Here is a 144,179-nt window from a genome sequence, read left to right on the forward strand (position 1 = left end):
TTCTCATGCATTTTTTTTTGTTCTTTGATCACACACACACACCAGCACTGTGTGCCCTGTTAGTACAAGATGTGGATTTCTGGCAGTATATCAAGTAAACATATAATGGAATCAGCTGTTTGCTGGTCAACTGATAATACCCATACTTCCCACAAACCAAGAAGCAAATAAGCATTTTTACAGAATTTTGGTGGAAAACCCTGAGATAGCCTTTAAAACCAATATTTTTTTTTGTTTTAGCTTATTCACAGGTTTCTTGCCTTAGCATACTTACTTGCACCTCAGAAATATTGCCTGCAAACTAGGTAAAAGCAGAATGGTTTGTCAAAAATGTGGAGGCACTGAAATGTGGATTTTTTTCATTCCAGAGAGAGTTAGAGAAGTTTAAACTACAGCCACCCACTGAACAGCTGAGTTAAGGTGTGTTCAGCAGTTTGAAGGGATGTATTCTCCTGGATGTCATAACATCTTTGTGTGGCAACTGTTCATGCTTATGTTTTGTGCACAGGCAAGGGCACCTGGCAGGTGCAGTACTGTACAGTATGAGTGGCAAAGCCCTTAAAGTTAAATCAAAAAATGAAGATGTGTTATTTTCAGTTGTGACATTTATCGATACTTGTTTAAACAGAGGCTTTTCAGAGAAGATCCGGTTGTTTGGCACAAATAGCTCTTACAGCCTTCAGGTGGAGTCTGCAAGGCAGAACAGTAATTTAGGAGCATTTAACATGACATTTTTCTTAGCATTGTTCTTAAAAGTAGCCTTTGCTCAGTACCCTCTGGGACCATAGGTATGGGCAAGGTGCTTAGAAGGAAGAGTTGTTTGGCAAGAGCATGAAGTAAAATTAGTGAGCCAATTTTTTTCGAGAATTGCCCCAGGAAGATCAGATAATAAAGAAAAAGCTGCTTGCTTTTTTTTTTTTTTTGGAATGGACTATTTATTATTGCACTGTATTGTGACCTACTGAGACCATAGTGTGTTTCTACATAGCTGGCCCTCTTTGGTGGCTAAGTAGAAATGCTAATTTTCTACTGTGTACACACATACTGTCTCTCACAAAATGCCGCTATGGTTATTTGTACATCAAAGACACCAGTCTGACCATCTTTTCTGCTGAGTGGTTGGGTGTAGAAGTGTCTGGAAGTGGATTGCTGTGGAATGTATGTAAAGAGAATGATGATTTCTCTATGATGATTAAAAAAACCCCTCCAGCTAACTGTCTGTTCCTGCTTTGTGTATTCCCAATACAAAGCAAAGAAGACATTTTTCTTTAAAGGCCTTGTAAAAGCATTCGCCTCTCTTCTGCACCAACCCCTGTTGGCTTACCCTTCACTTACTCAATTGTTTGGGTTATGTTTATAGTCATTATTGACCCCTTTGTTAACATAGCTACTGTTGACATCATTCCTTATCCAACAGAGATAAGGCCTTGTGTTCTGTTGCATCGTTACAGGGCAGCTCTCCAAGTCCAAATTGTTCATCTATATTTGAAATATTTGTCTTTTGAGCTTTGTAATGAGGCTTGTTTACATGGGGGAGGGAAGGAGAAAAATCCCTGTAAATGAATGCAGTAGTTTCAGTGTAAAAACAAGAATTCAGTGAAAGAATAAGGAGAATGTGTTTTCCAGCTGCTGTTTGTAGATTCCAGTTGCTAGGGTGCTTGATATCACAGCATATAACCTTGTCCCGTGGTTACGGTTTGCATATCTTTGCTTTTCTTGACAACGAGGTTAAAGACTCATACCCTCATTACTTATCTGATTAGAACTTGCTCATAAAATTAATGGTAAGAGAAAAAAAATCTTATGCAGCCCATGTAACCATCAGAATGTTGGATTTAATTAACGAACTGTTAAACCTGTGAATGACTCATTGGAGGGGCAGACATAAAAACCTGCCTTGCTTGCATTCATTTTATTGACTCTAATTAAGGGAAACGTCCTTCAATGTGATAACATGCTGCTGTAGGCACAATGTCTTTGCAGGAAGGGGAAGCTTTTACTCTTTAGAATGAGCTGGCTGCTTGTTTCTTGCATTAAAAGAAACAGCCGTTTAACAATTTAACAAGCAAGCTGGATCATACATCTCATTGCCCTCATGTGTGCCTGCAGATTGTAAAAAACCTCCCCTTCCCAGTTAGCTCAAACACCTCTTTGGTACCAGTTAGCCAGTGTCAAAATGTGTTCTAGGAGCTGCATAAAGAAACGTAGCAAGAGATTTGTCTTGAAAAATCCCTGTGCTCTGTGCTTGAAACAAGACTAAAACAACATAAAACAACAAAAAAGGAAGAAGGTAACAGACTAACAGCTGTGGCTGGAGGAAAAGAAAGCAAAGACTGGAAGAGATGGCAAAAGTTTATTAGTGTTCATGAGCTGCCAAAATGCGCTGTTGGGCTTTTACTTTTCTGTCTTCAACAGTAGATCTTGTTTGTGACCTGAATTGGTCCTCCCTAGCCTCATTAGCCTGGCTGTGTCCTAAGCTGAGCGGCTGCCTGATGGCACTGGACACACTGGACACACGCCAGCCATCAGGACCAGAACAACTCACGGGGCTTTGAACTCCCAGCGAGACCCAACTGTTGTTTGTCTGGGGCACGAACCTGCGCAGTACTTGAAATCTTGAATGTCAAGACTGTTTTTTATAAAACTGAGAAATATACACGTAATAGGCCTTTTAAAATAAGCTAGATAGGATATTTTGATTAAAAATGCTTTAGTGTTTCTCAATTTTTCATTGCATTAATGCACTGGCATTAAGACAGCGAATTTTTCATCAATAAATTAGCCTTCTTTGAAAGATACTGTCTTAAAAAGGAGAGTCTGGCCAGCACCTTTCCGTTCCTTTGCCATGGCTCCCCAGTCCTGGGAGGCATATTGGCCTCAGGTTCCTGGTTTGTGATAAAGTAATCTCGGGCTTACTCTTGGTTTTGCATGAGTAGTGAGTGTTCTAGACACGGCTGTTGAGAATCATTTTGTCACCATATCTCCCTGGCTGTGATTTCTCTTTTTCTTGCTTATGTCTTAAGTGTGAGGGCAGGAATGAAAAACTAAGATGCAGCTGGTCACCTGCTCTGCTTTCAGGAAGCGACATTCTTCGCTTGAGGTAAGGGAGCTCAGCTGCTTCATATGGTTGGTGTAAAGGGCACCTAGTAGCAAACTGTTAATAACGTTTGCAGTTGTGGATCTGTCATACTGAGCACATTTCAGTTAGAAAGCACCACTGATCCTTATTAATTTATCTGTTACATTTGCTTAGGCTACTAACCATTTGCAAAGAAGAATTGCAGCTAGAGTCATAATGTGACCTATGTCTGAGTGACCGAACAGCATGGTCCCCTTTTCAGTGGGGACTTGGGAGGAAAGCTGTTCAATGGACGAGCACAGGGTCCAGCTTCCACTGCTCTCAGTAACTTATCAGCCTCCTTTTTTAGAGAAACATAAAATGTCTGTAAATGAGCTTCAGACATTCACTTAGCTGTACATGAATAATAACAGTATTGCAATATGAAGGTAAATTTAAAATGTAAATGACCAGTGCTAAGGAGGCAGCATATTAGTCCAGGAGAATTATTGTCTGGTTTGACAGGAATTAATCAACAGGTATCAAGGTCACCAAACTGAGCATTCTACCAGAAAGATGCTCTAACTGCTCCTAATGTTCCAATGTTCATGACTCTCTTAAAAATACTGACAAAGTAGAGATTGGAAGAACTACCATCAGAGACCAAGCAGTTCTGCAGGAAGGGTACTGAAGATTCAAGTTCCTTAAAATCCTTCACCTTAAAATGGTCCAGTTCCTTAAGAGCCGTCCTGTGGTAACAGAAGTGTTAAACTACCAAGTTCAATTCCAAAAGAGCTCCTGTCTGTACGGATGTGGCTGAAAATAGCTGACCTTACCAGACCTTAGTCTTATCAGGAACTTGTTTGTCAAATAATTGAATGCTAGATGTGAGAGAATCCGTATCTGTTCCTGCAGGTTCATGGGTGCCAACATGATAATTCTGTGAAATTCCTTTGTTAGCCAGCTGGATTTTCTTGCCCCATGCCTGTACTGTAAGTTTATTCCTCACTTTGTTGTTGTTTGTAAGGTTTTCCTGTTTACACAGAAGTACTGGGTCCCTGGAGGCTGGCCAGCCTGGCCGCTGTGGTCGGGTGCAGCATCACTTAGCCGAGTCCTGACCACTTCCAGGGCTGGAGATACCTAACCTCTGCGGCAACCTGTTCCAGGGGTACACAACCCCTCCTAGGGGAAGTCTGTCCTGATGTTTTTCCTAACTCCTAGCAAGAAAATTATAAACCAGGGTCTGTGTACTTCACCATGCAAGAAATCCACAATCTAAAGCAGCATACAAACAAGGAAGACACCTTTCTTAAGTGATGTCCAATCTGTATTTTAAAGGGGAAGAAGTGGGACTTAGTTCACACTGACATTTATCCAACTAAACAAGGTGAGAATTTGTATCAGGTTGAAAAGTGAACGTATCATGTTAATTATTTTTTTTTTTTTCCTGAGGTGCAAATCTGGCAATCCCGAAAATGGAAATTCACTTTCTTTTCTCTTACCCCTGACCTACTGCCTTTTCTTTAAGGGTTTTCCGGACACATTCATGGCCACCCTTCTCAAACCGGTTGGGGAGAGCCTGCAGACCTCTGTAAGAACTACTTCATTATTAATGCCCACTAATAAAAGGATGCTCTATATGGAACTGTATAAATTATGTACAGGCTTCCCCTAAAGTGGGCCTAACTGAAGAAACACCTTTGTGCAAAAGCACACTCAATTTTTATTCTGCATGTGAGATACTTCTTCCCTTCCCCACCTCCCCTTTTCACTTGTGCTCACACTGCCTTTACCAGGCGTGCCGAGAGCCTGTGCCACACTGCGCGTTCTTTTGCTTGGAAAAGGCAGAACCCCCCTGCTGAGCTGTCAGCCCCCTTCAGAGCATCACGCGGGAAAGAAGTATTGCCTGTCTTTTGCAGTCAATGTTGTCTTTGTGGGTTCAAGTTTTTTTTCCCATCAGTATTTTATCTTGAAATTAGTTCTGTGGGGAAGTAATAAATGTGCATTTGTACATTAATTTTATTACTCACCATTAGTATGCTGAGGGCACGATGAAGCAGATCATATTCTCTGCTTTGTTGCCTTTGGGAAGGACTCAGGCTGTCACGGACTGGCAGCCAAACAATTTGTTGGAACAGCAGCTTTACAGTATGACATAATGTGCTTTCGAATCACTTCTAAGTTGGGTCAAAGGAAAAACCCGAAGGATTGACCACAGCGAACCTGGGGCAAGGGGCTCTGCCCGCTGGTCGGGGTGCCGCAGGGCTCTGGCCATGTACAAGCAGGACTGTGGCTTTTCCTTTCCAGTTAGTGCAAAAACACTGGGAGAGAGCTTTCCACTTCCACTCCAAAGTGCGCTTTGGCACGGGTTCTAGGACAAGCCCTGTAACTCTGTCCTCACCTAAAACTTCATTTCGCTTTATAAGCTTAATCTCATGAATAATTTTAGTGTGGGTGAGCAACTGTGCTAGAAATGTTGTGATTCCTCTGCAAGTAACGCAGCAGCTCTTCACAGCCTCTGAAAATGGATTCCTTGTGGCTTTAGACGGGAAACAGCTGTGGAAGCTAAGCTCCGGTGGGTGCTTTGCGTTTTGCCGATTCTTCTGCAAAATAGCTTTCAACTTTATTGCTAACTTTTGACTGTATATTTTAACCTTTTGTTTGATTAGCTAAATATAACCTCCTAGGACAAAGTAGCATTGATTTTCTAAAGGCAGATAGTACTGTGTTGGGAGCAGAGTTTTCAGGAACTAAGTTCTTACTCATTCTGTGTTCTCACATGAAGCTAAAAAGCTCTTGGAGAAGTGCTACTCGCTGACATTTTCCATTCCCATTTCAGGCCGTGATTTCGGTACTCCATGGCTTTGGAGGGATGACTGCAGCTTCCATTTCCCGTGAAGTTCAGCTCCAAGCCATGGTGCTGCTCTGTGCCCTACCATATTCCCATTCAACCCAAAGGAGGGAGGTGGGGGGGAGGCTGGCCTGGCATAGCAATGAATGAAATTCAGTAGTAGATGATATGAGGGAGTCAATTCGGTCATACACACCAGGCAGGCTCTGGTCTCACATAAATACAGCTCTTCCTTGTTACCTTCGTGGGGTGGGGAGTGGTTATGCATTTAAAAAAAGAAGTAAATTTGAAATGGCTCAAAGAGAACATTAGGCTGTGTGTTCACACAGAGCTGTGCGGGCACTGCAGGTGCTACCGTGCAAGAATTGCTGGGGATTTCCCATCTGATCCTGCTCACCAGAACTGCCAGGTGGGCATGCCTGGCTGGCAGGGAATGGCTAGGCATCACTGCTGTCTTCTGGTCACTGTTCAGGGTTCTCCATAGGTGAAATTTCATCCTGACCTTCCTTTAAAGTTTGTCATTGTTTGACAGAGTACTAGTTGTAATTACATTTAACTTTATTAGTGTCATTTTTTTATTCCAGTAACCTATCCTGTGGGCTTCAGCCTGGACACAATGCTCCAGGAGCGCTGTGGCTGCCTGCGTGTGGCTAGGTGTGTTTCAGTTCCAGGAACGCACACTTTGGCATTCCAGGTCCTGAATGTAAAGCTGTATAGACAACCTTCCAAACTGAATGATTTCCCAGAGAAATTAGAGAGAGTAGTTGAGCCCTGCAACCGGTTCCAGAGGGAGATCTGTCTGTAGAGACAGCGGAGAACTGGCCTGAAGCCCAAGCACTGAACTTAGTCCTGCCTTCGCCCTGAAGTATGGAATGAGACGACCTCGGCAAGTCCCTTCCAGCCCAACTTATTTACAATTGATCTAGATACACCCTACAATGTTTCTCAAGGGAAATTTAATTTGTATTATTGGTAATAACTTTTTTAGCAGGTTTCTCTACTGACCTCAGAGAAAGTTACCATTTAAAGATGCAAAGAATTAAAATGAACAGACCAGTACTGATTGCAAAGTGAGCCAGTGGTGAAAATGAATTTCCTTTACCACTGCTCAGATGTCTTCTTTAATTTTCAAAATGTTTGTTAGTATGTAAGAGTGAGTGAGCTGATCAAATTTATTTTAAACCTTTTTCGTTTTCCTACCAGTTCTAATGAGCTTGGGTATATGAAATAGAATACTGGAATTTTATATTATTAAGAATTCCATTTGGTAATTAGTAGCAGTACTTATCACTCTTGTACCAGTTATCTGCTTCATTTGATCTTGCATAATATTTCAATATACTATTTTATATATTTTTAACACTCTGATTAAGGCATATATTTTAAATAGCCTTCATGGTAATGAAAGCTATACTTGGGGAGATTTTAGGTATTATCCTTATTGCTGTACTCCAGCGCATGTCTTCTGTTGCTTAATAAAGGTATGTGTTTATTTTATTAACTAGCTTTCTGAACAAAGTGGAGATGGTAAGGACCCGTATCATGGAAAATGCACGCTTCAGCTTTCTGATGGCTTATAGTCAATGGTTGGGTTTCTTTTAGTCTTTAATAATGCCTGAAATGTGTATGCATCTGGAAAATGTTTTCTATTACTTTTACATGTTAACAGTTGTGTGTGTTGAGATTATATCTGGAGAAGTTTAATCTATCTTCTTTGAACAGCACAGCTTTTGTTAGCTGTGTTTCCACAAACATGTAGAAAATGTTTCGGCTTTTTTGTGTGAATACGATACAATCTGGAGGAGAAGAACAAGTTAGGCAATGTAATACTGAGAGGGTACTGTTGAAAAGGTGCGTAACCAAACAATTACTTAGTGGTTGGAACTATTTGGCAAGATGAATGGTTTGCGGTTAGTGATCTTCCTGACTGAAATGTAATACTTATCAAAACTGAGTACAGATTTTCTCCCCAGAACCATTAAATAACGTCTCCAAACACATTCATCCACCTTACCATTTCTGCATTAGTTCTGTTCAGATTTTAAAGTCCATCTTCTAGGGTCAGGTTTTGATATTCTGCAGTGTGTTCTAGATGCAATGGGTTTTGTTGCCAGTATTTATAATTGCCTTTTTGTTTGGTATTTAATGAAAAAATGCAAGTAGAATAAATTTTAACTTTAAAATTAATCATAATTTAAATACAATTATTCTTGTTGTAAAGCTTTCCTTAATCCAACTTCCTCCAGTTTTAGCATGTAGTCTTGTGGGAAACTGGACAATTGTAACAAAGGCTGTAAAAACTACTTAAAAGAACTAGGTAAGTAAACTGGAAGTTTTGCACTGGTTTTAATTTGTGCTACTCTGCTGAAGAATCAAAAGGCTAGTCAGAGAAAACTAGAAAGAGGGAAAATGCAGTAATTCAGAGTTTCTTCCAAGCAACTGAGTTTCCTGGAGAGTGTACGACCTATTGCTGTTCTGTGTGCTCAGGGCTGGCTTATCTACATCTGGTAATTTTTCCATAGCCTTTGGCCGGTTTTTATCAGTGTTTGGTTTTAATCTTTTAATACCTAACTGGGTGGCCAGAGCTGTACAGGATGGTGAATGAATTCTCCTGTGGCAAGGTGGTCAAAAGCCCGCGATGCTCTGGCTCCCTGGCTCGCAGGGGGAAGGGCCAGGCAGAGGGTGGCTGTGCCAGCTCTGCGTGGGCACAGGCAAAGCGGGTGCTTCCTCAGCACATCACCAGGGTGTCAAGGTGTATCTCTCTCTGCTATGCATATCGTGTACTATGATATTATTTCTCAAGTAATGCAATTTAACCTCTAGACATTTCCTCACCTTTTTTTGCTTTTGTTTCTTTGCTTGGTATTCTTTCTTTGCAAGAAGTTACCGGCCAGGCTTTGCAGGGTGAAGGCTTTGAGCCTCCCACGTAGCGTCTTTGCCTCGCAGGAGTGCGTGAACTGGGACGGAGGCAGCGAGAGGCAGACCCCCCCAGCTCGTCCCGTCTTCACTGTGAACACCCAGCGGAAGAACCTGCGTTTATATGGTATGAAGAAAAACGTAAGTGCGCTGCCTGTGTGTGGACTGCTAAGGGAATCCGGAGGGGAGGATTAGCTAATCTTGCACTGCTAATTAGAAAATCTTGCTTTTGACCACATCCTTACCTTCCCTTTCATGGGTCCGCTCCCCGTGCCGCTTTGTGACTGCGGAGGAACTGCACGCGCCTCAGCTGTAACAAGCCGCAACCGCGAGCTGCGCGGTGCTCCCCGCAACGGGAGCGGGGGCTCCGCAGCCGGTCACCAGCAGCTCCAGGGCAGCCCCGCCGGGGCAGCCCGCTCTCCGCTCTCGCCCCACACCCCGCTCCCGCTCCACGCTCCACGCTCCCCGCTCCCGCTCCCCGCGCCTCCTGCCGCACGGTGACCCGCCGCTCGGCGACGGACGGGCGGTGAGTGGCGCGTGCCTGGGCCCCCGCAAAGCCTTTGCCGCCGCCCCCCATCCCCCGGCAAAACGGGCCGCGGGTGGCCGGGGCTCGGCCGCGGCGGGGAGCGGCGGGGCCGCGGGGGCGCTGGGGGGCCGCGGCGAGGGACCGCGTGGGGCCCGCCCCGCTCCCGCCCAGCGGCCGGCGGACCCGAACGCACCTCGCTGCGCCGCACGGGTTTGCCCGGCCCCCAGCCCCTGCCCCGCCGCCTGTGCTAGCGGGGGCGAGGCCGCCCCCCGGCCCGCCGGCGGCACGCTGCCGCACGCGGGCACCGCTCTGCTCCGCCCGGGGATGCCGCCGGTCCCCGCCTCCGGTCCCCGCCGCCCGCCTGGCAGCCGCCTTCCGACAGCTGCCGGGGTCCCCCGGCCACCCGCGTACCTGGGCCGCCGGGTGCCGCCCCGAAGATCTGCCCCGTCCCCGTCCTGTTGCGGGGGTAGGCTGCCGGCCGCTGCGCGAGAGGGCGCGGTGTTCGGGGAGGGGGCGCCGCGCGGGGGCGTCGCTCAGGCCCAGCCGCCTCCGCGCACCCCCGGCCAGACCAGCTGCCCCCCGCCGCGCAGCGGCAGCCCCTCGGTCGCGCTGCTGCTTGAATCCACCGTTTATTTCACTAAGAAGCCGGAGCGGCCATGGATTCCTTCCAGCCTTACTGGAAAAGGCTGTTTAACACAATGTTAGAACGTGTTTGCCTTTCAGTAACCTCATATTTTTGGTTTACTGGTAGCTAATACGTGTCCTTATGTTTACTTTCCAATTTTGGATTTTCTTCAGCTAATGCCCAAGGTTCAGTGTTTTATACTGTCCACTTGTAAGGTATTGCTGCAGTTCCGAGTCACCTGGTTTTATTGCTCAGTATCCTCCTGCTCTGAACTGGCCATGTCGCCCAGTGGTGTTGCTTTGTATGGGTGTTCCCTTTTCTTGGGCCTTAGTTAAGGAACCTGTTAAACCAAAGGCCCAGGTGCGAAACTAAATACCCAGCCCTTTAAGGAACACAACCTTTAACATCCTTCTGGTTCTGCCACGGAGAAGGAAGGTGCAATGTTTTGTTTTGTACAGATGTGAAGAAACAATTTTATCTCTCTTTTTTTCTTTCTGTCTTTATGCTGTATCTCTAACATAAGACCTATCCTCTTCTTTTAATGTGCTTTGATGGCTAAGAAATAATAAAAAAAAAAAAAAAAGGCAAGAACAACTAAAAGAAAGCTATGGGTGTATGGAAAAGTTCAGGCAGAGATTACTGTATCCTGGGAGGCTGGCATCATTTCAGTGATGGTACCCATTGCTGCAACGACCTGGATTTGACTGTTCAGATATTCTTGGCCACGCAAGGTTCCCCGCACTGGGCATGACTGTCAAGGTTTCGGTAGTGGCTGGGCTGCAGGGTGACCCATGTGGGAGGTGGCCAGGCATGGCCCTGTGCCCATCACAGCCCCTCAGCAACAGCCAAGAAGCCGGTTCATGGCACCTCTGCAGAGCCCTGTTTAAGAAAGGGTGGTAACAGCTAGGAGAGGTAGGGGAGAGATGCCAAGCAGGAGGGGTGCTGAAGAAAGAGAGAGGCACGGGACTGGCGAGGGACAGAACAGGGCTGGGCAACATGGGTGCATAAGGAGAGGTGCCAGGGCAGTGCTGGAGCATGTCGCTGCCTGGGCAGGGGCTGGAGCAAAGAGCTGCCCCAGAAAGGCCTGGTGCACAGAGCCACTGACAGAGGACGGAGGGGAGACCCAGGGCTGGGTACCACTCCAGAAGTCCTGGGGCCAGTGGAGGGACCTGTGATGGAGTAAAAAACAAAAAAGCAGCAAAAGAAAGGGAATGGCGGCACAGCGACCCCCGCCCCCTGCACCAACTGTGCTCATGGCTGGACTGGGTGGAACTTGTGGCACAGAGGCTGGGTGTGGGAAGGGGGGTCAGGGTGGGAGCTGAGGTGTTCTAGCTGAGTGTTTGTCATTATTGCTCAATATTGGAATCAATAATGAACTTTTTTAATTACCAGTTAACTATATTAGCAATGTTCCATGACTTGAAACTTCTTTTTAACTGCGATGCTCCCACACGTGTAGTACAGTGAGACCTGCTTTCCTATGTTAAACCAGAGCAGGAAAGGGTGCAGACACCTGGCTGGGGATATATGCTACTCTTTATTATAGACTATTGTTTCTCTAAATTAGCGAAGTTCAGTAATGGCAATGCATGCCATTGATGTGGCATCTAATGTAAGCAAACTCGATGCAAGACCATACAGGAAGGGATGGCAATTTTTATTTTAAAGCTCATCTTACCTATGCTCACTCTCTTACATGTCACCCATTCTTTAGACCTCTTCTTGTGTACTCACATATTCAGAAGCACTAAGGTGTGTGTATCTGAGTGGTCTGGCCAGGATTACTTCTGGTGACAGAGCAAGGAGCGCTGGTTTCTAAATCCTCATCACACCTCCTGGATTACTGTTGACCAGTAACCACATCCTGGTTCTCTGGGCATACCTTTTGTACCTTTGTAAGTTCACAGTTTGGTCATCTTTTGTTTTTTTCATCATGTCCTACCTCTGAAAGTCATTAGGTAACATTACTAACTTACTAATTATCCTTTTGCCACCGCTTTGGAAAACAGTCTGTCCTTTGTCTCACTAAAGTGGGCATGTCAGTAAGTTGTGCATTCCTGTGCCGAGCCATGCCAGCCTGCTGTGCACCAGGGTCTGGGCTGTGCGAGGGGTGAGAGGGACAGTGCAGGGCTCCTCCTGCCACTTGCATGTCCGCATGCACCATCGGATGGACCCTGGATAGATTTTGCCAGGGCACACCGTACGGGTGCCATCTGCCGAGGGAATCCTCCTTTTTGGTCCTTAGAGATAGTGAGTAATTTTCTTACAAGAAAGCAGCTCCTGACGGTTGCTGATGTGCGAGCCCATCGTGGTGCGGCTGGGCTCAGACAGGGCGTGCAGGTGGCACAGTGCAGAGCGGGAGCTGCCCACGGGCTCTCAGCTGCAGCCGGGGTCTGAGGTGGCCGCACGCAGCCCCAGCACAGCACAGCCCGTGGGGACGCGCAGCGCAGCCCTGGGCCTGCTCGCACCAGCCGCACTGGCAGCCCAGTCACCATCAATACACCAGCTGATCCGGGTGTTGCTAGCACTTGCAGTTTATTTTCCCCCTCTGCTTTCACACTTAAATGTTTCCTGCTTGATTCATACCAGCCTTGATGCTTCTGTTTCTCTGCAGTGCTGTGTCCATGTACTGTTCCAGGGAGCACTGTGCAAAGGTCTGCCTCCCTCTGTGCTTCTCTTCCCATCAGCTAGAAAGATATGAGATAATGAGTTTAGTCTCTGAAAGGTTTTACCTGGGAAAAAACCCCAATCTCTTTGTGAAACTAGATCTCTCTTAAATTAAAATCCACTAAATTCCAAAATACAGAGTTGCATCAGCCAGTGTGCACCATCTTCCCCTCCTGCCACCAGAAGAAGAGTGCACATGGATTATCAGACCAGTGGCCATGAAACATAGCGCTCTGCTTCATTATAAAAAACACTATTCTGGACATGAATAACTGGTGGAAGTGTTCTGAGACGGTCATTTTGTAAACTGATTTTTTTTAGATGCATCTGGGTGTAGTTTGGTATATAAAGAATGCCAGTGCAACATTTAGTGGCTTTATTGCTGACTTACTTTGTTGGGAAAAAAGTAGTCCACAATTGCATTTTGTAAAACCTTGCCAAAGATTTTATATCTATAACACACAATGCTTTTTTTTTAACCCTTATATTTCATCTTGGATTTTTTGCTTAGCACTTTTCTGCTAGACTAATAGTGCTTTTAAAAAATAAAACTTGCACTTAATAAAGCAAAGTAATATTATTTTAAGCCAATTATTTATGAATCATTGGCTTATAGGGGAATGTAACAATTCACAGAGCCAAGGCTTTTGAAATTGAGCTATACAGCTCAGTTGAGATGGTAGCTGCTAAATCACAGCTTTGAGTACATTGCAGCCAACTGCCATAAGGACTTTGCTTTCCTTACAAATCTGAAGAAGTTGCCCCTCTGATTCCAGTTATTGTCAAATCTCTCTGTCTTATGAGACAAATGCATCTTTCTGGCTCACATTACTGGTTCTGCTGCTGTAATAAAAGAGTATGGGAGCATATTAAACAAATTTCCAATGTTGAAACATTTTTTGTTTGATAATTTAGTACTAATGGAGTGGGGTTTTTTGTTGATTTTGGGTTTTGTTTGTGGAGGTTTTTTTCCCCAAGCCCATCAAGTATTATCCCTCTGTGATGCAATCAGAGCACTAGTTATTGTTGTTCCTCTAAATAGGATGTATATCCAACACAAAAGCACAAAGCTGACAAACTATGTACTGTTTGTTCTGGGTCACTCTGCTGGTGTGATTTAGTGATCATTTAACCATGATCATGTAAATGCGATCTGAGACTATTCTAGGAGAAGCCTGATCCCATGCTTGAGTCTGGTAATGCAAACAACATAGCCTTGCTGTTTGTCAGACATGACTTGTATGGCTACTTGATGTGCATGCGCACACACACGCACACAAAATGGGGGAGGGGGGGGGGGGGAAGAGCAAGGACATAGCAAACCTCCAGATTTGAGGCTTAGAATGTCCTTTAGCAATTCATGCCTCATTACACCTCAGTATAATGTCTCATTTCTTTTCTTCCTTATACTTAGCTGTTTGTGTTCACTGCAGGGCAGGAGTTTTACAGTCCTAGAGCAGAAGCAGCAGAGCATCTTTCCATGGTGCAGGTATCCCCATTCACAGTCTGACACAGAGTAACCTGCCTGTAGCAGTACCTGGACATGTGAGAGCATGAAATTGCCTGTTTGAGATGTGGACAAGTACTGCGTTTGGACATTCTGCCACAATGGGGTAAAAGTGGAAGAGGTCTAACCTAAAACCCTTAAGACCAGGATTTCTTGATCAGCTTCAGCCAAAATTTGACAGAATGTGTCTGTGCCTTTCACTGTGAAAAGAACAGTCTTCACTTCCATTGGGTAGGAAAAAGGATTCTTGTATTAGCTGTCATTATTGACTGGAAAATACTCTGGTTTTACTCTAGTTGACTGCATGCTTTGTATTTTGTCATTGTTTGGCTTTTGTTTGTAGTAGATGAAGGCCTAAATTAAGAGTGGGATTCAGGTATTCAAATACTTCTAGGGAGTAAGCACTAAGTGGCCAAATATAACGTTAGACCTAAATCAAACAATACAGAATATGAGCACCTTTGTTATGTTTGGCCCTTTACTTGTCATGTTGAACCACGTGCTCCCTAAGAAGTACAGAACAGACTCTGTTTTAGTCTGGGTTTGGCTTGGTTTGGTTTTAAACTGACTTTTCTATGGCTTTATTGAGTAACAGTAGGTGAGAAAGCAAGGGAATTGCAAACGAAATGCTAACTGCTTTCATGTTAATGGTAAAACTCTCAGTTTTAGTGGAGCTATAACTTCACATCTTGATTCTAGGCTGAATTGCGTAAGTCCACATACGGTATCTGGGTTTATTCGCACTGATGGGATGCGCTCTGACAAAGCTGTTTTTCTTACCACTACTAGAAAAAGAAGGTGTCACAACTAAGAGTGTTGGATAGGCTTATATTATTGTCTCTAGCCAAGAAAAAAGATGAGTGGTAGCTGCTTGGATAACTATTGCTTATTTTTAACACAAATCTACATCTCTTATCACTTCATTTCCTAATCAATGAATGCTTGTTAACAGTAGTCTGTTATACAATGTAACAGTAAAAGAATTCTTACTTTTACACAAAGAAAACAGTTGTGGAATTTAGTGCCAGGGGCAGTCAGCAACATTTGAGATGAACAAATGGGTGAGTTTAAGACACGCTTTGTATGTTTTCATATCTGCTGACACGAAGTAATTTAAGCTAAACTGAACAAAAAAGTACCCAGCTTCTCAGATTCTAGCAGCTTATTGCCGGGAGGACCTGAAGGGCTGCTTTTGTTCTGTGGGCAGACTTGGTAAAGTTTTTATTTTTCATTTTGGCTTCCCTACTTCTCCTTGAAGCATTCCAGAATGTAGGTCACCAGAGGCAGAACAGTGCTGAAAAAGTCTTGCACTAAGGAAATAGCTTGGCGTGGCCATTTCCATATAAATGTCATCAGGTTTTGTTTACTGTCTTAACTGCATTGCTGAATCTTTGTTATTGGACATCACTGATGCTTACCCTCTCTGCACTTCTAAGGTTCACTTCCTAACCATCACCCTTCCTGTCAAAAGTGCAATTTATATCTCCTCCCACAGAGTATTTTAGGGCTTTGAATAAATGCTGAGTTAAGAAAGATAGAGTGAAGTTGCGACTATATGTGATAAATTGAATAAACTACCCAAAAAGGGACAAAAAATGTTTTTCAGCAGTTAACTGAGGGGAAAAGAAATCAGAAAACCAATAAGGCTGCAGCAACTACTTCAGTCTTTGTGATGCAGAAAACAGGTATTTAGAAGGAGAAGCGGCTGTGGGCTTTTGAATGTGCCGTCTTTAAACTCAAAGTCAGTGGCTTTAACTACAAAGTCACTTCATATAGAGCAAAGATACTCAGTGCATGAAGGACCTGCTTTAAAAAGCTTCCTCCCCCCACACACACACACCAAGAACTGCCTCTGGTCATAACCTTCACATCACTGAATGCTTCCCTAAGAAAGACTTTTTTCCTTTTAAGTAATGGCTTTGTGCTACAATATTTCTATGCCTCTCATATATCCTTACTGTAAAATGGATTTATCCTTACTGTAAAATGGATTGTCCCCAATTTATGTCCGCAAAACAGATGCAGATAGAAACTGAGCATGTTGCTAGCTGCTCCATGGAAAGCCTGTACAAAATACACTGCTGGAATCCAGTTTTCTTAAATCTGGTCCAAATTATTGGATCTGCTGCAGAAGTTTATTCTTTTCTAGAGTTGTTATGCATTGTCCTATTTTTTGTTCCTTTTCACTTTTTGGTAGGTGATTGGGGAAAAGAATAGACTAGGGGTTAGAATAGCATTCCATCTGAAAGAGCGAGCATGTGATAAGGTACTCCCCAAAAGGGTCTGTGTGCAACAGAGATGAGTGAAGAACATAGGCCATTTCTTTAACTTTATAGCTTCTGAAGCTCTGTGTGCTCTGATTCAAGTTCAGCTTTTCATTAACATTGTTTGTGACGAGACCTTTGGCAAATGCAAATAAATAAGGAATTCTATCATAGTCAGACATTTGCAGGACTGTGTGATCAAGTATTTTCAATAATACATGCACACATCTCCTGAACTCTGGCTTGTATATTTGCATGATTTTATTATTAATTTATATTCTAGTAAAATTGATGAGCAGCACAGATTCCATAAACATAATTGGATTAGTTTCTCTACAAAGTTACTGGACAGAACATTGCAAAATACAGAATGTTCTATGTCATACTTCCTGTGCACAAGAATGGCCCTTTATGCTTGTCTACCTATTTGAAATTCTGCCACGTTGTTTATACAATTAAATATTCCTTGTAATTTTATATCTAAAAAATGTATTTGCACTGCTAGTGGGGGTCTGGCAGGTAGCTAGGTTTTGCCCTCCTTAAATGATCGAGACTGTACATATAGCTGTACATAAATCAACTATGTGTAACATAGTATGACATATTGACAATACATACATTGCACATACTTATACAAATGACAATATATTTATGACTGTTAGTATAACATAATATAACTTGGGAAATGGTACTTGATTTTCACCAAATGAAAGACTGGAATAAACTTGATTGCTTTTTAGTTTCTGTAACTCTTCCAAGAAGTGGCTAAAAAAAGCAACAACAGAAAAAACCTGGTTTTCTAAATGGAGTGACTACCGGCATTTAAAAATTATTCCATCATTTTGATGGAAGTTTCAACCAAATTAATACTTTTTGTTACACACAAGTATTCTGATTAAAACTTACAATGTTTGAAAATTACAAGTGAACTAAAGTGACCTTTTATAACGATAATAAGGTCTTGATGTTACATTTTACTACCCAGGCGTGATGACTTGAAAAATCTTTTTATTTACTGTTTAATAGTTCTGGCTCAAGGTATGATGTCACTGCTGATTCACTGAACACCCACTGTTTATGTAATCCATCACTTTGTCAGTGCTGCAGTCCATCTCTCTCAGTCCAGGAACTACTGTTGGGCACAAAGTTTTCCAACTCCAGTCAAACTAGTTCAGTGTATTAGCAAAGGAGCTGCCTAAGCAGAGAAGAATTCTCCATCTCATAGAGAACTAGGGAAGGAAGGAGGAAAAAGCTAAAACATATTTAAAATAACAAAACTTTTAAACAGAATTCATATGATAAACATCATATCAATAACAAGGATGGGCAATAACTATAGGATCTTGAAAAGAAGCTGTCCCAACTGCAGGAAGCTGATCTACCTCCCTCCCAAAAGACTTTGCCTTGAAAGAACTGGCATGTTACTTGACAGGGAGAATGAGGTAGGGGAATAGGTACAGTTTTATTTTTAATAGATCTGTATACTTCTCGTAGTGTTAATTAAAATCAGTAATATTCTGGAATTCAGCAAGAAGTATGGTTGTGCTTTTCTTATTGTGAAATGGGTAGTTTTAAAAAGCTTCCCCCCCCCACCCCCCCCCCTGCAAGAAATGCCTCTGGTCATAACCTTCACATCACTGAATGCTTCAAGAAAGACTTTTTTCCTTTTAAGTAATGGCTTTGTGCTACAATATTTAGAGGGAGTTTTCCCTCTGAAAAGAAAAAATGTAGGGTCAGTTTTTCTACTCTCTGTTGCCATTAGCCCAGAAGAAAGCCAGTTCATTCTCAAACTGCAGCTTGTAGGAATTTTGCATTCTGAAAGTCTCTGCGGGATCCAGGATACAGCCAGTGCCTGCACTCTGCTCCATTCCTGCACTCTAAGGAAATGTTCTCCAGCTGCAGTGGTTTGGGAATGTCTAACAAGAATCCATCAGAGAGAATGACATTTATCAATCATATTTTCAAATGTTTATTTCAAAGAGCGAAAGAGAAGTTACAATGCTAGCTCACACTGAGAAATCATCGGGTCACGCTGCATGTGGACTTACGCAGTGGCCTGTGCCTAGGAGAAAAGATGGTATCCTTCAGCCACAGCCTGCAAGCACAGCTGTGCTAGCCCCCTGGGGAAAGGCAGCCAATCTTAGGATAAGATAGCGAGGTCTCAAGGTTGTGGTCAAGGGTCTTGTTTCCTTGAGAGGGAATGGACTTCCAGAGGAGAGCGAGCTAATCAAGGGCTGGACTACTCTGGATTTGCTGCAAGGCCCTGTTCTGTGGCAGAGCACTACTGTCTTACCAGTGTACAACTGAATAGATTGTTTTCTGCACTGAGAAAAATCATTCTTTTTGCAGGGATGAGAGAAGGCTTCTGGGAGCTCTAGGGAATTAATTGTAACAGTGTAATTGCATCATGCAAAGTAAGCATAGAGAGTGGCAGAAATCCACAATATAGATGCATGTTGGCAGTCACGTGATTTTATTTTTGAATAAATGTCAAGGCACACATAGCACTCAATGATAGCATTCTCGCATTAAAAATGAAAATAAACGCAAACAAAGAACTGGCCAGGCTCCTGCTTTAAAATATAAAAGTTCATTTACACACAGGATTAAAATGAATCCAAAGTTACATTGCTTTATTTAGTGTGATAATATGGTGGGTTGGCCTTGGCTAGCTGCCAGGTTCCCACCAAGTCACTCTATTCCTCCCCTTCCTCAAGAGGAATTATGACAAAAGCCTCATCAATCAAGATAAAGATTGGGAGATCACTCAGCAATTACCATCGTTACCAAGGCAGACTCGACTCAGGGAAATTAATTTAATTTCTTACCAATTAAACAGAGTAGGGTAGTGAGAAATCGGAACAAACCCAAACCCATCTCCTCTCCACCCCTCCCTTCCCAGGCTCAACTTCACTCCTGACTTCTCTGCCTCCTCCCCTCAAGCAGCGCAGAGGGATGGGGAATGGGGGCTGTGGTCGGTTCATAACGCTTTGCCTCTGTCACTTCTTCCTCCTTTTGCTCTTCCCCTGCTCCAGCCTGGAGTCCTTCCATGGGAGACGGTCCTTCACAAACTTCTCCAGTGTGGGTCCTTCCCATGGGGTGCAGCTCTTCATGAACTGCTCCAGCGTGGGTCTCTTCCACAGGGTGCAGTCCAGGAACAGCCTGCTCCAGCATGGGACCTCCAGTGCGGTCACAGATCCTACCAGCAAACCTGCTGCAGCCTGGGCTTCTCTCCACAGGGCTGCAGGTCCTGCCAGGAGCCTGCTCCAGCACAGGCTTCCCATGGGGTCACAGCTTCCTTCAGGGATCATCCACCTGCTCCGGCGTGGGGTCCTCCCCAGGCTTTAGGTAAGTATCTGCGCCACCCTTAACCTCCACGGGCTGCAGGGGGACAGCCTGCCTCACCATGGGCTCCCACCACAGGCTGATGAGGAACATCTGCTCTGGTGCCTGGCGCACCTCCTGCCCTCCTTCTGCACTGACTTTGGTGTATGCAGGGCTGTTTCTCTCGCATATTCTCACTCCTGTCTCCTGGCTGCTGCTGCTGCTGTTGTGCAGTGGTTTTCCCTCATTCTTCCATATGCTATCAGAGCGCACTACCACTGGGCTCAGCCTTGGCCAACAGTGGGTCCGTCTTGGAGCCAGCTGGAACTGGCTCTGTCCAACACAGGGGCAGCTTCTGTCAGCTTCTCACAGAAGCCTCCACTGTAGCCCCCAGCTACCAAAACCTTGCCACGTAAACCCAATACAGACAACCCTAAAATGGGATTTTGTGATTTTATACTACATTTCTCTAAAAATTAGTTTGGGAGGTGTAAGAGATAAATGTCTTGAACAACAAACATCAGTTGAAGAAAGAAATAAAGAAACTAACCTTTTTTCTCATCCCCACCCTGGCCCCTGGAGGGTGAGCTACCTGGCAAACTGTGAACTGAAAGATGGAATGGAAGCCAGTGAGGATTAGGTTGGCAGAACGTGCTTGCCCTTGAGGTATCCTTGATTTCTTTTAGTGACTCATTTATCTTTACCAAAACTGGATGATGGCAGATTTTCAACAGTATGCACTCAGGACTAGGAACGAAATACATAAATTTAGTTAAATTGCTAAATTAAACCTCTAAATCCCTGTCTATTTGAGAATATGGGGTCTTCAAAGTGCAACCAGAAATTGTTGTTAGGTTATTGGATAAAAAGTTCATCTCCACACACTAAATATAGCACAGAACAACAATGGAAAGCAGGATGGGTCAGGATGGGTCGGGTGAAAAGTAAAGTCAGAACTCTGAATTTTAGGAAAGCAAACTTCAAGGAGTTAGTCAATAGGACTACCTGGGAAACTGCTCTTAGGGACAGGGGAGCAGAACAGAGCTGACAGATCTTTAAGGATGCTGTAGGGTGCAAGAACTCTCGATCACCAGCTGTAAGAAAACAGGAAAGGAAGGCAAGAGACAAGCATGGGTAAGTCAAGACCTGCTGGTCAAACTAAAGAGCAAGAAGGAAATGCACAGGCAGTGGAAGCAGGGACCAGGACCAGGTATCCTGAGAATAGTATAGGGACGCTGCCCTGTTATGCAGAGGTGGGATCAGGAAGGCCAAGGTGCAGCTGGAGCTGAACTTAGCAAGAGATGCAAAAAAGATTAGCAAGAGCTTCTACAGATATGTCAGCCAGAAAAACAAGGTCAAAGAAAGTGTACTCCCCTGATGAACATGACTGGCAAACTGGTAACAATGGACAAGGAGAAGGCTGAGATACTCAACAAATTTTTTGCCTCAGTCTTCACTGGCAGTCTCTCTTCTCACACCTCTCGAGTGGATGGACCTCAAGGCAGGGACTGGGGGAGAAAAGTCCCTCCCACTGTAAGAGAAGAACAGGTTTGAGACCACCTGAGGGACCTGAACGTACATAAGTCTATGGGACCTGAAAAGATGCATCCCAGAGTCCTAAGGGAATTGGCTGATGTAGTTGCCAAGCCACCTGAAAAGTCATGGCAGTCAGTTGAAGACCTGGTGACTGGAAAAAGGGAAACATTGCACCCATTTTTAAAAACAGTCGAAAGGAGGGCCCTGGGAACTACCGACCTGTCAGCCTCACCTCTGTGCCTGGGAAGGTGGTGGAACAGATCCTCCCATGCCAAGGCACATGGAGGACGAGTAGGTGATTCGAGACAGCCAGCATGACTTCACCAAGGGCAGGTCTTTCCTGGCCAGCCTAGTGGCCTTCTGCAGTGGAGTGACTACATCAATGGACAAGGGATGTAGTCTATGGATGTTGTCTATCTGGACTTCTGTAAGGTCTTTGACATGGTCCCCCACAACATCCTTCTCTCTGAACTGGAGATACGGATTTGATGGGCAGACTGTTTGGTGGATAAGGAATTGGCTGGATAGACACATCCAGGGAGTAGTGGTCAAACACTCCATGTCCAAATGGAGATCAGTGATGAGTAATGTCCCTCAGGGATCCACATTGGGACCAGTATTGTTTAGTATCTTCATCGGTGATGTAGATGGTGGGATTGAGTGCACCCTCACCAAATTTGCAGATGACACCAAGCTGAGTGATGTGGTTGACATGCCTGAGGGACAGGATGCCATGCAGGGGGACCTGGACAACCTCAAGAAGTGGACCCATGTGAACCTCATGAGGTTCAACAAGGCCAAGTGCAAACTCCTGCACCAGCACTGGGGCAAGCCCCGGTATCGATGCAAGCTGGGGGATGAAAGGATTGAGAGCAGCCCTGTGGAGAAGGACTTGGGGATGCTGGTGGATGAAAAATTGGGTATAAGCTGACAATGTGCACTTGCAGCCCAGAAAGCCAACCATACCCCGGTGGCATCACTAGCAGCATGGCTGGCAGGTGGAGGGAGCTGATTCTGCCCCTCTGCTCTGTTCTTGTGAGACCCCATCTGGAGTACTGCATCCAGCTCTGGAGTCCTCAGTACAGGAAAGACATGGACCTGTTGGAGTATGTCCAGAGGAGGCCACAACAATGCTCAGAGGGATGGAGCAGCTCTCCTGTGAGGGAAGGCTGAGAGAGTTGGGGTGGCTCAGCCTGGGGAAGAGAAGGCTCTGCGGAAACCTGTCTGCAGCCTTTAAATACTGAAGGGGAGGTTATAAGAAAGATGGGGACAGATTTTTAGGATGACCAGTAGCGATAGGACAAGGGCGAATGGCTTTAAACTAGAAGACAGCAGATGCAGACTAGATGTGAGGAAGAAAGTTTTTGCGATGAGGGTGGTGGGGCACTGGCACAGGTTGCCCAGAGAGGCTGTGGGTGCTCCATCCCTGGCAACATCCAAGGCCAGCCTGGCCGGGGCTCTGAGCATCCCGATCCAGCTGAAGGTGTTCCTGCCCGTGGCAGGGGGGCTGGGCTAGATGGCCTTGGAAGGTCCCTTCCTACACAAACCATTCTAACAATCTATGATTCTGTGAATTTTGCTTCCTCCTGTTTTTATTTTTTTAAATGAAGCTCAAATAAATAGTGAAATTTGTCTGAATTCTATCACAGAATAAAATTTGGGTGATTCTGATTCTGCATATTTTGTAAGATTGATGGTATGGCTTGTGACAGAAAATTCTGTCACAGAAACAGATAGTTGTATTCTAAACTGTGTAGGATAGGTGAGAGAATTGAAAATAATGTAGGACTAGCCCCATATTAAACATTAGCAGAATAGTCTCTACTATCATACCTTGTTTCATGTTAATCCATATTGCATTCATTTTTGCCCTTGAGAGCATGTTCTGATTTAAAGCTGTACCTGTCCTAATCTGTGCCTCAGCTGTATGGCAGGCACTCCTCTGGTGTCTCAGGCCAGCTTAGGCCTCACAAAGGGTGCGTTTGTGCCTGTGTGATGAAGGAGAAAACTTGGGGGGGAAAAAAACCAACGTGATTTTGGTTTGTGCTCTCTTGAGAGATCGCAAGTCCAGTTGCCACGCTGTACCACAAACCCCCGGTCGGTAGTGCAGCCAAACTCCACCCCAGCATGACATGGTCTTAGAGCATTTATGACATTCTGGGTCATCCCAATGGTTGCCATAAGATACTGAACTAAGGGTTTATAAGGTAGTTTTAGAATAGCTCATAAATTATTATTGTGCTTCTTAAGGCAAGTGTAGGTGTATGACTGTTTTAGAGGTTCACCCTGCACCCCTGCTGCCTCCGAGGCACTGAGGCTCCGCGGCGCCGGGGCTGGGCCACCCTGCTCCCCCCTCATGGCTGCAGGTGGGCGCCTCAACCCGACTCCCGCGCAGCAGCCGCCGAGTCGCGGCCCGCCGCCCCTGTGGGCCCCGGGCGCCTGGCTGGGGGGCTCCTGGCTGCGGGGCGGGCCGGGGGTCGCGCAGCCGGTGCCCCAGGGTAGGGGGGCTGCGGGCCGGCGGCGGGCCCGGGGAGCGCCAGGCCGTAGGATGCGGCCGCCGCACCGCGCACCCGCTCTTTTGCACGGCGTTTACTTGCTTTGTCAACAACCGCAGCCTAAAGCACAGCCGAACGGCACCCCGGGCCCAGGCGAGCCAGGGCCCGGCATGACGCTGGGGGCCGCCCTTCGGCCCCGGAGAGGGGGCGCGGGATGCGCGGAGCCGGCCGGGCGAGGTCTCACCTGGCCCGCCACGCCACGCCGCCAGCTGCTGGCGAGGGAAGCGGCCCAGTGGCTGCCGCCCGCCGGCCTCACCTGCCGCCGGCACCGGGCAGCGAGCGGGGCGGAGCGGAGCGAGCAGGGCAGCGCCAGCCACCGCAGCCATGTAAGGAGCGGAGGCGGCTGCGGCCCCGCGCTGAGCCATTACCTCAGGCTCCGCGGGGGGCGGGAGCGGCCGGAGCGGCGGCCAATGCCCGGGCGACGGGGGCGGTGCCTGCCGGGGCGGCCGCGCCGGCTTGACAGGGGCTGCGGAGCGCGGCGGAGCCGAGCGAGCGGCGGTTAGGCTGCGGGACCTGCCGCCCCCGGAGCCGGCGGTGAGCGGGCGCCTGTGGCAGGGAGCGCGGGGGTGGCGGCGCGCCGGTAGCTGATCCCAGCTGAGGAGGGTACGGGGGCTCTCGGTGCCGGGGGAGCGCCCGGGGGGGGAGGGTGGCGCCCGGCGGGGGCGCGCCGCCCGGCCCGGCCGCGCCGCCGTTGTGTAACGCGGGCGGGGGGCTGCGGGCGAGGCGGCGGCTTGCCTCCGCTGGATTAACCCCCTGCTACCCTCCCCCAGGAAGGGCCGGCGGGGAGGGAGGCCCGGTACGGAGCCGCTTCTCTCCGCCTGCCCGTCGGTTCTCGCACCTCCACGGCAGCGGAACGGTGCCGGGGCGGCCCCGCGCTCCTGCGGCCGCGCCCGGGGCGGCGAGGGAGGCCGCGCCGCCGTTGGCTATCGGCCGGAGGCGGCGGAGGAGCCGCCGCTGCGTGCCGCCGGGCGGAGCGGGTGGCCCGTCTCCCGGAGGCTGACAGGCGCAGCCGTTCGGTGCCAGACGCGCAGGTGTCAGCTGGAGGCTGCGGGCTCCGCCGCCCCCCGGCGCCCTGCGTGAGGCGGCCCCGGGCGCGGGGCTGCGGGGGGCGCGGGGCGAGGCGGAGCCCCCGGGCCGGCCCGGACTCGCCGGCGGCCCAGAGCGGCGGCGCCCCCCAGGTCCGCGTGGCGCCCCCGAGGGCCGAGCGCGTGCCGCGGGGCCAGTGAGCTGCGTGCGGCGCCGCGTGCCCGCGTGCCGGGCGGGGGTCGTCGCGCGCAGCGGGTGGCGCAGCTGCCGGGGCTGCCCGGGAGCGCGGAGGAGGGGCGGTGTCGCCCCCGGCGTGGAGCCGGGCGGCGGCGCGGGGCTGCGCTCACCGGCGCTGCGCGGTGGCGCCGTGCCCGGCCGTGCCCCGCAGCACCGCGCCTCGGGGGCCGCCCGGCCTCAGCCCGGCCGTGGAGCGCGGGGGCTGGGGGCTTCTCCCACCCATACTGCGAGCGGGCGGAGGAAGAGCGGAGCGGCGCGTACGCGCTCCCGGAGTCTCGGGCTTAAAATACCACGGGTGGCTATTTGGACGCGCGCGCTGTATTTACTTTGAGATGTCGGTGCTCGTTTTGCTAATCGTTTAGTGATGAGCTGCTGCTTTTTCGAATTATGTTTTTCACACCGGCTCAACCTCGCTCCTCCCAGAGCCAAAATAAAAATAAAATGCTGTTTCGATTGCTCTTGTGCCTCTGTGGGTGACAGTCATAGGCCTTTAAATAGCCGGGCCCCGGTGATTGCTGCAGCGCGTGCCCGGCTCGGGAGCGGCCGCGCGGCTCCGGTGCAGATAAAGTTCCCACAGGAGCCTCCTGCAGTGCTCGCGCTCGGCCCTCGTGAATGTAGGAACAGATCTTTATAGAGGGAAGTACACATCCAGCAATTCTGTGCCCCATTTAAACTGTGGCTTGAATGTGGTGAAAAATAACATCTTTTAATTTAGTTTTCGTGGTAGGTATATTTATGCCAGCTACTTTCCCTAGGCAGCTGTATGATGCAAGTTATTTTTATTTATTGTACCTTGCAAAAAGAAGGCTCTTAAAGAGTGAGGCAGGCAGTTAATTTATGTTTAGTGTATTCTCATTATAGGCAGAGGCAATTAATTGTTTTTCGTGTATCTCGGAATGCTTTAAAGAATAAACCATATTTAAGCTTGGTAACTTGCTCTGAGATGATAAGCTTAATATGTAAATTAAAATAATATCAATATATTTTTCTTGCTTGGCACACTTTGATTGTGTAAAAGTCTTTGAGTGTGAGAATGTGACTGTATTCACAATCCTGTATCACTGTATGAAGAAAAATTTATAACAAGAACAGTCTTTCCTGTAGTCACTCAGTGATGTCATGTCCTTTCTATTTGTATGTGCATACTGCTTGCAGCCCTTGCATAAATGATACTCTTTTTCAGCAAGCAACAAACAGGGGTTTGGGGTTTTTTCTCCCTCTAAAAAAACATTTTTATGCCATGTGTAACTGAAATTAAATGCAGGTGTATAATTTTAACCCCTAGTGTTTCTCTGCCATAGTGGCATGACTACTACTAATGGCATAAAAGCATTATGTGGGCATAAATGCTTTTAGGTGCCTCTGCCAGTGGAAGAGAAATTAGTGGAAAAGAAACATTTTGCCCACTGTTTATATTGCCATAGTGTCTAGGAGTTGTGGTCAGGGACCTTAACTATATCTGTTGGGTACAAAAACTTGGGCCTGGCCCTCAAAATATTGTGATCCAAAATACAGAACAAGATACTGTTAAATGATATAAAAAAGGGAATGCAGCTGCTATTAAGAAGGATACATTGGTACATGTGTGCATTATCCGGCTAGGTATTTTCTTTTTCTCATATGTTGGAGCAAAGGAAGTTGTAGAACTTCATGTAAGACTTGCACGGTTCTCTGAGGGAAGTTCTGATATCAAAGGGTGATCTTGGGATATGTAAATGGTTTGGGGGAATTTTTAAGTGTATTTAGCTTCACTAAATGCTGAAACAAATTAAATTTAAAATAAACCAAACACCTACATTGACCCAATATAAAACATTTTATCTTCAAGCTACTTATTTTTTACCGTAGTTTAAATTTAACACCATTTAAAAACATTTTGAAATGGAATTTTTGTTTAGAAAAATCAAAGTTATACAGGAAAAATCACATTGCTTTGCCTTTTCCCCAGTGTTATCTATAAATTGTTTTAGTTCTTTCTTCTTCTCATCTTCTTTATGTGCCCAAACCCACAAAAAATACATGGTAACAAATACAGCTTCAACAGAAAGAAATTTCTTGGTGAATACATCTTTCTGCCCATCCCAAATTGCCATACACAGAGGTACTGCAAGAATTTCCCATCACAATGTAGTCTGGTTATTGGAATATTTTGAAATAGTAGTGAAAGTAACTGTGCATTGAGAGGGTGTTATTGGTAAAATACTCCAATATAAATATGGTATTTACGTTCACAGGGCCCGTACATGTGATACAGGATGAGTATGCGTAGCCTGGCTGGGTTTCAGGGAGCTTCTTCTGACTGGATGTTCACCTTAAACGCTGATGGAGCAGAACAGACTGACTGTGCTGGTTGTTTCTTGCCTCACAGTGGTGTGTCCATCAAAGGAGAGGGAGATTTTTACTCTGTTGTTAGTTGTTATGTGTAGTGGGTGGGCAATTAAGATTCCCTTGTAGCAGAAGAAAACTGAACTGTGTCAGGACCCTAAGGCAGACGTGGAGAAGCCCAGGTTCTTACTCTTGCCAGTTGTCTTAAGATTCCCTCTTCCTTTTCTTTTCCTCCTGGTCTTTCCCCTGCCTCATAGTGTTCTGAGTGCGTGATATAAACTTACCTTCTCCGTGTTAGAAAACCAGAAGCATACAGACCAAAGTTTCAATGTGTTATGGGGCAAGTGAAAAGAAAAATGAATCTGCAGTAGAACCATCTTAGATAATTTTATGAGGTTAATTCTTGCCTGGTTTGGCTGATCTCAAGAATATGCTTGTGTGTCAGTGTCCATGTATTGGAGTATTTGGCAAAGTGAGCACAGAAAAACTTCTTTTAAAAAAAAGAGAAGTCAAGGATGTAACAGGTTTTGGTTGAATCTCTTAGGGATGCAGTCTTAGTTCAAACAAGTTCTTAAATGCACAGTTGAGGAGCGCTGTTCTGTTGGATCAGTGCTAAGGAGTTTTTTGCGATGGAAATTCAAATGCTAAGAGGTCTTGCTCCCAAAAGTGTTCCTTCGTTGTTGATGAGACTATTTTTAGATTAAAAACAAATCTGTGTCTGCCTGTCTCATGTCATTTCACAATCAGAAGGACCAGTACCCAAACAGTTCATCTTAGTGAAGCTTATAGATGTGAAATAATTATTGATGATTTAGCAAGGGAAGTATTCCCCTCCTATTTTGTACTGAGCTGTGGGTGGTTGAAAAAAATCTGTACTTAAAGGTTAGTTTTGGGGGTTTTTTGATTCAGACAAAACTGAAGCACCAGACTTTTAAGAACATATAAGAGATCTTCAGGCAGTCTAATCTGACTCAAGTAGTATTTGCTTGACGTTAATTACCTGAGACCAATAACATACACTTAGTCAAACGTCTCTGAAAGACAGGTTTTTATCAACGTTCTTCTGCATTAAAGGAACTCTAATGTGCAGACATCAGGTTATGAGCAGCAATTCTTGGAAGTTACCTGTAGTATTTCCCATGGTTGATTGTCCCTCCCTAAGAAAGTCTTATTTCTAATTTGCGTTGGCATAGCCTGAATTTTCAGCTGTTGAGGTTTTTGAGATCTTTTGACAGTTAAGAGCCATTTAGTATGTGATGTTTGAATACCTTGTGGAAGTGACTTTAATTGCCTAACAGATCACATTGGTGGCATTCTTTAAGTCTTACAGGTAAAACATCTCATCTCATGATTTTATAGCTCTTATACCATCTCCAGTTCTTTGATCAGAGGTGATGCTTCATGACTATTAAATCTTACTTTCAAGGCCTATAAGTCTCAATTAGCTCATTTTTTCTTGAATCCAGTTCCATCCCTGTCAATAGTATTGCCATAGTTCTCTTGATATTTTTGCATATAGGTGGTTACAAAGCTCGCTGGCATTCAAAGTCATCTCCTTGCTGTATGGTCTCTGACCTCCTTTCATGGAGTGGTTCTTTATTGCTCGTGGCTTTTGCAGAAATATTTTGGAAAGGTTCTATGGAAGTTCAGATTAGTGGTCTGCTGTGGATGCGGGTGGCAGGGAGGGTACAGTGTGTAGTGATGAAGAAACGAGGCTAAGCAAACTCTACAATTGTAATGGTACAAGCCAGGGAACCTGTACTCAGCTAATCTCTGAAGTGATGATGATAGGCCTGGCATGTTATTTGGAGCTATAAATTAATTGTAAGACTAACTGCTGCAGAGAGCAGCTGTTGTCTACCAGTCTTTTTGGATCTGTGGTTCCCAAGTCTTTTTCTGATACACCGTGAAAAAGTACCTCGTCGAAATAGTTGAGGCTCCTCTTTTGTTGTGCTCTAATCAGTGTCATATTCACTTTATTCTGTGAAGGCTGTTCTAGGCACTGGCTTATATCCTTGCCTGTGTGTGTAATTGCAGAGCAATTGTGTCCAGATTATTTCTTCATCTAACAATGATAGCAGCCTAGTGGAGCTCAGGATGAATACTTAGTAAGTGGAATCCTCAAGTGGGATAGTTGCATAATGAGGAAAAAAAAGTGTGATAGGAGTTCACCAGTACATAAATGTGTGGTGGATAGCTGTATTTATGATTCTGCCTTCACAGTTGAAACCTGGTATGACGCAGTGGTATTACAGTATGTTGTAGAGTTAGTCAAGAGTTATTTCGTTAAAGAGTTTTTGTGTAGCTTTAAGTGTTGTCAAGTGAACGCATGCCTTTTGAAACAAAAAAGTTCTAATACAACTATTGCTGATAAAGGTGTGTATATGTTTGTGTATAGGTGCTTCATTTATGGGTATATAAAGAGGTGGTATTTTATGAAGTAGTTCTTTGGAATGGAGGAATGTAATTTACTAACAGCTAAACTTATATTTGTATATAAATGATACAGTACCAGTAACTGTGTAGGCAGGTAGCAATAGTTTTTAGAAATAGAACAGTAGAAGCCATTTGCCAGCACTCAAAATTATTGTGTTTGGTAATGTGTTTTCTAAGGTTGTTCTTTTAATGACACACGTAACTTCATCACAGTTTGAAATAGTGTTTTGCTGAGGAGAGAAACTGGACAGCTAGACTAACCACCTTTTTTGTTACTCTGTGTGTCCTGCTGAAGGTCTTAATGTAGCTCTGTATGATCTAGCCAGCTTTGTCTGTGTCCATAATGCTGGGTGCATGTATATCGGTCAAGAGAACTCAAGGTTCAGCCATGCAGTTCCTCATAAAGCCTGTGAAAAGATTTAATTTTCTTTAAATAAGGGTTGGTTTAAATGTAAATAGAGTTGTTAGCTTTGCTTGGTCTGCAGTGTTCCCTGCTCATTTTCCTTCTGCTATATGCTAGGGAAAATGGATGGCACTCATGCACTTGAGCACCACACGTGGAGAAATACATTCAAAGTACAACTCAAAAGAAAAATGCCTTAACTCTGGTTCCTACAGATAGCTCTGAAGGAGGCTTTAGGACCATTATCTAAAGCATTGCATCTTATTAGGAGGATGTTGCATTTCTCCAGTTGTATATCACTTCCTTCAGCTTGAATGTTTATCCAAAAATGTGGGAAAAAGATTCCATCTTCTGTGCTTTGTCCCTGCTGTTGTTATTTTGTATAAATAATTACAGACAAAATAAATGAGAATTCCTTTTAACTGCAATTCTGTAACATTTCTAAAAGAAGGGGAAGATAGTTCGGGTACTAAAATAAAACAGATGCAGTCAGACAAATTTCAAATGCCTTGCACAGTTTGACAGTGTTATGCATCCAGTTCACTCATAAAAATAGCACCTCTCGTGCTCGTTGAAGAGGTGCTTTCTTTTTTTGCTCAGATTGGCTAGAAGGTCTTAAGAAATCTTGGATGACAGCTATTTGTGGTGTAGTGAATAAGTTTTACCGACAGCACACCAACAGTGCAGAAACAGATTCTGATAAAGGTTACATGTTAAGTACTTGCATGCTTACTAACACTTGATGCGCAGGAATGATTAGCAGGAGAATGGAAGGTAAAACCGGGTAACAATTAACGTAAAACTACTAGGTTGTGTACCTGTGGGCAGAATTCTTTGTAGCATGCCTATTTTCTAAAAGCCAATAAATGAGCTTTCAGGTTTAAGACCATCTAAGAAATATCATTAGGAAGGCTGTTAGTTTGTCTGGGTTGAGGAGCTGAGAATGTAAGTACAGAGAGGCTGAGGCTAATGCATTTATAAGAGAATGGCACAGAAATATTACTGCTTATTGTGACATAAAACAGAAGTAAAATTGTTAATGTTAACAATGTATGGTTCTTCAAATCTTTATGGAATACCAGATGTACCTCACCTTGCTGGCAGTGTTAACCGCATTGCAAGGGTCCACCATCTTTCTCCTTTCCCCCTACTCTGTTTCTGGTTCTCCATAAAATTGGTAGATATCTGACTGCTGCTTTCTTGAGCGTTCATTCACATATCTGATGTGATCACATACATGAGAGATACTGTCTGACAATGTAGAATCATATTTTCCTTGGCCAACTAAACAGATGCATAGATGCTTTTGCAGATGAATCTGTTATATTTTCCCACCCTTTGGAAGGTGAGGATGCCAGGAAGATCAGTTGGGTGCCATTTGCCCATGAACTGGGGAATTTTTTGATCTGAGTATCCGTTACAAAGAGCAAGAGTATTGGAAAGCCTGCATACTCGGCTTAAGGCCAGCAAGAAATGGAATAGAGTGCTTGAAAGAATACTTTTACTGTTTTTTTTAACCTGCTGGTGACATTTTGCAGATAGTAGAACAGTATCTTTGCTTATAAGTCTAGGGTTTGTGCTGTGGAGTACCTACTTGCCCTTCTCACTTAAGAGCTCATGGAGACAAAAGGTACAACAGAATTGCTGGGTGGCAAGGAGGTTGCAGAAAGACTGTCTGGGCAATCTCTGGTTTGGATTATATCTTGGTGGATATTTAGGGCACAGTTAGCGTATCACCTCCACTCTGCCTTGTGGCCAAAGCTCTATGGTGTGACTGTAAGCAAAGCAGAACCTTGGACTCTGCATAAAAAGAACAGCAAAAAGCATTGCAAAATCAAGAATTCGTAGATTTTTGCTGCTTAGTTGCCTGGGGCATATGGTGGAAAGGGTTAAGAATTTAGGGAGGGGATCAGGACTAAGATTGAGAACTTGAGCAGATACTCCATTTTAGGGCTATTTTATCCAAGTTACTGTCTTTGGGCTCAAGATGAGGAATCTGGACTGCAGACTTTGGATTTTAGCTAGAGGATGACCCCGATGCTCAGTGTAAACATAACTTTGGGGTCTTTTGGGGGTTGTGTCGCAAATTGCAATGGAGCTAGGTTGCACCTGAGAAATAAGGCTGGCATATGCAAAGGTGAGCATTACAGGGAAGGGCAGATGTTACTGCATTGCAGTTGTGCCATGGTGCTATTGAATGGTTTCTTGAAATTTGTCAGTCTCGGCAGTTTCCTAAACAGAGGTCTGCTTGATGCTTGAATGCTTTCTGCCATTATAAAATTTGAACTGAAAGTGTTCCTTAGTTCACAGGACTTTCAGTATAGTTTTAGTCAATTCTTGGTTGGTAAATATGCTGAAGAATGAACAGTTTTAAAATAAGCTGCCTTTTCCATTACCTGAATTGTATCTGAGGCTGCTGTAAGTATCAACTGTAGTGTTCTAGTCTTTTGGACAAATAGACTGTTATTAATTTCCATGCCAGTTAGTGCTGCAAGAATACTTCCACTAAAACCTGGTTTTGTAATACTTGCAAATGAAAGCAATTTAATGTACATTGGGACAGAATATTCCTAGCATTCTAGGGGCAAGCTAAACAAAGCAGATGAGAAAGTACATGGTATAGTTCAAAAAGTTAGCTATTCACACTTTTGATAGTTTTCTGTTAATTTTTTTAAAGCATTTTTTGATGTGGAGATCATAAACTGGGTTAATACATTTGCAGCTGGTGAGACTATATTTCCTTCATAGAGCCAGAGAACACTGGTTCTTCTGAGCGCTCCATACAGTCATGTACCTGCTTTGTGTGGCCCAATAATTAAAGCAGTGTGGAGTACGGGTCCTAGGGCCCTCATTATGCTCTGAACTCTGGCAGCAGAACAGACATGTTTCTCTGTCCTTCTGCTTTGGCTTCCCTGTCTGTGACATGGCAGTGAGGCTAACTTCTGTTACAATCTGTGCTTCCTGAGCAGATTAGCCATGCACTAGTTCTCAGGGACAGGGAAGATGCTGCAGTGAATTCTGACCAGGTAGGACACATGGATATTCTGTAGAGTTGCATAAGCTGCAGAAGTTGTTGGCAAAAATACTCTGGGTTTTAGTAAGACTTCAGGTCTTCCTTGTTGGTGCTGAGAGATGGATTGCTTCTAAGAGCAATTCCCCCAAATCTAAATCAAAGCTGTACCAGAAATTTCTGCACTGCATTATATTGATACCTGGAGAGGATTTGGGTAAGTGAAAGAGTGTGAATTTGTAGAAATCTTTCAGTAGAGCTGACAGTTGGTCGGTACTGAGGCTTTGGGTTTGTTTACATGTACCTGGTGTTCATGCAACTATAGAGAATCAGCAAGTGGAATTCACAGGAACAATAGCTGCTTGTCTCCCTCATTTTTGGAAGAATCCAGATTAATAGGTGGCTTTATCTGGGAGAGCTCTCCCAGCTGTCTGTCAGCAGATGAGTATGTTTTGTAGTTGCTGGCTGAAAGGAAGTTCGATGATATGAGAAAACTTTTTCTAATGGGTTAGGCATACGCTGAGAACACAGATCTACACTTCCAGTCTATTTTAGCATGGGCTAGCCGTGACCTCAGTCAGTTTGATCCCTAGCTTAATCTCTGTCTGCATAGATATCTCTCTGTGATGTGCTGTGTTATTTACCTGTTGCAGAGTGGGAGAAGGGACAAGAACTGCTTTTTCATTATGCTAAAGGAGTATTACATGACACAGACTATAGCAGATCATAACACCTGGTTGCCTAAATATTTTGTGGATTTCTGGAACTCCATTTTTTGGGAACAGTTCTTTCACAAAGCCTTCTGAATTCTGGCATCTGCTTATACCTCTTTCTTAATTTTTGTGATGTGGACCTGCTAGGTTGGAGCCAGAAGTACTTGGAGAGGATGCGATGGGTGGCTAGTCCCACCTCCCTTCCCTCTGCCAGCTCTGGAAATGTAATATTATCTAATTGTGTGCATACTAGACTTTTTGGGTGGTGATGAAAGGTGTTTCTTTGGTTAACTGCAGTTGTTATAGTTGGTATCCTCACAGTTAAGGCTTTTGAACAGTCGCTTAATTTTATGTTACTGAATTTCAGAATTGGTACTTTAGAGTAGTCACTTTCTTTTGTCACTTCCATCTATCACCCTGCTGTGGCCCCTCCACAAGTAACTGCTAATCTTTCCTTCTGGCAGAAGCCAGCAAGTGCCTGCTGATCCCTTTGTCTAAGGGAGAAAGGGTAAGGAAGACTCAAACCAGCATTTGATCTTGAATTTTTAGCAAACAAGTTATTCTGTACTTCTCTTTTAGAGATCATTTCTTTAACGTGGCATGATCTCCTTCCTCATCTCTAATAGCTAAAAAAAGTTAAAGGAGCTGACGTCATTAAAAATCTGATGTCATATCCTGTGTTGTACAATTCTTTTCCTTCTGATATAGTATATTAATGAATATTCTCTTCAGAGTGTGTTCTTTCTAATGTTAAGAAACAAAAAATTAAGTTGAGGCTAGGTCAGTATTTTCATAAACAAGGTAGCTTCTTTTAGTAAATTTCACGCTATTACATGGGATTTTTAATAAGTAAACTGTAATTACGGTTCAACAAGAAAAAGAGTATCCATGACAATTTTTGGCAACCACAGCAGAACCCTTAGTTTAATCTATCCTTGACCTTTAGTTGGTGAGGATTGCTTTGAAATTAGTCCACTTTGTGTACCAGATTTCATCATTCAAAACTGAAACCTTTTCTGTAGAGTGTATCCTATTCCCCCTGGCCCAGAAAAACTCAAAACAGCCCAATACAAAGTTCATTTATTGATGTCTGAGGGAACTAAGTCTGGAATTGAAGTGTCTTTCTCAAGGCCAAATATGTTCCTTTAAGAATTTTTCTTATGCCAAGTTTATAAACTTTTAACGTATTAGCAACTGAAAGTAAGCAAAAAATATTTTCAATCACTACAGCTATCATATTAAAGACAGTATAAGACAGCAGTACAGACGAAAAATGATGTAGTCCTTTTAAAAATCACACCGTTCAGAAACTCGGAACCCTTTCAAGTGTGGGTTTCAGCTCATCGTTTGAAATCATGACTTGCTTTTTAAAACCCAGTTCTGCTGTGCTGTGTGAAGTTGAGTTGTGGTTATGGGTGATGTGGGACTGGACAGAGTTGGCCAGCAAGGTGCTGATACTGGCTAAAGAAAGATTTTGTTCAGGGGAGACTTAAAGGTGTAGACATGTAGTTATTTTTTCTAATTTCAGATGAGACAGAGTGGCACAGTCATTTTCTTACTTACAGTTTGTAAGCTGTGCAAGTGTCTCAAGGATGTTCACACGGAGCATAGCTTCTTGACAGAATTGCTAAGAGCAGGCGGGGGCTATCCCCAAAAATCTTGTGGAAGGTTTATTTGGCACAAGCTAAAATGGCAATGTGGTATGAGCTGCACACATCTCAGTATAACAGATCTTCACCTTTTGTCCTGTTACTTCTTCTGGAGGTAACTTCAGGTTTTAATGTCCTATACAGACATTATTCTTTTTGCTGATGTGTACTCTCCCTGCTTTCCCTTTCCACCAGTTAGTGTTAGCTTGGTAGATCTCTGGTTCTAATTTCCAGTTCTAGTAGATTTGAAATGGTGGAAGCTTGGAAGAGACTTCTGCTTTTGGAAGTCAGGCTGCCTCACAGACGGAGGTGGATCATAGATCTTCATGATCTGATTTTTTTAATGTAATTCTTTTTTGCATAGATTGTGTCAGCAGTGTTTTTGTTTTCTTCTTACATTTGCTCGTCACTGTTTTGTTAGCAAAAGAATGTGCGTAGCCTGGTGAATCAGACATTTCAGACTGATGTAGGCACTATTTTGGTAAACATGTATGCATCTGCAATACTTGTAAATCTTAAGCTACTATTGTGGGTACTTATAGTATGGAGTTTCAGTGTTGGCAGACTATCAGAAAAGTTTGTTGAGGTAAAATTGCTGTTCTTTGGAGAGAGGCAGGGTGCAAAGGAAATGGAAATGGGAATTGGTGAGTTTTTAAACTTTTTAATGAACTTCTGCATTTTCAAACTTTTTATCTCCCTCTGTGCTTTTCTTTTAATTTCAGGGTGCATCTAGAACTCTCAGGCAACAGTCAGTAAATTCCTGACATGTTAACTTTAATTTAGCGTTTTGGTTATTTGGCCGGAATTTGTGCTGGCATTGTAAACAAAACGGAAGGATCTCCAGGCTTAAGATATAACAGAGTTTTTAGGCATTTACTTGAATGTTTTCAAAATAGACAGTAGTGATTTGGCCATGCTGCATTTGCTCAAGTGTAAAGGATAAAGGTCCTTTAGTATAATTTTTATTAAAAGGTTGTTTCTAATCATGAAGCTTAGCAGTAACTGCTGCAGAGAAGGTAATTACAGTTAGTTCTGTTGCAGCTTGCAGGAAAGGGTATGCCTTGGCTACTCAAGTGACAGAGCTTAATCAATATCAGAAGAGGCAGAATTCTAGAATTGTTTCCATTGCTGAGGAGTTTGTATTGAAGTACAGTATATAAGCTAAAAGAGCTTTCTGTCTGATGCAGAACTAAAACCTTAACTAGAAATACGTATCAACCTTTGCATGTTAGTTGCATACCATGTGTAGCTGTGACTTCAGAAGAGTGGATGAGGCAAGTATAGTGGGCTTTCCAGCCCTTACCTAGTATTTGCCCAACTTCTGATACCTTAAGCACCTCTTTATGGGTTAAAATTTCTAGCAGCACCACAGATGTGCGTCTGGGCCACAGTCTGTGTGTAGCTGTTGGGACAGGCACACAGAGCACCCTATCCCTAAGCTTTTCAGTGCCTCTTGCTTCTGCCAAGCTGAGTGGGTGAGCAAAAAGCAAAGGCTTCTGTGAGATGCTTCTGGCATGATAGGTTTTTACTCTTTATGAAGACACCTGAAAATGACTTGGTGTTCTGTTTCTCAGTTTATGGTTTCTTTTAAGAGGCAAACCTGTCCTACGTGAACATGGTAATCTGAAAGTTGTTCTCTGCAGTAATGACATCCCTTCTCAGTGCTCCTGCATCATGAATGTATTCATTCCAAATTAATTCCACAGCTACAGTTCTTTGGGCATAAACTTGAGAAATGGTTTTGTTAACAAGAGACACTTGTCTAAGCATTTCTGAGGCTTCCTTACTTACTAGCCCTTACATTATATAACACAAGGGTTATAACATTAATATTTTTTGCTGCACTTTAAAAATACTTAATTTGTCAATGAATAAAAAAAATATTTAAACCCCACAGTCCAGAAAATAGTGCTGCTTATTTTTCCATCAGAAATAAAAGTAGGTAGTAATGCCTACAATGTAAAGGGAATACTTATATTCAAATCAGTAAAGTGACCATGGTGATTGCCATTGGAAAAAAAAAAAGATCACACACCCCCACAAATACCTACATGCTCTCTTCTCTTGTTGGCTGATAATGGTGAAATTAGGTTTGTGCCCCATTTTGGAATGTTCTTTCCCTGTCCTTTTTTTTTTTTTTTTTTTTAAATATGCTAGAATTTTTTTCTAGATGGGCAGAGTTCCATAGTTCTGTGTGTAGACTGTTGTTTGATGGTAGAGGGCACTGAGTTCTTGATAGCTGTATAAACCACTTACTCTTCATAAGTTGTGAAATGAATGTAGCCTGTAACTTAACAGAAAGTGAACCTAGTGCAAATTAATGTACTGAGTTTACCCTCTTCTTTGCAGCACAAAAATGGCTGACAGTAAAGGAAAGATGACCAAACCTGCGAATAAGACTCCTCCAAAGTCTCCTTCGGACCCAGCAAAGGACCGAGCAGCAAAACGATTATCCTGTGATTCAAACAGCTCCCATGAGGGGGCTATGGCAGGAGAAATAAGTGCTCTGGAAGAGGCCTTTAGAAAATTTGCCATCCATGGTGATACAAGAGCCACAGGAAAAGAAATGCATGGGAAGAACTGGTCAAAGCTATGTAAGGACTGTCATGTGATAGATGGGAAAAACGTGACAATCACAGATGTTGACATTGTCTTCAGTAAAATCAAGTAAGTTCCTTTCTGCCATCATTTCCCTGTTTCCCCAACATGTTCTGTAGATATCATCTAAACTTACCTTCTGTTGCTTACAGATGTTGCAAGGCACTGTTTGTATTTGTCACAATTGGTCTCTTGTGTTCTTCTATGAAATTGTGCTGCTTTGTCTGAAAATACAGCTTTCAGCTTCTGTCATGCTGTCTTAAATGGACTTCAGTGTCACAGGTGTTACGCTGTATGAAGAGGTATGATGTGATTGGGACAAATGCAGGCTATTTCATGAAAAGTAATTTTTTTTTTACTGCAGTAAATAATGTGAATGTTTCCTGAAGGATATCTGGATGAAGTCAGGATGTAGTTTCACATCTTGCCAAAACTTAGCCTCAGAAGAATGAGGCTAAGCTGGGACATGTACTAAAAGCCATTATTCTAATAGTCCTGGTGTCCAGCACACCACCTACTCATGTTTAAAGTGTTGTAGGGCCATGCCATACTGATGGTGAATTTGTGATGGAGACTGATGGCTGTGATTAATTGGTTAGGATTATCTCAGTGGACCTAGCTTATTCTTGTGAGCAGACTGGAGCTTTAGTTGAACTTTCTCCCCAGATTGAAAACCTAGGCAAGCGTGATCCAGAAAGTCATCAAATCCAAGGAAAGGCATTCAGCTGTTCCAGCATATTCTGTATGAAGCCCCAAATAATTGTTTTTGTTCTTGCTTGATGTGCTGAACTGGATCGTTCTCACCTGCCGCAGTATCTGATCTGATAGCCCTGTCCTCCCACCCCCACCACACCACTGTTCGATACCACAGTAACTGTTTAAAATGTCCCTCAACACAACCAGGAGTCAGACAAGCTTTAAGGAAGGTCCCTTAATTGTACTTGCAGCTCGTAGGAACATCTGTTTGGCTTGTGTTTTCAACTGCTCTGCTATAATGCTGGGGAGGACAAGCAAACCTAGCTGCTGACAAGGGTAGTTTGGAAAACTGGCTACAAGCACTGACTCTTCAAGAGTGCATCAAAGCATAGAAAGGCAGAGGAGAAAAGGCCCTTGATCTCCAAAGACTGTCCAGTGTAACATGCGCAGTTAGGATGACATTATGTATTTTATTTCTTTCTTTGTTACTTTTCTCCTTGGGGATTTTACTAGGCAATTTAAAACACTACATATGCGTGCTCCAGCCCACTTGATCTTGTAATAATAATATTAATAAATATATTTAAAAATAATAACAAATAAAAATAAAATAACTTTCTCTTTGAGTCCCTACTTTTACGTTTTGGAAGCTGTGTTGCCAGAGTCAGGTATGCTGTCAGTGAACTAGTCATTTGAAATGGATGTTTAGGCGGTAGGGTTGTTTGTTTCTTTTTTGATCTATGATAGGCAATGCTGGCATTTATTTTCAATTTTTCTTCGGCTTTCATTGACTTAAAATTTTCTCTGTATCTGTCATCTGAGAAAAAATCTTAGCGCTGCTTTCTCATGTTGGTATCTGGGCAAGTTAGTGGTAGGCCAGCGCAGTGGTACGGCATAAGCAGCTATGCAGCATTGGCAGGTACAAAGGAGTGTCAGTTCTGGTGCCTGAGGGGCAGGAGGAGTCCTGTCCTCTTCTCCGGAGGAGCTGTGAGGGGTGGGTACCCGTGGCCCCAGGGGAAGGGGAGGTGTCCCCTTGCAGCTGCTCAGCAGCCCCTCCTCAGCCCCGAGGTTCCGTCTCTGCCTCTGGGGAGGTGCCTGTTCAGCAGTTTCTCAGACCTTTCTCCCATGACCACTGTGAAGCGTTGCCATTTCTCTTGAAAGAACGTGCCATCTTTTCCTCTCTTTATCTGGTATTTAATAGTTCAGAAGAGAACTGCGTTAAATGCAAAAGCATCTTTATCTTAATTGTTTATTAATTACTTGCTTATTCCTCACCTGTGCGTGTACATATAACGTGTTTTATCCATTCTTATCTTTTAAAATTATTATGTTTTTAAATTAATACCGCTTAAAAGGCAAGTGGGGAAACTTACAGTAGCTGAGACTTGCTGTCTTTATTAGGAAGGTCTGGTTTTCATGTGCGTGTTTTCGGTAGGTATACTTCCATGTTTCCTGACGTGTTGGGTTTTTTTTACATTTTTATTCTTGAGAGCATGTGTCAACAATTCCTTTTAGTCTCAATCACATTTATTTCACATCTAGTATTTTAAGTCTTAACAAAGGAAGATTTTAATGGCTGTAGTTACTCAAGTGTTAGTAATATGCTGTAACATAGGAGGTTTATGCATAGGCTGAGTATACAGGGTTTCTCAAGCATGTTCAGACAACTGCTTTTCCTTGCTTTCTCTTTTGCCTCACATTTAACCCTAAGCTAAAGGATAATGATAGATTTGATGATGCTTCAAAACAGGCATACTTGCAAAATAAACTTTTGCTCATTTCCATTTTGCAGGCAACTTCCTCCCAGCAGAGCACAAAGGTTTTTTGACAACCCAAGTTTTTCCCCATTTGTTGAAACTCTTAACTCCCCATAATGCACAAGAGTACTGCTTCCATGCCTAATACACCCATAAGCATAATAGGGGTTATGCTTATGTGTGTCAGAAGACTCTGTACTTTGGCTTTAGGTTCTTCAGCCAGTCGGCATCTCTCGAGATGGACTCTGGGACAGCCACAGTGGTTCAGTGAGGTGGGGCTGGTGGGTCTTGGCCATTGTAGTCTGGCCAGGGAGCTGGCCAAAGGTAAGAAGAGACATCTGTCAGATCCAACTACAGTTGCTATCTAGCATTGCAGTAGACTTGGGTTTTCTCTTGGGTCTGTTACTGGAAAGCCACTGTGTTTAGCAAGTTTTGCTTTCTAGCCAGCTCTGCCTACAGTTTATGACAATGGCACATGTTGTCCGAATGTTAGAAAATAATTAATCTAATAGAATTGTTCTTTGGATTATGAATTACTACGTCTGTGTATAAAGCCCATGTTTGTCATCTTGCTAAATTTCCCAGCCTTCATTTATTGTTCTGCGATAGATACTTGCAAAATAGGTAGGAACACAGCATTGCTGACAGTCAGGGTAAAGTAAGAGGGAAGTTAGTAACAGATATGTTTACCTAAGAGCTACTTAAAGATAGTGTTTTATTTTCTTGGATTGGTGACTTTCTCTACTGCAGGAGAGATTTTATCTGTTCTATCCTGAGAAGTAATGAACATTTTTGTAGATTCAACACCCCCGTCCCCACCTCTGCCAAACCAGGTGAACAAAACTTCTGAAAGTTTTGAATAGTCCATGATAACTTCTTCAAAGCTGGAACTGTGTCAGTCTTCCAGAGATTAGTTTGTATAAGGTTATGTTATAAAAGTTGAGGAAATTCTGATGAACCTTTGTTACAAATAAGACAGTAAGTGTAGAATGCTGTTGTCCTTCTGCACGAGGATGTCAGGACAGACTGAAGTGTAATTTGTCTATTTATCTTGCATAAAAAGTCCATTAAAGGCTTTCATATAAGTGCATTTGTATGTACTTCAGGACAAGAAGAATGAATGGTCTAATGCAGAAAATGCACAGTAGCAGGCATGAAAGAAGAACTGCTAGAATTGCATTCTTTGGTAAGAAAAGATAAAAATTGAGTGATCTCCCCCTTCTCCCCAACAAGTATTTTTGTTTGACAGCAATTTGTAGGTTCTTAAGGGTCTTGCAAATCCTTCCAGTTTGGCAGATTGAAATGTAAGCTGTGTTAAGAAATGATTTAATAGATGTCTTTTTCTTCTTTTTTTTTTTTTCTTTTCTATTGTAAGAACTTCATATTTTCAGCTCGGAAAATCCAAGAAATTAAGCAGCATTGAATCTTGCAATGGAATTGCTTGAAATGAAAAGCCAAAGTCCACTTGTGAGAGTAGTCACATGTATGCATATTTATAATTTGCACCACTACAGATCAGAGGAAAACCACTTACACTTTTGCCAAATATTTGGATTGCATTAATATAGTTGGGATAGACTGCCATTTCTGTAATAAGCAGAAAAGTAATTTTTAAATTTTTTGGTTATAAAAACATACAACAAAGATATCTCATACGATATCATTATCTTTTTGTGCATGTTGCAGCTGTAAAAGCAAGACGTGAAGAGGGAATTACAAAGTTTTGCAATATCTTATGGGATTAAATCTATGAAAAAAGCAGCAAAACCAATAGAAGTGTACATAACTAAATGCAATTATGTAGTAGACTTTCCCTGCTATATTTTGTAGTTTCACAGTCAAAACTTGTGATGTTGGACTCTTCTTCATATGTTCATTGGACTGCATACAACAGTAACTATGGTTGCAGGGTAAATTTTTATTTCAAAGCTAGCTCCTTGCTTAAGGTAATGTAAAAATCTCTTTTGCTGATTGGTATCAGGATAGCTTTCTCTTTTTAAATGGCAAGAATGAAGCAACTCTTTCTCTGAAAAACCTGCTGATAAAATTGTTTTTTAAAAAAAGCCTGAAAATACTTTGTAGGAAGCAGTTTTTTTCAACTGGTCCCTAAATTCTCTGCCATACTTGAAGACAAAGTCACAGTCATGTTCTATGAGAAGGAGAGTTTTTATGAATGACTGACATTTTCATGACAGGACCAAAACCAGTATTTCACCACTTTTGTAATGATAACAACTTCAGTTTCCCTGTAGTTCAGGCTTCTGCTAAAATACCACATTTTCATATAAATAGCTTAGTAATATTTGATTGTTCCAAGGATTAATTTTTCACATACTATCTGAACTTTATATAGATATCTTTCTTTTATATTTTGTAAATTAAGAGTGGTAATGCAATCTGGGTCTACTGAATTTAGAGACCTACGATTTGCAGACATAGCAGTAGCATTTGAAAATGGATGGATTTCATGAAGAATGAGATTTTCGTGTGTGTCTTTTTAATAGCTGAAACAATTGCCTGCCTTCTTGGAAATTTTCCTCATTAATGACAATTTCTTTTATGTTACTCTTCCAGAGTTGCAGGAGTTGGTAGGCTGTGTGTCTCATATTGTGCTTGCAGAGTGCAAATATGGGTTTAGTGAATCTTGTTGCCTCGGAGAAAGCAAGCTCATTGGTGATACAGGAGAAGGGCATAGAAATGTTGTGTGTTTGGTATGAAAAGCAACATGTGGCTGCATTCTTTTTAATCCAGCAAGACAGTGAGACACAGCAGTCTAAGAACTTCAGGGTTTTTGTATTAAGGAAAGCAGAATACCCAAGAAGAATAGATGTTACTGATCTCTGACCAGCATTCTGGCATGTTGCCTTAGGAACTTAAATTTCTTTGTTTATTGGGGTCAACAACTGCTCTGGGAAATGTGATATGTTAGCTATGCCATACACATACTCCACTTGTTGTATGTAGTTAATATGGTAATAGTAATAGCCTTGATAGAAATGCCTCTGCTCTTATTTTAGAAGTGTTACCACTCAGCACTGCAAGAATATGGTTTAAGCACTGCCATAAAACTTCTAATTCTATGACATTATTAGACAGAAAAATAAAAATATTTCTGTTTACACTGGCATGTTGCTATGGTTGCAGGCAGGCCTGGGTGACGTCACACCTTGGATCCATTGTGAGCATTTATTTAGGTAGTTGTCTCCATGGAAACATTTGTTTGTTTTCATGTTACTATGTGTTAAATTTTAAACAAATTTTTGTGGTTCTATACTGGATTGTTAACTGAAGACTAGTTAATCTACAGAAGCTTTTTAAATATACCTTACTCCCTGCCCTCTAAAATATTTCTGGTAAAAGATCAAGTGAAAGCATAATTGTCCTCTCAAATTCCATTAATAGCTTCTTATGTTGCTTTGACATGTTTTCTTGTTGCTGAGGAAGCCGTGTGTTCTGAAGGGCAGAAAACTCTCCTCCATCTTTTTGAGAAAGGAAGGTTTTGTTCCCATGGAGAATCTTCACAACACACTTTATTGTGCCCTGACTTCTGCACAGTTCCACCCATACTCTGTCCTTCGTATATCTTGCACAGTCAGCTATTTAGCCTGATTCCCACAGTGTGGATCCATCAGGTCTCTGCAGGAGCACTTCCACTGAAGACCAGCTGGGTCTTAATTCAACAGTAATTCACCATTGCTGCAAGACTGTGGAAGAATTAAAAAGGTTGCTTGCTCCAAGCAGCTAGCAAGATAACACTTGGCAAGAATGAGTGCATGCCTTCCCTATTTGTCACCTAGAATATAATTATTGTCTTGTCTTTGTATCAAAACATTATGATGCTTCTTGCTTTCTTCATGTATTTGAAAGGAGTAGTACTTCGACACCAATACTGTGACTCTCATTCAAAACAACTCGCTCTCCATGAGATTCTCTGATGTCATTTATGTCTAGCAGAGGTTTTACTGAAGCTTCTCTTAATTTTTTTAAAATATGTATATAGATATGAAGTAGTCTTTGTATATAAATGAAGCACATGTTAGTTGTAAGTGGTGTTTTACTTCCCTACCAGGGAGATTATTTTTCTAGTGACACAGAATTTGATTTGTGTAATGCTACTTTGTGCATGAAGTAGGCATAACAGTTGACTTCTGTACTTTTAAAATGTCTGCATGAGGAAGTAAATTTTAAGTGGATATAGAATGGTATGCAGAGCATAATCTGTGCTGATAAATCTCTCCCAGGATAATTGGGAAATAGTGTGGTTATAGGTAGAAATGTAGGTAAAGTTACCACAGAACATGTTCCTTGCCACATCATCTCTACTTTATTTTAATTGAAATTAAGAGATATTTTTCATTCTTGACCAAGAAGCTAAATGTAATGTTGCCTTTTGCACTTTATCCTTGAAATGCTTTTTATTTAAAAAAACAAAGTAACACTTCTCCCACTTCTGCCAAGAGGCATAAATTCTAAAAGTAAACCAGTGATAGATTTAGATTCACTGGCTTGTTACGCAGGCTTGCTTTTTGCATGTGAGATGGTAAGTTCTGTACCTCTAAAGATGTATGCTGATTATGATTTTAAAAACACCTTTTTGTGTGAGTAGACATCACATGGAAACCTATAGATACAGTGGTGGGTGATTCATTTCCTGGCTGATATGGAATGCTGCATGATATACACAGTACTATATAGCAGCTTGCATGGTATTTGCTACACTTTGTGGCATATGTTGCTTGTGGACTACAAGGACTACTTCTACTGGTTTCGAGTAGTAGGGATCTGGTATGAGATCTTGTCTTGTGGGTATTTAGAGGACTTTTCCTGTCCTGTCCAACCCCTCACGCCACCCCCACCCTCTTTCTTTTGGAAATAAGCCTAGTATGACCATATTGCACCTGGTTTTCATTTATAAATTGCATCTATGCGAAATCTGTGTTAGTTTTACTGATTAGCAAGTGAATATTTTCCATATTCTTAAACATCAGTGTAGTTTCTCAGTTTCCATGGATTGAAGTAGAAGACGATTAAGATGTCAGGGATCAGGCAGGCTTGGCATAGGGAGGAGACAGCAAGTTGCAATGGATAATGGCTGCATAATGATCTTTATTGCTTCCTATCCATTGAGCAACACTGAGGTTCATTCTTTTCCTGCAGCAAAAGCAGTGTGCTGTAGCTGTCAAATGCATTTCTACACCTTCTGTGGAGCAGATACTTGCTTTGGTCATTGCTGGGTCTCAAAGTGAAACCAGTTGAAGCTCAGTGTATATCCACTGTGTCCCTGACATAGAAATGTAATTTCGATGGAAGGGACCTGAGATGGTCTCATTCAACCTGCTGTTCGGGGGGAGAGCCATCTGCAAAGCTGGGTGAGGTTGCTCGGGGCCCAGCACAGTTGAATTTGCTCCGAGGGTGGTGTGGGTGGCAGGGCAGTGCAGCAGCGACAGCACTTTGAAAGCTAGGTGTGGCTGCTCAGGGTGCTGGCAATGCAGGCAGGACTGTATTCTCACCAGAAGGGACCCATCAGGGGAAAGCAAGGAAGCCAGAGTGCAGCCCCGAGAGCGCAGCAGCTGAGATGTGGCAGTGGTTGCAGCAGGAGCGCAGAGAGGCTCAGGAGTTCCACTTGGCACTATGTGGGTCTGCCCGAAGGCTGGACAGCGGTGGTCTCTGCACGCTGCAGGATGTGGTCCCCAGCACATGGACACCCGCTGGGATGCAGTGGTACTCCACAGGAGTGCCGTTAGCACATCGAGTCCTGGGCCCCAGGGCTGGAGCCCTCTGTCCAGGCCCTGTGCTGCAGAGGGCTCCTGCCTGTCGCTGGAGTCGGGGCAGGGGTGGCCTCTCCTGTGGGAGATGTGCTACGGCCAAGGCCCCGAGGTCCCAGGCTGAGGGGAAGGGTGAGGAGGAGACTGATGTGGTATTTGTGGAAAACCCAAGCTACACAAGGGGAGGAAGGAGCAGCAGCTGGAGACCAAGTGGACAGAGACTGTCAGGATGGAGAAGGCTGGAAGCTCCTGACTTCTGGCAGTAAGGAGTAGTCACAAACGTGTTCCACCTGCAGGTCTCCAGTCTGAGTACTCTGGGCACTCGTGGGGGTCAACGAAGACCCATCAGAGTCAGCTGAGCCTGGGCTTAGTGCCCACACACAAGGGGAAAAATGGGCGATAGCGTGACCCAGCACCACCTGATGCTATGGGGGCAGGCAGGTTCTTTTAAGGATCCTTGGTAGCATGGGAACTCGCCACAGGTTTGTAGTTCTAATTATGAGCTTTATTACTGTAGAAAGATTTGAGTAATCAGTGTAGCTTGTTGTTAGACAGAATTGTTAACATTTAGGATCTCTTTCTTACTAGGTAAAATTGCAGTTACCTATTCTTTTCAGTCACCTGGACCCTCTACAGATCAGGTCAAATCCTTAATAATCAGCATGCAATAGATTAGCCATGATGTGGACTCTGACTTTAAATCTGGTACCCAAGAGGTGAGCCATTTCCAAGTTACGCACACACCCCCCTTAGGCACTAACAGCACGTCTAAAGCAGATGCGTGTATGTATGTTGTTTGACTGTGAAAATAAAGACATTAGCTGGAAATCATCCATCTCGTAGAGAAGATTAATATATCATAAATGTTGTAATTAAGCTATATTTAGTCTACCTATGTCTATAAAGCTACTAAAAGAATTGGGATGTGATGCTGGTAAAGGGGAGCATGCTGCATTTGATGCAGTTTTTTATTTTCCTTCAGCTGTGGCAGGCTGGTTGGTTGGTTAGTTTGTTTTGAAAAAAACCAACAAAGCAAACAATGGGTTGGCTTGGGAGACACCAGCTCTTGCAATTTTTCCCATTATCTAGAAGGTTAAGAGGGCTGTAGCCAGATGCTCATTGGTGAGGAGTTTTAGGCGCTACATGTAGAGCCAGGACTTGCAATGTTGAAACACCTGAGTGGCGTTACTGGAAACCAGTCCTTTGAAAGTCATTGTCCTGATTGATTAAAACGGGTGTTACTTTCTACTTTCTGGCTTTATTGGAGTGGCTTATCGCTTTCTTTTGTGTGTCTGTGTGCACACTAAACTGAAGAAACATGAATGAAATCCGGATTTTTCATTGAAGCTTGACACCTGTTCCTGGCTTTTTGCAGGTTTTTTTTTAATGCATACGCATGTGTTCCCATGATTTTTTATTATTATTTTTTTTTAATTTATTTTTAAATCCTTTTGGTATGGAGTCCTGGTATAATCCCCAGAAAAGGAAAAACTTAGGCTTTGAGAATTTCTTTTTTCCTGTTTCCTCGTGAGTTTGAGGGTCTCATTCTTTACAAAGGTTCTGGATGTTACCAGCAAATAAATAATTTTAAAAGACTTGCTCAGATTGCTGACGGTGGTGTGGATTCTGAAGGCTCCCAGAACATTTTAATTACATAACCAGATCTCTATGGCAACGTTTTCTAGGAAGAAATGCTATTGGGTACTAAAGTTTTATGGTTGAAGGAGCAAATACAGAAAGCCAGCCAGTTTCAGTGAGGAGCTGAGCAAGGGTGATCGCAGTTGACAGTGTAGCCGGGAAGACTGTGGCTAAAATGCGTACCGTCCTGGTGAGGAGCAATGTTGGCGCCTTGCCCCCTGCCCATCACCAGCGCTTTTGGCAGTGCAAGCACTGCCAGCACGCTGCTGCCTTCCTGCACAGAAGTGCTGCTCCCAAGTTCCTGGCTGTTCTGAGGAGCGGCATTGCTTCCGTAGTAGCCAGCTCCAAGTTTTGCAGCTCTCCCATCAGAGTGTTAATATTGTTGATTTCATTCAGCAGGTCAGTTGAGAAAAAGTTAAAAAAAAGATGTGTGGGGGCAGCAGTGCTTGCAGTCTGCCATTTTGCTAGGTGATGTTGGCCTCCCATACTTCATGTGATCCACCACCTACTAAAAAGACACAGTACCTAGGGCAGGAAGGGAATGTTTCTGTACTATCTGGACACTCATAGATCGGGCAGAACACCCCAGAAAACCTTACTGCCGTGTTTTGCGTCAAGCCAGTAAGTTTCTGCTTAAGCTGTGGAGCAGCTTTAAATCAAATCTGAACCTTTGTCAGTGATGGCAAGCAGTGGAAAATCTCTTCAGGCAAGGTGTTTCAGTGGAGACAAGTTCATGGCAAAAACCATTGCACTTCATGTCTGTTTTGAATGTGTGGTACTCCTACAGCCCAGTAGCTTTTCTTGCTGCATTTAGCCCCAGTAACTGGTTTGGGAGATCCTTTTAGGGATGGTGCCAGGCTCTGTGCAAAGCCCCGCGGCGCACGGCTGACGAGAGCTCACACGGGCTGTGCTGGCTGCAGAAGTGGAAGCCCTGCAGCTGCAGCTGCCTGGTGCTGCGCTGATCTGGTTGTCCAGCCTGTTGCATTGTGCCAGGTGGATGCCCCAGCTTTCTTGGCGTTAGCTCGGCATTTTAAACTGCGTGCTTCATAAAAAGGATGGTAATGAGTGCTAACTGAAAACGGTGGACATGACGTTAGCAGCACTGAATTGTCTTCCTTCTTCTTTGCCTTAGCCTTGTCCTGGAAGGAAGAGTCCTGAAAGTCTGGGGGATCTTTTAGTCTTACGCTGTTTTTCTATTTTCATGGTTGTGGCACAGGCGTCATAGGATGCTTAGGAAAGTGAAAAGCTTTCTGGAGTGCTCCTTCAGCAGACACAGTAATACAGTACTCCAAAGAAAAGGATAAGGCAGCATCATCTGGTGAGAAGGACTTAGTGCTGTAGACCTGTTCATCTCCTTGTCTCTGCTGGTACAGCTGAGCATTGTACCACTTAGTGTCATTTGTGATCATGGGCACCAGCAGCTGCAGAACAGTGGTGGTCCTTGGCACCAGGCTGTGACTCTCATGACACATGACAGCACTTGCTTCATTGCCCAGATGTCTTGGGTCTTTATGCCCTTCAGTTGCAGATAGTGTTTAAAAATGCAAGTGAGCCAATGAGAGGAGCAGTAGTTGTGCTGTCAGAGGCTGTGATTTTTTTACGCTGTGTAAAATACGCAGCTGATAGCTTTTACATCATGATAAAAGTGTGTATAAGGATGTTGTTTTTCTTTCAGCTAACAGTAGGTATACAGTGATGCTGTAATGTGATAGCAGTTCATTACACCACAACCGAAAAATAAGTATGAGAAAACAAGATAGGCCTGGGCTTACTGTTTGGAATCTCACTCAGTTACACAAGTTCTCCAGAATACTCAATATAATTCCCTGTGCAGTAGCAATTAACCCTGGATTTGTCTGCTTCAGGATATTTGAGGTGTTTGTTACTCATTGCTGTGAGGTGGTGTTTGTTAAGCTGCTGAATGGAACTGACAGTACTGAAGATGGAGAGTTTATCCAACCCAGAGCAGCGTGGGAGGAATACAAGAGGCTACTGAAGAGGATCACAGAGGAGAGGGCAGGCAGCTCTTACTCATCATCATGTGCAGTCTGTATTTCACAAAAAGGTGTTGTGTCTTCTCTTCTGCAAGAACAGGGCTCTGTGGTATGGGATAGATGAAAAAATGGTGACTGCACTGTTTACCATTCTGTCCAGTTACTTCCCTGTGTACAGCAGCTACTACTGCTGCATGCCAAGCTAGTTTGTGGCACTAGGGGAATGTAATGAACTCTCTTTTGATAGTCCTTATGCTTGGTCTTCCTGTGTCTCAATTTGAAGCAGGTAGTAACCTTTCTTCCAAATTTAAGCTATTTATATTTTCTTCCTGTGGTGGATGCTGTATGGAAACAGGTGTCTGGGGCACTTGTAATCCAAGTGGAGATCAGTGTGCTCCTGTGGGTGAATAGCATGTGTCATACTGTGCTCATCTAGCATGGTGTCAATTAAGGTGTTGCAGGTTTGCAAGCAGTGTACGTTGATTGGTGTTTACAGCTCTACAAGAGGGTGTCTAGGGAGAAGATTTTAAGTGGGTTTTTTTGGTGTCCTGGGGTTTTTTTTGGTTTGTTTTTTTGGCAAATTAAATGAGCAGATGAGTTGCTGTTCTTAAGAGTCTATGAATAGACAGCGGAAGAAAAATGGAGTAATTTGGCATTTATAGGGTCTTAAGTTTTTTATTTACAGTGCTTTGTAAGTTGAGAGGTAGGTTTCACATATAAGAAAACAATAGGAGAAGATACTGAAAGGTAGCTGTATACCTTTATATATGTATATATGTATACTTGTATATATATACCTGTATACATATGTATACCTGTATAATGGATATGTTGTGTGTGCAGCACATAGAGCTTAACAGTGTGTATGTACATGGCATTGTCTTAATCTGTTGATTTTACGTCATCTTGTGTTCCTGCAGTGGTCATTTTGCAGTTTTGCAAGTCAGGTATATCCTTACAGTCTATAAAGCAGTGTACCCTACAGGCAGTGCTAGTGGAGTGTGAAAGACCAGGTGTCGAATTAGCTCCCATGGAAATTCATTAGTGGTCCTCATTCAGAAGATTTTATGTTGCAAATAAATGGGTATATAAGAATCTGGTAGGTAAGATAGTCTTCTGACGCTGCACTGGAATAAGAGCACAGGATTCTGATACTAATTGCACCATTAACAGGCCACAATGTAAAACCCTTACCTACCTATACTAAATGTTGTGGGAATGGATATTACTATACTGAGTATCCTTCTTGCACCAAAATACTGTATTGTCAGCAAATGACCGTTTGGAGGAATACTTGACTTTCTTGCTTCAGCTGGTAAAATCATTGGCTTTGGAGAAAATGGAAGCTTTAGAACTGACATAGTAATTCGGGAAAAAAGATGTGAAACCTTATTTTCTGAACGTAACTAACTAAACTGCTAGGTACTGCTAATGTAAGAATGTAATAATTCCTGTTTGGAAATGAAACAGAAAGTGCCCTTTGTAGAAAGCAAAAATTAAGAGGTCAGGACAGCACATATTTAGAAGTTTGTATTCAGAACCTGGAGAGTTGTTACCTCTCAGAGAATGAGAAACAGATGCATCGAGAGGGGGTTGGTATTCCCCTTCAAGAAGGTTTCTGATGTTTGGTATGGCTTGTTACGTTGGGAGTGAGTGTGTGTGTGTGTTCTTGGAAGGAAAAGTTTCTAAGGTGTTTTGAGTTTATTAAATGCTATTAACTATTCAGTGGCATCTGATCACAGCAACGTTGTTCAACTGGAATCATCTAAGGACAGCTTTGCTTTCACCCTGGCATGCAGGGTGGTCCTGTGCCCTGATAGACTTTGCAGCAGATGTGAGAGAGGCTAAATTTGACAGAAATTTCCCTTAATAGTTCAGTAACTAGCTGCTTCCTTAGTTCAGTCACTGAGGTTATGTCAGGCATCTCCAAAACTGTTGGAATCTTTCCAGCCCTGGCTTGATACACAGACTAGTCAGGGTGGGAAGGGACCTCTGGAGACCACCCAGTACAGCCCCTGCTAGGGCTGCACAGAGCTGCATCCAGGCGAGTTTGAATGTCTCCAGAGAAGGAGCCTCCACAGCCTTTCTGGCAGCCTGTTCAGTGCTCTGGCACCCTCAAGGGAAAGAAGTTCTTCCTCACGTTCAGGTGGAACTTCTTGTGTCATAGTTGGTGCCCATTGCCCCTTGTTCTGTCACTGGACACCACTGGAAAGAGCCCATCTCTGTCCTCCTGACACCTGCCCCTCAGGTATCTGTAGGCATTGATGGGATCCCCTCAGCCTCCTCTTCTCCAGGCTGAACAGCCCCAGCTCCCTCAGCCCTTCCCTCTCAGGAAGATGCTCCAGCCCCTCATCACCTTCACAGCCTTCGCTGGACCCTCACCAGTGGTTCCCTCTCTCCTGAACTGGGGCGCCCAGCACTGGACCCAGCACTCCAGATGTGCCTCACCAGGGCAGAGCAGAGGGGCAGCATCCCCTCCCTCGACCTGCTGGCCACGCTCCTCCTCACACCCCCAGGGTCCCACTGGCCCCTTGGCCACCGGGTCACGCTGCTGGCCCAGGGGCAACGTGCTGCCCCCCAGCCCTCCCAGGCCCTTCCCTGCAGAGCTGCCCCCCAGCAGGCCAGCCCAGCCCGTGCTGGTGCGTGGGGCTGGCCCTGCCCAGGGGCAGGACCCAACACTGGCTGTGGTTGGTCTGGCTGAGTGGCAGCACAGCCTCTGGGGTACCAGCTGCTCCTCTGGGTTTTGCATCATCTGTAATCAGTATCATCACCTTCCTTCAGTAGCTGTTGATCTAAACAAGTCACCAATTTCCAGAAGAATGTACACTTGTTCTCTGCTTTCACGATTCATTCCAGCATCTTGGAGGCTTCCCAGTTGTTCCTTGTCATCTTGGTTCATGATGGTGATGTCTGCAAGGTAGACAACTATGTGGGTAAATCTCTGTTTATTGAAACCTGTGGATCTTTTAAATACAGCTAGGGCTTTGACTTGAGAGAAGTATGATATAAATGTTAGAATATCTGTATTGATGTTAACTGTCATAATTTTCTGCATTTCTCTTGTGTTGGTTTCAGATGCACATGAGTCAGCACTGTAAAGTGATAAACAAACCTTTAATCCAGGGGAGGGGAGAGATTCCCACAGAGAATTTGGTCACTGTTTATAGCTTTCACAGAATGCCAGCACATTTTTGGCATGGGCTGTTCTGCAGATTCTGTGGTACAACTGAGACTTCCATTAGTAAAATATGTTTCCCTCTTTGGACACGGAGAGAGGATTGATCTCTCACCCCAAGGAGGACTGCCTTAGAATCAAAATTACTTTTTTCTGAACCTGGGTGTAGCTACTTGTTTGGCAGACTTTCTCTGGTAGAGTTAGCTTAGGATTTTTATCAGGAAATGGATAGAACTCTGTGGTTTGTAAACCCTCTGGTTTTTATCTTCAACCTGTGCTTTGCCTACATGGAATTGTTTAGGTCCCAGAGCTCAAGGGCCTGCACTTAACGCTTGCGAGGTATATTGTGCTTCCTGCAGATACTCCTTGTTATAATTAGTAGGGGAATCTTCATTCAGATTGATGGTTGCCTTGTCAATTACTGCAGCTTCGTGTTGGGAGGGAAAGTGCACAGATATGGCTCTTGAGATATACAAAACAAGTAAGTGGGCAGATGCATTAGCTATTTTTTCTGTAAGCTGTGCAAAGGAGAAATGACAGGGGCATAGCAGAGGGATTTAGTACAGAATGTTCTCTGCATTGGCAGTAGCATACATACAAAATTGTCTTTAGACTTGTGGATCTGTAGAGTAAATGAGGTGCCACATCTCTTATATGCAAGTGTTACACAGCTTTTGCTGCCGTGTAATTTAACCTGAAGACTTCCCATCTGTTTTGACTACCTGAGCCCCAATTCTCTTTCTGTAGGAAAGAGAAATTTGCTACTGGAGGAATTAACAACCAGTGAAACAGTTCAGAACTGGTACTTGACCAGAAGGCATAGATAACAGAAAAGCAAGTATTTTTATGGATATCTCTGTGGAACACAGGAGCAATAGTGTTTTGAGACCAGATACAAGTGTTAGCAGAACATGAGACTTTTCAGCTTCTACATGAAAAGTCTTGGACTTCCCAATAGTCAGAAACTGCTCATCACTCTGTACATTCTCATGGAGGTTATTTCAGTGCCTGTTCTGCAAAGAAACAGTAAGATTTTTCTGGAAATTACATTGACGCTTGAGTGAGCAGAGAGAAGTGACTTCTGTAATGTGCATCGTTGCTTTATGGTAATGTTGCAACAGAGCTTTTTCTGAGAATGTAGGACATGTATGAAATCAGACCACTCAAAGCCAAATTAGCTTCTTTGGATCCAGACAAAAAACTAAAGCACTGTGCTTAAATAAGGATCCTGTTGCCATGACAATTGTCTTACACTTATTCTTTGGTCTAAATGGAAGCAGCTTTGGTTTATGGATATTCTTGGGTTTGGTTTGCTGGGTTTGTTAGTTTCTTGTCATCTTTACAGCATCAGCTCTCTGAAAAATGTTGGCATGTTTGTTTTTGTTGGGCTCTTTTTCACTATGTTTCAGTTTCAGGTTAACTCTAAAGCATTTTATTACGTGTCATGTGAAGAATTCAGTGTTCCGTGTTCCCCTATTTATTCACTGTGGTCAGGACATACCGAAGCTATTGCAAAAGGGGAACTGAGCAAAACTGTGCTCTTGTCAGAGAATTTCTCTTCTGACACTCTCTTGAGCACCTCACCTTAGAGAATTAATTTGCAACGTGATTTCTGAGCAGGTTACAATTTTGCATATGTAGTTTTCAAAGATACTGTGTTCACCAATTGTCCTGGTTTCAGCTAGGGTGGAGTTAATTATCTTCCTAGGAGCTAGTGTGGTCCTGTGTTTTGGCTTTATGTATTGGCTTCCAGTTTCTCAGGCCTTGCTAGCAAAAAGGCTGAAGGGGCACAAGGAACTGGGAGGGAACACAGCCAGGCCAGCTGACCTGAACCAGGCAAAGAGGTATTCCATACCATGGGATGTCATCCTTGGTATATCTACCTGGGGGGTTGGCCGGGGCAGGTGGATCATTCTCTGGGACTGGCTGGGCATCTGGGTGATGAGCAAGTTGCATTGTGCACCATGTGCTCCCTTCTTCTTTTCCCTCTGGATTTTAGTCTTTTCCTCCCCCTTTTCATTTTAACTGTTATTGTCATCATTGTTATTATTCTTTCATTTTTATTATATTTCAATTATAAAATTTTTCTTACCTCAACCCCGGAGTTTTACATGCCTTTCCAACTCTCCTCCTCGTCCCTGTGGGTGAGGGGGGAGTGAGCGACTGGCCGGGGTTAAGCTATGACACCAATTAAAACTGTTTGTGGATTAAAAGCCTTCATTTATGTGCATAGTGTTCCAGATGACTTGTATATAATCTGAACTAGAAATCATAATGTCTACCAAATAAGAATAAGAGCAAATTTAGAGATATTTCTGAAAATTTGGATTTGATGTCTGGGGTACCTTTTGGTTTTTATTTTGTTTTGTCATGTGAAGATTTTAAAAATGCAAGACTGGACATTTTAAAACTAATTCTTACAATACTTGTTTAAGTTCAGCTTGCCTACATAGAAAAATAGAAAGTAAGAATTAGCTTGGACTCATAGATTTCCTGCTTTGTTTCCCATCTCCTGGTTGTTTCTTTTCCCCAAATTTTTTTCCAAATGAAAGGAAAATACTTTTTTTCCACAATTTTTTGTGTGCATTCAGTTTTTGAGTGAACTAATTAGCTTTGTTCCTGGTTGAAGTAACTTGATGTTTTAGCAAGTTTGTAGCTGATTAAATCATATTCTTGCTTTGGGTACAGAGTTGTTCAAAGTGTTGAAATGTCAATTGTATACATCTCAAATATGTGCAGTCTTTTTTTACTCTGTGTATCCTTTTTTCACTTGTGGGCAAAGATTAGGAGGAATAATTTGCACATCAAACAACTACAGGTTTCCTGTTTTCCTCTTTTAAATAGTATGGTTTTCTTCGGGTTGATACCTCTTCAAATATTCTCATACTCCCATTGTAAAAACTGTTTCAGAGACTGTTGTGGCCACAATCTGACTGGTTTTCTGTCATGCTTTTTGTTTTGTAAAATGGGAACGACTGCTGACAATGCAAACAATTGCATCGGCAATATTAATTCTCTTAACTGTTGTTTCAGAAGACATGAAGGTAAGAGGGATATGGGGAGCAGGACATTGTCATGAATGTTGGAGTTTTAACACAGATTTAAGTCTCCCATACAAGGAGCACAGATAGAATGGGAAGGTTGGAGACCATCTGCATATTCAGAGCTTTTCCATGTCCAGCTTTCCCTTTCATGCGGGGAGGCAATTTTCCGGGGGGGGGGGGGGGGGGGGCCATGTGAAGTTTCTTTATTATTTAGGTTATACGTCTTGTTTTGATTGACAGAGAAATTGTGATATTTCTGCTGCATGCATACCTGCAGTGTGGAGTCTCCTTTCTTGAAGGCTGTGATTTGGTCCTTGGCCGTTGGTTATGACAAACAGATGTCTTGTGGGGCATGAATAGTCCCTGGATATGGACTGCCATTGTAGTTAGTTTTTCTTCTTTCCCTTGGTGTGTCATTCTTGATTTCACACCTTTCTATCTCCGTCTGTGTTCAGTGATTCCCATAGACTGAGCTTGCGCTCCCAGTTAACGCCAGCTGTCTATTTTTAATGCTGCCACCTTCTCATGTTGCCAGCAGAAAATGTTAGCAGATATACATATGTCCATGTTTTCACCCTGTCTTCAGGATCACTAAAACAACCCCTCCCACATACACACATTTTGTAACTTACTTGCATATATCTGACCTCTCAGGAAAGTTCACTATCATTGAAGTTACTTTCATGCTTATGTGATTTCACATGGGAAAAATCCCAACCCTGTTAAATCCTTTAAAAAAAATTGAAATGTTGCTGTTGTAAAACCATCTGAAAATGGTATTTTGTTATTGGGTCAGTCTGATAAAAATGTGCTGTTTTTCAATTCTGTGTTACTAAATTCTAAAGGAAAGTCCCAACTTGCATTAGATGAGACTGATGCTCTGGCTTCCGTAGTAGCATTTTTGGAAGCAATGAGCTACTGTCACAGTCCCCAAATATATCAAGCCATGTCCCTTGATGTTTAAGTTGTTTTAGAAATAGCTATCCAAAGACACTTGTTTTGTGTAGTGTTAAATGGTACTATACTTTTCTCTCTCAAAAAAACTCCCACCAAACCAACTCCCAACCAGTTTGTAACTTGGAAATATTTACTGGAAATATTACTGGATACCTCAGCTGTCAGCTAGTGCTTTCTTGGCACAAAATATGAATAAACTTGCTGTGTCTTGGCAGTGTGGTCCTTAACAAACAGCTACAGTGCCTGAATAATAGAGTGAATATGCTCTGTGTGAATTAAAGGTTGCTTTTCCCATCCCTTTCTCTTAATTTTTCTTGTCTTCAGTCAGTGACAAGACTTTTATTTTCTTCTTTATACTGAACAGTATATCTTCGGAATTAGGATGGGAGTTTTGTTGGAGGCCTCCCTGGAACAGCGTGTTCCAGACATGTTTCCCTCCAGCAATAAAATGTTCAAATAGCACTTGTAGTTTTGCTTGAGCTTCATAGTGACTTAAAAATGGGTCCCCACAATACACACCATTTGCCTTGCCACCATCTTGCATTGTTCTTTTCATGCTCCATTGATGTGGATTGCTCCAACATAGGTGAAATGGCCATTTTGGTAGCTATAAAGGTCCTTCCTGGGAATTAAAAAGCCTTTATTAATATGTGGAGCTAGGCTTTTTGCTGAAACATCACAAAATCCCAGGAGGAAAACAAGAAAGAAATTCTAGGAAAGTTAGCAGCACATAGAAGTGGTTTGTGGTTTTTTAAAGTGTAATTTTAAGGAAAACAGAGAAGAAAACCTTTTGGATGATAAGTTGCTAGAAAGACGCTTGGATTCTCATTGTTCTTGCATAATAATGAGTTTGATGAATTTATTATTCTGTTCCTTGTGCAATGGTTTACTTTCAAGGTCCAATTCTGTTCTTAATGAAAGCATAATTTGAGCTCTAATATCTTGAGACTTAATGAGTTAAGATCTTACTGTGTCAAATCCTATTTAATAATGCCATTGTTCTTTGACCTCTTCTGTTTGAATTTTGTCTGAACTAAGTTGTTGCATCATATAATCATACAATATCTAGCCCTCACTGAGATACTGAGCTTTTCTGAGTCTCATTAATGAAAACAGCACTGTCTTATGTAACTGTTTGATTTCTGCTGCAGAAATTTCATTTTTTTTTTTTCCTCTATGTGAAAATACTTGGTTAACTGGTCTCATCAAAAGAGGTAACTTGGCTTCCCTGAATGTCCACACAGTCAGAACACAGATACTGCATCTGGAGAGAAAGCAGTAAAGGCAGGCTGTTGGCTTTCCAGAGCCTGAGGGGACTGGGTGCTAACATGAAAATTCACTGGGTTACATCTCTTCTATCTCTGGGGTTATGTATTTATACAGATTCAGGCTAATAGTGTAACTGAAGTCCTGAAAAAATGGCTGATAATCTGAAAGCTGTCCTTGAGAATCTGCTTTTCATACTTACGAACTATTTTGTATAGTTTCTCTGGGTAAACTGCTTGAGATAAAATGCATTCGCTTTTGCTTAGAGGATGTTTAGCCATGCAGTGCTGGCCTGCCTGCGGTCACGACTTGTGACAGTATTCTAGCTTCCTTTCAGCAGTGTTTGTGTTGGACATTGTTTCATTGTATGTAGACTGGTCTCCTTTTTAACCAAATATTTTCACATTGCTGGAGAGAGTGAATCAAAGCAAACCTAGCTGATGATTTGTTTTGGTTTGGTGGTTGGGGTTTTTTTCTGGGACATGAATGACATGCTCACCAGCAATCGCATATGAGCTGACAAGAAGGGTGCTTTACCTGTGTTTCCTTCTTTTCTTTCCCTGGGTTATCAAGCAATGAGTTTATGTGCACTGCTTTAGCTGACTGAGAAAGTACAGGTGATGCTGGTTCTTTGCCCTGTCCTGTCAGCTGTAATGTATTTGCCATAAGCCTCTGTACTTCAGCAGCAGAAAGAGGTTTTGAAACTGTAATGGTTGTATCAGCTTCTTCATCCCTCAAAGATAAAATGCTAAGTATTATTATAAGAAAGTAGCTTCTTACTACTAACTTGTATAGTAAGCTTGTCACAGCCTGGGGAAGACTGACAGATTAGACGATTAGCTATTGAGAACTATTAGTAAATCTTGAGCTTCCTTAACTGCTTTCATTTATTGGTATGAGGCTGACTTAATGAGCACTACAACATCATCCTCTTGGATTTTTGTGTTTTGGATGTGCTCAGCAGTATCCTGGCAGCTGTGAACTGTATTAGATTGTTAGACTGCAGTTAACAGTTTCCACTCCCTTGCTCTATGGTTCTGCACGTGTGCCCAGCCTAGTGCATATACTTACTTAAGGGAAAAGAACCAAAGAGAACGGCAAATAAATTGAGCACTCTGGAGAAGGGGCCAGCATATCTGCAAAACTCTGATGCTGAGGCATTGTCTTTCTGCTTCAGCACTAGCTTGTCCCCTACCATTTGGGTCTGAGATCTGTCTGCAGCCTCTCATTTTTTTGGCTATCCATTTCTTACAATTTTCTTTACTTTGGCTAACTTCCCTGCTTTTGTCACTTACTCCTGCCATGTCCTTTCACTTGCACCTGAGTTGTGCTGACAAATAGTGCCAGTCCTTCGTGCACCCAAAAGATAGATTTCTACATTACTGAACAACATGCACTGTAAGTTGCCTGTCATTTATTGGGTTCTTTCACAGAAGTAGATAACATTCTAAGGATAAAAGCAATGTATATGATAAAATCACTATAATTTATCTGTGTACGGTTATTACATTATTTGTGTAGAGTCCAGGGCACTGACAGCCAGAACATGTCTTCTTTTTATGATACCGGTTAACAAGGAAAAGTTGAAGTCCTCCCAGACTAATTGGTAGTACGTTTCTAACTCTTCTCAAACTCAGGTACATGCCCGTCATGAGAAATGCACTTGCAAGCTCCTGCGGCGCAAGTTGGGGAATAGGCCTTCTCCAGGCTTCGCAGTGTTTTCCAAGTACTTCCTTTGCAGCTTGTTATCAATAGCTGTTACGTGGATCTTTATTCTTAAATACCCAGATACAACATTATTTTTGTTCTCTTAAACAGAAAAAAACCAACCCAAACAAACCCCAAAGAAGTAGATTCTGCTACTCTTTTAAGCTAATTTCATCTCTTTCTCTAAACCCTATATATTTGTCAGACCTACTTTCTGCTTGGACTTTTTCTTTTCCTCATTGTCCTTAAGTCCTGTTAATCTCTTAACTCATTCTGGGGTTTGCTTTCCTTTGGGAGCTCTCACCTACTATGTGTTTTTGCCAAGTCATTTTTTTCTCCAGTCCCCTTCTTCATTCCTTTCCCAATAGTATTTTGTCTTATAGGCTTATAGCTTTTGGGTTTGCCCTTCTTGTTTGTTGTTTTGGCTTTTTTTAAACTTTAGATTTTATTTTAATGGAAATAAATTTCCATTGTGAGTGAAGCAATGGAAGGAAATACTACCAAAATAAAGCCAAGAGGAGAAAAACATTAACTTCAGGTACAGGAGAGGAGAATTTTCATGATAAAACCCTGAAATATTTAGGTTAAATTAAAGTCTGTTATAGATACCAACTGCTGGTTTAGTGAGCTGCTGAAGTCCTCTTGCTTCAGATCTTCAAAGCATGGCAGTTCACAAGCTGTCACAGTTTCAGATACATGGAATGAACTAGGCACATTCTCCTCTACCCTTGCTCAGTAATGAGACAAAAAGCATCTGGAGGGAAACTGGCACTTCAGATTCAGTTCCTGAGTACATGATGTGTGCTCTGCCTTTGCTGCCCACTCCTGGCTCCAGAGAGGCTTCTGCAAGTCATGACAGTTGCTGTGGTATGGAGAAAGCATTTTGCACTGCATTTTGCATTGTGCCTCTTTTTTCGCTTTGGTCTCCTGGAATGATGAGAAAACCGATAATGATGCTGCCTTGTGATCATGGAGTATATGAAACTGTTCAGTCCAACTCCTTATGTCTGACTTGGCCAAGATGCTAGAAATTATAGAGTAATTGTGAAGGTCATCAGAGTGTTGTCTTTGTCAGTCCTAGTCTTTCCCCCAAGGGAATCCACTTTAGTAAATAGTAAATAGCTATGCACTCAAAGGTGCCTGCGTTCCAGAAGTGACCACGACCACGAAGATCTCTGTTGTAGCTTCTTCCTAGCATCAGTTTTCTGAGGATATCTTTTGGAAGGATATCTTCTTTCCTAACAATTTGCCAGTTTACTCCTGCTTGCATTAACATCCAGATGCCTAATTTTGGTATCTCAGTTCTACCCATTAATTGGGCAGAAGTTTCTGGTGCGAGTTGATATACCTCAGGTTTTGTTTTCTTAATTGGTCCTTTTACAACCACCTTTCTTCAGAGCTATTAGATAGTGCAGCACAAAGAACCTAACAGAATTGTATTACAGCATCTTTCCTTCCCCTCCCACCCTACCCCTTCTCCCTCCAGCTATATTTGTCAAATTTTGACACATCTCTGCTTTGGGTTAGTCATACAGTTTTCAGTTTTATTGAAGAAACTCATCTTTTTTGTTTATAAGTTTTTTGATTGTCTATGTAATTCTTCAGTTTCATTCTTGACAGATAGATAGCAAGAAACAGATCTTTACAGGATATGCTAAATACTCTATTAGATTGCAAGTTTCCAGCAGCTTGGTTAGCCTACCTAGGAACCTAGTTTCAGGCTGGGGCTCTTTTTTGGCTGTGAGTTGTGGGGCTGATGGCCAGTAAAAATGCTGAGCTGCGTGGCCCAAAGAGAGCAGAAATTCTAAATTGTAAACCACAAAAGGAAAAGAATAAACTACCACCCCTGGGGCATAATCTGCTTCTTGGTTGAACAGATTAGCCTTGGACTTTGTGCTGGTAACATTACAGCAGACATCCTTGGAAAAAGAATGCATGTTTGATGAGCGATGTGTTTTTCAGAGACCAGTACAAACCTTTTTTGCCTCAAGGAATTTGTATGTGGTACCTTTTTACTGTCACTGTGTGCAGTACAAATAGCACTAAAAATTGTTATTAAATGTACATTATGTTTATAGACTACATCAAGAAGACTTTGTGTGTTATCACAAGTAGCAAGAAAAGAATAAATGTCAATTCTACTAAATGAACAGGAGTGAATGCTTTGGGAAATACCACAGTAGTAATCATAAAGTTGCTGCTGTAAAGTGGTAAATTAAAAAAATCTGTTTGTACGAAAATCAGGGAGTTTCAGCTGTAATGAGGTTTTAGTATGGCAGATTGTTCTTGCCCAAAATTTTTTACTTTTTTTCCAAGTTGAGAAAGATCCATCTATTATTTCTCTTAAAAAAAACCCAACAAAATGTTTTTTAAAAGAAATGCTTCCCATTTCCTTTTTTTTGTTTGTTTGTTAAAATAAAGTAGAAACAGCTAAAGGTTCAAAGTCTGGTGTGAATGTCATCTGGAAATATGCCTTTGTCTCTTGTTAGGGTTTGGGGTAAAAAGTCTGACTTACGGTCTGTTCTCAATGTTATCATGACATGCTTATATAATTGATTAGAATAATTTAAATTATTAATGCTGATAATTCAGGAGTGTTTCTTATTACTTGGTTAGCAGTTACCTACATGGATGTGGGACCAGTAGCAGCAAATTGGAAATTGCCTCATTAAACTTACTGTGCCCGTAATAAGTCAGGAACTGTGAGGAGCTGTGACAAGTAAGCCACTCAGGCATTCTGTTGCCAGCACAGTCCTTCGTATTCTGTCTTTTGAATGACAGGGGCTGCCTTGGGAAGGGGGTAAGTACAGGGAGTACGCAAAACCCTGTTTGTTCTGTTTTCCAAGAGTTGGTGCTGCTGAGTTTTACTTGACTACTCTGTTGGCTGACACTCCCCAAGTCCGTGGTGAATTTAGACTAAATAAACCTTACAAAGTTCCTTGTACAAGAGTTTGCACAAATATTTGTTGGGCTCCCACCTCTAGTTACGCTGCCTGCAAACCGTTGTCAGACTTTCTGTACACCTTAGTTAGACCTTTGTGGGTAGATGGCAGCTTCCATGGCAAAACAGTCCTGGTTAGTATATCCTGCTGTAATCTTCTCTGGCATGCTAGCAAGAACAGAGGCTTCTCCAAGTGTTTTTACATCTTCTTTCCCCTCTTCAATCTACAGAAATTGAAAGGAAAAGTGACCTCTTGGGATAGGAGTATGGGCTGACTTTTGGTAGCTCAGAGATTAAGAGAGGAAACTATTAAACGGAGACTTTTCTGTGTTAACAGTGAACTGTAATAGTGCTGTAGAGGTAAAGATTTCTAATACTGGTCAAGGATTTTGTGTATTGGGTATATGGAGTGTATTTGTATAGCTTTTCTTTTTAGCTAAAATTGTAGACAACTATTAATCCAAGTAATACTCAAGTCCAAATAATGTAGAACTATTAATTTGGAACAGTACGTTTTTACACTGCATCGTTTCTGATCTTGTGAACACAGAACACTGTTGGTGTCAGTATGTGCAAGTGAAATCTACATCACTTGCTATTGCAGTCTATTTTGGGCCGATGTTTGATCTTTTACACTTTGTGTTCACAATGGTGATGCCCAGGCTCAGAACTGATGCTGTTACAGATGTGAACTTGGGCTCCCAACAGCAAACTGAGGAATTCAAACTTCAGTTCAGAATCTCCCCATATTGCAGGGGTTATTTGTGGAGAGACCCATCAAGGAAAGGGAAGTGATGGGAAGCTTCCTAAAATTCTTCTGAGTATGTTCAGTCTGTTCCCAAAGGTAGGCATAGGTGCAAGCAGCTTTCATGAGTGGGCAATGAATACGCTGTTTCCTCCACAGAAGGGTGATGCATCAGAGTAATTCTGTTTGTTGTAAGAAGCAGAGCTTAAAATAGAATTGTATCCTTCCTAAACATAAAGATTTCTTTGTGTCATAGTAAAGCGCAGGGCTTTAAAAATTTCTATTATTAATGTCCCTCGTATATATTTTGTTCTTTTCATCGAGGTGGCCAACTTTATGACATCTATTATTACAACAGCCTTTTTTCCGCCCTACTTTCCCTCTGTTGTTTTTTGTTTTCCATTTTGTCTCATTTTCTGGTCAGATAGCTTTAATTAGCATTTCCAGTGTCTGATTGTATTGTGTTCACACATTCTTTCTATTCCATTCGTCATATTTTTTTAATTTTTTTTATTTTTTCTTTTTTTTTCCTTTTCTTTATTAATGTACAGTGGGTTATCTTCTTTCTAGGTCTCTATTAACTCTCTGGAGTGCTAAACTTGAGAGAGGAGTGTTAATAGCTGAGAGATTGCCCTTGGCATACTTATTTGTAGGCAAGTTGTTTGAACTTGTAATACTTGGAAAATGAAAGTTAATATATTTGTTTTGTTATTCCCATGGAAACGAGATATTTATAATGAGCTTCTAAAAACAAGTTACAAATACACACAAAGAAGCTGATTCTTTGTAGCAGTTGCTTAATAGAAAAAACTGGTTCATTTGGGGGTTTTTAATGGGTTTTTTTTAGTTCATGACCTCTGAAAAGCTGGTGTCAGGAAGGGGCTTCCTGAATGTGAACAGGGCATTAAAAATAGCTGAAATAAACTGAGGATACAATTGCCTTCTGTATCATGCAGTGTTCATAGGTTTATCATTTTTCATGGAGTCACAGAATGGTTTGTGTAGGAAGGGACCTTCCAAGGCCATCTAGCCCAGCCCCCCTGCCATGGGCAGGAACACCTTCAGCTGGATCAGGATGCTCAAGAGCCCCGGCCAGGCTGGCCTTGGATGTTGCCAGGGATGGAGCACCCACAGCCTCTCTGGGCAACCTGTGCCAGTGCCCCACCACCCTCATCATCAAGGATTTCCTCCTCACATCCAGTCCGAATCTGCTGTCTTCTAGTTTAAAGCCATTCCCCCTTGTCCTATCGCTACAGCCCCTGCTAAAGTCTGTCCCATCCCTCCTGTGAGCCCCCGTTACGTGCTGGAAGGCTGCAGTGAGTGTCCCCGGAGCCTTCTCTTCCCCAGGCTGAGCCACCCCAGCTCTCCCAGCCTTCCCTCACGGCAGAGCTGCTGCAGCCCTCGGAGCATTTCTGTGCCTCCTCTGGACCCGCTATGACAGGTCCATGTCTGTCCTGTGCTGGGGCCCCCCGCACTGCAGGGGGTTTCACCCGGGCAGAGGGGCACAGCCCCCTCCCTCCACCTGCCAGCCACACTGCTGGTGATGCCACCAGGACATGGGTGGCTTTCTGGGCTGTGAGCACACAGTGCCAGCTCACATCCAGCATTTCATCCACCAGCACCCCCATGTCCTTCTCCACAGAGCATTTGGTGGAGCTGGAGGAGACTGATCCTGTGGAGTGTGTAAATCCAGACCTATGAAGGGTTGTTGGGAGACTGCCTCTGTCATTTCTCTCTGCTTGGTCCGTTCTCCCCTTGCATTCAACCCACAACTGTAGGGGTGGGAGAGAGGGCTGGTGCGTGTGGTCCCGCTGAGCAGCAATGGTCGCAGGGCTGCTCGGAGCTCTGAGACCTCTCTCCAGAGGCAGCAGGGCCTGCAGCACTGCTACTTGGTAACTTTGAGGCTGTGGTATGTGGCATACATGTCCCATACGTGGCATACCAGAGGTGCCAAAACATGTTAAGAGATAATTAAGGGTTATGTTTTTGGGGTTTCTACAAGGCTTGGCATGCCTTGCAACTGCAGAATTTTTGAGTTAAGTAGAATGTTTTTCAGATGGGTTTGATAATACTGTGGTAGATGGGACAGGGAAAGAGGATGTTTTTGGAGTGTAGGAAAAGATAATGAATTTCAGAATTAAAGCTGCTTTATTTAGGAAACTTGGGATACAGTTCCAAAAATTCCTGCATTCACAATCCTGTTTTTAGTGTCACTCCAATTAATGTTTTTTTGCTGGTAAAGGATATCTGCCATGATGCACGTTTCTTTTTGAGTCCAGCAGCAATACTACATTGATCATATGTGTATCCAATTTGTGGTTACTTTTTATGTTGGAGGGAAAGAAGAACCCATTTCCTTTCCCTGTGTTACTCTGACAGGGAAAAGACCAACTGTGAGAGGTAGGAGTGGCTTTGTCTTAGACCAGGAACAGATGTTCTCTGCTCCTTTTGGCACCCTTATTTATGTATTTTTACTTTTAATACAGAATTAAAAAAAAAAAAAGTTGTTCTTTTGCATTTGATGTGTGGAACCATAAATTCTACATGTATTAATAAAAATAAAAGGAGTCAGCATGAATTTCAACAGTTTTTTTCTGAAAGGGGTCATTCCCTTTCCCATTGTGATGACCCTGACCGATGATCCAAGCCAAACTGTAGCAGTCCTGATTGGAGACTTGCAGGTAATCAATGTGCTACAGAAAACTGAATCTGAAAGGTCTGTGTGTTAGACTTGTCAGTGAGTCTGTAGTGAACAAGGGCCTTCGTGTGGTGTCACACTTAAGCTCTGCAATGACTGCCGATGTCATCTTTCTCGAAATGAGAGGCAAAACAAAATGAAGTCCTGACCTCTTGAAGGTTTTTGGACGTGTTTCATCAGAAGAGGGATATTAATCCTATTAATGAGAGTCCTGGACAAATTCCAAGTAGTTAATTGCAGTTATTCCATGTCTGTCTAAGTAATGAAATACTGGATTCTGTGCTTCATTTCCACTGTCATGATATGCTTTGACTAGCTAATGCCATGAGAAACTCCAGCATATGCTTCACCTAAAGCAGACAAGTAGTCACAAACAGCAAAGTTTGATCAAAAAACAAATAAACTTTATTTCTGGCTAAAATAGTGAGTGTGAGGGATGTAGGAATTTGCTACGTGTTGGGCTGTGTTTGAAATAAAGGATACTAGTATTGAATGATATGTAAAGGGTTGTGTTAGGGTTGAATTTTTCTGTGAATAACCAATTTCTTCTTGTTTTAAAAGCCTTGGATAAAATTTCACTTTGTGTTTATTTAATTGAAGTAGAAGTCACTTCCTAACTGTTGGTGTCTAAACCTGAGAAATCTCACTCCCTCCTTTCGTTAGTGGAGGCACCCTCTGAGTGAGGTAAATTGATGACAGATAGATAGATGAATAGCTCTTGGCAGTGGCTCTGTGTGACACTTGAATTAAAATCAGATTTCTATGCATAGTTTTTCTACCCTGAGGTTTCTGTTGCCAGTGCACTTTCTCTATCCTTGCATCTATTGTTTATTCCTGTATAAACAGCCATCACTGTTTAAAGGACTGGTCTGGGTTGTGTGATGTTTTGTTGGGTTTTTTTTCTGGTTTGCTTGAAATGCTCTCTAAATTGGCATAAAAAGAAATGCTTAAGCAGCAAGCAAAACTCACATAGTAGCATGTTTCCCAGCAATATGGACTCTCAAATGTTTCTTTGACTTTGAGGATTTCATGATGTTGTAAGCAACAGAAAAACATCTTCTGCTATTAAAGATGGTACTATTTAAGATTACATCAATATAAGTATCAACATTTTTTTGAAACTTTTCTATTTGATGTTAAATTTTAGCTTAAAACATATGGCTAAATTTTGGTGGTTAAATTATTGATCTAAAGATCAGGGAATCTGTAACTTAATAATACAAGAAAAGGTGCATTTTGTGGGCAGTACAATTCATAGAAAAGAAATTTATTAAATTTTTAGATCATGAGTAATCTCACTAATGCTGTGGCCTCATACCTGCGTTTTAAAATGTGGAACACTGCAAATGGTTTTGTGTTAAGGAAAAGACAGCAACAGTGTGTACTCTACTACGTTATCTCCTGCCTAAACTGAATAGTTTGAAATCCTAGAAAACAGACTTGCAGTAATCTCCTTTTGGTTAAATGCATCTCTCATGAATGCTGAGTTTCTTTGTAGGAGTTTTATCAATTGAACCCTTTGGCCTGATAAGTGTAAAAGTTCTGCAGGAGTGACTGTATAAATAGACGTTTGTAAAGTGTGAATTTCCCACTCTGTCAGATTTGGTACTGTACACTAGCAGAATCTTCTCTACTGAAAGTAAACCTGATTAAGTAATTTACTGGTGTGGAAATATGGGCTTCCTGTTAGTGAAAACAACAAGTCTTCAGCTCTGAATTTCTGGGGGGGCGTGTGTGTGTGTGAGTTGTTGGACTGCTATAGTGTGTTTTTCATGAACCTGTGAATGTTTTATGAAGGTGATGGGTCCGAGAAGGAAAACAGGCATTAAATGTAAATGCATCACTTTAAAATTTGTCAGTCTTGAATAGAGAAGGAATTTCAAGTTTGTAAATGCTTTTCAATAGTTTGCTTTACACAGCAGCATTATTCTTAATTTACTTGTGAATACATGAATAAGTGACCTGTATATGATATGTCTAGCTAGGCTAGAAATAAAAAAATACTAAATAACAAAACTCACCTAAGATGCTTCAGTTCTTGTCTTTTATGCATGCAGACTTTATATTAGTCATCAACTAAATGAGACTATATTTGGTTTGATGAGCTGGAGGCATTTGGACAGTAGGCCAGGTCCCTTTATTTCTTCCACATTTCTGACTGTTCATCGAGGGACGTTTCTAAAGTGCTATCCTGCTGGTGTACATAAAAAAAGGAAGTGCTGTTCCTGGGATATGTTTTATTTGACACCATGTATGGGCTGCATGGGTCTTCCTGTTCTGTTGCATTTTTCTGTTTTGAACTGCAACTGTTCCACTATTCTGGGAATGCTTGTTGTGCTCTCTTGTAATTTCTTTTTAATTTCTGTGTGTTTCAACAGGGGAAAGTCTTCCAGAACTATCACTTTTGAGCAGTTTAAGGAGGCTCTTCAAGAACTCTCCAAGAAGCGATTTAAAGACAAAAGTGATGAGGAAGCAGTTCAAGAAATATATAAACTAATTGAAGGGAAAACCCCAATTATATCTGGAGTAACGGTATGTTACTGATCTCATGGATGGATTGTTCTAGCTGTCCGTTGCTCTGCTGCAGTGTTGTTACATTCACCCGCTTCCTTTCGCAGCCCACAGGCCTGGGCAGCCTGCCCCTGTGGGCCTGGGGGCCGCGGCTGTGCTGCGCTGGGTGGGAGCCGTGTGTGAAAGTAGAGTGCGGGGGGTGGTGTTCCTGCGGGCACAGCCATAGCCTCTGCTAGGAATGGCAGGACCACCCAGCGGCACGGTCAGGAGATTTCAAGGAGCTCTCTTGTGTGTGGTTAGAACGTAGAAACATTCGTGAAGAGTGCTGTATCCAAATCAAAAAGAGTAGAAGGGAGTTAAATTTACAACCTCATTAAACAGTTCTAAGATATTGTGTGAAATATCAAAAAGACTGAAGCAAAGACACCTTGAAAATACATTTAATACAGCATGTGAATCCCAAAACACTGGAAATCTGGCAATAATTATCATGTGGTCTGGTCTTTGCTTTTTGTTTGTTCAAAGTCTGTCAGTTCTTTATTTTTCTTTTTAAAATATTGGCATTAAGAATTATATATGAAAATGAAGTTATAAAGCCTAGAGTACATAAGTTGGGTTGTCCTTGTAAATGCTCAGGTTAGGCAAGCTTTTACCCTGTAGTTTAGGAGATACTGGAGTGTTTACCATCGACTTGAATAGTCCTGTTATCTGCTTAAAATTTGTGATCTTCCTGAGTTTTGGCTGTAGGGCTGTGAATGAAAATCTAATTATAAATAATCTTTCCAGAAATTGATTCTGCACAAATGAACAGTGGAAATGTCAAGTGGAGACATCTCTTTCGAGTTATACAGTTTGTCAGATTTTTACAAGATTTGATTTTATTACTCCTGTACTCTTGCTTGAAACAGGTGATTGTTTTTATACAGGCTTAAAATAACGAACCTTCCTTTTTGTCCTTCACTGATTTTAGTGAGTTTAAGTAGCTTGTTCATCTACTCAAGGAAAATCCTTTGAGTTGGGCACATTCTTCTAGGCTTCACTCCTGATTCAGTTTTCGGTGTTTCAGCAGTCACATATTGAAATGCTAACAAGCGAACAGCCTTTTTCTGCGTGGATGACAGGAGGGCGAGAGCGCTTTGTGGGTGCAGAGTAGTATCGTACAGGTGCTGCAGAGGTAATGAAAGTGCCATCAACAGGGGGAGAGGAATGGAGGGGGGGGATATGAGCCAGCAGTGTGTGGCTTGCCAGTACTCCTATTGTATTTGCAATCCTGGGGAATGTTGGGAGATGTAATGAAGAAATAATGGGAGAGTGGGACGTGGGGGTGGGGGATCACAATATTCACTCCTTGCTTGCTGGCAAAGTAAGGAGCAGGAGGCGGAGCTTAAAGGAAGGGAGATTGCAGGCTGGGAGAAAAAAAAAACCAAATTTGATGTTTGATTTATCGTGCTAATTTAGTTTCCAGGTGGTAAAACTGACCCAATCACTTGGATATTAAAGGCATTAAAATAAATAAATATGCAGCCAATCTCCCTCCAGCAACCTGGAAATGCAGATATGAAATCTGTATGCAAGCATTCTAATGCTTTGTTTACATTGGGAAGCCTGTGTCCTGGAAATTTTAAGTAGGACTGCTTTCTATATGAAGCTTTTCTTAAACTGTCCTAGGATCAGTCAGTCATGCCAGGTGGTGTGTGCCCCACTCTGTATAGCTGTGCTGTAGGTCACATAGATTTGGTTCAGGTTTCAGCCAGAAAACTGTAGTGTGACTACTGACACATTAATCTAAATGTATTAGGGAGGGAGTTGAAAGTGTGATTAATACTTGGGGATAAGTATACTTTAGCAGCATTTGGAGATTTTTATGTCTTAACTTCTGATATTTTGTGCTCTTTGTTGGGGAGGCAGGGCAATATGTCTGTATTAAATGGCAGCTTGGGGGAATCACTGCTTCCACAGGATGGTCAGAAACCTTACTTTCACATGAGACAATGAGAATTTTAGTGTATATTATGATAAAAGAGGAGTTTTCTTTTTCTGTTTATTTTTTCTTGACCTTCAAAATGTTGTAGATTTACAAAAATCCCTGCTTGTGGTTGATGTGGTTGAGAAGGCTCAGCAGCCAGACATTGAAACGGAGAAATTCTGGGCTGCTTTCTTATCTGCAACAGAAGGTGTATGCTTCGCTTGGTCACACAGAAGGAAAAAGAACAGGCAAGTGATGGGGGCTAGTTAAGCCATAGCTTTATTAGCTAATGTGTTAGTATATCTGACAACAAAATAGCCAGTGCAGGCCGTGCAGCTTTGACAGTTTACAGTCAGACATGTAAACAAAGTCTAGAACCTTTTAGTTGCCCTCACTCCTAGACAAAGCCTGCAAGAGCCAGGCTGAGGTTCATTCTTTTCCTGCAGCAAAAGCAGTGTGCTGTAGCTGTCAAATGCATTTCTACACCTTCTGTGGAGCAGATACTTGCTTTGGTCATTGCTGGCTCTCAAAGTGAAACCAGTTGAAGCTCAGTGTATATCCACTGTGTCCCTGACATAGAAATGTAATTTCGATGGAAGGGACCTGAGATGGTCTCATTCAACCTGCTGTTCGGGGGGAGAGCCATCTGCAAAGCTGGGTGAGGTTGCTCGGGGCCCAGCACAGTTGAATTTGCTCCGAGGGTGGTGTGGGTGGCAGGGCAGTGCAGCAGCGACAGCACTTTGAAAGCTAGGTGTGGCTGCTCAGGGTGCTGGCAATGCAGGCAGGACTGTATTCTCACCAGAAGGGACCCATCAGGGGAAAGCAAGGAAGCCAGAGTGCAGCCCCGAGAGCGCAGCAGCTGAGATGTGGCAGTGGTTGCAGCAGGAGCGCAGAGAGGCTCAGGAGTTCCACTTGGCACTATGTGGGTCTGCCCGAAGGCTGGACAGCGGTGGTCTCTGCACGCTGCAGGATGTGGTCCCCAGCACATGGACACCCGCTGGGATGCAGTGGTACTCCACAGGAGTGCCGTTAGCACATCGAGTCCTGGGCCCCAGGGCTGGAGCCCTCTGTCCAGGCCCTGTGCTGCAGAGGGCTCCTGCCTGTCGCTGGAGTCGGGGCAGGGGTGGCCTCTCCTGTGGGAGATGTGCTACGGCCAAGGCCCCGAGGTCCCAGGCTGAGGGGAAGGGTGAGGAGGAGACTGATGTGGTATTTGTGGAAAACCCAAGCTACACAAGGGGAGGAAGGAGCAGCAGCTGGAGACCAAGTGGACAGAGACTGTCAGGATGGAGAAGGCTGGAAGCTCCTGACTTCTGGCAGTAAGGAGTAGTCACAAACGTGTTCCACCTGCAGGTCTCCAGTCTGAGTACTCTGGGCACTCGTGGGGGTCAACGAAGACCCATCAGAGTCAGCTGAGCCTGGGCTTAGTGCCCACACACAAGGGGAAAAATGGGCGATAGCGTGACCCAGCACCACCTGATGCTATGGGGGCAGGCAGGTTCTTTTAAGGATCCTTGGTAGCATGGGAACTCGCCACAGGTTTGTAGTTCTAATTATGAGCTTTATTACTGTAGAAAGATTTGAGTAATCAGTGTAGCTTGTTGTTAGACAGAATTGTTAACATTTAGGATCTCTTTCTTACTAGGTAAAATTGCAGTTACCTATTCTTTTCAGTCACCTGGACCCTCTACAGATCAGGTCAAATCCTTAATAATCAGCATGCAATAGATTAGCCATGATGTGGACTCTGACTTTAAATCTGGTACCCAAGAGGTGAGCCATTTCCAAGTTACGCACACACCCCCCTTAGGCACTAACAGCACGTCTAAAGCAGATGCGTGTATGTATGTTGTTTGACTGTGAAAATAAAGACATTAGCTGGAAATCATCCATCTCGTAGAGAAGATTAATATATCATAAATGTTGTAATTAAGCTATATTTAGTCTACCTATGTCTATAAAGCTACTAAAAGAATTGGGATGTGATGCTGGTAAAGGGGAGCATGCTGCATTTGATGCAGTTTTTTATTTTCCTTCAGCTGTGGCAGGCTGGTTGGTTGGTTAGTTTGTTTTGAAAAAAACCAACAAAGCAAACAATGGGTTGGCTTGGGAGACACCAGCTCTTGCAATTTTTCCCATTATCTAGAAGGTTAAGAGGGCTGTAGCCAGATGCTCATTGGTGAGGAGTTTTAGGCGCTACATGTAGAGCCAGGACTTGCAATGTTGAAACACCTGAGTGGCGTTACTGGAAACCAGTCCTTTGAAAGTCATTGTCCTGATTGATTAAAACGGGTGTTACTTTCTACTTTCTGGCTTTATTGGAGTGGCTTATCGCTTTCTTTTGTGTGTCTGTGTGCACACTAAACTGAAGAAACATGAATGAAATCCGGATTTTTCATTGAAGCTTGACACCTGTTCCTGGCTTTTTGCAGGTTTTTTTTTAATGCATACGCATGTGTTCCCATGATTTTTTATTATTTTTTTTTTTTAATTTATTTTTAAATCCTTTTGGTATGGAGTCCTGGTATAATCCCCAGAAAAGGAAAAACTTAGGCTTTGAGAATTTCTTTTTTCCTGTTTCCTCGTGAGTTTGAGGGTCTCATTCTTTACAAAGGTTCTGGATGTTACCAGCAAATAAATAATTTTAAAAGACTTGCTCAGATTGCTGACGGTGGTGTGGATTCTGAAGGCTCCCAGAACATTTTAATTACATAACCAGATCTCTATGGCAACGTTTTCTAGGAAGAAATGCTATTGGGTACTAAAGTTTTATGGTTGAAGGAGCAAATACAGAAAGCCAGCCAGTTTCAGTGAGGAGCTGAGCAAGGGTGATCGCAGTTGACAGTGTAGCCGGGAAGACTGTGGCTAAAATGCGTACCGTCCTGGTGAGGAGCAATGTTGGCGCCTTGCCCCCTGCCCATCACCAGCGCTTTTGGCAGTGCAAGCACTGCCAGCATGCTGCTGCCTTCCTGCACAGAAGTGCTGCTCCCAAGTTCCTGGCTGTTCTGAGGAGCGGCATTGCTTCCGTAGTAGCCAGCTCCAAGTTTTGCAGCTCTCCCATCAGAGTGTTAATATTGTTGATTTCATTCAGCAGGTCAGTTGAGAAAAAGTTAAAAAAAAGATGTGTGGGGGCAGCAGTGCTTGCAGTCTGCCATTTTGCTAGGTGATGTTGGCCTCCCATACTTCATGTGATCCACCACCTACTAAAAAGACACAGTACCTAGGGCAGGAAGGGAATGTTTCTGTACTATCTGGACACTCATAGATCGGGCAGAACACCCCAGAAAACCTTACTGCCGTGTTTTGCGTCAAGCCAGTAAGTTTCTGCTTAAGCTGTGGAGCAGCTTTAAATCAAATCTGAACCTTTGTCAGTGATGGCAAGCAGTGGAAAATCTCTTCAGGCAAGGTGTTTCAGTGGAGACAAGTTCATGGCAAAAACCATTGCACTTCATGTCTGTTTTGAATGTGTGGTACTCCTACAGCCCAGTAGCTTTTCTTGCTGCATTTAGCCCCAGTAACTGGTTTGGGAGATCCTTTTAGGGATGGTGCCAGGCTCTGTGCAAAGCCCCGCAGTACACGGCTGACGAGAGCTCACACGGGCTGTGCTGGCTGCAGAAGTGGAAGCCCTGCAGCTGCAGCTGCCTGGTGCTGCGCTGATCTGGTTGTCCAGCCTGTTGCATTGTGCCAGGTGGATGCCCCAGCTTTCTTTGGCATTAGCTCGGCATTTTAAACTGCGTGCTTCATAAAAAGGATGGTAATGAGTGCTAACTGAAAACAGTGGACATGACGTTAGCAGCACTGAATTGTCTTCCTTCTTCTTTGCCTTAGCCTTGTCCTGGAAGGAAGAGTCCTGAAAGTCTGGGGGATCTTTTAGTCTTACGCTGTTTTTCTATTTTCATGGTTGTGGCACAGGTGTCATAGGATGCTTCTAAGCCTTTGACACCAAAGCTGAGATAGAGGTCCTGTTGATTCTCTTAACATTCATGCTGATTTAACTGCATTGCTGCAGTTTCTCTGTAGCAAACCAGCCAAATGAGTGCAAGAGCATGTTTTTCAGTGGATGTATTTTTCTTCAGCAAATAGCTATGTTCCTCTTCAGCTGTCTCATGGAATGTGTGTTCTTGATTTCTGTGTTCTCCTTTCCTTTTTTGTGTAGTTCCTTTCAGCTTTTTAAGGATTTATAGTACACTTCTGAAACTTATTCTGATTTTCCAGACTGATGAAATGGAATGGTTGACTTGCTCTATAAACTGCTTTTTGGTTTGTCTTTTTTCTTGAAGTCTAAGGCAAAATCGCCCAGGTGTGCAGAGGTATCTTTCATAAGAAAGGAGGAGGGAAGCATGTGGCACTCTGAAAGGGTTTCAGGGTTTAAACAGACTCTGCAGCTTTCTCTTCCTCTCTGGTATGAGGGCTGTTGCAGACAGACAGAAGTTGGAACATGGCTAATTGGTAATTTGGATGGGTTGTTTGATATTTTTATTATTATTATTATTATTTTGGTTTTTACCCAAATGTGGTCAAACACTAGAACAAGTTGCCCACAGAAGCTGTGGAACCTCTGTCTTTGGAGGCCTTAACTGAAGAAGTTTCTGTGTAAGCTCATTTGGGCCTTGCTGTGTGAAGGGCTTAGGCTAGATAAGGACTCTTAGCAAAAGTTCCTTCCAACCGAAATTGTTCTGTGACTTCATGATTTCAAGTTCTTATATCTCCAGTCCTCAGTCTCTCCAGGTAAGCAGTTTCTGTGCTTGACCAATCACAGTGATGAAGAATTTTTTTCTGTGTGTCTAGTTGGAATTTCCCATCTTCCAAATCGTGTTCATAATCTTCTCCCTCCCACCCCCTTCTCTTGTGTACTTCTGAACTAGCACTATTTCTAATATCACCCCTCTGTTGAGGGCAGGACTAAGATTTACCTCCCCTCCTCTTATTCTCTTACGAGTCTGAATAAAATTTCTTTTTTTAGAGAAAATTTCCTTTTATTTCCCATAGCTGACTCTTGAGACTGTGGCCTGTTCTGATCTTCCCAGTGAGGTTTTGATGTGAGAGGAGATGTAGCTGAAAGAGACAGAAGGCATGCATACCTTTCCTGACTCATCTGAGATGTTTCCTTGAACTTGGAGGTCATGTGACACCCTCTTTGGTTGGAAACTGGCAGTGAAGGAACAATGACCATTTTTGAAAGATGTTTTTAAGATTAGAAGCAGCACAATGGTCCAGCAAAATACCAGTAAAAATACAAGCTTGATGATTGAAGAAAACAAACAAAAGAATGAATCTTTTTTCAGTGATCTCCTCTTTTGACAGAGGCAAAGACATGGAAATGATAGCAGCTGTCTTGTGTTAATGGAAATAACTGAGTGAAGCGAACAATGGTTGGTCTTGGAGGACAGAAGTCTTAATATTTTTTGAGAGTATCTTTGGTTGATTCATTTGCTGTTCCAAAATGAGCTTGCACAGACATTATATTTGGTTCTGTTGTGCTAAGTAAAACTTCCCTCTTAAAGAGAAAGTTTAAAAAAAAAATCAAGTTCATGTGCATCTTCTGTGATATGCAAACTTTGTGGTTAACTGTGTGTGCAAATAAGACAAGGAAAATGGTGGAGGCTTCTGTGGGCTCACAGAAGGGAAAGGAGGAGGTTGGCCCCAAGTAATTTGTTGCCTTTAGAAAAATGTAACTAGAGATATTATATAACTTACTCCAGATAGTGAGCAGTTCAAGCAGACCTGCTGTATGAAAAAAGAGAATAATTTTTTTGTGTTTCATTGTGAAAAAGAAGAGAGAGTGTTGACTTGCTAAGATGGAAATTGTCTTCATACAGCCCTTTGTGCTGTTCACTTTGTTTCTTCCGACACTTCTCCTCAGTGATGAGAGACGGTCAGCTCCCCTCACACCCTGTTTTTTATTTGCCTTCCAATGCCCATGTGCAATTGGTAATGAACAGCTGGCCTGCACAGAATGAGTTCCCAGCTACACTTTTAATTGTTTTTGCCCTTTGCTCAATTCCAGTTTGGTCTCCATGATTGGTTTTGTTGTTCATAAACAGAAAAAGCATTTTGATAAAAACAAGTTGGGTCCATATTTGGTTCATAAAGGCAGTTCACTAAAAATAAGTCATCAGCTCATACAGGAACCTTTTATGAATAAACTTGCCACCTTAGGACACTGAAGGTGATTGAAAAGCTAGAAATCATTTCCAGGCACATGAAGGACAAGAAAGTCGTCGGAGTAGCCAGCATGGCTTTGACAAGGGGAAGTCATGCTTGACCCACCTGGTTAACTTACATGATTAAATGCCCAGCCTGGTAGGTGTGGGGAGAGCAGTGGGCAGTGTCCACTGGCCTTCAGCAGGGCCTTTGGCACGGTCGAGGCTGCGAGTGCAGGGCCCAGGCGAGCAGACAGCAAGGTGGGTTGGACACGGGCTGGATGGCCAGGCCCTGGCAGTGCTCGCCAGTGGCACAGAGCCCAGCTGGAGGCCGGTGGCTAGTGCCGTACCCCAGGGCTCCGCGCTGGGTCCCCTCCTGTCCAACGGCCTCATCGGTGATCTGGAGGGTGGGCAGAGCGCACCCCCAGTGAGGCAGATGACAGCACAAGCTCTGGGCGGGTGGCCAACGGGCCAGAGCTGTGCTGCCATCCCGCAGGACCCGGGCAGGCTGGAGGGACGGGCTGCAGGAGCCTGGGGAGGCTCGGCAAGGAGCGGCACAAAGTCCCGCACCTGGTGAGGAGCGGCCGCAGGCACCAGCCGGGATGTGCTGGGGGCCGCTGGCTGGAAGGCGGCTGGGCAGGGAAGGACCCGGGCGTCCCGGTGGACACGGAATTGAACTAGAATTATGTCCCTTTGCCACATGGAAGCCTACTGGTGTCCTGGGCTGCACTAGGCAAAGTATACTTTGCTAAGTGTATACAAAACACTTGTCAAGTATTCCTACCCCTCTTCTCAGCACTGGTGAGGTCACATCTGGAGTGCTGCCTTCAGCTCTGGGCTCCCCTCTAGAAGACTGATATGGAGCTACTGGGAGAGAGTCCAGTGAAGAACCAGGAAGATGATTAAGGAACTGGAGCATCTCTCCTATGAGGAAAGGCTGAGAGAGCTGGGACTGTTAGCCTGGAGAAGGCTCAGAGGGAATCTCATCTGTGTATATAAATACCTGAAGGGAGGATGTAAAGAGGAGAACAGAGCCAGGCTCTTTTCAGTGGTGCTCAGTGACAGGACAAGGCAGTAGGCACAGACTGAAACACAGGAGGTTCCCTCTGAACATCAGGAAACACTTTTTCACTGTGAGGATGACCAAGCACTGTCGTAGGTTGCCCAGGAAGGTTGTTGAGTGTCCACTCTTGGAGATACTCACAATCCATCTGGACACAGTTCTGGGCAACCAGCTGTAGGTGAGGAGGTGGGGGTTTGGGGCAGATGACCTCCAGAGGTCTTTTCCAACCTTAACCCGTCTATGATTCTGCGATAACATAGTACTGCTAGATGCTTCTGGTTGAGGAGTCCAAGACAGACATGAAGTCTCTGTGTATTCTGGTTTGTATCTACAAAGGCTTTTTGGAAAGAAAGCATGTTGGCAGGATGCTTAGATTGCAGGTGGCCCTTCTGTGTAATGTTCATGTGAGCTTGAAGAGGAAGCAGTATTCTCTTTTTAATGGATACACATTCATCATAAGAAACATCAAAGAAGAAAAAGGAGAAATGGGGTGTTCTGCATAGTTTTATGGTGGCATCTCATTGTCTCTAGTCTTTTATATGGATAGATCAATTCAGGGAGTGAGCATGTCGTACAAGGAATTAAAATTGCTTGAATTTTGTATTGTTGGAAAGAAAGTGAGCCTCCCATTTCACAGAAATTATGCCAGCAGGAAACCGATGGGGACTGTCGTCTTTCAGTTGTAATGTTCTGTCATGTGTGGAAACAGGTACACCACTGACTTCACATGCAACGTAGGAAAAGGCTGCAGTTCTTACTCGGTTACAAACAATTTAGAGAAAGTGTCTGCCTTGCAGCTGCTGCCTTTATATTCATCTCACGTACTGTGACTCCTGTGATGCAGGAAGCCTTCTAATGCATCCCAGGCTGAAAGAACACAGGATATGGGATTGCTATTGTTCATGCTCTGCATTTGTGATGTTTGTTGTGCTGATGCTTTAGGGTTTTTTAGGTTTTATTTAACTGTATAATATATATTATTTATATATATATTATATATATAATAATATAATTTTATTAAATCTATAATAATAATATAACTGTATAATAAGGACAAAAAGATTGTATTTTATTAATTTGCCAAGCTGTTGCCCATCCTCCGTTTCCCTTGTTGGTTTGAAATGTGTACCTGTTTTCCCAGTAGACTTATCGGGAGAAGGAAAGGATCATGTGGCACACTGCAACCTTGTTGCTAATGTCTTGTTGTTAGGATGCACCCACCCCCCCCAGCCCCAAGAAGTTGTCTGTGTTGTGGTCTTATCAAAAGTGCAGGCTGTCTTGATATAAACACCACATTCCTCAAGGTGGCCACTGGGAATGATGTCCTGGGAGTAATTTCCTGGGAATGTCCTTCATTCTTCACACAGGCCATTCTATTAATTCCTTTTTTACTGTTTCTTCTTGTATGTAAATATATGGGCATTCCTTTCATATTGCAGTCATACAAGTATTAGTAAGTCTGTTACAGTTATGTTACTGTACCATAATTCTTACTTATTTTTATTGTAATTTGGGTATTGAGGCAAATTTCGTACTCATCATGCAAACCCTTTGAAACAGAGGAGCAGAACCTGTTGTTCTTTTTCCAAATAGTAATCAAACTTACCATGACACATTCTCAGAACAGAAGTCTGTTCTGAGAATTGATTTGGTAAAGAAAAGACAGTCAGCTAGAGTTTCTGAGACCTCTCTCTGTGAGAATGCAGAATGTATACACATTTAGAGAAAACTGATTTTCCATAAAGTAGTGGTGGTGAAATATAAGGAAAGTGAATATGTGTCAAGTTTAATTAACTTTATACTGAATGCTGCCCGTCTTGTATTTGGAGTTTTTACAGTACAAACCGCTTTTGTCACTGTGGCTTTTAGCAATAGTGTTATCTAAGTAAACATAGAGCAAAGTTTAGTCCTTTGATTATATGATAAGCTTTCTTGCATCTTGTATAGCAGCTGCTTCTGCTGTTGGGGATGATGAAAGACACTTTGGCAAGTATTGTACCATGGCTTTTTGCTTGCTGGCTTACATAAGGAGAGTCACAAGTAGGATCTTCATTGTCTTCATAGTAAGTTTGTTAAGAACACACAAGAAGTGTGCTAATAGTTAAGAAAATGCCTTTAGTAGGAAGCATCATACATTTCGTTTTGAGGGAGAATGATCTAGTAATAACCAAGCATAAGAAACTTCCCCACATGTATTCTGTCCTAGAGTCAGCCTTTATTGGTATGCTCCTGCAGCTGTTATGACCTGCAGGGGATTTAAAACGAAGGTGAAACAAGGGAGCCTGTGTATTTACATGAGTTAGGTGTACTATGTGCTAGGTATACTAGTATACATGTGTACTGCCCACTAGTATAGATGCTTCATGGTTCAAACTGAATGGTGTCATCCACCAACCACCAAACAGTCTGACAGCTTGTCTCCAAGCAGCGGCTGGGTTCTTACTCCTGAACACTGCATAACAGGAAACGCTACGCCATACAGAAGCTTATTTCTACTGGTTTGTGCCAGAATTCTTGTTCAAGGTACAAGCCCCCCATGTTTCCCTTCCACTACCAAACTAAACAGCGATTCACAAGTAAGACTTAAAGTACCACAGAATTCCTAGTGCTTGTGCCCAGGGTGAAGCTAACAGCTTATGCTGTTATCTTACAGAAGTGTGTGTCTGTTTTCCTCGAGAAACTTACTTTTCCTAACAACAGTAATTTCCAGTGGCTGGACAATCCTTTGGTTCTGTTGTCTGCTGTGTGTACAACTGGAAAGAACAAATTCTCAGCTGGGCAACAGATCGGAAGTTTTTACTTTGTTGCTTTTGATGTCTCAGTTTATACATTTTTATTGCATTTTCATCTTTCTTTAGCTGGGCTGCTAACACAGTTACTGATCATAGGGTGTATTTTTTTAATTAGCTCTACTGTGAATACAGGTTTCCTGGTTATAAGGTGCTAGCAGGCCAACATGGACAAGAAAACTGCAGGTGTTAAGAAGCAGCACTTCTTGCTAGGCATTGTCTTCATTTCTGTTTTTCAATATAGATAAATAACCTCTGATGCAGATAGTACTCCGAGACTGCAAGTTTGAAGTCCCTAAAGGTATTGCTGTTCTGAGAAATGCATGTTCTGGTGCTCAGTTTCTTTTGGATAGTGACAGAACTCGCACCTCTGAACACTCTTTCCCTCAGGGCCTTATGCAAAAGTAACACTGCAGAGAGGTGCAGTCTTGTCTCACACATTGGGTATGTTTGGAGGGAGAAAAGCAGAAGTTTACAACATGAGATTCTGATTAAGTAGTTACGTATGTGGACAAATTCCCTCAAAACAGCTTTTATGTAACTGTGGAGGATGTGTGGCTTCCATGGTGTACAAGTTACGTCATTCATTCCCAGTCTAACTGAATCCAAGTATCCTGTTCCTCTTGGTACAGATTCAAGCGTCTTTTCCAAGTCTCTGGCCTTTTAATGTTCAGCATTAAAAGATATTTGACATGTGTCGTCCTATGGAAGAGCTATGTGTTACTTTGAAAGTCTGTTAGGTCTCATTAATGAGCATTTATTTGGGCTGAGAATGGCTCGAAGGGGAATGAGTTTTTGGATGAAAGATAAGTTTCCCAGAGCATTTACTTCACTGCAGTGAACCCCATGTCACTTTTGTCTCTAAAATGCACCCTAACAGGATGGTGCGCAGAAGAAAGATACCCAGATTTTACCAGTCTGCTCATCTTGGCTCCATTCCCACCACTATGCAAAAATCTTCTGTTTTCTCTTTAGTGCCCTTTCTTTTCTGATTTTAAGTGTAAGCTTAAGGATCAAAGAGACTACTCCTAGTCCAAGCACACAGGTTAGCGTGCTCCTGTATTGTTCTGTGAAATATCTTTTTCTTTCTGTTTGTGTAGTCAAATTTTCTTTGTCTCAATAACATCAGAAGTTTGATTTTTAAGTAGCCTGATATGACTCAGTGGAAGCAATGCAAAGGGAAGTCTTTGCTCAGTGCCATTTTATAGACTGCTAATTTGCTAACACTGAAAATAACTTTCAGTCCTTCTAGTTTGTTACTTCTTTCATGACTCCTAGAGTTTAGAAGGAATTTGTCTCTTGAAGCAGTGAATTGAAGCTGTATTGGTTTGCTTTTCTGTGTTGGTGGCGCCAGGCTTATTTATGCTCAGATGTTGACATAATGGGTTTTGAACACGGCTGTTCCCTGTGACTTCTTCATATCTCTGGTGCTTAGAACTTGATTATTACTCAGAAGTATCTCCTATTGAAAGTTTCTTCCAAAAGTTTTTGACATAACTTGTACTATTTTGTTCTTGTCGATCTGATTATTGTCATTGTATGTTACAGCAAGAAACAAACATTTTTTGGTATCCTTTTGCTGGAAGTGAGTAGACATTTACATAGTCTCCATCGTTACAAAGATTTAAATGTTAGTAGCATGTTCAAATATCTGTATTAAGAATAATTGATTTTTGATGAGGGTTTATTGTTTCTTCTCTTTTCTTCCAATAGAAAGCCGTATCATCTCCAACTGTGTCACGCCTTACAGATACGTCAAAATTCACGGGTTCTCACAAAGAGAGGTTTGATCCCAGTGGGAAAGGAAAAGGCAAAGCTGGCCGAGAAGATCTGGTGGATGCTTCAGGATATGTATCTGGCTATAAGCATGCAGGCACATATGATCATAAAGTACAAGGAAGCAAGTAAGGCTGAGGGTTTACAACACAGAGGGAGAAAGAGAAGGGGAAGGAGAGTATATTTGTAAGAATGATGTAGATGAATCCCACATGTTTTGGTTATTGTGAATGCTAAGACTGTCGTCAAGAAGTTGTTTTCAGGAACTGGAACTGATTTCAACATCTGCTGAGCTACTTGCAGCACAATGCCACTTCATTACATTCCTCATGCATATATTGGCAAAAATAAATATATAGGTACAAAAAATGCATTGTTTTGTTGAACTTTAGACAAAAAAACACCACCCAAAGTCAAAAGCAGTTATACCACACTTTGTCAATTCAAGCAAAATATCTCAAACATTCCTAAATGTCCAGTTGTCCTGAAGATGTCAAAGAGAACCTCTTGAAAAGAGGGTCTTCCGTAGCAGTTTTTCTGAAGAGTATCCCATTATTTATGCAGTTTGATTAGACTACTGTTTGGGGCCTTTTAAAAAATGTCTTATATAGGACCTGGCACTTTCCTTAAAACGTTCAACAACATACTACTGGGGGAGTAAGTGGTTGTAACACACAAGGTGCTAGCCTGTAAATGTCATACACCACTCATCAAAAAAACAAAACAAAACAAAAGCTATTTCTAGGACAGTATAGGTTCTAAAGTATTTTATGTCAACAAAAAGAGGTGGAAAATACCAGTCCTTACTTTCCTCCTGTCTATACTTTGTGCTTGATACTGTGCGTACTGTAGCATTGTTCTGACTGGGTGGATTTGGCTGGAGCTTTTGTACTAACTTGAGAGGTGAGGAACAAGACATTACTAAGAAAGTCTATTAAAGCTTTTTGCAGTCTGTTTTCAAGTTTTTATTAGCTCACATTTGAAATGAAGGGGGCATTAAGCTAATAATGCTTTAAAATATTTATTATGACTAAACAGGTTGCTATTAAGTGAATGTTATTATGCACATACATTAGCTTATGTACCCTTTAAGCTAGGACATAAGGAAAGTTTATGGCCCATTGGAATAAGGACATTTGCAATTAATATCCATGTATTTGCCTACAAAAATGTACTATTATAACTGGGCTACATTTTATGTTAGGTTTGTTTGAAGACAAGGGATTTGATTTTCTGTTCACTTTTACTGCCTGACTTGGGAGTAATTGACAGGAATGGCTTTCCACTGCTATAGAAGGAGAACCAATTTCACAGGCTTAAGGTACAGGCAGCTAAGTGTGACCTGCCTGGGGCCCAGAATGTCAAAACTGCTGAACAGGAAGGAGTAAGAATAACTCATTTTTTATATTTGTTAAAAAGGAGAGAAGAGGCTGGTCTAATTTTCCACAAGAGCTGAACCCTAATGTATTAATGTGCTTCTCTAAAATTATGAAAGATAAGATTTTCAGTATTCAGAAACAGCTGCTAGCAGTTCTGCTTTGCTTTTCTTCAAAAAGAGTTCATGCACTGATTTAAATGTTTGACCCAGATGAAAGATTAACAAATTTATTGCTTTCCCCCAGCCCTTATTGGCATCCCACTCACAGTACATAAAATGCAGTGAGCAGTGTGTGTTGTTATGTGCCAGGCAGGTCAACAGTCTGTATCTGGCCAGTGTCCAGAAACAGAGGTTTTCAGCCCTTAACTTGTTCACATTTTGTTTTTTTTCTGACATGGAATTGCCTTTCTTGTAACTTTGCCTTCAGTGACCCTTTGAGCCCATACATCAGCCTGAAACCAAAACACCAATAGCAAACAAAGGCAAGGACTTCCTTGTAGACTTGGAGATTTTCTTTGTTTACAATTTATTTTGGTGTTTGTTTTGAAGAGGGAGGGAAGTTTGCCAAAACTCGGCACATGTTTGTGTAAAGATTTAAATGACTTTTCCCATGGTTGACTCTGGTTACCTGGGAAGATTTTTGATGTATGTAAGGATGCACAGGATGAGAGGCATCCATCTTCGTGAAGCCTTTCAAAGAGTTACCCATTGTTCTTGAAGAAAAATTTCCATGGAATGAAGGATTATCCACTCCTTTGTTGCACGGCTGACCTGTCATGCTCTGAGGCAGAAAATAGTGTACTGTGATCCCAGCAATGACTGAATCGTTCCAGCATGGTAGTGAACTGTCTAAACGTGGAGAACCTTCTTCCAATCACTGGTGCCTGTGCACATGAAGAAGTCTCCAGGATAGTCCTGTTTTTTATGAATAAAAAGGCTGAGCCTCTAACCCTTGATAAATCCTTCAGCTAAGTTACAGGCAAAACCAGTGTCCCTGTTCTTCCCACTGACTTTAAAACTTGACTCATAACTCACTGCTAACAGCCCCAGCCCGAGTGAAGGGTGAAGTCCAGCCTACTGCAGGACCCTCTCAGCTTGCTCATCTGGCTGTTGGTTCCTAGCTAGTTCCCAATCAGACACATCTGGTGGTACTTACCCTGAGGTGCACAAGTGACAGACTTCCTCAGGTACCACATACTGAGTGTTGGTAGCACAAGGCTGTTGCTACACAAGAGGAGTAGTTGGTTAGGCAGTTTGTAAGGTATGATTCGGTTTTAAGCTGCTAGTTCACAGTATGAGAGAGGCCATCATGCTCTGAAGATAGAAGGCAGGTGAAGGAATTGAGAATGTGGACAGACCCGAGCTGACATGGACTAGAAATTGAACTACTCTGTTTGCTCAGAAGAGGCTGATAGAACTACCTGAGGTTCTGCCAGTGCTTACTTTGCATTACTTGTACCGTATAAAATCCCGGCTATGCACCAAAGCACTTTGTATGGGCCTGATGCAAAGTTCTTTGAAATACTGTCAGTGGTGACTAAGCTTTAGATCAGGACCTGAAAAGATGCCTCAAGCAGTGGTATTTTATTTTGAGGAGCACGCTTTTTCTACAGTTGGATAGTTTAAAAAACTCAATAAAACAGATGCATGAAAAGAAGTCATTCTGATGCAACAGTGACAAAACAAAGTTGTGGCTGGAAAGACAGTACTTTGGAAAGATTTCTCCCTTTATTTGGTGTGGAAGATAAGGGCTATGAATAAAAGTACCAGATGCAGCTGTATTAGGGGTTCAGCCACCTTCTTAAGCTCTTTTCCACTAATATCTGTAGGAAATTAAAGGCCTAAATACTGGCTTGAAAGTTAGCCATACATTCCAGGCCTGCTTGGGAATGAGGCAAAGTACATTTTCTTGTTCACCTGCCATGCCCTTGACTCTCAGGACAGCAAATACAGCTGGTACCTCAGAGATGAGGGGAAGGGATAGCTCAGGAGTTGTAGGAGGTAACCAATTTTCAGCACTTGAAGTGGTGTAGAGCATATGCTCTTCCTGTGTGCCATACTCCAGACTGTAACTAAATATCATGTCTGAAGTAAAGACATGGGTATCCTACAAAGTTTAAAATCATCTCCTTTTTTGGGGCATCTCAACTCATTCCATCTAACCTTCCAGTCTGATTTTCAGCATCTTATACTATGCAGCACCCTTCTATGTGACATATTCTGTAAAATCCTGTTGTTCCTAATTTGCTTTCGTTACTGCTGAACCTGCTACCAAAAGAGATGTGATCAGAAAGTTCAGGTAGTTTTAGCAATAACTGCCTTAAAGAATAAACTCAAATTACACCGTTAATTTAAAATTAAACCCGTAAATACTAGGTGAGTACACAATTTGCCTGTATCTCCACTGAGGCTTAACCTGGCCACCAAATCCTTTGCAAAACTGAGGACAAGAAACAGATGAATAGAGAAGCAAAAGAATAGTCCTTACAAATCATTCTCTAAAAGTAACGTCATCTTAAAATAAAATATGCAGAAGTCAAATGGGTTTTCTTACTAGTGCTTGCTTACTAATTCCTTCTGGTCACTCCGTTACTTGTTGAGAGTTTTGCAACAATCTTATGAATATGGAAATAACAGAAACAAAAATTATTGTCCTGCTTTTTGTGGCTGTCAGAGTTACCACAGTAGTGTTACTGAGAAGCAGATGTTAAAAAACAGACATGGTTTCAACAGTCCTATGTAAACAGTTGTAATTAATCGTAATCAAATATTTGGAATCTCAAAGGAAATGTTGAACGTTGGACAGTGGCCAAGATCTAGCCGCTGTTAATGTTTTTTTCTTAAACCAACAGTATTTCTTACCTCTTTTTCACTTTAGGGAAAGGGAGGTTTCAAAATTACTGATATGTCACAACTTGTGTTTTTCATCACCATAGAGATTGTCCTTCAAAGATATTTTGGATTGAAGTATGGTATTTTCCATGTATTTTACTGACCTTACCTAAATTAAAAATTCCTCTGACAGCTTTTTGACATTATAGAAAGCTTTGTTCATGAATTAGCATTTCAGTCACCCATATCTTCTCTTTATTGGCTCAATTAATTTTTTTTTAAATGGTAGCTGGAATTAGCCAGAACTAAAAGGCAAGTGACTGCCAAGGGGTTGGCTTGCAAGTGGTGGGTATATCCCAGGATCTGTAGAGAAAAATCCTTATGTATCTTTCTCCAAAACCAAAGCTTTAAAGTTGTAATTTATAGGGTTTTTTTTCCTTAAGGCTTGTTATAGTTAGGAATTTTAATTTATGATATTCAAAACATAACTCTGCCTTTCAGTGATGCATGCGTGTGTGGGGCATGTGCCTGTCATCCATGAATGAGAATTCTCTGTTTGCACTGGCCAAGAAACCTTTTACCTTCACGATAGAGGAAATGTAATGTGTTGCACTAGTACATGTCCTCTTAACTGACTGTTAGCCTTGCACGTGTGCCAAAATAGCTACACCTTTGTGTACGTTATTTGTAGTGTAAATATTGTGTTCTTGGCTCGTCTGTTAGTTGGTAATAATGTAATATACAAGACTTGTACAAGTTTGTGTGAGCGTACACATACTCTTTGGATCTAGCTAAGTAATTAAACCATATAGATGTTGATCCAAACCTTACATCTTACTAAGGCCATACCCTTGTCTTTCAGCCAATGCTGTTCAGCTTGGCCAGTTGGTGACACTGCTATTCTCCCTCCATAGCATGAAGGTAGAGATCGAAGGAGGCTTTTATTGTTTTACATGTCTACCCTGTTCCTATTTCTGGGGGAAATCACTCTTCAGTGTTTCTAACATTGTCTTGGTGTGACAAGAAGAAATTCTAGTGAGGAAGGAGGGGAGAGTCAGAGTGAAAGCAAGATTTCCTCCAACTGCTTTCAAAAGACCATTTAAAATTTTGCCCTGCATGGGCCTTACTTTTTCCCTTGCCCCAACTTTATGATGCAAGTGGATGCTCAGTACGTATACACAGTTGTTTATCATCAGTTAGTAAGCGTAGTTATGGTACGTTGAGGTGGGAAGAGGAAACAGGACTGTCATACAATGCTTATGGACTTAAATCTTGCCCTTTATAAAATTAAATACCTGAAACACAGTGACGGATCTCAAACTCATGCGAAGTTCTCATAGTCTGGAGTGCCTCAACTTGATATGTGTACCTCCTGTATTTGGAATGTTTGCCCATAAAATAGCATTTAGACATTCAGTTAGTCATGCTGTGCACTCCCAAGTGCCCATTTGGCTTACCCAGTATAAGCTGGAAATGGCGGACCGAGATGTTCTTTTTAAGTCTTCAGAATCCCAGAACTAGTAAGAGACCTTTAGTTGTGGTCATGCTTACTCATTAAACTCAAAAACAATGCTTTGAAAGATGTTCCAGCTAGGAGTAGTTTTTTGGGAAGCTAAAGAATATTGCAGCTAGAACTTCCATGTCTTAGTTGTTCAAGTAATTTGGTTTTGCCAGGAGAAATAACTGTAATATATTTGGGTTTTTTTCACGTTTTTCAGTATATTACCTTGGCTATATTGCTTCAAAATCCATATGGAGGTGGATTTCAAAACAAGTTTATAGTGTAACTCTACTTTGTTGTCAGAAAACATTTGAATTAGCTTGTTTCATTCAAACTAATTGATCATCCACTTTAGGAAGACTTTAGCAAGAGCAAGCTTGATAATAAATAAAAGGGCAAAACCCCCAGCCTATTTTCTGACTGTTGACAGACTTTTGCAATACTGGTAGTCTGAAATGATTTTTTTCTAAAAAATTAATTCTTTTTCACAATCATACACATGCACTACTTTGCAGCATATATATACATGAGCGCCAAGAATACAAAAAAGCTTTTTTTTTTTTTTTTTTCTTTAAATACCTTACATTTAGAAATTGACACTGAAATGCCCAACTGACTAACCTGATCTGGAAAAATGTTAAGCACCTACCATATTCCATTGCAGGTAAACAGCCAATGAATAAATTTTCAAATAGTTATACAACATCTCTTTTTGTGAGTTACTGTAAAGCACATGGCATGTACAAAGTAAGTTTTGTTGTAAGCATTTGTAAAGGTCTTAAAGATAACACTTATGATAAATTGCCCTTCCCTTCAGTTAACTTTATTTGAGATTTTTCTATTACTTTGCACTTTTTCAGAGCAGATCACAAATGTAAATAAAGTTACATTAAAGTTAATTTAAAAAGTAGCCCTAAAAACACTCATACTTCATCCATCTTTACATTTTGATCAGGAATTATATTATGGATGATCAACAAAACAAGAAAAATGATGGCCGTCTGTATCCCCACAATGGTGGATTATTTTAAGCTTCACTTTACATCCAATGAGTTTCTGTATGCTTCCATTTGTGTATGAAATATCAGGGTCATAGAGAAGAACAAGTTATAGGATGCAGCAAGTGTGCTTGTGTCTGTCTTTGTGCTGGGTTTGGAATATGTCAGCTTTGGCAAACTGTTGCAGCAGGGAAAATGTTTTGTATAATGCTTATAATACAAAGTACATTCTGTAAAGCAGAGAAATGGTCAATGTTGGATAAGTATATTGAAGTTTATTCTTAGCAAGGTTTTAGGTTTCACAGATTTAAATATTACAGGAGAAATATATATTTATACAGAAATGTAATTTTTGAATGTTTGAGGTTGGGTTTCTTCAGTCGTGAACCATTTATTTATCCACATTATGCTTTATTCCTTTGCTGGCTTGGTCATCTGTCCATGCTGTTCCAACATCCATTTCTAATTTGGTTTAGATGTTTTCATTCTTTATTTGCACAAATCTGGATGTGCATGCTGTCAGGACCTAATTGTAAAGTGTAGAGGCAAAACTGTTTTATCTTTGATTACCTAGAACACTAAAAAATTTAATCATTAAATAGTTGTGATACGGATATAGGTCTTGACATAGTCTTCCTTGGAGCGCTGTACAGTATGATAAAAACTTTCAGTGAATCTTACTATTTCTTGTTCTTAGTTTCATTTGTCTTTCATTAACCAGGAAGCTGCTGTGTGCTATTAATTACCTGCAATATTTATAATTGCAGGCATTGCAAACATTAACATTCAGCTGTACTAGCCTACTGTGTTCACTGTGAAATTTTCAATACGGTAAGAATATTACATGATCATTTAACCTGACAAGTTTACTTTTTTCCTCACTAATTTAACACTGAACCTTTTTTTTTTTTCATTATTACAAATGAACAACTTGAGCATAGTATTTCTTAATTGTAACTATAATAGATAAATTATATCCTAAGCAAACATTTTTAATCACTTGATGAAGGGGGTCAGGCATCACCCAGTGCAGAGTGCACTGGGCAATGTCTTATCCCCACTGCAGTCAGTGCCAAAATTCTAACTGATGTTAGCAAAAATGGAGCCACCATTACCAAGGGGTTAATATGCTTAGTAACCATGACAAGAGGTTATGGGAGAGCACAACAGTGATTCTCTATTTCCATATCTTTGTTTCTGTTAATTTAAAACTACTACTATTCAATCTTTAAAATAAGTAAAAGAAACTTGAAGGGGGGATCATATACTACTAGTTTGTACTAGGTTTTTTCAGGAAAAGGAAACAAATTTATATATATATATATATATGCAATATATTTTTACACTGTTTATTAATGCTAGGAAGTATTAAGTGTATCACTTTATCAGTGTGAATGTTAAAGTAATGACAACGTTGTGGATGTTTTAAACCTTTAAAAGTTGTCTTGTTACATTCTAAATCCACATTAATAGAAAAGCTACTTTGTCTACAACATTATTGTTGATGTTTTAGGGAAAATGTTCAAGTATAGCAGTTGTTTGATTAGCACTGTAAAAGCTTGGCTTGAAAAGCTGTAGTGAAATCCATATTGTAAACACCATTTTTTAAAGCATAGCTTCTTATAAAGTATGTTACTGCTGTTGACTGACTGTAAAATTGTATCCTTAGTTGGTAAAGTGATCAATAAAAGTGTTACTACATCAGCTGCTGGATTTCTTGAAGTAAATGGTATTTGTTGATAAACTTTGTTAGCCACACTTATTTTGCAGTTTGGATGTTAAGCAAATTGCTAATTAATGTATAAATTACATCAAAATACTCTCTGAACCAGCTCTCTCATTCTAAGCAGAATATATTTCTTCTTTATCAGTTATTTTCCTAGTTTTAATAAGTAGTAAAGTTGACCATTAACATTTTGAGAACTCCGCTGTGATCCTTGAACAGCCAGAGATCCACCAAATGCAATCAGTCAGGATGGTGGTGTGCTGTCTTCGCCTTCCCTTCTCTGCTGAAGCAATAGCCACCATCGGTGGTCATTGTGGCAGCCTCTGGCTCAAGCTGGAATTTGGGAGACAGGTAACAACACAATAGCTAAGGGCCATAAATCATGCTCAGCAGCTGAGGGCTAGTTGAGTATGCACCCACCGAAATACAGCTGGTATGCACATATGACTGTAAGTCGATCGCCTTACCCCATAAATAGTGGACAGCCCAGGGCCCACTGAGCTGTCCTGCGCAGCAGCTGGCTGCATGCCAGGATCTCCTGTTGAGTAGGGACACCTCTCAAGGTACCCCTCAAGGTTGAGAGATTCCTTGCTGCTGAGTCTTGGTAAGCAATTAATAGCATGCTAAACTTTGAAATCTTAGCTAAGTGATACGAAGGATTGATTGCTCATATATAATCTTTTAGACATAAACCACTGACAGGTCAGGGACCAGGACTGGATCTAGCTGCACCCAGACTCCTCTCCAAGGAGTTTAGAATGCAAGAGGGTCCTTTCTGAACCTCCTGACTCAGCGGGAGGGTCTCCCTGACAGTTTTGTCTGACCCTGTCCCCTAGGCAGTAAATAGTCAAGTGTACCTTGCCATCAAATCTTGTTAAACCACTGTCACATCTACTGTCAAACTTTGTTAAATTGATGTTTTATATCAGTGAACATCTTGCTGTTTCTGTCTTACAAGTGAGGTGCGTCGCTTGTTCCCACAGCAGTCAGGGATGAAACAATATCTTCTTAACTAGCTACTTAAGATTAGTCCTCAGTCTCAAAAGCCTGAGTTACTTCTCTCACATTCTCTCAGTGGTGTTGAAAATGTTTTACTTGCAAGGAAAGTCATTTGTTACACAGAACATGGTTTTAAGGATCTTATGTTCAAAAGCAAATGTGGACTTTTTATTCATAAATAACAACATTCTTCAGCTTCCCACTGGGGAATGATAGCAATAATACCATGATTATTCAAGAAATGAAAGACTGAAGTTATTTAATTAAACTCAGAACATCATAATAACATAATCAACAATGTGACAATAACCCAGACACAGTGCTGCTCTAGAAATGTAGAAGTACTGGATTAGGAACTACAAGGAAACAACTAAAAAGCTTGCAGCTACACTGTCTCTTCTCCAGTTCTCAAACTGGAAGTGGTCTCTGCGCTCACACACCTCCTTTAGAAATGCCTTTTAAGTGAAATCTAATACAATTACGTCCTGGGATAACTCTTCTTCCTGCATAGAGACCATATACTGTTTATAGTGTGACTGCCAGATAAAGCTCCTTTTATCTCTGAGCGTGTATGGTTACTGAAACTGTAAAAAACCTGATGAAGCAGAACCTTTAGAGATTACTAAAGGAAAAAGCAAGATTTTTTTTCCATTCACAAAGACCCTAAGGAAGGGGAGGTAGTGCCCTTCTGCCATATGAGAATATTGGACACTAAGATCTGTAATTTCAAAAGCACTGAGCATTTTTTATTATTTTTATGTAGAGCCTTTAGAATGCCCACTCAGCCCTACAGGCCACTTATGCATCATGACTTTAAAATAAATAAACGTCACCCAGGATGTGTTCTCTTTACTCCAGGAACACAATTACTTCAGCTAGCTTTTTTTCTGTGTTGAACTACTGTTGTATTAACTACACAGAGGTTGTACGTGTAGAGGTAGCCCCATTGAGATGGGACTGACGAAGTGCCACCTAACCGTTGCTGGCTTTCTGTTCCAAGTTTTCAAAACTGAGCGCTAACAGCATCAGGTAGGTCCCCTGCTCTCATGTTGATATGCCAAGTGCAGGCTGCTGTCTCCAGGTTCTACCAGGTATTCTACCACAGCCAGGAGGGGGGGGGGGGGGGGGCGTCGCAAGATAAACAAGCTACCTCTGCCAAGTCGAAGGCTTCAGGGGACTTATAAAACCCAGTCTTCTAGTTGGCCTTTTTTCATTTCCTCAGCTTCCTATTTAACTCACTGCACTGCTTTAGTAATAATGTAAACTAACCCAGGCTCACTGACATTTACTGCTCTGGTTCACATTCCAGCCAGAAGTTCATCCCAGGTCTGCATCACTTTGTTTCCAAAACTCTGAACTCGAGAGATTCCACAACCATCCATGGGCTCAAACGGCTGCAGAGGTTTTCCGGCTGAGGGGGCTGCAGCACCGCTCGCCGGAGTGTGCCCCAGAGCGGCCGGGAGGGACCGGGCGGCTGCGGCCGGCGGCGGCAGCGCAGGCTTCGCGGGCGTCTGTCGCTGTGCGGGAGGCGACTGGGACCGCGGCTACCGAGCGGGCCGGCTACCGAGCGGGCCGGCTACCGAGCTGGCCGCGCCGGTCAGCCCCGTGCAGAGGCCCGCCGCGCGTGCCGGGAGCGCGAGGGCAAGGGGCAGCGGCGGGGGTGCTGCGGGCCGCGGGGAGGGGCGCCGGGCCCGCCGTTGGGCGCTGTCTGGAGGGGGTCACTTGGAATGCCTTCACGGCTCCCTGACGCCCCTTGCCCGCCGGCCGGGGCCGGCTGCTGCCGGGCTGGCTTCGGCTTGCGAGTGCCGAGCGTTCCTGGCTGCGCGCCGCCGCGTCCGCCTCCCCTGCAGCACCGACAGCTGCTGCTGCCCGTACTGTTAAGAAAAGTTGATTCATTGTGTTCCTTAACTGCTAATAGCTCCAGTTAAATTGCTCAACGTCAGTCTTGTGGCATGTGCATGCCTGCTAATTCTTGGTAGAAATCAACGTTCTGCAAATTAAAAAAAATCAGGCAACCAATTCTGTTCGCTTCCCCAGCTAAATTAATTGATTTTTTGAAAGTTTTCTTTCAGTAGTATTTTGGTGGGTTTAGTCCATTTTAGTACTACTAATTCTAAATTTTACTTCAAAGGAAACTTTTTACACGAACAATTCTTATAAATTACTTAGTGGAAAAAATTCTTGCAGTCATATACTGATATTTATCCAATGAAAATAGGTTCCACACGTTGAAGTCACTGACAATACACAGCACAGCAAACATTTAAACATCCATTCCCCACATCCTAGAGAGGATGGACAGTGCCTATCCAAAAGAAATGCATTCTAGAGCATTTCTAAAAACAAAAAAGGAGATCAGAAATGTTACTGACCTTAGACTTTACTAGGAATCTGTCATGGGTGGTGAAAGTATTTTATCCCAAACTTTAAAAAAAAAACCAAGACGGAAGAGCCCCAAACACACAGATCAAAGCCACTGTAGTTTGCTATTTAAGTGGAGGATAAAAAACTATAAATGTAATGATTACACTACAAAGGTTACCTCATGACACATATAAGAAATGTAAAACACACAGAGTCTCTACACAAGATTTTTAAGTAAACTCCCAACTTTCCTTAAATTTGCCTGTCCTACAAAAACAAGGGAATGCATGTACTGTTTACTTAGTTACATAATTGTCTAAGTCTTGGAAGTATGAGCACTATGAAAAGGCAATAATCAGGGGTTTTTTTCACATTAATTCAAATTCAGGTCTAAATCTTGGAGTGCAGTAAGCTATAAAGTCTAAACACTTCTGATAGATATGAAATGTAGTTGTAGTAGAGACTGAGATTTTCTAAAGAATTTAGATGCTGAATACCCTTTTAATAAATAGAAAACAAAGCAACTTAACATTTGTACATCACTTCATTAAGCCAGGAAGCTAGAAACTAGAAGTTTTTGCTGCATGGCATGAGACAGTAGCATCTTGTAAGTGAAGTGAATACTAATGTTGTCCATGTTCTGATGGACACACTGAGTTAAACCCCTCCTAACAAAACAAAATTTCAAGTTAGTAACACCTACTAGGCTCTATCAAAAGGCAGAACCGACAGACTCACCTGTACAAGGTTTAGGTCTCCACACAAAATGGCATGGGGTGGGGAAAGGGTGGTGTTTGGTGGTGTTTGTTTAGGGAGTGAGGAGAGGTGCAAAAAAAGAAACAGACATGACAGGGTATCTGTTATCTATATAAAGGTATTTGGTGAACAAAGCCTGCCTTTACACATTTTCCAAACAAACAACATTGTGCTTTAGATAAGCATAAAGTTAAGAGAGGCAAGACTGAATTATGAGCTCAGTCATCAGTTAATATTGGCATTCATCAGCCTGTGGCATCCTGAGATGTACCTGATCTAACAGCTCACAGACCCTGTAAGAGGAAGCTGAAAATCCTTTTCCCCTATTTTTCACTCTCCAGCCTTCCAATTAGAAGTTGTCAATGCCCATACTTTTTACTTTGCACAAACTCCTGTGTTCTCTGGATTCCTCTGTGAGCACGTGCAATGTGTCAACTTGCCAGAAAACAAGTCTACCAGGAAAAAGAAGGCTGTCTTCTCTGATAGATTAATGAACCAAACTGACTCACAGAATTGTCTGATGAGTGCCAGAGAGAAGACAAGGGAGTGTGCCAGGAGCTGTGGATGAGGGAGGGAGACCTCAGGTATGAGAAGGGAACAGAGAAGGACAATACAGGAATAAAAATTCTCCCTTGCTACGGCAGCAAGCTGTTCACTCCATTTTTCTTGAAAATAACCTGATAGTTACAAACTAGGAAAAAAGAGTGATTTTATTTTTGGTATTAACATTGCAAAAAGCTATAAAAAGTGGAAGAAAAATTAGCAAACTTCATTTTAATTACAGAAAGACATCTAAGGGTAAAGCCTGACATCCAGATTTTGAAGCAGTGTGTGTAACCTTAGTGCTTGCTATTTCTCTCCTCTTTGCTATTTCCAGTCACTTGTTCACGTTCTCACTCTCTGCATTGTATTTCTTCATTATTCCAGGTGTCACATCACTACAGTAAACCAGACTGGAAAGCTGATGCAGCTGGAAAGATATTTTTTGGTGCTCTAGTATCTTTTCTTTTTCAGATATATTTCAGCACTCAGCCATACAAAGGTCTGGTTTAGTGCTTGTGGTAGGGGCAGGAAGCAGCTAAATACGTTCATTTCAGCAACTCAACATCAATTCATGGACTTAATTGCTATCTCACCTGAGTCAGAAAAACTTGTAATAACTGCTGAATATACTGATGCCATTTTTCAACTTGAGTAACTCAGCTCCGAAACTCAAGCAACTACTTAAGATCCCCAGGATAATAAGCACCTGGGATCCCCATGATGCTGCTGAGAGTTCTGTGATTTGCTATGTTTGAGTTTTTGTGGAATTGTAGTCGCTACTAAAGAGAAGTTCCTACAAGTGCTGCCAATTTAACATGCAGAGCATTGCAATATATTCTTCTGCATACTCACTAGTGCAATATAATCTTTGTGAAAGACAAACTTTGAAGTTTGAAATACTTACTCAAGCTCTGTATCAACCTCACTGAAACTACTGCCAAAGGTTTGCTTGCTATGGCTGCTCATCTTGCAATAGACTGTATCAACACATGCTTTCTAAAGCGTATTGAATAGCTACAGGAAAATAAGCTTCAACTGCTGACAATCAAGTGCCAAAGTAAAGTTATGATCTCAGCATGAAACCTACCACTTGCCCATCTCTTTGGACACACATCTCAGGAACCAATACCTTAGTTACACGTTCAGTGGTATGCTGGAACTGGAATTAGGCACTGAGACTCTCAGTTAAAAAATGCTGATTTTCCATTTTATTGGAAAATAAACTTCTCCGTCATACTTCCCCTTCTTTGTCCACAGAAAACAAATATGAACAAAGCATACATGTAACTTTCACAATGTTGCTCCAGACAGCTGACATTTTCTTAGCCTTGTCTTCCATTTGCTTTCAAAACCTAGTGTGTATTGGTTACATTTTTCCTAAGCTAGCTGTTAAAAAACCAAACAAACATACAAAGTCCTTACTGCCAAACTAACCAATGGATTGTGAGAGAAATCTAGGGATTTCAGATGACTAAAATTTTTCAGATTATCTTATAAATGAGCAATTTTCTTACATGTTTTCCAGAAAGGTGCAAGGATTGAGCATCACCTACAGCAGAGCAAAAGGGCAGGCAGGGTAGGGGCCTGCCTGGGAAGGGAATCTTATGAGAAGACATAACCTCAGCATATTTATAAAAAAGGCGGGTAATAGCTTCTATACATTTTAATACTTAATATGGTTAATGCAAAATACAGAATGAAGCTATTCTTAAGTATCTCATTTTTAGTACTAAACAAAAATAGGAAATGGGTTTCTTGTTGCTACTTCAGGGGGGTTTCTTGATAGTTTGGTTTTGGGTTTTTTACGGTAGAACTAGTAATAGCAACTATTTGGTAATGATTGCAAAAGGATGCTAGAAAGAAGTATGACATCTTTCAAATATCATTTAATATCAAGCCTGCAGCTGCTCAAAATCCTGCATACTCACTGTCCAGGAAAAAATAACCTCTGTGCTTCCAACTTTTCCCTGAAAACAAGTATTTTCAGCAGGTGCATGTTACACAAATTAAATCACTATCGTCTTGTCTATGGGGAGAACACACCTGACCTGTGTACCTACCATCTTCCTTAGGACAGAAGCTATGGAACAAAAAAACCTCAGTTTCTAAATATATGAGGGTTTTGACCACAACCAACCTTTTAGATTTGTCTTATGAACCTGCAATAATCAAGGGCTTTTTTGGTTTTGTTTGTTTGTTTGAGTTTTTTTGTTTGATTTTTTTTTTGTTGTTTAATTTAAAGGTAATCTATGAAAGAGAAAATGGGTTGTGCGTTCTCTGGTAACACTGGGTCTATCTCTGCTCAAATCTATGACATTATTTCTGTAGAAATAATTACAAAGGAAAGGTACTTAATATAGTGCAGGAGCCACCCGAAGTAAGATCTATCCAGAACACAAGAAACAAAGTATGTATTTCAAAATTGGGAGCTCCTACTCTGTCTCTCTCTGTATCCATCACTACCTATACTCCTACCATGATTTAACTCAACATATAACATCTTTTCTGAAACATTTATAAGCCTTAATGGGCTTTGTTTCCATATCTAGGAATGCTATTCCCAAGAACCTTGGGGTGTTTGAGCATTACATCCATTTTAAAAACCTTAGGTTTTCAGGGACCAGATTATAAAAAACACTTTGTATTTCATGTTACTCAAAGTTCAAGAAACAATGAAACAGAACATATTTAAACACTGAACTATGTCAATGGCACATCTAAATCAAGTTAGCTCTTACTGGGACTCTGGCAGTGACTCTATCAGCTTGTGTGGAATAATGGACAACAAAACCGGAATTGTGCAATAGCTTTTTGCTGGGTCAGTGACTGGAACTGGTGTACTGCAAGAACTGATGAGTGCCAGAGATGATTCAAAGTAGGAGGATATAGCAGTGGAAGGGAAGAAAAGAGAAAGAAGAGCATTAAGGAAAGATGAAAATGAAGACAAGGCACCCCCGTATGTCATCTATCTATTAATTAATCAGAAGCATATTAAGAAAACACATAATTTCAGAGACTGTCTCTCTCTTGCAGTACTTCTGTGTATACACATACATCTGAACGAGTCACACGTTCTGATTTTGTAAAGGTTTACATCCCCTGAGCACGCAAATAAGCCACTGAAGGGCAAGATGACAAGAGACTCAGCCAGCCAGCAAAGTACAGCCGTTCCAGCGCACAGCACTTGAAAAACAGCCGGCGTGTTCCTGCGGTGCGGCGGCTGCGGTTTGTGCCGGTGGCCCCGGGCCAAGGGGACCGTGCCCGCGGCAGCGCGCTGGGCCCGCCAAGCCTCCCACCGGCGCCTGCGGGGAGCAGGGGGCGGCGGGGCTGAAGCCCCGAGTCGGGTGCTCTTCTGACATAAACCACCGTGAAGCCATTTTCTCCTGAACGTATGAATCCATCAAGGGAGAAGTGACACCGGTTCGCACTCGGCCGCACTACAGCGGCGCTTGTCTCTCGGGCCTGCGGCGAGCGGGAGCGCGGAGGCAGTCGTGTCACCGGCAGCTCCCCCTGACAGCGAGGGCGGTGTTAGGGGCTGCCCCCCGCCGCGGGGCAACCGGCCGTGCCTGGCCCGCCGGCACCGCACGGCCACCGTACGGCCCGCCGGCACCGCCGCTCACACGGCGTAAGGCCGGCCGCCACCCTGGGCAGGCCCCCCGGCCCCGCTGCTCTGCGGCCAACCGGGACCCGCCAGGGCGGGGCCGGGGCCCGCCACCGCCGGCTGCGGCTGTCGCCACCGCTGGGCTGTCGCTAGGGCTGCCGCTTTCTGCGCCGCCGCTACCTTCGCCCCGCTGCGGGAGCGGAGCGGGGCAGCTGCCTGGGGCCTGCGCCGAGTGCGCGGGGGCGGGAGAAGCGCTGCCGGGCCCGGAGTCGCGCGGGGGAGCGCAGCGGCCGCAGCCGCCGGGGCGGGACAGCGGGCGGACGGTTGAAGTCCCGAGCGCCTCAGCGAGAGCAGGGCCTGCGGCGGCGGAGCCGGAGCACTGGTGCTGCCCGTAAGAACAGAGCGGCGGGGCGCGGGGGCCGAGCCGCCACCCCGGGGAGCGGTCACGGGAGGGGAGGGGCAGGGAGGGTGGCTCAGGCCGCCTGTAGGTGTCCCGGCGCGGCCCGCCCCGCTGTGGCGGCCCGCGGGTGCCCCGCTCGCAGCGGAGGGGACCGGGTGGCCCCTACAGGGCCCTGCCGGCCTGGACTGCTCGTCAGCCTGAGGGGGCCGTGCCGCCTGCCGGGGCGTGGAGTGGCCGCGGGCGCCTGCTCCGTCACCGTGGGCGCGCTGGCGTTAGGCGAGCTCATTTGCCGCCCTCTGTGATCTATTAACTTGAAGTATTTTAGTTGTTGGTTATGTAAAAGTACATTCTGGGAAAGTGCATAGACAGTGAAATGCATTTTAACTTGCTGGGCTTCCTTAATGTGTTTACTTGGCGTAGGCAGGTTCTGAGCTGTGGCTGTTTATGGGCTGTGAGCAGGACCGGGCCCTTTTACCGCCTGTCGCTTTGCAACAGCGCGGTCACACTCGGGTGTGACACAGTGCGCCGCAGGGTCCTCCGAACGGGGCTTACACATGGGTGTAACACAGTGCTCCGCAGGGTCCTCTGAACTGTCACCACGGGCTGTACTAAGGAAGAGGAGCATGTGACCATCTTTAGCCACAAAAATGTCTTGTCTTTTTACCTGCCTGTACTGCCTTTGTAAAAAATGGATATGAAGACAAGCTCTATAGTGTTGATTGTCTACCTGGTTTTATTTCTGTTCATATCTCTAATAAATACATACTTGATAAGAGGTATGGTGACCAGGCAGGAACTGGCAGAACATAACAGCAGCAATCGCGTCCTTGTGCGAGTTTTCAGGGTTTGTACTTGTGATGATAACTTTTAGTAAACTAATGTAATTAATGTAAAACATTTCTGAATTCTGATGAAGCATGAAAAACTAGTAAATCTGTTACCTTCATATTCATTACTAATCTGCTTTTTACAATCTCTTCTTTAGATGGCAGCAGATAACATGTCATCCCTGTTGTGTACTGGAACTGTTGGAGTTGCCTTACCTTTAATCTCATTGCAGGTACTGGATGACATACCATTTTGTTTGTAATAAATCTTTGTATGTCAGATCATTATTATTTGTGTATTTCCAGCGTATATCTGTGATAAAATCCCCATGTTTTTCATTCACAGTTAGAAGGCCAACCTTTTCTTTGTTTGGGTACTCACCATTAAACTTCCTTGAGCACACATGGTGACTGTCACTTCTTGCATTTCTGTTTTTTTTAAGCTGTTGCTCTAGATTGCTGGTTCCCTGGAGCCAAATAAGGGACTTCTAATGACCTCAGTAAATTTCTGGGTAAGTGTTCATTTATGAAATGTGTATATATATAAATATGGTACAAATATGGGCCAACTCCCTAACCTTAAGAGACTTCCATAGGATGTTTGACAGAGAACTGCAACATTGTTGTCATGTACTTGAAACTAGTGAATCTAGAACCTTTGGAAGTAACTGGTTTCCAGAAGAGGGTAGTGTTTTATCAGAAATTCCATTGCTTCACTGCAGAATGCAGCTCAGCTGGGCATGCAGCTGACTCCCAGGGGAATCCCTGCAAGTTTCATGGAATTCTGCTGATTCTACTTCCCCTTTAGCCAGGGGTTTGGACTACTTAGCATTCCGTATTTCTTAGCATTCCCTGTCCCTACTTAATATTCCTTTCATAACTGGTTAGTTGAAGTACTCAGGTAAAGGAGCTACTTTGGAATGTTTGCCAGCTATGTGTGGCTCAGAGTAGAAATCTGGGATGTATAGCTTTTTTGCCAATGTGATACCTTCAAGTAGTTTGAGAGTTATTCTTAAATCAGTATTTGATTATGTTATCATCTTTCATTCAATCAAAGTTTTTTCACTACAACCCATCACAACAGGTTTGGTCCTTATACATTCAGAGAAGCCGGAATGATAACGTGCTTTCAAAGTAATACTCCCATCAATTTTTGTACTCCAGTCAAAATATGTTATCTTCAACCTGATTTTTAAGCAATCTAAACATATTCATCTTCACATTGACTACAAATTCAGTTCTTCTCAGAAGGGTGTATTATCTTGTAAGATTATCTTGTAAGATCCTTAGCATTTTCTTTCATGACAGATTCAGTTCACTGTGTAAGTTTCTTTAAGGAAATCAGTTTTGTTAGTTTGGACTTTCATCTCTAACTTCAAGACAGCAAAAAGTTTCAGGGTTTTGCAACCATCTGAATAGACATTGTTCTTAAGTCTAACAGCTTAGTAGGTTTGTAGCTTAGCTAGTAGATTTTTAGTTCTGGGTCACATAAATCCATGAGATTATGTGAAGTTTGGCATTGAAACGTGTGTGCTTCCAAGAGACATGATGAGTTCATCCAATAGCTCACCACTACCGAAACTCTCCTTGTCATCCCCATTGCTGATCATACAATTCTTTCTTCTCATTTGTGCAAGCTGTGGCACTGGCTAAATCTTTTTCTGAACAAATTCTACTCCTTAGGACTATCTGCTTCCTCTTTTCCCTATGCAGAAATGGCCTGAGAGAACTGTAAGTATATGTCTGCACCATTCTGTCAGATTTTAGAAAGAATATCTGAGATTTGGAAGACTGGTGCAAAGAGTGGAGAATTACTTGTTTTCGTATTCGTCACGCCCAGAGTAGTTCCGCACCTCATGCACTTACAGATGTGTTTTTCTTCTTGCACATTCCAAAAACCTCTGCTTTGCTAAATAATCCATTAATGTCAATAGGAGAGCAGTACTGCTTACCAGCTGGTGACTAATTTGCCTATGTAAAATGAGCTCCTAATAGATCTTCCAAAGGACAGAAAAAAATACCTAATCTATGAAAATCTTCTTGGTAGGCATAGCACTGAAGATACCAGATGGGTAGGAGTTGCATTTATTATTTACTTGTTTCTGTAAATGTCAGTAATTGCTTCATTAATGTATTTTCAGAATAAGTATGGAGGTAAAAAAAAGTATCTGTTTTTTTAAATTCAGATCAATCCATTATGGTGAAGTTAAAAGAAACAGCTGAGCCAATCTAGTAACCGCAGCTTCTGGAAAGGGATGTCCTTGTTCCTTGTGCTGCTTCCAGCTACACAGTTCCATCTACTCCTTTTTACCAGCTTTACTGTTTGCTGGAGCTTTCTGTGATTGATCCAACTTCTTAATGTAGCACAAGGCTGTCTACCCAGCTAGAGCCAGGGTAACTCAAGTACCATTGAGTGTACAGCAGGAGCAAGACAGCCATTCACCAGTGGTAAGACTTTAGATCTGCTGACTTTGCCTTATATGAGTTCAGTCTGATTTCTAGGATCTAGGATTTTCCTAGACCACTGTGGCTGTGCAAAGGCATATGACAAGATCATTTTAGTATGTAGCCACATAAATCTTTGTCCTGGGTTCAGTTGCTTGCGATAAGGACTGTATTCTCAGTGCACTATTTTGCAAACAAATAGATGGAGAAGTGTGTGGGTAGGTGTGGTTCTGTCGTATTTCCCACATCATGATACAAAAAGTCTCTTTTTTGACTCACGGTTCCTCATTAGGTCCCTGCTGAGTGATGTTCTGGGACAAAATACAGCCTTAATCTTATACCTGCATGGGTAACTCCTGGCTTTACCAGCATAGTAAATAATGATTGATGTTAGAAGGAAGTAGAACCCATAAAGTGGTTTGGATTGATCTGGGATTAGGGTATACTGAATAATACTGATTTACTTTTGTATTTTTAATAGAAAATACAGTGTTGTATAATTTTATTGTGGACAAATTCTGTAGCATGTTTCTAATTTTATTAGTCTTTGAAAAATACTAGGTTATTTTAATTTATGTCAAAATATTTATGCCCAAGAGGAAATGATTTTAATTATAACTATTTGCAGATAAGATGTTGTAATGTGATATTCTGATAGGTGTAAGAAAACGCCTCCCATTCTGATATATTAACATATAAAAAAAGGCATCCCTTTTTCCTCAAAGGAGGTAAAACCCCAGTGGTAAGAAAAAGAGTAGGATAAGTCTGGGTTAGAATTCTTTCTTCCAGCACTGCATCAAGAAACAAAATCTTGGGGCTACAGTGTTAAGGAATTTAGAGCAAAAGAGCAAGTGGAGTTCCGCAAAAGAAACAGTCTGTAGCTCTAAATGTTGTCAAAATTCATTTTTAAAAGCCAAATGTTTGGATTTTTTTTTTAAAAAGGGTGATCAAGATACTAGAAGTAAAGTTTATTCATATTGAGCAAAGCCTTATTATTGGCCAGAACAGGGGAAACTGGAAAATAAAGTCCAAAATCAAGGCAAAGACATCTATAGAAGAATTGTTGACAGCAAAGGCAAGAAAGTTTAAACTCTCTCATCTGTGCTGTTGGTGTTACTTTTTGTGCAGTCTGTGGAACTAGCTGGAAGCATCTTCCCTTCAGCCCTTCAGTTATGGTGTTTGAAGCATTCCAAGACATGGCTGAATTTCCAGACAGATGAAACAGAAATAACAGAAGTGATACTAAGCATGGATTAAACATACTTGCTCTTGATATGACGTTCATGTACTGTATCTCATTTCTTTCTGGATCCTGGTGGCTCTTGGATCTCATCTGGGTAAGTGAACTGTTAGGTGTTAACTTTATTAATTCAAATACACATTCTTATGACACTGAAAGGTGAAAGGTGTACCATATAAAATATGAAAATATGAACCATAATGAAATATAAATATACCACTTTGCTATCTGTAGTTTTTCTAGTTATCATTTTGGAGTTCTGTCATCAATCACTTAATACTATGCTCCAATGACTGTCATCATTACCATGTTTTTCTATCCTTGACCTTTTATTGATTTGATTTGCTTTAATTCATCAGCAAGAACTAAATGTTTTATAAGTGTTCAATTTTGTAGATGAAGCAGATGAGTTCTTTTGGAATACTAACCTATTCCAAAAAGCCAGCTGCTGAAATACAGCATCTTCTCCAGTTGATACTCATGGTAGACCATCCTCTGTGTCATATGTACTGTCCCTGTGTATTTACATTGTATAGAAAATCAAGAAATACACACATGTCCCACTTGCATTCATTCCAGTGGAAAAATTAAAAACTGCTAACCACTGTATATTTCAGGAATGCATCCTCAGCAGATAGCAGGGTATGACATAATTACTTTTTTTTGTGATCTGGGTATGTTTCTTTTTCAATTAGTAATTAAAGCATGAGTTTTGAAAGGCTGTTTTAATTGACTCTGATATGCTTCTTTACATGTGTGTTGTTATGAAATCTAAGAATGTTTAAGCTCTATGGCAGTTCAAAATATATGTACACTAAGACAGAAAGATATATTTAAGATTTTTTAAGAAAACTGATATAACAGATGTGAATCAAGTGTAATACTGTTGCTTTTGGCCACAGTACATTTTTAGTCTCTAGTTCTGTGATTTTATGAGAATTTTTTAGCTGAAACTGAGATTAAGAACTATTTCCATCAGGCACATGATACATTTCTCAACCTGGAGGAAGGATAATCTTCAGTTTTTTTAATCATTTAAGTATGCTGGGAGCAGTTGCCTCCATGAGAACACTTTACATTCAGAGAAGGTACAGTGCTGTAATCTGTAATTCATGTGTATATGAATGCATTTTAATTCAGTGCTGGGGGACTTTATGCTTGATACTTAATAGTGAGACAGTGTGCTCCAGACTTCACTGTTCAAGCTAGGCTGAGAGAGAGCGTAACAACTGTTCAAGACTAAGGAGACTGTTGTGTTTAAGCATGGGTGATATTGCTCTTGATACATGTTTAAGCAATATATATCCATTCCAGTCCAAATTGTTATATGAGTGACTGCAATCATCACTAGAACAAAAGATTCCCAAACCATACTTGATGATGCACCCACAAATCTTGCTCTATCAAGAACTTGTACACCAGTAGACAATCCAGCAGTGATCATATCATGGTAACTATAGTTTCTAAGGCTGCTCTTACTAATGTAACAGAGCAAAGTGACTATAACACAGGTGAGCATTTGGGACTCCAAAAAACCATGACTACTTTTTCTTTCATTTTCAAAACCTTACAGAAAGGAAGAAGCAGCTCAATGCCTGTCTTTAGTTGTCTGTGTCAGTATGACAAAGAATCAGTTTAGAATTTCAGACCTCATTGTTACAATCAACTAAAGTACCTCCGTTGGTGTTTCCTTCTTCAGCATCTGTTCATTTTTCTCTAAAAGGAAGTCCCTGAAATGGTGGCTGCAAGACATTCTGTGAAGGTGAAGCTGTGAAATACTGGTAAGGTAGTGTGAATACTGACAGCTATGAATCTCGTCAAGGGACATTGTGGTCTGATTTTTGTTGTTCTTTTGGAACAGATTCCTCATGCATGCTGAAATTTTGCTGTGCATGTCCTTATGCAAATTCTGCAAGGAACAGGCAGCATTCTATATCCCCTCTATTATATGGAGTACTTGGTGGAAAAAATAGTTTGCTCTTCAGTGCACAGATTACAACCAGTTGCATAGAATGATTTTAATGCATAATGGATTGCTTCATATGGAGAGCAAGTCCTTAATTTCTATTAATATATATATAAATATAATGAAATATGTTAATATTTGCAATATCTCATTGATTTTTGGGTTTGACCATTGGATATTGGCCTCGTTGGGTCACTATCTTGAACTTTAGTACCAAACTTCTACTCAGGCCCTAGAGTAGGTGTCAAAAATTACCTCTGTGGAGCTGGCCAAGGTCCAGATGTACTCCTGACAAGGGAGCAACTCAGTGTTACTTTTGGAAACAAAACCACCAACCTTATTTGCAGTTTTCTCTGTCCAAGGACTTTCTGGATGTATTATTCTTTTTATACAGATGTCTGTTAAGTCTAACATACAGTCTTTAATCTTCTCTCACAGTGGTTTCTTACGTTTTTTAATTAAAACAGACAACTGAACTGTAAGTAGAAAATGACATTTATCTTTTAGACTGACTTTTATAAAGGGTTTTTGTGGAAACAGATCATAAATCTCAAGTTTTACAGTTGGCAGAGCTGATCAAATGCTTTCTTACTGCTGAAGGTAGCATGTCTTAGAGATATTTTTTTTGTCCTGCTTTACTCTGTCCTCCCTTGTTCCAGGTCACATGCTACTGTCCCTTTCTTTGTGCCAGTCTGGTGCTTGTCAGACTCCTGTGAGCCGTTCCAACTCACTAGCAAGGCAGAAAACTGATACATGTTTAAGCAACATATGTCCATTCCAGTCCAAATTGTTATGTGAGTGACTGCGATCATTACTAGAACAAAAGATTCCCAAACCTTTCCTGCCAAGCTAGATTTCTGTTAATTTACTCAGTTAAAGACACTCGCGGAAAGGTCCAAAATCCACCAGATGGAAGATGTGGAATGTGCTGGAGATAGGAAGATGAACGGGTTGTAGGCAGAAAGGAGCAGAAACTCACTTTCTGGGAGCAGTGCACATCAGTTTACCGTATACTGAGGCATCTCAAAACTGGATCTTCAAATCTACACTCTCTCTAGTCTGTGAAGACAGACCTCTCCACAAGATAATTCATCTTGTAAGGCAGATATCTAAGACAAATTGTAGGAATAACCTTTTTAATTACTTTGTCTCCATGGCTTACAAGGGGATCTCGTAGGTGAATAGAGGATTCACGTTATCTATAAAACTAAGAGAGATTAATTTTAGTTTCCTGGCTTTCAACAAATCTTAGAGTAGGACTTGAGGCAGCATTTTCTTTCACAATGTATTTTAGGGGAGGCTAAGAGTGCACACACTTTCAGTTACCACAGCTTAGCTGGTGAGTAGTCACTGGCTATGATCTGGTGCCTTGGGAGCCTGAGGTCACTAGTCCATACCCTCAGCCTCTGCTGATGCTGTAGGCTGCACTGGCAGGAAGACCAGCCTCTGAGGGTGGCTGCTGTAAATTTCTTGTTCGTTACTATTGCCCCTGGGAACGAGTTTCAATGCAAGTAGTGTACGACACAAACCAGAACTGTATTATGTTAAAAGACATTTGCAACAGGTGCTGGTGTTGTAAAGAGCTGTCACAGGTCAAGTGGAAGAGTAGAGACAACAGGCAGCACAGTAGCAGTCAGCACAGCTGTGTGGTGCAGACTGTGGGCATGGAATTGATGACAATTACTTGGTATCTTAGAAGCAAGCTTTCAGAACAGTTCTGTAATGGAGCTAAACAAAATTTGTTTTGTTTATGCTTCCTTACTTGTAATCTATCTATAACTAGGCTAACAGCCCCTGATAATCTTCTTGTAACAGTTTTTATGTGTGATAAAATACTGAGCATTTATTTCCAGAAAGGATATTGTACTCCAGATCCCTTGCGGGCCGTATAATGTAATTTCTGTATTTTAATTATTTCTCCAATAGATGGCAGTAGCTGCTTATTGCCTGATAAATTAAAACCATTCATAGTATGCTATATACACATAAAGCAGTAAAACCCAATTATATTCATATATAGGTACTTAACATATAACTGACACATATTTATATATGTTAAAAGTGTGTCACTGGTTTTCCATATTTGAAAATGAAATGCTTTCTGAATATTTTCCTTTTGAGTCTGTTGGTTTGCTCAGAATTACATGGTAGTCTTCTGTAGGCTTTCTGTTCATCCATGTTGCCTTTTCTGTCCTGGAGGCATGACAGAGAGGTTGTTACTGTGCTGTTTAAATGTTGATCTGAAGACTTTTACATGGTCGTGCCTAATTCTTTAGGAATTCACAAACCAGAGCTCTTGTTGCTTCATCTACCATATATGATGTTTTCTGCAGTCATATACTGAGAAGCTTGGAGTGGAGTCTTCTTCCACCAGAATGATCTGCACTACTTTAACTGTTCTGCAGTTATATAAACAACCACCATTATGCAGATGAAGGAATACATGAGATGAATTCTGGTTTTACTAAATACCTTATCAGTAGATTTTGGATGAGAATTACCACGGTCTGCTATGGCTATGAAGAGTTTGATGTTATCTTGCTAACTAGGCTATGGCAGTCTCAGTAACACAAATATGAGTATGTCAGACCCATTGGATCTCATAAACCTTGACAGAGACATGGAGAACTAGAAGACCCTGAAAAACATTGAAGAATCAGTCTGAACCACAAGCAGAGGACAAAACCCATGCATGGGGTCAAATCCAGTAAGGAGAAGTTGTTACGGTGGAATATAACTTCAGCGTAGGTGGGTAGGGAGGTTTAAATAATTTAATGGCACTAACACATTTTTCCAGCCTTTCTTTGTTTCATGGGTTAAAGTGCCCTTCCTACCACCTTGCCTGCACCCTGACTGATGCTTGGCTGTCCTGCACACCACCTGTTACCACTTCCCTATTTCTGTAAGAACATACAAACAGAAACAGTGTCCCGATCATGGTGCTTCATCTCTTCACTTCTCCTTAGTTGACATTTAATTCCCTGAAAAAAGTGATATCCAGGTGACTGTTTTAAAGAAAGATGTAGAGGAGAGACAGTCAGTAAGTGATACCTTGGAGAGGGTGAAAGAGCACACATAACTTACAGCTTTTCACTAACGTGCTGTCATTATGTGGCTTTACAATATTCACAAGAACAGCCAGTTTGTCAGTGCTCATTCATTTCTCCAGGTTGGCAGAGCAACCAGTTTTCACTGTGATGCTTCATATCACACCTGGGGAGTAGCAATGCACATGAGGAAGCTAACTTTTTTTGCTTTTTGCTTTATAGCTCTAATGCCATGAAAAAGCTTGCTTTTCTCCTGCTCCCTTGTATAGGATGCTCTCTTGCTCTCCTGAGCTTCTGTGAACCATCAGTCAGCAATCAAAAGGAATATGTGTTTTTTTTCCTCTGGAATCTCTGCCTGCCCTTCAGTCTTCTAGACATGCCACTGTGTTAAGCCTTAGTCTTTTCTATATATCTCATTACCGTAGGTGGACTTTCCATATGCGGACCAAACAATGACATACCGTGGAGAAACATTTTTTCTCTGTTTATGAACCTTGGTGTATAGGGTAAAAAAACCCAACCATTTGTACAATCAATAGCTGCCTTTGGTTTGGAGAATGCCAGCTACGTAAAACCATTTGTAGCAATCAATACAGATAAAAGATACAGCTTGGGTTGTTGCAGTATTCTTGGATAGAGTAACATGTCTCATTATGACAGCCCTAATGTTTGAGCTACTTGTATGCCAAATTAATTAGTAATCACCAGGGTGGTAAAATAACTACTTTCACATGTTTTCTGTCTTGAGGTCGTTCTTTTGTATGGGAGGTAATATCCGCAGCTACAGGATAGACCAGGCAGGGAGTTCTAAGAAAGTGGGTTTGAGATCCTACCATTCTGCTGCCATGTCATGCTTGTCTTTTGTCCCACTAGTGAGCAGTATTTGATTGAGCCCAGAGCCTTAAACTGGGTACCTTATCAAAACAGGCCTATGGAATGCAGAAGAGCTCCTATGCAAGATGCCCAAGGTGCCAAAATGGCTTGCTGTGACCCTGCTCCACTACAACCCCATCAGTGCTAGGTGCAGTGCATCTTGCCCATCTGGATGAATATTGCACTGTTAAAGACCTGTTTCCAGTGAACACTGTACCTTTCAAGTCATTGCAGTATTAAACCTATGACATGTGCTTGGCTTCTGGAGTCTGTTCACACAGCAACTGGGTGTGCCTGACCTTTCTGACACTGATACTGTCAAGTTTCTGGAACACAAGGAGAACATAAACTTCGGTAGGCACTGAGAAGTCATCCACTGCCACAACAGACTGACCTTTCCTAGTCTATGTGCTTATCACATGTGCCTGCATATCTTGATTCCTGGCAGGAATATTTAGAATATACGTAAACTTTGCTGGAGTGCACTGCTTGTCCTGGAGAGGATAGTGTTTAGTGTTTAGATAGTGTCTAGGTGTATGAACCTGTGCCTTTGGTGTGTATCACTTAGCTGCTGAGATAAACAAGTAGGTTACTACTCCCAAGCAGGAGTAGTTGGCTCCTTGGAGCTAGCTAGCTCCTGTTCCTACTTGCAGCCTCTAAAATACATTTACAGAGCTGTTTGTATGAACACCCCCTAGTCTTTTTTGGTCAAAATGAGCTGACTAAGAAGCATCTTATCATTCATACTTATTATCTTGATCCCATCTGATCTTGTTTGACCATGAGCTTTACACTCAATATGGAGAGTATGAAAAAATACACTGCTCCAGGGAAGACAGAGTTCCTTATATTCCATAGATTGGCTGCGTGATAAACATTACTTGGTTTGAATTAGAATTAAAAATCCTGCCTTAGTGCGAGAATGCTATAAATGCAAAGATGCCATAAAAGCATTTGCTTATATAGTAATTTGAAGAATTCATTCTGGTTCTTTTTCTTTGCCTTTAAAAAAATCAGTCTATGGCAGTTTCATGCTCTAAGCATTTTTATGTTATAAAAAGATGGGTTATTTATGTCATCCTGTGTATCCAACTACCCCCAAAGTGTGGAAACTCAATGAACAGGCTCTAGCAGCAAAAATCTTTACCAAGTTTTTCAGAGCCTTCCTCTAATATTTTTTTCACATGAGAAAAGGACATAGGCATACCAGCATGCCATGGGACATAACTAACAAATAATTATAGACTGTGAGCAATTGGAAGGCAGTCAAGGATACCGTGCTGTGTCTACATTCCCAATATTGTCTCCTGCTCCCTGCTATAGCATTTTTCCAGCAGATAGAAGCAATCAGTATCGGACATCATGTATGTGTAGATTGTGTCATTTGCAGTCTGCTATCCAGATACTGCCACATAGTTCTTTAAAAATATCTTCAGGCACATTCAGGCCACTGTGAGAAGTAGTTAAGGTATTGTTCCTCCCTCACTGTCAGGATCTCTGGAGGTGCTTGTGGTTGGGACAAGAAACTGATAATTTCTATGCCAGAGCAGCTGTCTTGTTCCTATAGTCTTTGCAGGTGGAACCAGAGCCTATCTAATCCCGTTTTTTTCTTGAGCACAGAGAATTCACTTGGGACGACTCATAGATCAGCACTGGCTTCCAGGCCTGCTCTGTTCGGCTTGCATGCAGAGTCAGCAGGCAGTGTGCACCTGAAAACAGCTTGGCTGACAACAGTTGGGCACTTAATAAATTGACAGGTGGGATGAAGAAACTTTTGCCTCAGTAAAGCAAGGTATTTCACTAACTAGCTAATATAACTGTGAGGGCATGGCCTTTTGTCAGCAAAGACACAACTGAGACAGCTTTTGGGCAAATGCTGATGGCTGAAAAGATTTGACAGGTATGAGGGCAAGTCACTAACTTGTATCCTTTCAGGAAGAAGGAAAATTCCTGCTTTCTTGTTTCACCAATAGAATAAAAGAAAAGAATGTGGAAATAGTTGAGTAATTCACTTAGTTTGTGAAATCAAAACTCAGCCAAATACTTCTGCTTGGTCAATAAACTAGTGCTTTTCTTTAATTGTAGGTCTGACATATTCACAACAGTGCAACACAGATTGGAACTACATTTGAGTTTGAAGATTTAGTCTCTACATCTGTATGTGAACATGAAATGTAAGATTTAAAATTTTATTTAATTATAAGCAAGATCATAATTCCAAAAACTGTACAAGCTTAACAGGACTGACCAAACCTGGTATCAGGTATTTTTCATGAGAACTTTTGAGATTTTGATCTTGATTTTTCCATCCTTCAACAAGAAACAAAGCCCTTTGAGCGGCTGTGTTTTTTTTTTTTTGAAAAAATTGTCTGCTTTTGAATCAGAACTTTTTGGTACTCCCTAAGCAGAAAAGATCCAGCAGCCCAGACATCTCTCCAAGGAGAAACTTGGGGTCCTAATGGAAACATTTCACCCATCATGGGACTTGGTGAATCACAGTGCTGGGAATTTGTCAGTCAGCTGGAGCTGGAAGGCATGAGATTGGGGGAGTGAGAAACTAGTAAGTTTGGTATAAATATATAAACTATCTTTGCTAAATAAGGTTCTTCCCTACTATGCTGTCTTCTTACAAAATCACATATTTCAGGAAGTTGTGATTTCCATATACTAAAAGGCCTCCTAAAATAGAAAAACTAGTTCCATTTTAAACACGTGTGTTTAACTAGCTTAAAAAATAATGCATTCTAAAGCATTCTCATGAACTACATTTCATCGTTGCTAAGTTTGCACAGATGAGTTTCTGCTGACCTGCAGTCTTTTCTGAGGGTCTCAGTGCAAGCTGTGTGAATTGTTACAGGGTACAGTCTTGAGACAACAGCATATGTTGATTACAACATTAAAATGGGTATGTTCTTACATTCTAGTATAAGGAATATAATTTGCTGATGTCTAGTAAGACAGCTGGTAGCACACTCAGTGATTCAGACAGTAAAACCAAGACTGTCCCTGCTGCAGAGTTTCATAGTTACAAAAAGAAAATACATAAATACCAGTAACAGGAAACTGCTGTTGTGCAAACGCTGTTATATCCTCTGCAGTAATTAAGAAGTAGGAAATACTTATGGTTTTACTCACATGTGCACATACAGACACAGACAGATCCCCTTGTATGAGAGTTTAAATTCTTGCGGTTTTGGCTCAATTTGATTCAGTTACAAGCTTTGAATACCCCACCTAACTTGCGGGAAATCCTTTCTCTGTGTTCACAGACCTTTTTTTGTGTGTGTTTACTTCTTGCAAACTGAGAACAATGGTGGCTTTTTTTTAATGCTTTTTATCTTTTGGAATTGCTAGAGGTCCCACAGTTCTGCTGTCACTAGGTCACTTAACAGACAGTTTAGCTTTTCCCTGGTGTGTCCTGTAGGAGAGTAACTCTGCTTTGATACCTAAATCCAGGCTTCAAAGCCATCTAGTTTTTAAAGCTGGCTGAAGTGTTGCATCTCTTTAGAAAAGGTAAAAAACAATTTGCTTTTGTAGACACAGCTTTTCAGCTGATACAACTCTACCAAAACACTTTAGCTGGCTTTCCCAAGGTGGAGGGTAATGGCAGAAGGATGTGGTTTCAGCCCTTCCACCTGGTCATGTGGTGTCCTGTCACATGTCCTGCATTAAGTTAAATGAAGGGGATATGCTTCTGGAGAGGCAGCACATCACTGCAGGACCACAGGCACACCCCATTAGAGCCATCCCTCCTTAGGGCCTGGAGCTTCATCAGCTGGGACAGAGAGCAGGGCTGGCCCAGTTTCAGCTCGGTTTTTGAGATAGTTAGTTTAGGCAATCCACTCTATCTCATTGTATCTTGATTTTCAAACTATAATGATTAAGACCACTTTTCACAGTATGTTAAGAAATTCCATGTAAGATCTAAGTAAGAGTATTGCTCAGGTCTAAGTGTCCTCTTCCGATCTGGCAATCACAGATGCCCTTTATCCCAGGGACCGTGTCGTTTATGTTAAATAAAATACAGGCATAGGCAGAGACAGAAACACATCACTTGGACACTTAGATTGTTTATAGATCACACACATATATATTTTTTCATTTTTATTTTTAGTTGGATTGTAAATTCTGATGTATTATAATGTGAATTCGGCCAAAAGTTGATACGTGATGTGTACAGATGAATGGATAAATGCTTCTATTCGGAAGAGCTTAAAATTGATAGAACAACATTTACAAGTCATGATATATGTATAACCTTGCATGAAAGAATTTGGGTTTTTTAGTTGTTTTTTTTTAATTATTTATTGCTAGTCATGTTGTACGTATAGTGCTAGAACCTAGCTTATGAAATGGAACTTTAAATTCTTTTTTTTTCAGGTATTGATGAGTAGTACCATGCAATTTGTCCAGGAAAATGAAAGACTATCTAAACCATTAGTTCTTCACAAGAAGGTAACTCATGTACTTTCTAGCAAAATCCAGAGAAATAGCTGGACAGCTAACACATGATGTCTTCTGCTTGTAGTTCAGGTTAATTATGAGAGACAAGCATCTTCTGAGAGATTGTTATATAAAATATAACACAATATATTTTACATAATATACAGTATTTTTACCGCATAAGAATAACTTACTAAATGCTGCAAGTGGGTTTCTGAAATATGATGTGCTACCTACCTGAGTTATGTCTTTGCTTGTGTGGTAGTGGCTGGGGAACTTTTTCCTTCATTGAAGCTTTTCCCTTTAGACATAATATTATGGTGGTTTGAGTATGACTTAACTGACTTTGAATCTGGTCTGTTATTCGTGCCAGGTTACTTTTCCTTGTTTGTAGCATTTCATGAGTGTGCTTTGTAGACTCAAAATCTAGGTCTTGTGTGGTTTTGCGTAAATGTACTCTGCTGGTGTTTCTGTTGTCTGTTCAATTCTTCATTACCAAGCCTGTGGCAACACCAAATGGTAGTGACAAGATGTAATCCTGTATAAACCTAGTGATTCCACATGGAAATATTCTTTTATCTGGAGGTTAAAACCCTACAGGTCACTTCACACATCTGAACATAAAGATATTGATGGCCAAACTGGAATTCCATGGAGCTGAAGGTCCGCACTGCAGGTCTTTGCAGGGTAATGCCTTCTGAAAAGAAACAAAACCAGCGCTGGGTTAGTTGACTGTTCTGTGCGTACGACTGTGAATGTTAGTGTGAATACCTGCTAATATACAGTACATTTAATATGCAGTAAAAAGGAAGTTTTCAGCTTTCTTTGAGCTTTGCATGCTGCACATGATGCTTTTGCATCATGCAGCTGAAGGTTCTTTGTGCAACAGGGATTATCAAGATTTCTCTCCAGTCACACTTGGTGAAATATCCTTTGCTAGATATTCTGTCAAAGGTCCCAAGTTTCTTTCAGCAAGCAGTGGGCCCCTTTTTCAGCTTTTACTCAGCAGTGCTGTCAGTTTTAATGGTAGGGAGGCTGCTTTAAAATCACTGTTCTGACTTGAGTTTCTCCTTTTGCTTCTCTGTTTATCAGTTTCTTGATTACAGTCTGTATTTCTTGTTTCCATTGGACTGATGGTTCATGTATTTCACAAAAATCATGTGCTGCGTTAGTGGTCTGTGAGAATTCCTTTGAAATGCTGTGCCCATCCACTTACCTATTTTATCTCAATTATGAATAAGTTGATGCTGACTGGATAGTTGGATTTTCCCAACGTATGAGCAGCCAGACCTCTCTCACATCTAGTAAGTCCCTGACTCCTTCAAGACTATTTGAAGTGTTTGGGTTATACAGCTTAAAATGGCAAGCAGAGATGAACTTGCAACATGATGCTTTCCATGGCATGCTTAATGAATGACTCATTGCTTCAGATAGACTCACCCAGATAATGGTGCAGTACAATGGAATCTTACTTTGACAGAAGCATATCCTTCTGTCCAAAGCCTGAAACTTTGGATCTGCCTCCATCACAGAGTGCAGCTTCACATAGCAAAGGTGGAGCTAGTTCTGCTTAAGCTGGTATGTCTACAGTGGGCAGCTAGGTGCCATACAGAGATAGTAGCCTTGACCGACATCAGTGCACACTCCACTTTCAATAACGTATCCTGCTTCCCAGTAAAAATAATTATACAGCAACAGAGCTATCCACTGAGGCAGCCACAATGCTGACCTCTTAGCTAGTTATTTTTGAATTAGCATAAGCATCTTGGTGGGTCTGTGCTCTGTGCTGCATAGAGGTATTCTATACTGCAGTGCTGATAGGTCGTATTATGTTTTGTTGAGCATGTGTAGCAGAGAGTGTATCTTTCCTGACTAATCTAAGTCGTTCCATAATTTCAGACTTGAATTTAAGTGTTTCCTGGAATGCATCTGAAAAGAAAAATGCTGCTTTAATTCATTACTGATAAATTAGTAATTATTCTTCTTTCCCACAAACAACATTGAGTCAGCTATCACAGCCCTGGAAAGGGCAGAGCCCACCTTAGTTTTATTAAGGGTGCAACCTGCTATCTCCTCATGTTCAGCACAGGTCTGTTCTCTGCTCTTTGCCCTGAAAACAGTACAGTAGTTGTGCTATACTCAGACTATATATAGCACTTAAGAGATACCAAGGGTTGACCTTGACCTCAAGCCTTTACAGGTACTTAAGCTTTAAGGAGTCACCTGATGGATGGTAACAGAGGTGTTTCAGCCCATATGCTTCTTTCTGAAAATTTTATCAATGCTTGAGGAGACACACTTACTGAATATCTTTCTGTCGTATTTTATGTGCATTTCTTTAAAAAGCCAATGGAGACAATGGGTGCTCTGATGATTATGTTTAACTGTGTTTCTCTATATTGAATATTTATTGTGATAGTGATTGCCCATTAACAAAAAAACCTCTTCCCTCTGATTTTCCCCATCTAAGCTCTTTATAATGAGCACAAATAATTGCAAGATTTTCCATATTTTAGGAAAAAATTACCAATAGTATCCTGTATTACCTGAAGCACATTACAAAATAAACTGCCAAAGATTGACTTGCCTGCTACAGGCGTTTGTTGTAAAAGAAAACTAAGCAAAGTTTATGCTATTCCAAGTCCACACAAGATTTTTTAATGCAAAAATTATTAATAACACAGTGCTTATTACTCCAATAATGAGTTTTTCTTACAATAATAAGTTCAGTGAGAATAAGCTTTTATGGAGAGTGTATGTGGAACTTGGTGTTATATTGGAGCTGAGACCTCTATCTGCTGGCTTGCAATGGTGCAGTTCCCTCTCCCCAGCTTTTGGTAGTGCTCCTTTAATCACATGATAAGCTGTCCTGATTCACTAACCAAGCAAAAATATATGTGTGTTTAGCTTAAGTAAGCTCACAGTGCAAGCAGACAAGTGCCAGAGTTAGCGGAATCTGAAAACAGTGTTTGATTAGAAAAGGAAGATCGAGGAAAGAGCAAGTGGATTCTTTCCTTTTGAGCAATGAAAAATTATTAGTCTCACTGCAATATGAAACCATATTTAGTTGCAGACTGTACAGTGACTGTTCTGCAGAGACAAGGATGATATCAATAAAAGAGCATGTTCTAATGCACATTTCTCATTTCTTGTGTGCTTGAGAATTTATAAAATACTGTCATTTGCAGAATCATTAGTAAGAACAGGCAGTTTGAATGTAGCTCTTCTGGAAGAAAGTTACATGTAACTTGAAGTATTTTGTTTAAAATCATCTACATCTAATATATACAGTAATGCAAGTATTACATTCACTAACACCAATTGCTAGTGAAAAAAGCTACAAATTAAATGCCTTATTAGACTACATATTGCTGAACTCTGTTTCTAAAGAAACCTGAAATAAGTGTCAAAATTGTTAGACAGTTTTGAGATGACAAATTCTTTGCTCTCAAACAATTTCAGTTCAAAATTAGTCAGGCTAGTACAGAATGTGCTTGAATATGCTAAACAGTAAATACAGCTTCTCAAAGAAGTGGAATATCTGCTGAAGTTCCATTTCAAAAAGGATCTTCAGAACTTTTTTTTTTTATTTATTTTGTTTTCACAAATCATTTACAGGTCTGAAGTAGAGTAGCATGTAGACCTTTCTTTGAGTACCCCTACCACTGCCAGCAGAATAATGATCAGAAGATTCTGTTTAAGATGAGTGTGACTGTTCACTCAACTCCAGCTCAGATTTTGGCTAAGCCAACTCTCTCTAAGGCCTGACATATGCTGAGAACAGCACCGTTAGCTCAAAGCAAGGGCAGCACATTGGCAGGGTATGGTGGCCAGAAATGGCTAAAGATCATTATGCAGCCAGTATTACCTACAGCTTGCAGTCTCCTGCAGCCATAATCCTTGCAGTAGCAATTGTCTGGCAGTTTCTTAAGAATCTGCTAAATATGGATGAAATACATCAGACTTCCCAGCTGGAAGGTATAGATGCATCAGCTTACCCAAAAAGTTTTTGAAGTGGATCCAACAGCTGCTGGACTCTGAGGCTTTCATACGTGCTTGTGGGATACAGGGGATGCCCAGACTGTGACAGAGGAGAAAGGATGAGCGCTCTTCCCATCAGCTGGGTAACAGTTTTTTTCATAGGTTCATGAGTTATGTGTTATGAGCTGCAAGTTATGAATTAAAGAACTTGAGTTAGAAACCTCATTAAGTGATGAATTAGTGAATTCATATATTAGACTAGTCTGTACAAAAGGGATTGAGCCCTTGTTTATCATGTTTGCTAGTTTTCTTTCCTAATGAGCTCATAAAATAACATTTAATTTACAGAGTACATTTGAGAGATCTAAACAGACATTGACAGATGAGCCAAGAACACTAGGACATTTGGCCTCTCTGTAGAAAAATCACTAGCAAATGGGGAAGAGGTGACAGATGTTACAAAGGGATGTGTTGAAATGGGCTGGAAAGATCTGTTTGAGCCTGACCAAGTCCCACTGTGTGCTGGTGTGATAATTGTGTCCTGATAGGATAGATAGCCAGACAGGACTATATAGAGCACTGCTGTTTCCGTCAGTGGAATTACAGGTCAAATTCTCAAGCTTCTAGGTTAATCACTTTAGGGACAACACGCCTGGAAATGCAGAAATAGAAATTTAGGAAAGATTTTTTTAAAGTCATCTTATCTTTGAAACACTCAGATGTTAGAGGCACACCTTCTCCTAGTCTGATTTCACTTTCTGTGTGAGCCCAGATTCTCAGTATCTTAGATTAGGCAGAGCTCTCTTGCCTGCAAAGCACTGCTTCCTTTATTACCTCTTTAATTTGCCATCCCATTGCTTCTCAAGCATAGTCCTTCATGGAGACATCAAGCTTCCTTGCCGCATGACAACTGTTAATAATACAGCACGTTATTGTTGCAGACAACCTAATACTGAACTGATGTTCAGCATAAAAATGCAAACTGGTGTTTATAATTTCATTTATTTTTTTTTCTCCCTCTGTCCTAACCTTTTGCATCAAAACAATTTTTCTTTCCCAAAGCACTAAATTCTTTCAATTCAGAATAGTCAATGTTGAATTTTATTTGTTATTCAAAAGCATGTACTTCAGGTATCTAAACTCAAAAAACCCCCCACAAATAGAGTGATTATTGCCTGACAACACATTTTTCCATATACACCTCTATAATACAGAAACATTAAAGCAGTATAGTAAATAGGTTGGATTTTGATGTCTGCTCATCTCAAGATGGCCAATCAATAAAGGAAATGCTGTCTTTTTGGAGTTTGAACAGTAATCTGATGATATACCTAATGGAAGAATCAAGTTTTTAAGTTTACCAGTCCATTGTGTGCTATCAGATCAGGCGAAGTTTAATATACAAACGACTTCCTGTCATGCACCAGGTCTGGTATGGAAGAGAATTTAATGGAAGAATACCCTACTCATCCAAGTGTGCCTTTTTACCTGAAGGGAATTTGAAACCAAAATACAGACTGTTTTGCACTTTTTCTAGTCAGTGATGTGAACATTATTAAGATATTGCAAGCAAGTCCAGAGGAGGCCACGAGGATGATCAGAGGTCTGGAGCCCTCTCCTACAGGGACAGGCTGAGGGAGTTGGGGCTGTTTCAGCCTGGAGAAGAGATGGCTCCGGGGAGACCTAAAAGCATCTTCCAATACCTAAAAGGGCCGACAAGAAAGCTAGCGAGGGCCTTTTTACAATGGCATGTAGTGATAGGACAGGGGGGTGATGGTTTTAAACTAAGAGAGGGTAGATGTAGATCTGATATTAGGAAGAAATTCTTCACTGTGAGGGCAGTTAGGCACCAGCACCGGCTGCCCAGAGCAGCTGTGGGTGCCCCATCCCTGGCAGTGTCCAAGGCCAGGCTGGGCGGGGCTGGGAGCAGCTGGGTCTGGAAGAAAGTGTCCCCATGGCAGGGGTTGGAACCAGATGGTCTTTAATGTCTTTTCCAACCCAAACCATTCTAGGATTCTATATTGCACATGAGTAACAATAGTAATGTATTAAGTACATTTTGCATTTAGAAAGGGGCCATGTCCCTGTGTTTTACTTCAGAAATTCAGAAGTCTCAGAACTGGTTCGAGTGAAGGTGCGCTTGTCAAGAATGGTCCTACCCCAGGAATGCCCAGGCTTGGAAGTTCTCCCACTTCAGCTGAGTTGGTAAACTCTTGAAAATAAGTAACAAAAGGTGTCCTTCCTCAATTTTTATCAATAGAGAGCAACAGTCTACAGAAAAACAGAGTAAGAATCGAAAGGTTCTAGATTACCTAATCATAAAGCCTGTCCTCACCTATTGGCTACTGTTCACTTTCTTAACTATTGCAGTGCCATAATTGTACTCGCTATCCAATTGTCAGGAAGTCTGTATGGCAGATAAGGCAGCAGTTTCAATCAGTCTAAAATATCTTTCATATCGGTACAAATACATACATACATACACACACACGCATATATATAAAACCAGCTTTTCTTCATACCAGGTAGTTCCCTTCTGCTTTTCCGTTTACAGATTTAGAAGGAAATTAAATTATAATATCAGACCATGTATTTTTCCATGTAATTTTAAGGCAAAGCCTTAACACATCCAGCCATGTTGTACTTTAGATATCATGCCCATGCTTTGTTATTTAGCTCATCAGCTATTTTCAAGCACTCAAAGGACTGTGTAAGATAAGAAAAAGAACAAAAAGAATCAGTAAAAAGAACAAGGAAGGCTTAAAGCCTTATATACAATTGTAATAATGAGTCAACATCTTGCTTTTTGAAGGGAGGTAAACCTAGGTGGGACAAGATCAGTATTCAGAAATTTCAGAAACTAGTTGGGGTTTAAATATGTTCCTTAAATATAACCTGTGCTGGGAGCAAGCCTAGAAGCAATGAGGATTTTGGATTCCATTTTATTTGGGCCAGTTTTTCCCCAGGAACACATTCTGCAAGTCTGTAAAGGAGCTGAGATTAGAATTAGTATAAAGGGCAGTTCAGGAGTGTGAGAAAGTTTAAAACTAGTGGCAGATGTTGAGTTCCACAAAACTTGCTGTAATAGGAACAAGCCAGAGAAACCAGTTCTTTAGCTTAGTTTGACCCTGTCAATCAGCAAAAAGGTAATAGAGATGGAGCCTAAAGTCAGCTGTTTCTTCAAGGAAATAGGAAAGAGTTGTTTACTTGTAAGGCTTATTGCCCTAAAACTTTATCCAGTCTGGTCCAGGAGCACAGTGTAGAAATCATAGTTCTGCTTTCACTCCTTCAAATAGGTCTAACCCTTTTCCTTGAAGATAGCAATGCACATGGACTATTGCAAATAAAAAAATACTATGAAGGCAAAGTATTTCAAGTTTAATAGAAAGAGAACGTGAAGCACATACACTGTCTTTTTGGTAAAACTGAAGCAATTTTTTCTTCATTGCACTCTTTGTCCAAGAGAATTTTTATGTGTTGGTTACTTTCAAAGTGAAAACCAAGCAAGGAAGCAAACAAGCAAAAACTACAGGGAAAGCAAATTGCTAGGTGCTATGTCTGGCTGAGTTTGGAAGAAATCTTAGGTTTAGGATTAAAAGTATTTCATATGTTCTAGTGGAGTCAGCAAACTTAATTTTTCAACAATTAGCTTTTCCTAGGGTTTTACAAACTATTGTAACTCTTTTATATACATAATTAAAATAAAGTTTAGCATATGAAGTCTTGCTTTTAAGGTTATTTGTATGAAATAATTAAAACGAGCAGAATATGTATGCTTTTCTTGTCTTCAGACCTTGTTTGTTCACCCTTTTCCAATCACTAAATACTGCCTTCCATTCCTTTGCCTACTATTAGGTAAAAAATTAATTAGAAAGAAGCAGTAAATCTAATTCACATATAAAAGATGAACTAAGCACCAAAAGGAAAGTTCTAGGTCTCGTGGAGGCAAGAATTTCTACATAAATTCAGTTTTGAATTGTGAATTGGAGATTCAGTTCTCCAGTGACGGATCTGGACGATGCACTTACAGAAGGGGTTGAGGAAGAAAGACCCTCTCATACACACTTGCTTTCCTTTCTCTGTGCAGGCTACCTACCTCATCAACATCCACAACCATCTCAGAGCATGAAGGCAGGCAGAAAACGTGGAGGAGAACCAGTCTAAGCCTTACATCAGACATGCCCCAGATGATGGCCAATGATGCCGATTGAGCAGTAAATTATTATCGCCTTGAAGCAATGAGGAAACAACGGGTATGTTTTGGCCCCGAGGTGTGTCTCTGGGACATAGTGCCTCCTCTGTCTCCCACTCCCACAATGGACATTAAACACCAACCTTTGCTTAGGGCTGTGCCCTAAGGCACAGTCTACCTTTCGGAAGCAGATTCAGGCTTCTATTTCTGGCCTTAACTGTATGCCACCAGCCAAGACACTGCGTGCAGGAGAGCGTGTCACGGGGACTCTGTCCTCAGCTGTTGTGGTGCTAGGCAAGGGCTGGCCAGTGTGCAGACAGTCCTGAATCAGTTTTGCAGCATTGTACTTGGTTGTGGGTGAAACACTGAGTCTTCTGGGGCTCTAGTTTTGTAAAGATGCAGACATTCATTTTCACTGTGTATTTTTGTTGCTGATGTTGCTTTCCCAGGGGCAGGCTGATCTTCGAATCTCGAAAGGGCAGATAACCAGTGCATAACAACAGTGAGTGAAATGAGCTGCAGAAAACCTTCTGTTTATAAGACTTACTTGTTAAGGGATTGTACATTCATTAAAGCATTCATGACCTAGGCAATGGTCTTTTGACCCTGGTCTGCTTCCTGTGTGTATGTGGTTGTGGAGGCTAAAGGTATTTTTGTTCTAGACGTTTCCAGTGTTCTCTCAGATTTGAACCTGGCTGCTAATATGTGTGTAGTGGTATACCTCAGGGCCATTATACAGTGCTGTTACTTACTACATCACATATGTGGGAAATGCTTCTAGGAGCGTTTGATTGACTCTATATGTGGCCAAATAAAGCTCTAAAATAATGTGACTATACATTCTACCAGTACTGTTTGTCACTTAGGGTATTCAGTAAATATTACTTGTTTGCCATGGTTTTCTACAAGGCTTCTGTGGTGTATTTCTACATTAAATGAATTTTACAGCACAAAATATGTCTGTCGTAAACTAGGAAGCATGTATAGGCTTTATGCTTGCTTCAGCACTCATTTTGTCCTGCTAATTCTGTATTTCAGGGGTACTGGATGGCTTGGGGCATTCATTAGGAAGTCCTGCATCTTATTATCTGTATTATCACTAGCAATTTGCTGGACATCTGGAGTTGATGGTCACTGGAGGCAGTAGTGTGAAGGCCAGCATCTAATGGAATAACCTATATTTTTCAGTTTACCTATCTCCACCAGGCTAAGTTGTTAAAATCTGGGATGTATTGTAAGTCTTTTTCTTGAGGAAGTAGGGTGGAGAGGAGTTCAGATAACCTCATATCTTCTTGCATTAACAATTAAGGAACTTTCAGGATACAAATATATATGATTAATACTGAAATGAGCAGCCCAGAGCTTCCTGAAAGTGGTTATTAAGCCTCCACACATGCATATTACTTTCATCAGTTTATACACAGAGATTCCCAGGTAAGAGCCAACGGTCATGAAATGGCCCTTTGATCTCCCTGGTTAATGATAGGCTATGGCAAATAGAACGCCCTGCTTCATTAGAAATATCAGTGTTACCGTGTCCTGAAATACAGAAGGTAATGAAATGGTAAACAGTTCTGCACAGCAGTAGGTGGTAATGCAAGAAGAGAGATGTTCCTAATTGGTTAATATCCATGCACTAGTTATTACAGGAGCTGGAGGGTAATTTCCTATTCTTTTGTCTTGGCTATGGTTACTAATATCCCCTTTTTTTCCGGTCTGTCTCACTTTAATGTCAAAATAATTATTAAAATCTAAGTACCCCCATTTGGCAAATGCTCTTTATAGGAAGTCTCAACAAATCTAAAAGGGTGAGAGTCAATGACAATAAGTATGCCTTGTACCAGTTTGTGCAGATTTGCTACAATGCCAGCAGAAGCCCCCCACAAAAGGAACTGTTAATTGTCTGTTAATCCTGTCACGAGGAGAAGTATGTATCAGTCTACAAAGTGTGACTAATTTTTTAAGTGACCCACCCCACAAGAGCCTTCACAACAGTTAGATGTGGTTTAACAACAAAGACATCAGTTTAATGTCATCCTTTGGTAAATTACTGACCACTTACTAACATGCACTGAAAGAACACATTGCATCTGCCAATCTTTATTCAGGGGTCTGGGTGCTAACTTAAATAATGCAGTTTTGTGTTTTCTCTGGTTTCTGTGTATTTTTGTTCCTGTAGAAATAATGCTGCACTGAAGTATTTTTCCTCCTGGGCATTGTATAAAGATAACCATCTGTGTTCCCTACAAGTGATTCCCACTTGCTTGTTGACGAGTTGTTCACAGGAGTAAGAGACATGGGCACTGGAGGTGAAATACAGCACAGGGCTCGAATAAATAGATTCTCTGCTTGTACCACAGAGTGCAGTTCTGCTGTCTGCACCAAACATTACTGGAAGCAGATGTGCTGAGGAGCAGAGTGCAGGGACACAGTATGAATCCCAAATGGCATTAGCTGATCTTGTTTGTGTGGCTTTGGAAGCCAGAAAGTGGCGGCGGCCGCCCTGGAGCAGTGCAAGGTGAAAGCTCAGGGAAGGAAATGGATCCCAGTGAGATGTCAGTCACCGGCAGATTCTTCCAAGTGACACAAGCAGACTCAGAAACTGCAGCCTGAAATGGAGCTGACCGTTACATGGTGTTCCAAAACAAGCAGCTGTGTGTCTTGTCTGTCTGACAGTAACTTTTTCTTTTTGCAAATATATAGAAAAAGCACGCACTGGCATTCCTGTGTATCTGTTCTACAGTTTGAGAAAATGCTTCTTCCTCCTAGCTGTACGTTCCCCCCGTACACCTACTTATGTCAAGACACTTTAAGGTAAAGGTTTGAGAGTACATAAATGCTGAAGTCAGTATACTTTAAATCATCTAGCATTATTGGAGCCAAATGACTTCATCTGAACTTACTTCAGTCAAAATCTCAGTCCAGTTAAAATATTTCTGTAATATCCATCTAAAATTGGCTTAGGCTGTGCTCATTTATGCTCTTACTGTGTTAAAGCAACAGAGGGGAAACATTACCACTGCAAAGGGTTTAAGTGCATGGTGCCTAGTGCTCTTTAGTTTCTGTTGCAGTAGACCATGTATGCACCCTCCTTTTTTTCAGTGGCAGTAATTTCTTTATCTACTGTTATGGTTCAAAATTCCAACTTGGCTATACCCTCAGGTGAGTAGGACAGCATCAGAGTTTCATGAGCAACAAAATTTGCCTCTGGAAAAACAAAAACATACAACAGGCTTTGCCTCAGGAAATTTAAGCTAGCTGTAGAATGAAAAGCCACTAGACTGAAATGAATAAGTGAATGGTGACTAGCATATCTGTACTCAGCGTTGTTTATGCTACCAGATCCATTTTTATTTGATCAATGAGAAATAGAAGGAAATATAATATTAATTTTCTAATGTTATTACTTTCATGGGAATTTTCATTTTTAAAAATTGTAATGATCATATAAAATCTTCCTTTTGTTGCTTTGATCCTTTTATTACTGATGCTTTCCTGTTGTTCAAGAAAAAAACAGCAATGTTCTTGTCTAGAAATGCTTTACTGATGTTATTTTCTTTTGTTCAAAAACACTTACCTGACAAGATTAAACTGTTGGACAGCTGTGATACTCAGGTATGCAATCTGAAATATTCTGGGAGTGGCAGCTAAAAGGAGTTTGAAAAACAAAGTCTATTTAAGACAAGTCCTCATGGCTATGATTAAGCCAGCTGAGAAATCCAAAATAAAAGTAAACTCTTCACAAAATTCAATGAAGTGTGTGCTAATGGGACAGCTGAATTATCTTGCTTTTATTAATAGCTGCTCTTAATGGGCTCCTGAGGCACCCTACAGGTGAAACACAGCTGTAGGAGATGTAGTCAGCAGAGCCTAATTGCCTAACGCAAACGAAAGCAATTCAGTTCCAGCTTCTGACACGGATGGGAATTCCTTTCTGTTATTTATCATGGGGGAAGTAGAAGTTCTGCAGTCACTCCAGAACTGTGAGAGGATATGAAGCAGAGGAGAAAGACAGGATGGCAATGGATGGTATAATAGCCGATAAGAAATAAGGACTGGAAGATTCAGTAAGAAGGCATTTTCCTACAGCGTACACCAGTATGAAGATCCACCTTGAAACTAATGGAGTTACAGTAAGTTAATAAATAAGAAAGCATCAAAGCTATATGCATTGACATTTGATCGCATTTATGTGGACTTTCCTTGCAGTAGAATACTAGTAGCAGTATACTACTTTTCCTACTGGTAGAAAACTGTTCTTATCTTTATGAATCTTGCCTTCACCTTAAAAAGAAAGTATGGTTTCTTGGGTCCCAAGAGAATTTGCTGTGAGGCATGACTCACCAAATCTGCAAAGACATGTACCTCCTCTTTTGCACACAGGAGAAAAACTTTTTTTTCGTGGACTTTTACTATTTCCCTCCCCCATCAAAGTCTGATAGTGTTATATGCTCCTTCAGCTGTAATAACTGAAAAACACGATCACGAATCTTAAGATGAAAGGGAGGGAATGGCAAAAGATTTCTTCCTGTCACACTCGCTTCTGTTCTTGGCTTCGGTCTCTAGTGTTACAGACCCACCATCACAGACCCACTGTGAGGCAGGAGACGCGCTCCAGACGTTAGAATCAGTATAGATCTGAGAAAGAAGAGCACTGGTTCCCAGTAAGATAGAACTATGAAGGGGCATCAAATCATGAAGTGTGTGCCAGAACCATGGCTCTAGGCCCAGCTTACTGCATGCTTCTCTATTTCAGGGCATTTCTTGCCATTTCACACAAAAATAACTTGTCCAGAGTCTCGCTGTGCTCTTCTTTTGCCCTGTGCTCACCATCTCCCTGTTTTTCACCCTGGGTGTTTCCAAGTTTCTTCACTACTCACACCGCTTATACTGCGGCTTCCTGCAATACCAAAAACCAGGGTCTCTGACTTTCCCTCATTCATATCTTCTCTCATTATGAGCAGCTCAGTAAATGAGTGTCCTGTGGTTATACATTGGCAGCAAAAGCTGGGGCCATTCACGCCAAGAACTTTCCCTAAAACGTGAGAAAGTAAGAATAATGATATTCCATTAGTCATATACATCCAGGCTGACAGAACCTGGAATGCCAGCAAGACCTGAGGGTGGCTGGCTAGCTTTTACTGTACATACTGTGTAGTTACTTCATTGTTAAGTAGCGGCACTGTGACCACTGCTGCATCCATGCCTCGGGGGGACAGTCATGGGCAATACCCGGTGGTTGCTCAGTGTTCAGGGAGATGCAAAGGAAGAGTAAGCCTACACCTGCACGATGGTTCGCAGCCATCGCGGCAGGGAAATGTGCTGCCAGTGTGTGCAGTACAGTCCCTGGGGTCCCTCAGGGGAAACATTACAGACATTTCTCACTCCCTGGCCTATACTCATCATGCTGCAGTTAGTAACAAACCTTTCCCTGAAACAAAAATTTGTCAGAAAATACTGAAAAGAAAATACAAGAAAAAAATTTATTGATCCAGAACACCAACACTTTTGTGTTTCTCAGAGTCCTGGCAAGATGACCCCACACACACCTTGGGGGTGCTGAAGTGTTGGCATCGGCTTCGTGGGTCTGCAGGTTCTTGGCAGGCTGCTGCAGTTGCCCAGAAAAACTGTCATTCCTGTCAATTCTGATTAATAATTTGTTAGAAAAATACTGATAGCTACATGAACTTTAAATTCCCTGAGCAGCTGCAGGGTACCTGGGGCACTTTCCTTAGAATTTCAGGTTCTGAAAATAAAACTAACTAAAATGTCAGACCTGTTCAGACCAAGTGTAAACAAGAGTAAGCAAACCCTGCTTTTCAGTGAACTCAACAAGTCCTTGCACTTCACACCTCCTTCGGCACAGACTGTGTTTTAGTAGACATAGTCTAGACACCAACATTTTGAAACTTACTCAGTCTCTGATATGCTAAACTTTAGCTCACTTCTTTCTTCATATGTTACTGTACCAGAACAACGAGTTGTACTTGAATAGAGATCTGTTGTAAATTAGAGGTATTGCGGGATGCACGTTAGGGGACTAACATTTTGAATTAATATAATGTAAGTTTGTTTTCCAGATATTTCTGTTCCTACTGATCAGTGTAAATTCATTTATTGTCCTGTGTATTGCAATTACTAATAGGAAATCATTGTTTTCTACTATACCCCGTGGAATGATGCTGGAGCACTTTGATTCTTAATTAATTATGACTGCCAAAAATGAATTCAGTGCAGAGCAATCGGTATCAGACCAATTTGTCCTACTCACCTGGTGTTTTCAAACAGGCTAATGAAAAGAGAAGTGGAACCTGGGTCCCACTCAGGTATTACTTTGTTTCAGAATCTACTTCATTAATAGCTCAGTACTAAAAAAGCAACACTCACAGCAAGGGGGGAAAGAAAAACAATTAGTTGTGCTTTCAAATTCTTTTTTAAGGCAAAGTATTTCAGCATTAATAATAATAAATCAACTCAGAGAGTAAAGACAATGATTACTTGGCATATGATGACCATTTCCATCTTTGTTATATACAACCTGAATTATTTTTAAAGCAAACTCAATGATAACCATAATTCCGAGAGGACTAAACTGCTTACTAGAAAATGTTTTACTTGAAAAAATCTGGTGAGTGATGAAAATATTAAAATTTCTGAATTACTGATCTTGAATGATTCAGAATAAATTATTTGTTTTGAACAGTAATTTTCATTTTGCATTTGTTTTACCGTATGCAAAAACCTGAGGCTAAGTAACTTGGAAAATAAGTTTTTAAGGCCATTTTTCTTTCTAGAGTGAAAGATTTCAGGTTTATCAGAAACTACTGTGGTTTTCTTTTTAAAAATTTTGTATCATTTTTTAAAAATTGTGATTTCACCCAAATCAATACTTTTTTTCTTCTATTCTAGTGATGTAGCCACTGAATAAACAAGAAAATATTTGCATTGCTCTAAATGCATCCTTTTAGATACCAGTAGAAAAGCTACATGCATGTTTGCTGCTGCAGTTGAATTTTATCAGGCCACAAACAGCAGTCAGGCTGGAAAAATGCAGCACTTTTGAGTTTGAACGCAGGACATAATAAATGTTATGAAGGTGCAGTTTGACATCACTCCTCTCTACAGTGATGGCAGCCCTTAAGTGGGAGAGAAAATAGTTTTACAGATCAGTATGGATACCAGAGGGCCTGGCCAGAAGGGGTTGTCTACCTCAAGATCAAAGTTCTGAACTAACCCCACACTTAGGAGTTTTGGGCTAGGATGGTCACTAAATTGTTACAAATTTAGGAAAATCCTGATCAGAGCGGGTTAAAAAATTGTTGTGAATGATAAAGATCTGGGTTTGAAATTATACTAATGATAGTAATACAGAATGTGGCTAATGAAATAATCAGACAGGTAACGTGCCTACTGCAAACAGGGCTTTGCAGCTACCAAAGCCAGGACCACGCAGTACAGGATGGAGACTTCCAAGCCAGTAGCTGGGTGTTGTGATGCTGTACTGCATTAGAGAACATAGAAAGTGTCTTTAATCACTCCCAGTAAGTCTGTGACAGATTCAGCTAAATGAGCCAGTAAGTCTGTTCCTTATACTCAAGATCTTATATGCAAGTTATTTGCCATGAACGTGCCAAGAGCAGAAACATAAACAAATGTGAAATATTGCTCAATGATGTGTATCCTATGGTAACAATGTTATTTTGTTTCTCCAAACATCATCACGTTTTTACTGCACCTCTAGGTCATATTTATGAAGTACTTTCCTTAAAAACCTTCATTTTTGGCTGAGCTTTTGAAGTTATTTCCTTAACTATGCTAAATAAATTGATTTCATATAGCCCACGTGGTGATTGCAAAGAATTTCCATAACTTACACCCATTCCTTCATACATGATTTTAGAATGTGGGGTCTTTCCCCTGTTATGTGTTTTTTTTAATTTGTTTTCTTTAGCTATTGAAATTAAATAACTGAAAGCAAAAGCAAACATTTCCTAATAGCTGGATTAAGGTAGCTCTTCTTTTTCCCTTCAGTTTTCAATTTCTTGTTATGTCAATATTTTGTTTGTGTTGTAGCCCTTACAGAATCTTCCTGTGTATAGCTATGCTCTATGTTAAAAAAAACCAGAAGCACAGAAGAGCCCTCGAGTGTTTTCAATACCAATTAAAAAAAAAAAAAAGAAAAATAGCCCTAATTTCTAGATACCTCTACGATCCCAGGCAAAAGGTTACCTAAATCCACAAGTAGAAATACTGCTGTCTGCCTTCCCAGAATCTCATGTGCATAATAACCATTTGCGTTTTTGCCATGAGCTATCAATCTGTGTTAAAAACATGTTTTTGATAGAAAGTATTTTAATGGTCATGTTGGAATGTACATATATTTTCAATATGAAATCAAGTGCAACGAAGCAGATTTTCTGGGAAAAAGACATAACAGTAAAGTCAAGGTCTGTAGTATTTTTTCTTTTGAATAGAATCTTGCGGTTTCTGCTAAAACATGCCAAATATGCCAGATAACAATATGACTTCTAAATGATAACATGAAGGGGGCAAAAAAAACCCCACCCAAACTCCTACAATTAAACAGATCTTTTTGCTAAGTGTGTATTCCTCACTTCTCTGTAATATCTTTGGTGGAGTGGTCACTGTATTAGATTTCCTAAAGCAATACAATTTACAAAGACCCCCAAGAGAGAAAAGAATGACCGAGATTATATTAAGCTTTGTGTTTGATATATGGGAAGTTACTCATAGCTGTAAGGAAGAACAACATGTAGAAGCAGCTTTGTTGTTGTTGCATTTGTTACGTTGCCAAGATTAGAGTTTACTGAGGATTACAGTTCAGTCTGCAAACTAAAGCAATGCCTTATTTGATCTAAAATAAGATCATACTCTCATCAGTTCAAAAGAAAATACGAGTCATTTTTATATAACTGTGAAATTGCAAAGGGATTGCAAACAGTGCTTCTGAAAACGAGTTTTCAGCTGATACCATTTTCTTGGTAGCAATTGATTGTAAACTTTTGAATTGGTAGAAATCAAGCTTTATCTCCCTCCTTAAGAGAAGCAAATGTGTATACCACTCCCTGGTTAAAGATGCTTTAATTTCAAATGTATTTAAACTTAAGTTGTAATAGCTTCCAATTTAATACACTTAAAAATATGCAAGTGATATTATGTTACAGAAGCTAGTCAAAGAAAGAAAAAAACTGAGGAACTTTAGAGGAACTGGCTTATGATGAAAGTCTGTTGATTGAAGCAAAGTGTTTGACTGTGGAGGCCAGGGATCTGAACTCATAGAAGTTCTAAGTACTCATTCTAAACACTCATAAAATTCTAAGTAAATCCTATCATCTTTAGGATAGGTTAGATGTAATAAAAATATAATTTTATTTTTATTTATAAAAATAAAAAATAATTTTTGTCAACTCAACAAAACCCCAACCAAACAACTCTGGCAAGCATGTAGCAGTAATAAGGATATAGAATTAAAAAAAAAATAGAAAAGAATGAGAATATAACATAAGTTGAAATTACAATCTTATTTAGAGTATTTTGTTCACTATCTGTAGCTTCACATTCTTCTCACTTAATTGTAAGAGTATCATTGAAATGGCTGAATTATTAAAGTAGACCCCCCCTAACCCTCCAGAAGGTAATTAATTTTTGTTTTGGAATTTCCCGAGTTTCCCTATGGATAGCCTGTGTCTTTCCACTGAATGCAGAACACTGAAGTAAATACGGTCTTAACTTCAGTGAGGTACATAATGTAAAGTGCAATGAACCCTTGTCCAAATCTGAAATACTGAAGTGGTAACTCAGAATGAGGCAGCACTGTGGAAGCTGGGAAGCATGGGGAAAAATCCTGCATCTAAAGAACAACTAGAAAGAATGATATGGTTTAAGAGGACAGTGAGTAAGAGGGTATATGGTAATTGTACATTGTAAAATAACACTGGAAGTAAGTTGGAACCCTTTGTTCTTCCTATCACATAACAGGAACAAGGAAACATTCTGTGAAATTGCAGGATAATAAATTCAAAAGTCATGCACAGAAAAAGAAATAAAATCAATAATTACAGTCCTAGAAATCAGAGGTGGGAACAAAAAAGAGGTTAGTCAATGCTCGTGGGTGCCACGGTATTTGGAGTAAATAATAAAATCACTAAATGCTCTGTTCTGTAAATCTAAGTCCTGTCTTTTAAGAACTCTCCAGGCTTAAACATTTATTTTGTGAACGTCTCTTGCTTATATAGAGCCTAATAATTACAAATATTGTATAAACTCAACCCCTGCTGCTGATTTTAGATATTTTTTTTAACTGTGTTGTCCGTACACTACTGCGTTCTATTTCAGAAACTTTCTGACCTTTCAGAAACCTCCCCTATAATGAGAAACTGACACTGTTTAGCTTCCTTTTCCTTTGTTAGATTATTTTCTAGGTCACAAAGTTTCACGTGAAGTGTTAGTCATGAGCACTGCTGCTAGAGCTAAATGTGCTGTGATTATGAGAATAAGGAAAGGTCACCCTGCTTCCAGCCAGCCCCCTAGCTCTCTGACGGTGGCCGATACCTGTGGCCTCGTAAGGAGTTCGAGAACAGGATAAGTGTGCATCTGCTGTTTTTTCCTGGAAGGAAACTGTGTATTTGTTGCTGGAGTTCTGTTTGATTTTTGTTTCCAATTCCTATGACAATTTTGAGCAGCCTGCAGGTTTTGAAGGTGCCTTGGAAGTAGCTAGCTGGTATTGATGACTTCTTTCTCTATAAATCATGTAGTCTAGAGAATATCAAAAGAATTTCAGTGACTGACTTCCACTGAGATACTTCTGGGCCTCTTCCTCTTTCCTCTCTCCCACTGCCTGCAAACCATTATAAACATGCTCCCACTGATACAACTGAAAAGTGAATATGATTTTAATGAAGATTTTCTCATAGTAATATCATCAGTTGAATTATGATACACCTTTACACATAAAGAAAGCAAAATTTAATCTGCTATAATTTATTATGGGAGAGAAAGAAAGGGCATTTGCTCAAGAGAAAAATGAGAAATAGATGTTTACTATGGAGATCTATCACCACTGTTAATCAACAGTATTCAATCTTATCTCAAGATTAAAAATACCAGTATAAATAAGGAGATGATATGATAAGCAATTTGAGTCATCCTTAAATCTAGTGATCAGCATATAGTATCCAAGACTGCAGTACCCTAATGCAGTATGTAGATCCGAATTCGCTAACACAGTTAGATCATTAGATACACAACACAGATACATTTTTATCTGGCAGTGTTTACATTTTGATGGCTGCTTTTTAATGCCGAAAGGTTATATATGATTCTCAAAGTGACACAACATACATGTTGTGACATTACCTTTTTCTTAGTGATTTGAGGGCTCCATGCAAGTAGGGCCAGAAAGCCAAATTCTTTCCTTTGAATCATAAATACATCATCCCTGAGGTTTAAAAAGATCTCTGGTTTAACTGAAGAATTGGAATTGTAATATGTAGCTTGTATTGAAATCTGTACTGGACGCCAGTCTGTAACGGGTTACGTGGCCTGTGTCTGGCTTGGTTGTGAAGGTGCTTGTTGCTTCAGCCCTGCCTGGTGGGGGAGCAGAACGAAGGTAGCTGGTTCAAGGTCACTAGCACAAACACATGATGCAAAGTGATGCAGACCGAGTTAGGAGGAACCCAGACTCGGTGTAGAAGGAAACAGAGAAGTAATAAATTGTAGTTTGTGTGTTTCTTTCAGATACAGAACACTGCACTGTTGAAGAAGCATTCTCTCTGTCTCTCTCTTTCACGGAATATAGCTGACAGTTAAAATGAAAATAAAACTGGTCATGTAAAAGTAGATCAAGGACATTTTCTATTTGTTTAAGAGGGAAAAAAGTAAAGCATGTGGAATGTTGAGATCATAATTTAAAAATTTTCAGAAAGGGCAGTAAAAATTATTTTACTGAACCTCAATAAGGGGAGTATTAATGTACTGCTCAGTGATTCCTCTTTTCATAGTGAAATTTAGATGAAGGATAATTAATAAGCAGAAGTAAAAATTAAAACAAATACGCACTGCTTCCTACCTGCATTAATATTAATGTCTAGATCAATAAGTCTGAAAATTTCTCTGGATACCTACAATAATAATGCTTGCTTTGATAAACACCTAATAACTCTGGAGGTCACAGAAGGAAAAGGTGAAGCAGGACATTTATGAGGTAAGGGACACAGGGAAAAGTTGAATTTTGTTGATGCCCATGTGTGATGTTGACTTCCCAAGTGTGCCATGAAAAAACCCCTACTCTTTCAGGAAAAACTTTGTGGAATATGTTTGTAATTTGTGAGCTATCTTAACAAAATCTTAGTGCTTTATTTCACTTTTTCTGAATTTATAGTGGGCCTACTGTTTATGAATCATTATCAAGTACAGTCCTGAGAGGAAAACATTTTGGCAAAAAAAAATCAGTAGTAGATTTCCCCATTTCAAGAAAATTGGGCTTTCAGTTAATTAAATAACAGCCCTGTATTTTTTTAATAAAGGATTTTTTAAAATATTTTAAAAATAATTTTTCTTTTGCAGATGATAGAAAAGATGGAATGTTTGGGAACACTGAGTAAAAGAATCCCAGGTTATTTGCTTATATTTAATTTCAGTTAAACTGCTCACCATTGCCAAAAGGGAAAGATTTTTGTGCTTTGGCTTGTGTCTGCTTCTTCCTCATTTCCCTGCTCTGGGACAGATGGTGCCTATTTCTTCCCTTGCCCAAGCTGTGGAGCTTATTGGACCTTCAGTGGACCTGTTCAGCTTAGTAACTCAGTAGAAATCTATTCTGGTATTTTTTGCTGGCCTATGAGAATGATGTCAGGAACAGTTCTGTTGACTGTTAAAGACAGCACAAAGCAAGTGGCAAGCTGCGGCAATGGGGAAGCAGAAATGAATACCAGCCTCTCATTCTAATGATGAGATCACTGACGTACTGAATGGTTGAGGTTGGAAGGGACCTCTGGAGATCATCTGATCCAGCTTCCCTGCTCAGCCAGGGCCACCTACTGCTGGTCACCCAGGACCGTGCCCAGGCAGCTTTTAGACATCTCCAGGGGTGAAGACTCAGACTCCACAACCTCCCTGGGCAGCCTGTGCCAGTGCTCGGCCACCCTCACCATGAAAAAGTGTTTCCTGACTCTCAGAGGGACCCTCCCGTGTTTGTGCCCACTGCCGCTGGTCCTGTCACCGGGCACCCCTGAGAAGAGCCTGGCTCTGTCCCCTTTGCACCCTCCCACCAGGTGTTTGTACGCACAGATGAGATTCCCCTGAGCCTTCTTTTCTCCAGGCTGAACAGTCCCAGCCTCTCCTCATGGAGAGAGGCGCCAGTCCCTTAATATTAGTTAAGTTCTCAACATTTCTGCTTCTCAATAATAAGATGATAGGTAAGCTCACAACATCATTTGAAACCATGGGCTCAGTTCACTGAAGCAGCTTAACAAAGCTTGATGCCTGTTCTCAAATCCAACTCCACAGTTTCTCACGTATCTGAAAATCATATAGGAAATCACAGTTCTTTAGGCTGGGCACAGTTCTCCAACCTGATCATAGCAACTTTGCTGACCGTGTGGTTTTCCCAAACGGTCATAAACTCTGGTTTGGTTTAAAATGTCCATTTTTATGAAGACTTCTTTTTAAATAGAATGGTTGGCGCTATGTGTGGACAACTAAATATGTTAAAAATTCAAATAGCTAAATCTATTGAGCTGTCAATTTTCAAAAAATGTGAACCTAATGAAAACTGATTTTGTTTTCACTCAGCATAAATATTTTAATTTTTTTAAGCTAATAATCATGGGGGAAATCTTGCCTCATTTGTTAGTGCATGCCATGCTGCAATAGCATATATACCTGGAATTTTGTCATGTATAAGCAGCAGAGTTAGAGGTACAGAGATGACGTACGTATTTTAGGACACACAAATATTTACCACAATTTCATGCAGGAATACCACATTCTCAGTGTTCTGTTTGTCAAGGTGTTAAGCTATTGTTTGTAGACTGCAGTGATCTGTGGAGAAAACTGCTACTGAAAAAGGGGGGAGACAATCAGGCTGGAAGGAGGTCAAAAGAGAAATACCTCAAGGGTACACTTCAGGATCCATCTTGTTTAATAATTTCATTAATGCTTTTGGCATCCACAACTGATTGCTGATGATGCGGAGTTTGGAGTCACCATCCATAGAAAGGAAGATTGCATCAGAAGGACTTGCTGACACTGAGGACTTGTGTAACATTAGCATAGCGAAATTCCAAGCTGTGAAATGAAAGACCATGCAATAGCAGCAAAACAATCGCCTGTGAGCTACAAGCTCATTCACTGAAAACCAGTGGAAAAGGGTAGGATTTGGCTACGTTACTTGATTACAGGATGAGTATTGCAATGGGTTCTGAGATGCGGCCATAAAAACAAATGCCATTCTGGAGTGTCTTGGGCTGTACGTTTCAGAGATGAGGAGGTACTGTGGCCAGCCCGCAAGGCTTAGTAAAACCTCACCTGTGTGTGTGCGCTGCTGAGCTCTGTTAAGAATTGATTAATTCAAGCTTCTTTCCAGAGAAGGACTGCTCAGGCCGTTTGGGACAGCCTGTCATATAAATGCAGATATATGTCATATAAATAAAGTTCAGGTTAACCCAGTTTTGGTTAAAAGAATGCTGAAAGAGAGTATGATTGCTTTTATAGGGTAAAAAACATCAGCACAAACAACAGTAAAGGGCAACGCTCACACAGCAATAAATAGGTTGTGAACTTTCTGATGAAATTTAGGCTAGAAATTATATGAATATCCCTAATGAGCAGAAAGTATTTGACATAACGTTTTCAAGACAGCGGGTGGTAAATCTGTTCAGGCAGCATAAAACGTGCGTGGAAGTCCATTGTCCCAGGAGACTGTGTTTGGTGACCAGGGCAGCCCTCAAGGTCTTACCTTCCTGTACCTCTTTTCAGTATTACCTGCATTTCTGTGCATTTTTCTTCACTTTGTAGACTGGGGTACAGTATGTTAAACTTGATGGTGTCCTAAACTGAGATTTGTCTGGTGAACAAGTACCAGAACAAGTTCAGAACAAGTACCTCTGATTTTCGTATCGCCTCTGCTTCAGGACTGCAGCAGACTGAAAGCAGAAATGGTCTGTCAAAATCTCCAGCAAGGAAACAAGGAAAAGAGTAGCAATGTGCAGCCGAGGGGCAAGTGATAGGATGGAATCCTTAGTCCCAGACACAAATTCTCCAGCAGCTCCCAAAGAGGTGGTGCATTGCTATGTCACCGTGTTGAACCGTGCCTCTGAGGTGACTACAGCAGTTGAAATTCAGAAAGCTTTTCCAAATGACTTGTTTACTGTGTGGATTCTTATTTTCATGTAGCAGATGAAATTAATAACTCTTCTCTGCAACTGTCACCTTATTTTTCTGTATTTCCAAAAGCGTGACTTTGTAGGAAACGGCAGTTTTAAATACATTAGTCTGACAAAATCTGGGTCCACTGCATAATTTTATTTGTACAGCTTTATTCATGAGAGTAATGTTCTAATCAGTTCCTTTCTTGTTTCACTTTAAAGTTATCATGATAAAGTTACCTTTTTTTCAGTATATTATTTCATTTTAGAAAGAGTTCTTGAAAATTCAGTCATAGTAACTCTGGTTGAGGCTTCCACATGCCAGAAATTTGCCAAAGCAGTTTGATGTAGTTAATTATTAAATATGATAGTGTCAAATTATTTTGCATGTCTGGGAAATATCACTCTTCCTGTTTACACATTCATTTACCGATCTTAGTTTACAGCTGCTATTTTGGTACTGTGGAAGTGCATGCCATGTATATGCTGCACCTTGTGGCCTTTGGAACTTCAGTAAGATAAGCAGGAATCCAGTTCAGATTCCCTCAATTCAAAGTAGAATTTCCTCGAATCAAAGTAAATCCTTTCTACTTCAAAGAATCTCTGTTACTTTTTACACCTGCAGCAAAGGACCACCTCTTCCCATTCCACTCCACTACTGTTCAATTGACTGCAAAACATGTACTGCCTGCCTTTTAAATTGACATTTGAATACTGCATGCAAACATCTTCAAATTGATCATAACTTCTAGCACACTTAGTGCAAACGTTTCAGTACTAATGTAATACATGTTTTTAAAAGCCCAAACTAGCTGAAAACCAGTTTTCAAAAAATTTTTCCCCAAAAATGAAGTTTCAACAATTGTTTTTGCTTCAGCACAAAACAAAATTAAATTGGGACCGTCGTAATTTCTTCTAAGTCAGGATCAACATCAGAGCATTCACCTGAAATATGAGATTCAAGATCTTGCCTTTGCACCAAATTAGGCAGATTATTGATATTATCACCAGCTCTGAAGTTTTCCCTTCCTTTGTGGCTTTGAGCAGGAATACTGTTCTGATCATGTGATGATTTCCTAAACCATGATTCATAAAAATATGAGTGTTCTAGTTAAATGTGTTGATTTCAATCAATTGTAATTATCCAACAAAACCCTCCACCACCTCTAGTGCAACATTCTTAAGTATCTGCAGGATTTAAACTATGCATCAACAACGACACAGTACTGACTGTTACCTCTTTTTTTGTTGTTGATCAAATGGCCATAATCAGTACCTTAAGCCATAACTTGTGTTGGCGGGTTTTGTTTCTATCGTAATTAATTAAATTATTGGACTCTGGTTTACCTGATTTAAGTTCAAAGTAACTGCTATTATTACACGATTATCGTTGCACGTCAGCCAAGGTTCACTGTTTTCTTTACCATAATTTAGATGAAGGGGGAGAAAAAGAAAAAAAAAAAAAAGGAAAGAAAAATTTTGCCGCCGGAGAATCTCAGCTGCCCTCTACAGCTCTTCCCCCGGAGGGCTGCGGCCCGCCCGACGGCAGTGGCGGCGCTCGGTCCGGCCGTGCTGCCGCGGGGCGGCATCCTGAAGGCAGGCGCCAAGCCCCGGGAGCCGGGGCCCGTCCCGCGGTGGGGCGGTGTCGCCCCCAGAGCTGGAGCGGCCCCGGGCCGCGGCGGGTGCGCGCAGGGACTGGCCTTGCCGCGGCCCCGCGCCGCGGTGGGACCGGCCGCGCCCCTCGGGCGGGGGTCCCCGCCCCACAGCCCGCGCGCGGCGGGGCGGGGGACAGGCTGCACCCGTGCGCGGGCTGGGGGGCTCCCCACCTGCCGGGATCACGGGCGCTTCCGAGCAAGTCCTGGGTGCCTGCCGAAAGGGGAGCTGGGGGGGCATCGGGAATTCTGTCGCTGCTCTAGGTGAGGCCCACCGGACCTGCCGATGTGAACGCGCACACATTGCGCTAGATAAGGCAGGCATGCATTTCAGAGGCATGGCACACGGAGAATCAGGAGATTCCCTCTCCACAGGTCAGCCAAAACTTAACATCAGGAAGCATCTAAGCCTAGATACAAACCCAAGAAATAAATGTAAAATCATGCTAGAAATTGAAACTGTTCTATTTCGCTGCCTTAGTTATTGAAGGGTAATTTGCTTTTCCCCTAATTTGCTGTTTGTTTTGCTTTCCCTCACAGGTTAAATTACAGAAAGCTGAATACCCATACACAGAAGGCACGCACTTTTATTTCCTTCTTTTTTTTTTTACACACTTGATCTCTGAAATCTGTAGTTATGGTTTCTGACACAGTATTCCCCCAGCCTTTTTAACAAAGAGCAACATGGCAACGGAGTTTTAAAGATCAGCATATACAATCTCCTTTATGCCTAGGAAAACTAGTAGTGATTTGTGTCTTGAATGTAGTTTTTGCATTTGTGTCAGGCTGGTGTGAGTACCTGGAGGAAGGGTATGTGGTGAAAAATGACACAGCTGAATTTGAAGGGATAGAGAGAGTGTCATGCGGGAGCTGAAATACTAGGATGAAACATCATACACAGCGTTTTGAGTGTCCCTCAGGTCTCAGTATTTGGGATTTTTGGTGAGTATTGACAGGAGACATGCATGAAAAGGAAGGAGGGCTGAGACCAGGAGAACGGGGAAGTAGGAGTGAGATGCCAAAACCATGGGAATGCAAACGATAGAAGAGGGAATGTGTGGAAGACATAGTCTGTCACAGGTGAAAATCTGTGCAGCCATCTTTGACTAGTAGCAAGCCCTGAAGAGTCACAATACGCAACAGAAGAATTTTCATTGAAATTGGAGCTTAAAGAAGGACTTCTAATATACATGGCATCTCATAAAAATACTTTTTTCCCCCCTGAACATAGTCTGATAAAATGTATTAGGTATCTGGTACTATGTAACAACTTCTTTCTTCGTCCCATTCCCTTTTCACTACCCATTACACTGAAAGCTCCCACAAATACAATCCCTTAGGGAGGGGACTGCCTTTACCAGAGGTAATAGGTGTGGTGGTTAATGTTTGCCACTTGCACCCTCCCAGTCCTACTAGATTAGCTGCTAATCTAATATAAATGTGAAAACAAACGTGAAAACAACAATAGCAACAACAGAAAAGAAAAGCCTCACAATCTGCTTGGAAGATCTGCCGTGAGGCTAAAAATGAGGGATCTGGTAAAACTTCCCTCCACTTACTGGCCTTAAATTCAGTTGTGTCTTGAATTGGTTCATGAAAAATCCAGCTAATTTCCTCTGCCATCCTACCTCCCAGTCAAGTCCATTTCCATCTGCCTCTTTGATTCATTCATGCTCACCCTGGTCTTCATTTTGTTCACTCACTGTAATGTGTGCAGGCTGAATTAATGCATTGCTTCTCAAAGTGATTTCAGAGGTTCATATTCATCATGCTGTAACATAATGCTCTGCAATATTACTCAGTCCAGCAATATTTGTCCAGCTTCATGCAGAGTAAACTTGCTCAGCTGCACTCATGTCACTTGGAGAGAAGCTGGCAAAATATCAGCTGCTGAATCAAGTAAATTCACTACAAATTTGCATAGTTCTACATTCATCTGCATATAAACCACATTAATTTTCACCACATCATACAGTTACATTGGTACAATGCCAGTCACAAGAATTACTGTTCTGTTTAACTATGTATATAGTTGGAATTATGGCATAAAAATATATGCTGGAACTCTGTTCCTTTCAAAATCTTAACCTTAACCTGCTTATGCATTTAATAGACAATAATATAAAAAGAGTGCATTTCCCTGAGGAAAGACAGGAATGATAATAAGTGATTTATGATGGTTTATGTTGCCTGAGGAGATTTTTCACGGTTCATTTGCCAGATCGTCACTACTTAGATTTATTTATTTTCATTTATTAAAGTTCTGGGTTCCACAGGAATGTGTTTCTTAATTTCACCTCAGCTTAAACACATTTATTGTAAATGTTAATATTGAAAGTTGAATTGTAACTTCACCTCTGAGTCAGGACAACTGAAATACTGTGCGTGTTTTCTAGAGAAAACCAATAGAATTTTAAAGATTTCAGTTTATTTGTTGGGGTTTTTTTTAACTGAAATTGTATTTTACTTTTCACCACATTTTTTAAAAAAATCCCCAAGAAGTAATCTTTACAGGACACCGATCATGCAAAGGTGTATAAGATAGTACTAATTCTTTTCTCTAAGCAATTATTTACACAACATTGCCAGAAACAACAATAGTGGAGGTCTTTCAGTTAAAAATAAACAAACAAACAAATAAATAAATAAATCACACAGGGCACGAAGCCATTCTTTTACAGTAAGTAGAAATCTTCTTTGTAGGATTTTTTGGAGAGTCAGGAAATATCAGCTGCTGTGCGATATGGTATCTTTATTACAAACATAGTACTCCAGCTAATGCTTTTTGTTACTGATACAGAATGAGGTCATAGGAAACTACATAAGGGCTTCCATCAAGAACTTTCAATAAAATAGAATCTATTAATAAATACATAAAGGCAAAGTATTATTGTACAACAATATATTCTGTACCTCATTTCATGTGTATTCAGTGGACTGTTGGTTTAGCATGCATTCAGGTGCATACAGGAGATTCATGATTGTCAGGTCATTCCTCTGTCCTGTGTCATACTCACGTACTAATGAATTGCACAAGAATTCCCTGATATGTACAGTCATTTGATATGCACCCTACTTTAAAAAAAATCCATAAGCAGTTGGATGACAGTTCAAATGTCACAGATGCTCCTTGAACCATTGATTTGTTATTGTTAAACGAAAAGAGTTTGTTGGCATTTTAACAGTGTTGTAAACCTCGTTTTGAGAAGATTTTTGTGACAAAAAAAATTATGCACTTTTCTAGCAGTTTAGACCAAGGCCTTAAAAAAATCTTTACAAATCCTAAAATTCTCACACCACCCCTTGAAGGTAGCTCGCTGGGCGTTATACTTTCAGCTGAGGAGGTATTAACATTAGCTTATCCGTGCTGAGGTGGTGCTTCCAACATTTTTTGTTTGCTAATGATGGTTTATCTCCACCAACAGACTCGGAATTGTCATGTAACTTGGTTGCCGTTGCCACTATTGTCCCGAGTAGAACATTACCTAAGGGCAATCAGAGGAGTGATCTTGGCTGCAGCTCCTCCAAGTGAAGCGTGAGCCTCTCTTATCTCCAGAAACAATCCACTGGAGCAGGCGTTATCGTCTTTCTAGCACAGCTGCAGGTATTCGTGATCTATGACCCATTTGTCCCAGCAACACGGTTAGCTTCAGCACTTCAAGTAGCGAGGTTTGTTTCTAACCCAGTTATCGTTTTATGGAATTAGATTTGGGAAGAATCACATAAATAAGACGGGACACTGGCAGGCGTGGTGCCCTTTTATCAACTGCAGCTGAAATGTTTAATTGTGATGTGATGGTACTTGGAATAAGTTGTGATAATGAAAACAGTGCTGACAGCTTGTCTCTACTGAAGTTCATTGTTCTAGTATCAGCAAGTAACAGCTAGAACTGCTGCTACCCACAGGGCTCAGCAACTACTTGCTTCCCGCTGTAGTTGTCTCTTATAATCGCAGTGCACAAAAACGTTACTCTCGCCTTAGCCAGGACCATTTATAGGACTAAAGAACACCACAAAAAACCAAACCCAAACCAAAGCCCACCCCCCCAAAAAAACCCCAACAAACCCAACATCCACCACCAAACTAAAAAAAAAACGTTGATAAAACCGTCACGTAAGTAAAGTATAAAGGTGGTATTTTTCAAGAGAAAAATCAGAGAAGCAGCGGACCAGTGTGA

General features: G+C 41.6%; 3 protein-coding genes and 1 long non-coding RNA gene across 32 annotated transcripts in view; all 4 read left to right on the forward strand.

The window, feature by feature from the left end:
• Nucleotides 1-23,939: 23,939 nt before the first annotated feature.
• LOC119144530 (uncharacterized protein C10orf95-like) lies at nt 23,940-25,055 on the forward strand. Its single transcript, XM_037380031.1, has 2 exons — nt 23,940-24,155; nt 24,600-25,055. Exons 1-2 carry the CDS (start codon nt 23,940-23,942, stop codon nt 25,053-25,055), a joined length of 672 nt encoding a protein of 223 aa, XP_037235928.1.
• LOC119144741 (tubulin polymerization promoting protein) lies at nt 24,252-91,267 on the forward strand. Of its 2 annotated transcripts, XM_037380465.1 has the most exons (5): nt 24,252-24,363; nt 37,978-38,295; nt 68,988-69,141; nt 82,792-82,929; nt 87,519-91,267. In XM_037380465.1, the coding sequence occupies exons 2-5, from the start codon at nt 37,985-37,987 to the stop codon at nt 87,603-87,605; spliced, it is 690 nt and encodes a 229-aa protein (XP_037236362.1). In that variant the 5' UTR covers nt 24,252-24,363; nt 37,978-37,984; the 3' UTR covers nt 87,606-91,267. The 2 variants fall into 2 exon arrangements, with proteins under 2 accessions (XP_037236362.1, XP_037236363.1); XM_037380466.1 differs by having other exon boundaries at nt 82,792-91,267.
• An 8,407-nt stretch (nt 91,268-99,674) lies between these two features.
• LOC119144338 lies at nt 99,675-123,799 on the forward strand. Of its 27 annotated transcripts, none has more exons than XR_005103092.1 (10): nt 99,675-99,943; nt 100,938-101,012; nt 101,223-101,291; nt 104,353-104,561; nt 106,164-112,142; nt 112,436-112,524; nt 112,756-112,910; nt 114,731-114,805; nt 120,875-120,979; nt 122,862-123,799. It is a non-coding gene; the product is annotated as an uncharacterized LOC119144338 (long non-coding RNA). The 27 variants fall into 27 exon arrangements; XR_005103094.1 differs by having other exon boundaries at nt 106,164-112,107; XR_005103093.1 differs by having other exon boundaries at nt 106,164-112,107; nt 112,759-112,910.
• Nucleotides 123,800-144,063: 20,264 nt separating this feature from the next.
• Nucleotides 144,064-144,179, forward strand: part of SLC9A3 (solute carrier family 9 member A3) — a 53,966-nt gene continuing 53,850 nt past the window's right edge. For both annotated transcript variants that reach the window (XR_005103406.1, XM_037381837.1), the window contains exon 1: nt 144,064-144,179. This exon is cut by the window's right edge and continues 1,220 nt beyond it. The gene's annotated coding sequence lies outside the window, so the exon portion shown is untranslated.

Source organism: Falco rusticolus, chromosome 3 (assembly GCF_015220075.1).
Source record: "Falco rusticolus isolate bFalRus1 chromosome 3, bFalRus1.pri, whole genome shotgun sequence".
Classification (NCBI taxonomy): domain Eukaryota; kingdom Metazoa; phylum Chordata; class Aves; order Falconiformes; family Falconidae; genus Falco; species Falco rusticolus.

Bases quoted from the DNA above. Each gene is read 5' to 3' on its own strand.
- LOC119144530 (XM_037380031.1), top strand. From the start codon at position 23,940: ATGACGCTGGGGGCCGCCCTTCGGCCCCGGAGAGGGGGCGCGGGATGC. The intron at 24,156-24,599 runs GTAAGGAGCGGA...ACCCTCCCCCAG, and splicing joins GCGCCAGCCACCGCAGCCAT to GAAGGGCCGGCGGGGAGGGA.
- LOC119144741 (XM_037380465.1), top strand. From the start codon at position 37,985: ATGGCTGACAGTAAAGGAAAGATGACCAAACCTGCGAATAAGACTCCT. The intron at 38,296-68,987 runs GTAAGTTCCTTT...GTGTTTCAACAG, and splicing joins ATTGTCTTCAGTAAAATCAA to GGGAAAGTCTTCCAGAACTA. The intron at 82,930-87,518 runs GTATCTGGCTAT...GGCTTGTTATAG, and splicing joins TGGTGGATGCTTCAGGATAT to TTAGGAATTTTAATTTATGA.